The sequence below is a fragment of the Acomys minous genome (assembly GCF_964271855.1).
Source record: "Acomys minous genome assembly, chromosome: 19".
Classification (NCBI taxonomy): Eukaryota; Metazoa; Chordata; class Mammalia; order Rodentia; family Muridae; genus Acomys; species Acomys minous.
The window spans coordinates 57,066,356-57,210,534 of NC_140499.1; the positions used below are offsets into that span (position 1 = coordinate 57,066,356).

General features: G+C 47.5%; 1 protein-coding gene across 1 annotated transcript; it reads left to right on the forward strand.

The window, feature by feature from the left end:
• Nucleotides 1-5,448: 5,448 nt before the first annotated feature.
• Nucleotides 5,449-77,207, forward strand: TMEM154 (transmembrane protein 154; the record flags this gene model as incomplete). Its single annotated transcript, XM_084768448.1, has 9 exons — nucleotides 5,449-5,502; nucleotides 5,617-5,682; nucleotides 32,044-32,260; nucleotides 53,374-53,622; nucleotides 53,712-53,750; nucleotides 61,752-61,779; nucleotides 62,653-62,738; nucleotides 65,071-65,128; nucleotides 74,689-77,207. The coding sequence occupies 9 exons, from the start codon at nucleotides 5,449-5,451 to the stop codon at nucleotides 74,702-74,704; spliced, it is 813 nt and encodes a 270-aa protein (XP_084624574.1). The 3' UTR covers nucleotides 74,705-77,207.
• Nucleotides 77,208-144,179: the final 66,972 nt, after the last annotated feature.

A 144,179-nucleotide genomic window follows, 5' to 3' on the forward strand; every position in this document is an offset into this window, starting at 1 on the left:
TCTACAAAGCAAGTCCAGGACAGCGAAGGCTACACAGAGAAACCCTGTCTCGAAACAAAACAAACAAACAAATAAATAAATAAGTAAATAAAAGATATATATATGTATGTGTATATATATATATATATATAAACTTTTACAAATAAACATATATATTCAAACTTTTACAAATAAAAGAGAATAATAGAAAAGTGTGTGTTAGGAAATGAAAGAAAAATGCAAGAATGCAAATAGCCACTGTGGGTTTTTAAAAAATAATTATGTAAAATGAATAAATTTGTACATGAAGAAAATCCCTAGGGAGCACAAAGAAAAACAATACCCAACATTGTTATATTAGTTACTCTTCTCTTTACTCATCTCCTCATTCTCAGACAAAATGCCTGACAAAAGTAGCTTCAGGCAGAAGGGTCTAATGTGGCTCATAGTTCGAAGGGATACAGTTCATCATGAGGAAACACGCAGCAGTGAGAGCTGTGCCGGGGGTGTGGGAGGCTGGTCACAGTGTGTCTATAGCCACGGTGTGGTACCCTGGATAGGCACGTGCCAGGTCTTCTCAACTTACAGCAATCATTTTTTCCTTTTACTAACAATATTCTTAGGTGGGGAGAGGGGCACCAGGGGCCGGAGAGATGCCTCAGTGGGTAAGAGCGTTTGCTCCACAAACAGAACCGAGCTTGCATCCCAGCACTATATAAAAAGCCAGGCGAAGCTGTGTTACCCCAGTATGAGTCTCTTTCCACAGCACTGTGGGGAGCAGAGACAGGAAGTACCAGGTCTTCAAAGAACAAGGTATACACTTAACACTTCTAAGTCATGATGACTTCTAGCTCCCAAGTCTGTCCCCTCCTGGCCTGATGTCTAGCCATCGGGCACTGGGAGGTCTCAAATAAAATCCTTCTTAGAGCTGAAATTAAACACATATTTCCTAGTTATAAACTCTCATGTTCTGTGGCCATGGTGGATAGATAGCAAGATAGCAAGAATTAATATGGGAAGGTTCCAGATGGGCATTCTGGTAAAGTCTTTAGTGTTCTGTCACCACATGGACTTGCCTAATGCCCAGAACTGGCAGATAAAGCTTCTCCCCTGGGGGGCTGCGGGGGCGGGGAGATGGGGGGGGGGAGAGAGAAACAGAAACAGAGAGAGAGGGAGAGAGAGACAGACAGAGAGAGACAGAGAGAGACAGAGAGAGAAGAGAGAGGGAGGGAGGGAGGGAGGGAGGGATAGACTTTGAGGGCAGAGAGGCCTGAGGTGACTTGAACAAATAGAATGGGTCTTTGGCTGAAAGCAAAGAGCATCTAAGTGTGCCTCTGCCTGAGTCACTGTGAGCTGATTTCAGCATCTCCTGCAGATTTCTGTCTTTTCTCTGTTGATGTGATAGACAAATCAATGAATGATGAATAAATAGTGGATAGAAAAAAAGGTAAATGGCTGGAGAGATGGCTCAGGGGTTAAGAGCACTGGCTGCTCTCCCAAAGGTCCTGAGTTCAATTCCCAGCAACCACATGGTGGCTCACAACTATCTATACTGAAATCTGGTGCCCCCTTCTGGTGTCCAGGTAGGTGAATATGCAGGCAGAGCACTCTATATACAATAAATAAATAAAATATTTTTTAAATAAGTAAAAGAAAAAAAAAGAAAAATGAATGGCTGGAGGATTTGGGGCTCCAGGCTGACTTTCGTGAATTCCTTCCTTTTATTTTTTTTAATTTTTTGTTTTTCAAGACAGGGTTTCTTTGTGTAAAAACCCTGCCTGTCCTGGACTCACTTTGTAGACCAGCCTGGCCTTCAACTCACAGAGACCCGCCTGCCTCTACCTCCTGGGTGCTGGGATTAAAGGTGTGTGCCACCATGCCCGGCCCTCCCCCCCCACCCCCTTTTTTTTTCTTTCTTTCTTTCTTGTTTTTGTTTTTTGTTTTTGTTTTTTCAGAACAAGGTTTCTCTATGTAATAGCCCTGGCTGTCCTGGACTTGCTTTGTAGACCAAGCTGGCCTTGAACTCATAGAGATCCATCTGCCTCTGCCTCCCAGGTGCTGGGATTAAAGGCGTGCGCCACCACACCTGGCTGCACTTTCCTTTTTTAAAGATGTAAGTTAACAGGGTGTTTTCCAAAAAGAGTCATACAGGAGACGGAAAACAGAACACTAGCAAAAGTTTGCATGCGTATCCTTTGTCTAGAGTGTAGGGGTAAAGTTAGGTGGTGTTCAGTAGCAGTCAGCCCTGGGCTGTGCGCGCGCTCACGTGTGTGTGTGTGTGTGTGTGTGTGTGTGTGTGTGTGTGTGTGTCTGTCTGTCTGTCTGTGTGGTGTGTGTGTGTGTATGTGTATGCTTGTGTCTGTGTGGTGTGTATCTTGTATGTGTGTGTCTGTGTGTGTGTGTGTATGTGTGTATGATTGTGTCTGTATGTATGTGTGTGTGTGTCTGTCTGTCTGTATGCTTGTGTCTGTGTGGTGTGTGGTGTGTGTGTGTGTCTGTCTGTCTGTCTGTCTATATGTATGTATGCTTGTGTCTTTGTGGTATGTGGTGTGTGTATGTCTGTGTGTGTGTGTGTGTGTGTGTGTGTGTGTGTGTGTGTGTGTCTGTGTATGTCTGTGTGTCTGCTTTGCTTTAAGGGAGGCTGGTGTTGTAGACTAGGAAAGCTAGTTTCTGAACATCTTCAGGTTTGGCTGAGTACATTTGCAAACCGAAGTATGTCACTTGGAAACTGGGCATTAGGCCATCAAGTCATCCCTTCCCAGGGCCCGATGATGCTGTGACCAGGGATACTGACCTGGTGCAGCAGAGTTCCAAGGAATTAGGCTAGCCTCCAGCTCATGGTCCCCCTGACCCAGCGTCCCCAGGTTGACAGGTGTGTGTCACCTGGCACACGGTCCTTGACACTCTCTTGCTGTTTCTATTTTGCTAACTGCTTCCTCAAACCCCCCTACTCTGTGCTGAGAATGAAAGCCAGGGCCTGGCAGGCATGTGCTGTATCCTCGCCTTTCTGCCTCCATCTCTCACCACCCCTGCTCCACTGCTTTCCTCTTTCCCTGAGAACCCACATGCCAGCAGGCTCTCATCTTTAAAACCATCCTGAACTGGAGCTGGAAATATGGCTCAGATGTTCAGAGAGCTTGCTGCTCCATCGTGAGGACTCAGACCCCATTGGTGACTCGCCAATGCCTGTAACTCCAGTTCCAAGTGGAAAGGTCAGGCACCCTCTTCTGGCCTCTACAGGCATGTAATTAAATTAAAATATTTAAGAATCTATGCTGGAGCCAGGCAGTGGTGGCACACCCCTTTAATCCCAGCACTGGGGAGGCAGAGACAGACAGATATTTGTGAGTTCAAGGCCAGCCTGGTCTACAGAGTGATTACAGGACAGCTTGTCTAAAAAACTAAAAAAAAGTCTCCATGCTGGGTAGTGGTGGTGCACATATTTAACCCCAGCACTTGGGAGGCGGAGGCAGGCAGGTCTCTATGAATGTGAGCCAGCTTGGTCTACAGAGCAAGTTCAAGGACTGCCAGGTCTACACAAAAAACCTTGTCTCAAAAATACAGATCCACCCCATCCTCATATAGACGTCACCCCATCCTCATATAGACCTCACCCCATCCTCATATAGACCTCACCCCATCCTCATATAGACCTCACCCCATCCTCATATAGACTCACCCCATCCTCATATAGACCTCACCCCATCCTCATATAGACCTCACCCCATCCTCATATAGACCTCACCCCATCCTCATATAGACCTCACCCCATCCTCATATAGACTCACCTCATCCTCATATAGACCTCACCCCATCCTCATATAGACCTCACCCCATCCTCATATAGACTCACCCCATCCTCATATAGACTCACCCCATCCTCATATAGACTCACCCCATCCTCATATAGACCCCACCCCATCCTCATATAGACCTCACCTCATCCTCATATAGACCTCACCCCATCCTCATATAGACCTCACCCCATCCTCATATAGACCTCACCCCATCCTCATATAGACCTCACCGCATCCTCATATAGACCTCACCCCATCCTCATATAGACCTCACCCCATCCTCATATAGACCTCACCCCATCCTCATATAGACTCACCTCATCCTCATATAGACCTCACCCCATCCTCATATAGACCTCACCCCATCCTCATATAGACTCACCCCATCCTCATATAGACTCACCCCATCCTCATATAGACTCACCCCATCCTCATATAGACCCCACCCCATCCTCATATAGACCTCACCTCATCCTCATATAGACCTCACCGCATCCTCATATAGACCTCACCCCATCCTCATATAGACCTCACCCCATCCTCATATAGACCTCACCCCATCCTCATATAGACCTCACCCCATCCTCATATAGACCTCACCCCTGTTCTCAGCACCATGTTCCTTTCCCCCTTCTCTGACACTTCTTGACTGAAATGGTTTGAAATAAATTTGTCTAAATTTCAAGGTTACTCCTGAGTTACCAGATTCATCTCCTCCACCTGCGTTCCCCTTCTTGACTTCTGACGACACGAGCTGTCCAGTTATTTCTGTGACGTCAGGGCAGCTCACTCTTGTAACTTCCTGTCCCTGGTTATTATCTTCCTTCATCTCCTTCTCTATCCTCTGTGTTATAATATTGATAAATAGGCCTTCACGCAACATATATGGTATAAGGAGACTTATTGCAGACGGGAAGAGGGGAGAGAAAGAAGCCTGGGAAGGGGTGCCCCAAGGGGACAGAGAGGGGGAAAAGCCAAGGAGGTGACAGAGATCATGGCGGGGGCTGGGGGAGGGGGGCTGGAGGGGTGGCAGGAGGGTTATATCCTTTGTGCTTGGCACAGGTAGGTGGTGACATAGGACGTTGTCAGGACCAGTTGAATAGCCTGCATACCAACACCTATCTCTCCATCTCTGCGTGTGTTGTGTGTGTATCTGCCTGTTTGTCTTTGCTGCTTGCAGAAGGCAGGCTTTGTAAGGGGTCACAGTCTCACTCTACAGTGGTTGCTGCAGAGCCCTGGTACATCAGACGCATTAAAAAGATACCATGGCCACAAGAAAAAAGCCTACTTACTCCAGGGCCTTTGTTGCACAACTTCTCTCTTTCTTCCTAATGGCTTCCTCACGAAGAAATAAAGGCTGTGAGATGCCATGGGCATGGCTTGGGCACCTGCCTTGGGCCCAGAACCAGAGGAAAATGGGCTTAATCACAGTTAACTGACACCCGGCACCATTCATGGTTTGAGTGATGGGGCTGTAGTTGCTAGGGTGTTTCCTGGGCCTCGCTGCCATGTTCACATTGTTGTTTGGAGTTCTCGGAACTGTTCTCCTTTGAGAATTGCCTGATTGGTAAATCCAAATAAAAAATTTTGGTACAGTAGGCCTAACAGGTTTCCCATTATTTACACAGATGTAGTCGTGTTTGTATGTGTGTGCATATATGTGTGCCCTCGCATGCCCTTGGAGGACAGAAAAGGAGTGTCAGATCTCCCGGAGCTAGAGTTACAGGTAGCTTCGAGGCTGGCTGATGTAGGCGCTGGGAGCAGAACTTAGAATCTTTGCACTCTTACCCACGGAGCCATTGCTCCAGCTCCCCCCTAAGGTCTTTCTTTTTAACTGCAGGCCTGCCTTCTGCAAACTGCTCCAGTGTTCAGTCTGCGGACACAGGAAGGGGTGAGCTTCAGCAACGTGAGAACACAGCAGAAAAGGCCCAGCCCAGCCGTGCCCATCCCCTGCCCCTGCCCAGCTGTGCCATCCCCTGCCCAGCCGTACCATCCCCTGCCCCTGCCCAGCCGTGCCATCCCCTGCCTAGCTGTGCCATCCCCTGCCCAGCTGTGCCATCCCCTGCCCAGCCGTGCCATCCCCTGCCCAGCTGTGCCATCCCCTGCCCTTGCCCAGCCGTGCCATCCCCTGCCCAGCTGTGCCATCCCCTGCCCAGCTGTGCCATCCCCTGCCCAGCTGTGCCATCCCCTGCCCAGCCGTGCCCATCCCCTGCCCCTGCCCAGCTGTGCCATCCCCTGCCCAGCCGTGCCATCCCCTGCCCCTGCCCAGCTGTGCCATCCCCTGCCCCTGCCCAGCCGTGCCATCCCCTGCCCCTGCCCAGCTGTGCCATCCCCTGCCTAGACGTGCCATCCCCTGCCCTTGCGGCCTGCATAACTCAACAGGTAGGAAGGGCAATGTGAAGTATGAAAGCTTGTTTCTGCTTGCTTGTCTGTGTAACAGATACAGAGGTGCCCTGTGGGTACCCCCTCCAGGGGTTTTCAACACTAACCCCTGCTGGATGGCTTCATCCAAGAGGCTCAGTCTTTAAGGCAGCCTAAATTCACAGGTGGGCACTGCTGCTCTCCCAGGATGTCTCGGAGTGGCTGCCCAATCACTGTTCTCCCTTTGTTACCAAAAAAAACCGGGCAGGCCCAGTCCCTGCTTCCTCTCATACTCCTGTCCCTAGGCTCGCACACCTAGCTGGACACAGTAGCATCCTGTCCTGCGATGTTTTTTCAACCTGTAACCGAGGGCCACATGTAGCCTCTTATGGTTGAAGATAGCTATGAATGTGGCCCAACACATAAAACATAACAAGGTTTTTGTAAGGTCCTGCTGCAGGGCGTGGCTGGCATGGCCTGCCCTCCACCTAGGGGCGGGGCTTCTCTCCCAGAGGAGACATTTTGGTTCCATTCCCCTTGGCCCCCGTGGCCCTTTTCCTACCTCCCTGCCCTCTCTCCTTCCCTTCCCCGGCCCCCAGCGGGAGCTCTCCCTTCCCCTCCCCCGCTGCTTCCAATAAACCTGCATTGTAGCTTCGTGGCCATTAGCTCATTTTGATTATTTAATCCATCAGTTCTCTCTCTCTCTCTCTCTCTCTCTCTCTCTCTCTCTCTCTCTCTCTCTCTCTCTCTCTCTCTCTCTCTCTCTCTCTCTTCCTGTAATATTTCTGTAACTCTCACGGTTACTGACCATGAACTTTGTAGAAGATACCAGTTGTTTTGCAGAGTCAGAAGGTTGGACGTGCCTAAGGCTCCTCCAGCCCGGCGTATTGCGTTTGAATCAGCCTCAAGCAACATCTCAGTTCGGTCACCTTTGTCACTCCAACTAGCTACAGTTCAAGGAGTGTCAGGATTGAGGTTGGCCTTAGCCCGCCCACCCACCTGGTACCATTCATGGCTCCAGACAGGAGCGAACAAGTGCCTTTCCCCGTAGACACAGTGGGCATTCCCTCCCCGTTTGCTCCCCACGCTTCCACTGGGCTCCCCTCCCCCACCAGCTCCCAGCAGTCTGTTTTCAGGTGCTCTAAGCACCACCAGCTGCTGGCTGTCTTCGCTCCCTAAGACGTCCGGATCGCCCCTCCCGGATAGGAAAGAGCTCACACAGCCGCTCTCCTCCCGGTCCTCCCTGGAGAGAAGAGGCTGTAGCCAAGGTGCTTTGCAAATTACAGGAGATAAACATTCATTTGCATGATTAAATGAATCACCTTATCAAAGCCTTATACCCAGGCATCTGTGATTTCCGCACGTCCCATTATCAGCTCATTTCCTGCCTAGAAAGGTCGATGATAGTCCGGTCCCTGCGGAAGAAAGATTCCCTTGGAGTCACCCGGGAGCATTTTAACACTTAACTCATCAGCAGGGCCAGCGAGACCTCTGGAAAGTTTTCCGTGGGATCAGAGTTTAAACCTACAACATGCCTCACGTTCTCCAATCATCCCTTGGGCTCCTACAGGATCAAAATTGGGAAAATAATTAAGAATTCCTTCTAATTGCCATTGCCCTGCCTTCCCTTTCTGCTCTCTAATCCCCAGGTCCGTCTATAGCACGTTCCTGCAGTCCTTAGCTGCAAAGCTGTCCTTCTAGTGATTGATTAAATATTGGAATGAGCTAATGGCGACAAAGCTATATTATATATAAATGCAGGTTTATTGGAGCAGCGCAGGAGGAGGAGGAGGAGGACGAGCATGTGCTTGGGGGGGGGGCGAGGAGATGGTGGGGAAAGAGAAGGAGAGAGAGCAGGGAGGTGGGGAAACCTGCAAAGGGCAGCAGAACCAAAATAGTTAAGGTGTGTGTGTGTGTGTGTGTGTGTGTGTGTGTGTGTGTGTTAGAATCTTCTAGCACAAAACACCTGTAGGAGTGTTTTGGGGTGTCTGGGGCCCTGGTTGCTAGCAGGAGCTACAGGGCATCTGCAGGAGAGAGGAAGGGCTGCATTAGCCTGCACTTGGTGGAGTTTTATAAGCAGCGATTAAATGCTTGTTCTAAAGCAACTATTAAATCGTTGATTAAACAGCTGGTACTGGCCCTTCATCACATCATGGTCTGAAGTTCAGTAATGCGGAAGTCTTCCTGAACCTTGCTGAGGTTGGATAGCTGTGGATCCCTGTCTAAGCCTAGAGAATGGAAATCTGCCTTCTACAAGATCCTCTAGAGATCTGTGTCTACACTGAAGGTTAAGTAAGGTTAAGGCCTCTGAAAAAAAACAGATTCCAAGAGCTAGTGTCATAAAAATAAACATGCAAGCACCTCTCCCCCCCCAAAAAAGCCTGTCAGCTGTCTTTCCCTCTGCAGGGTCTTGCCTTGTCTCAAAGCACAGTCTCATCCGAAGCCTTCCACCCGTCTCCAGCCTCCTCTGGTCCCCTCTCTTCATGGACACAGCTCGAAACAAGGCTCAGAGAAGGAAGCTTGAGGGACTCTCTGAAGATGAAGGTTCTTGTCACCTGATTCCTGCCATCTCTGGCAGGGCAGGAGCCATCACAGCCCCGGCAGCGTGCAGCTCTGGTGTCTTCCCAGGCTGCCATCCTGGTTGTCTGAAAAGTAAGCTGCCCCGATTGTGGAACTCTTTAGAGTTCCACCTGTGATGAACTGAGGAACATGTTGTGGTGCAGCCCTGTGACACACAGCACACACAACAAGAGCAAGGAGTGAGCTGTTGATGCGTGCACTATGGCTCAGTGTGGGCAGGTTTTTTTTTTTCTAAAAGCAGATAACACAAATATGTGCTCTAGATAGTTTTTGTGGGGCTGGAGAGATGGCTCAGAGGTTAAGAGCACTGACTGCTCTTCCAAAGGTCCTGAGTTCAATTCCCAGCAACCAAGTGGTTGCTCACAACCATCTATCATGCGATCTTATGCCCTATTCTGGCCTGCAGATGTACATGCAGGCAGAGCACTGTGTACATAATAAATAAACCTTTAAATAAAAATAGATAGGTTTTGCTTGTTTTTGTTTGTTTGTTTTTCCTCTCCCAAGACAGGATTTCTTTGTGTAGCCTTGGCTGTCCTGAACTTGCTTTGTAGATCAGGCTGGCCTCGAACTCACAGCGATCCGACTGCCTCTGCCTCCTTGACAGTGCTGGGATTAAAGGCATGCGCCACCACACCTGGCTATTTTGTTTTGTTTTGTTTTGAAGCAGGGTCTTGCTATATAGTTCTTGCTAGTCTAGAACTCAATAGGCAGATCAGGCTACACTCAAACTCACAAGGATCCACCTGCTTCTGCCTCCCAAGTACTGGCACTAAAAGTGTGTGCTACCAGGCTGGAGAGATGGTTCAGCGGCTAAGAGCACTAACTGCTCTTCCAAAGGACCTAGGTTCAATTCCCAGCACTTACATGGCAGCTCACAACTGTCTGTAACTCCAAGATCTGACACCCTCATACAGACATACATGCAGGCAAAACACCAAAGCACATAAAATTAAAAAAAAATTTTTTTAAGTGTGTACTACCAGGCCTGGCTCATATACACAGGGTGACATTTTATTCAGCTATAAGAAAATGAAATTCTGGGCTGGAGAGATGGCTCAGCAGTTAAGAGCACTGACTGCTCTTCCAGGGGTCCTGAGTTCAATTCCCAGCAACTACATGGTGGCTCACAACCATCTATAATGTGATCTAATGTACACTGTAAACATAATAAATAAATCTTAAAAAAAAAAAAAAGAAAATGAAATTCTGTCATTTACAGGAAGGCAAATAGAAGTGGGGACCATTATGTCAAATGGAATAAGCCAGTCTCAGTATTTTCTCTCATGATACAGAATCTAAATGGATATATGACTATATATATATTTATACATGTATGTACCAGGGTCATAAAAGCAGAAGGGAGACTACATGAGGAGAAGGCATAAAGGGAGGGGAGAGAAGAGATGAAATGAGAGGGTAATTGGGGGTAAAGAAAGACAAAATAGTGCATGACTTCTCTCACGCAGAATCTAGATGCGCACGCGCGTGCGTGCGTGCGTGCGTGTGTGTGTGTGTGTGTGTGTGTGTGTGAGACACAAAAGCAGAAGGGGCCCATGGGGGATTGGGAAGGAGGGGCTGTCAGCAGTCAGGAAGAGTGGAGAGGAGAAGCAGGGACAAAGTGGGTGGGGGACATGAAGAAGGCACAATGTTACAAGCATATGGAGATGTCGCAAAAGAAATCCATTGTTTTGTACATTAAAAAAAAAAAAGGAGAAGTAGGAAGCATCACAGTGGACCTCCTCACTGAGAAACGCAACAAGCATGACACAGGAAGTAGACTGTGACTCCAAAATGCCACCTTGGTCTCCAGAGTTTAGATTCTTGTCAGGCGCCCCTATCTTCTGGCATCCCCAGATATGGGACAGATCGGGTGGGTCCCCAAGCCTTAGCTGTGCTTAGAAGACACCAAGGCTGTGCCAAGAGCTGGCATATGTGGTGTTGACCGGAGACCTCCGCCAGGCAGATTATTCCTGGGGTCCTGCTCTGTTCTTATGTCTATGGCTTGGGTCAATGTAGACCCTTTGAGAAAGGGTGGAAGACAAAGTAAAGTCACAGGGAAAAAGTTTTGGTGCAAGAGACAGGAAGCATGGCGTGCCACTCAGGACACCTGGGGAAGACATCAGTGTTTCCAGACCAGACAGGATATGTAGCAGGTCACACGAGCTACCTGGGGAAGGCACTAGTATGTCCAGCTCAGAGACAGGGGTGTGGGAAGCAGGAGTCTGGCACCTGCCTTGTGGCTTCCTTGGGAAGGCATGGCAGATGAACTTCTCAGGGTGTTGGTGGTCAGGGTGGTTTGGGTGTGCTATGAGCTATGACAACAGCTTCGCTCCATCTGTTGCCTGAACCTGCTGAAGGGCTAAACTTGCTGAAGTGTAGTCCCAGGGCCTCCTAGGAAGGAGGCTATCTCTGGTTGGTTAGTTTGTCTTTAAAAGGTGTGCACGCTCTCAGCAAGAGATCCTTGCTATTGCTAAGAATCAGTTGCTACCTTTTTGGGGGGGTATCTCTTCCCAGCTAGAAAAATTAAGATGTCAAGACACAAGAATATACAGAAAAATAAATATTTACAGCACACCGTGGAATTCAGTTGTTCTGCAGCCAAAGAGTTGAGCCTAAATATGAACTTAAGTCCCAATAGGAAGGCCAGCTGAAGCTGAGAACAGAAGCTTTGCAAGAGCGCGCGCGCGCGCGCACACACACACACACACACACACACACACACACACACACACACATTCCTCAAAGACCAGGCAATGGTGGCGCACACCTTTCATCCCAGCACTCAGGAGGCAGAGGCAGGTGGATCTTTGAGTTCCAGGCCAGCCTGGTCTACAAATCCAGTTCTAGGATGGCCAGGGCTACACAGAGAAATGCTATCTTGAAAAACAAAACACAAACAAAAATGTTTGCCTTAAGGAGGAAGCAAGTCTGGAGAGTCAGATCGGAAACAGGACCAAGATAGAATACTGGCTGAGTGTGGTGGCGCACACCTTTAACCCCAGCACTCGGCAGGCAGAGGCAGGTGGATCTCTGTGAGTTCGAGGCCAGCCTGGTCTATAAAGGAGTCCAGGACAGCCAGGACTACAAGAGGAACCCTGTCTCAAAACAAAACAAAACAAACAAACATACAAAACAAAAAGCAAGCAAACCAAAGAATATGGAAGAAATTCATTTCCAAAGCACAGAAGTGGACGTGGAGTCCCTGAGCTCAAAGGACAGGCTCTAGGAATTGGTTCATTTTACTCCATGCCACAAGACAGTGACTGAGACAAATTAAAGCTCAGAAGAGTCCAGAACATGGGGGGGGGGTGCCATTCTACCCAAGATAGAACCCCCAAATACACTTATTTTTGTGACTCTCCCTGAGGGCTGGTTAGAAAACAATCCAGTTGGGCCACTAACCATCATGAGGCTCTGTGAGTAATGACTTCCTTGTTCTCCTGGGTGAAGTACTTCCAGGGTGGGGCCTGCCTGGCCAGGAAATGGCTTTCACATCCCTGGTCCTGTCCTAGAAGCTTCTGGAATGTTATGTGCAGGCTTGGAGATATTCTGGTTTCAAATTATTTTTGCCCCTCTGCTTCCTCAAAAGTTCCCTTCCCGCATCCTTCCCACACCCCAAGAGAGGTGTTTCTTCCCTTCCCCACTCCAAAGGCTTTAAAGGCCACAGGCAGGAGGCAGCTTCTGAAATTCAAATAGAATATTCTGTCTTTAACAGGTCTTTCAGGTCTAATAAACAACCTTGCAATCCTTAAAAAAAAAAAAAAAAAGGCCACAAGCGGGTGAAAATACAGGAGGGGTTAGGCACTGGGTGGGGTGAGGGTGGGGGAACCACTCCCTTGAACTGGGTGCGGCTGAGCGGGTTCACTAGGACCAGGCACTCTTATGGTTGATCTTTCACTAGAGAGAAATAGCCTTCCAGGTAGTCCTGGACCTGAGCGGTCATCCCAGAGACCCTGGCTTGGCCCTTGCAGCCTTCCTCCTGCGAGCCCCCCAGCATGGGGCCTCCGCCATACTAGGGTTGCACACAGCTTCACCGGGGCAGCGCTTTGCTAGACAATTTACTGCTCTCCTGAAGCCTTCAAACTCCAGCTATTAATTTTTTGAGGGTGTTTAGGTGCCGCTGCAACACAGAAGTTTTGCTCATTGATTTCTCCAGGCATTTATTATGCGATGTACGCTGTTGTGATGAATCATTTAGATTTATGAGTCAGTGTGTTCCACTCCCCTGCTACCCTGCAGAGCCCAAGGAGCCTGAAGAAATCGTTATAAACACTCAATTCTTAGATGTCCTTGAATAGGGTGCTCACCAAGCATACAAGATGTGAGGCCCAGGGGAGGTAGCCGGCTTCATTCCTCCTTGACCTGAGGAGGGGAGACACCAGGCATGCGGGCGTGTGAAGTGAGCGGTGTGAGGCAGCGGCTCTCAGCGCCAGCGGTTCAGCCTTCTCAGGCCCCACCCGGGCCCTGCTGAGTCAGCACCCGGGTGGAGCCAGCGATGTGTGCTGCGACAAGACTCTGCCTGCTAAAGGAGGCAGGTGGCCAGCTTGACTAAGGGCCTGACGCTGAGAATCACCTGCTCTGGAATCGTAGCCGATCTGCAGGTTACTGTGAGGCCACGGAGAAGCCGCTCTCCTTCTCTAGGCCTCCACTCCCTTGTCTAGAAAGCGGGAAGATGGGGCTGGAGAGATGGCTCAGAGGTTAAGAGCACTGACTGCTCTTCCAAAGGTCCTGAGTTCAATTCCCAGCAAGCACATAATGCCTCACAACCATCTGTAATGTGATCTGGTGCCCTCTTCTGGCCTGCAGGTGTACGTAGGTGTAGTCTTAATAATAAATAAATAAAATCTTAAAGAAAGAAAAGTGGGAAGATAATGTGTTTCTTTGATTTCAAATGATTGTCTCATCGGCCAAACACTGTCACCAAGCTAAGGAATCATGTGACTGTAAACTGTTCTTACCATTCCTTGTAATAAGAGCTCCAAAATTTAGGTACGATGGAAATCAGTGTCTAAAATAGCTTAATTATGACAGTATAACAATATATATAAGTCTCGTGTGTGTGTGTGTGTGTGTGTGTGTGTGTGTGTGTGTGTGTGTGTGTGAAGAGAGTGCATCCCACAGCTTACCTGTGAGGTGAGATCAGAAAAAACAAGCAAGCAAACAAACAAACAAACACAAAACAAAACCAAACCCAGCAGGTCAACTCTCTTCTCCTACATGTGGGCTCTGGAGTTGTAACTCAGGCCATGAGGTTCAGCGGCAGGTGCCTTTACTTAATGAGCCATTTCGCCAACCGGTAAATAACGCACTTCTGAAAGTCATGTTTTAGAGGGAAGTGCTTCTGTTTTTATTGCGCACTGGAGGAGGAAGCATCTCTAAGCAGCCTCTTCAAGCTTCAGGGCATTTTCTCAGTTTATCCTAATCCCTGTCAAGTGGACTCGGTAGCTCATGGTCTCAAGCGTAAGTGCCTCTAGGGAGGTAGAAATTTCTAGCAAATTGAAAAAGACCTACACAGGTAGGGTGACATCTATTTGCCTTCCTGTTCCATCCTTAGTGAAAACGGAGCCGAGCAGACGAGCATCCTGTGTGAGCGAGTACTCGCTCCACAGGAGTGCTGTGGCGGTCTCTCAGACTTCCGGGCTCAGCCATTCTGTTTCCTTTAGCTTCCCCTCAAAGGCTTCACTGTTCTCTTGCGTCATCTTTGTTTCTCCTCTCTGAACCCTATCCAGATCCTTCAGCCACAGCCTCTGTGGACACTCAGACCTCTCTCCCACTTACGGAACTCGGGGCTGTATACAGAACCCCAGTGTCCATCGGAGATCGGGGACCCATTCTAGGAGGGTGACCTCAAAGCTTTAGCATCCTTCCCCCACTGAACCCAGCAAAGCTCTGAGGTCTAACCAGGGCCAAGGCTATGACTGTGTCAGTCCAGGGGTCCCATCCAAACCTATGGTTCAAAATCACAGCTGTATATTGGGGTCACCTCATGATGCCAGTTCTCCGACCCCCCGGGATTCCAACTTGTGGGCAGGGTCAGTGGTTCTAAAGTGAATCCTGCAGGAGAACCACTGGTTTTAGCTCTGATGGAGCAGTTGAGAAGCTGAGAGCGGTTGGGAGCCACGTTGCCATTGGACCTGGTTTCCCTGATATGGGAATAGCCACCTTGGAGCCTTTTTTCCCCCTCATTATGCCTATTAACAACTTCTTCTTCTTCTTCTTCTTCTTCTTCTTCTTCTTCTTCTTCTTCTTCTTCTTCTTTTTCTTTTTCAAGACAGAATCTCTCTGTGTTAGCCTTGGTTGGCTGTCCCGGACTCGCTTTGTAGACCAGGCTACAGTCTCACAGTGATCCGCCTGCCTATGCCTCCCTACTTCTGGGATTAAAGGCGTGTGCCACCACGCCCATCAAGTTTTATGATTTTTAATGTTGTAAACTTTCATTTTTCCTTTCTGATTCTCAAATTTCCAGTTATAGTAGAGTCTCTGGGAGAGGTTATTAAGGCAGCTATCTGGCCCCGCCCCCAGGTTTCTGGTTCAGCTGCCCCAGTGTGGGGGTTTTCCAGATTTGCATTTCTAGTCACTCCCCAGGCTGCAGCTGCTGTTGCTGCTTCAAGAACCATTCTTTCAGAACTGCCTGTCTTAGCTGTTGTGGTCCCCTCGATCCTGGACAACAGAAGCACGTGCCATTGAAGAGGTGAAAGATGAGACCAAGCCACATACTCACCCAGATAGGCAAGGCTCTCAATTGGAACCCTCACTCGAGTCATTTGACTCGGGCCAAACAGAGCTAGCACTGAACAAAGGTGACCAGTGCTTGTTTAAACAAACATATCAGTAAACTTTCATTGATTTTCTAGGGGACCTGGAGGTTAATAACTGTCCATCTGTCATGAGTGTGGTCATTGAAGATGTTATTTCTCTTATACACAAACACCCTGGCTCTGTGTGTGTGTGTGTGTGTGTGTGTGTGTGTGTGTGTGTGTGTGTGTGTGTTTGGAGGTGTTCAATAAGTTGTCAAGTTGATTCAAGCACTGCTGTGTTACAGCTGGTAGCATCATCTTCTGTAAGTGTCCTGGCCTTGTGGTTTGCTCTGGGTCTTATGGTTAGATGCTGTAGATGCTCAGTTACTGAGCAAACACGAGGCCAGGGTAGAGAGAACACATACTTTCTCCAGGAGTCATTAGACCAGGTCTTGGGGTGAAATTTTTTATGTTAAATTATCAACACGTTATGCGCAGAGCTGAGGAGAGTCTTCCTGAAAGCCTGGGACAGCCAAAGGGACAGGTAAACTGTGAAGACAGAGATGCCAAGACTCTTATCCCATTTTAGCCAACAGTCAGGTACAGTGAAGAATCAGTGTTTTCAAGAAGCAAGGTCTTCAAGTTGCTGCGAAGGTTAAGCTTGGCAACCCCCGTGTCAAAGAGCTATCTCCCTATCTCCTCAAAGCTGTTAGGAGACTGACTCACTGTGTAGCTCGCCTGGGTGACCTCCAAAATTAGGGAGTTCTAAGTGAATCGAGGGTGAGCAGAGCCAGGGGGCTTGTGTAAGGTCAGCGTGTTTGTTTCGGTCACGGTCCCCTATGCTCCTCACTTGTGAAGTCTTCTTTAGCCCTGCTGGTTCTAGCTTGGTTTAGTAATAATGACCTCCTCGCCAGTCAGTTCTGACTTTGTGGCCTCATCTGGTGTTTTACAACACAGCTGTTGAAAGCATGCTTTTAAGGGGCCAAAGGCTCATGCCCAGAGCTTATCTGCTCGAGGTCTCTGCCTATCTCAGTCTGTCTTGCTCTTCTGCCCTTAGTGGCTCAGTGGAGCCCTCATCTTCCTCTTTTCATTATATTGTCCTCGTCTCTGCTTCATCTAGGTTTTTCTCATCTTTAACTCTGAATTTTTTACTCCGTTTTATTTTTCTAGCCTTCTGTCTTTGCAAAGCAGTTTTAAAGACTCCAATATATTTGTTAACTGTAGTCACTTTGCTGCACAGGTTGTCACCCCCCTGTTCAAGAGACTGTAGTTGCCCTGCTGTATACGACAGAATTTTTAAATTTATTCCTCCATCCAGCTGAAATTTGTATCCTCTTTCCAACGGTCCCCCCAGAAAGTCCCCCAGTTGAATTTTTCCCTTTTAACTATGCGTAGCAGGGCATCCTGAGCTGTCCACTAAAAACCGTTTCACACCCTATCTTCTTACCGATGGTTGTTGTGTTGAAGCAGTCTCATGCTTCAGGACCCCTCCCAAGTCTCAGGAGGGAATCTTTTTCTTTTTTTCCTGTCATGGGGCGGGGTGGGGGTGGGGGTAGCAGTGGGGGTGGGGGGAAGAGTTTCATTATGTAGCCTGGGCTGGTCCCAAATTCCTGATCCCAACTGATCCCCTGCCTTAGCCTCCCGAGGAGTTAGTTAAGGTAGTAGGTACATTACCACCCCTGGTGGAGGATGACTTTTTTTTTTTTAAACAACATTGTATTACTTGTATTCATGCAAGAGGGAGGAGCGTGCCATAGTATGCTTGTGGGGGTCAGAGGGCAGCTTTGAAAAGTCACTCCTCTCCTTCCACGGGAGGGGGGGCACAGGGGGGCGGTGGCGATATCCTGTATGTGGGTCTTCTTGTAACAGAGAATTGTTGTCAGTGACAGTGTCATAAACCAGGGCCTTGTGAACACTAGGCCAACATCCTACCCGTGACATCCATCCATGCACAGTTGGGGAACAATTCTCCCTGGATTCCCTTCACCATCCTGTTAGGCTTTGACCCTTGGAAGAGGAACAAACGGCCACTATCTGGTTCCAAAGGACCAGCCTCTGGAGACAGCAGAGCAGGAAGCTGGAAGCTGCTCACATTCTTGACTGGCCCAGAGCCTGGATCAGAGAGCCTGGGAATGTCTCATCTCTAGACGTTTCATTTTGAGATCTTTTCTTTGTTATTTAAACCTTTAAATTGACTTGAAGGCAGCTGGGCGATGGTGGTGCATGCCTTTAATCCCAGCACTCGGGAGGAAGTGGTAGGTGGGATCGCTGTGAGTTCCAGGCCAGCCTGGTCTACAAAGTGAGTCCCAGGACAACCAAAGCTACACAGAGAAACTCTGTCTTGAAAAAAAAAATTACTTGAAGTCAGTGATACATCTCACTGTAACCTTAAAAAAACATATTCTCAAGCCAGGTGTGGTGGTGCACGCCTTTAATCCCAGCACTCGGGAGGCAGAGGCAGGTGGATCGCTGTGAGTTCGAGGCCAGCCTGGTCTCCAAAGAGAGTCCAGGACGGCCAAGATAACATAGAGAAACCCCGTCTCAAAACAAAACAAAAACCAAAAAAAAAAACATATTCTTGTTTGTAGATATTTGTGTACATGTCTCATAGAAAAGGGATTATAATCTTTTACCTGGTAAAATTATGACCTTTTACCTACATTCTTAAATACTAGGGTATTTGAGAGAACAAATTGATTTTATTTTTCATAAACATTAGATTTGTGCTGATGCCTAGGGAGATGAGAAGGAGCATGAGTGTGCAGCCTTTTCTGATTGACCAAATCAAAGCAAAGTATCAGATCACTGTAAGGGAAGGGCTTTTCTAAGGTTTTCTGTGGACCTGAAGCTCTCATGGCCCTAGAGCCAGCTCCCTATTTGTTTCAGTCTCGCCTCACCCAGGCTGTATCTTTTATAAAAACCATGCTGTGTGAGGTCCTGGGTGTGATCAGGCGCACACACACACACACACACACACACACACACATACACACACACACACGTGTGGATATATGAATTGTAAACACTTAACAGGGACAGGATCGTTCCTTGCACTAGTTGGCCAGCACGGTACCATGAATAATTGGTTGTTTTCCTTTCTCGTGCCTTCTAGGGTGATGACGTCCATTCCAGAGCTGGCAACTGTGGCTCTGCGTGCCCCGTGCCCACACTGCAGCCTATTTTGGTCCACTCAAAAGTGGAGTTGTAGTAATAACCCTATTTGGGCCAGCATCAAGTGACAGCTACTCATAGGAATATCTGTGCTATGACTTCACTTACTGTGTACTTAAATAGGCACCCAAAAGGACAGCTTGTGCAAGCTGCTATTTTCATCTGCTCCCACTTTCTCAGTAGGCCGTGCCATCCAAACTGTAGCAAAATGCTCAGCCTTCAATGAAAACCCTCCAGCACCAAGTGCCCTGCTTTTAAAAGCAGCCTATTTCAACCCATGGGCAGGAGGGAAAGTGCTTCTATAGGGGCAACTGTGTCCATATCCAAACTCTTGCCACAGGATGGAGTCCCATCTGTCCCTCCATCTCCAGCAGTTTGCCACCAGCATTCTTTTTCAAGTCTGTTGCCCATACACCTTTCTACAAACCACTGAGACTGTCCCTTTCCAAGCAAGCCAGGCACTTTCAGATCTACTCATACCCAAAAGTTCTCCTATGTGTGTGTGTGACAAAAATGACCCAGGCCACCACCAGAGAAAAGATCAGGCATCTTTGGAGAGGAATGTTAATTCAGAACATGGCTGTTCTGGCAAGAGATCACATCCAAAGACCTTCTAGGTCAATGTGATCCAGCTGGCAAGAGATCATATCCAAAGATCTAGGTCTGTGTGATGCCACTGGAATAGAAACACACCTTTAATCCAGGAAGTAGAGGCAACCAGATCTGAGTTCAAGGCCAGCTTGGTATAGAGCAAGTATCAGGTAAAGAAAAGCTAAGGTCCAGGCGTGGTGGTGGATGCCTTTAATCCAAAACAAAAGTAAACTTAGTTAGAAGGAAGCACCCATGTTGGAGAGTGATGTCTAACTGTCAGAAAAGGTGATGAATCAGAGAAGATTTGACAGAATTGGATATGGCTAACTCTCATGAGAAGAGAGAGGAAAGGGAAGCTACTTAAGGGAGCAATTCAGAGAGAGCAGGCAGTTTTACCAGGACAGGAATAGAGAGATGGGTTGCAGAGAGAGGAGAGAGAGAGAGAGTGAGAGAGAGAGAGAGAGAGAGAGAGAGAGAGAGAACTCAGGTGAAGATGGAACAAGCCAGAAAATGAGAAGAAGCCAGAAGATTAGAGCAGATTTCTGAGTTGGTTTGAGGCCCAGCAGTGCAATTCCAGCCTGAGAAAAAAGCCAGATTGAATAAGTCAGCTGGGAAAAGAGTTTGAGAGAAAACAGCTGAGTTGACCCAGCCAGCCCAGAGCTCAGAAAGAACAAGTAAGGGCGAGCTTAATAAGCAGTAAGCCTCAGAGGCTGAAAACATTCTAGGCCTAAGTTAGGTTGTACAGAGGCTAGAAGCTTCCAGGACTAGGCCTAGTTTAGCTGAAGGAGGAAGTAAGCCTCCTAGACAATAACTGAGCCAGGAGAATAAAAGTTACTTTTACACATCTTACTGACATGCCACCAATTTTTCATCATTTTCTTCCAGTGATCTCACCTTGGATTGTGAATTTTCTGCTTTTGCTCCTACACAGCCTCTTTCCCTGTCCATGGTCTGGAGTTCGGTACATCTTCATCCAACCATGCATCTCAAACAGCCACAGTAATGAGGCCAGGATGCAGAAATTGACTAGGAAGTTCAGGGATCAGCTTCTTCTTTGACTGAAAGCTGAAAATGTCTTTGGTTCTGTCCTGGGCCAGAGCCCAGCAATGCCAGGAGGAAGCTCCGGGGTTTTGGTTTTGGTTTTGGTTTTTTTGTGTTTTCTTCTCCTAACTTCTGCCTGAAAACTATACACTTACAGGTGTGACTGCAACTCTCGTCAATCACTTTGCCAGGAGGTCACCCTACAGGAAGCTGATTCACCCACAGCCATGCTGAAGGATGGGAAGAATAATTATACCCTCACCGAGACGATGTCCCTTTCCTTCCCAGAAAGTTTGTCATTATTGCAGTTACCTAAGTGACAGTGGCCTTGCAGCTCTGATAAGTCCACCCACTTCCTTTTTTTTCTTTCTTTCTTTCTTTCTTTCTTTCTTTCCTTCTTTCTTTCTTTCTTTTTTAAACTTTCTCCTGGCAGGTGAGGACGCGCACGCCTTTAATCCCAGCACTTGGGAAGCAGAGGCAGGTGGATTGCTGCGAGTTTGAGGCCAGCCTGGTCTACAAAGTGAGTCCAGGACAGCCAAGGCTTCACAGAGAAACCCTGTCTTGAAAAACAAAAACAAACAAAAAAAAACGAACACTTTTTCCTTTTCCTCTTTTTTACCTCTTTCTCTTGGATAACGGCAAAAGCCTTCACATGCTTTCCTTGTCCTTTTGGGTTTTCTCACTTTTTCTCTGAAGCTACGTTGCTTTCTAGCATGTAGCTGCTTCCTGCCATGAATTTGCATAGTGCCCACCACGGCTACCCTGTCTCTCCTGCCTGCTTCCTTGTCTGCATCTCCCTCCTCCTGGTGGCTGCCAAAATCTACAGCTTGTCTGCCCTGTTGCTCTTCTTTAAACTCTAATAAAATTGTCCTTGAGATCCTTTTTGCATCCATTCTTTAAGTCTTTTATCAATGACATAAAAAAGAACCCAAGGAGGGGACCCTAGTTCCTCAGTAGCAGAAGCATGCTGGGCCGGGGTCCCTCAGGAAAGCTAACAGATGGTGGCGCCCGAGCCCTGGGTCCCAGGTGTTGTATCCTTGGCTAGTCCTACAACCTCTGCCACCTTAGCAGAGAATAAAGATGCCTGGCAGAACGGTTGTTAAAACGAATCTCATCAGTCAGCAAAGGTTTGCTTTACCTTGGCCCCTTCGGCATTTGCAGCTGAATGGCTCATTGTTGGGAGGGGGGAGCGGGGGCTGGGGGCTGAACTGGGTGTTGTTAAATGCAAGTGACATCACTACATTCTGGCAATCAAAAACGTGCCAAGCGCTGCCTTGGCTGAGGCCTCACTGGCTCTGTGCTTCGGATCTCCCAAGCATTCACCTCTCCTCCCCCAGCTATGGTCTCTTCTGGCCATTCAACAAGTGAGGTTTGTTTTCATCCCGTGTTGGCATGACTCCCTGTACCAGCCAACGCTTTAGAAAGAGGTCCTCGCAGCCATCCTCGCACTGGCGCGGTAGCGTCTCTGGATTCTCTCCACAGGATCTTCTACAGCAAACCTTCTTCCTGTTACTGAATTAAACAAGGAGTCCTCGGGCTGGGAAGAACCATTGTCCTGTAAGCCGGAGAACCTGAGTTTTAGCTCTGCGGAGCCACATTTAATGAAAGAGCTGGACAGCATCGGTGTCTGTAGCCTGTGTGCATCCCTCCTAGGACGGAGGCAGAGACAGAACCACGGACAGTTAGTGGACCAGCTAACCTGACGTATGAAGCTGCAAACGAGGTGGAAGGGGAGAACCGACGTCCAAGGTTGTCCTCAGACATCCACACAGGAGCACACACACCTGCACATACAAACTACTGCCAAGACACACACACACACACACACACACACACACACACACCCCTGTTGTTATCATCATCATTATTATTATTATATTTTTTGTGTAGTACAGAAGTTTTCTGAGGACACCATGTCTGCTATTTCTCTTTCTCCCAACCCAACGTTCCATTTCCTAGTGCAAAGATACTGTCTATCCTGGTGGGTCCTGTCTTGTCAGTTTCCTATGCCTAGGCAAGCATATGTTTTTCTCATTGCTTTTTCATGCTAATTTTTGTATGCAGAGACAATGCTTTTCCTCTATCCCATCCACAGGCAGATGAATTCTCTATCCTCACAGGTGGTCAAAGAAGAAGTATTCTTCGTGCTCCCTGAGTATCTCAAACAGGCTCCACCCCCAACTGCAGTAAGTACCGGGGCGGGCTTTAGTCTCCCTGACAGTCACTCATTGCAGACCAGCCCTTCCGGGATTCCTAGACAGAACCCGAAACACTAGAACCTCCATCCTATTGTGTCAGATTCTTTTTTCCTTTTCAAGACAAGGTCTTGCTGTGTAGCCTTGGATATCCTGGACTCGCTTTGTAGACCAGGCTGGCCTCGAACTCACAGTGATCTGCCCGCCTCAGCCTCCCGAATGCTGGGATTAAAGGCATGTGCCACCATGCCCAGCAATGCCAGATTCTTTTTCAGGATGAGGCAAAGAGGTACTGTGCAAAAGGCCCTGAGGAGAAAAGACAAACAGGCTTATGCAGTAGAAATAAATAATTCTATTCCCAGGAAAGAAAACACAGGCAGCCTGTGCACTGGGGCTCGTTCTGGTGACTTGCCTTCCTTGCAAAGCCTTGGAAATTAAACTCCTGGCAGTTGGTTTATAAATTCAGGTGTGCAAACACAAAGAAAACACACACACACACACACACACACACACACGGATAATGGAAAGTTTTAGATTCTTTAATTTTTCTCTATTATTTCCTTTTGCAGCCCCAAGGACCCACACACTAGGCAAGAACTCTACCCCAGTGGTGCATGCCTTTAATCCCAGCACTTGGGAGGCAGAGGCAGGCAGATCGCTGTGCGTTCAAGGCCAACCTGGTCTATAAAGCAAGTCAAGGACAGCTAAGGCTAGCACAGAGAGACCCTGTCTCAAAACAAACAAACAAACAAACAAAAAACCAAACCAACAAACAAACAAAAAAGAAAGAAAGAAAAAGAACTCTACCCCAGATCTACACCCCTAGCCTCTTCTGTTTTGGTCATTCAGTGTGTCCTAATCAGTGTAGGCTGTCCCGTGGTCCTTTGAAGGGAAGGAAATGATCAAATTAATCTAGACAAGGCTCCCAGATCTTGAAGCACATGGCCGATGTCTGAAACAGCTGGCTCTGGGTTGAACAGGGGTCTCCTGAAGGAGGAAGGATGGCAGTGACATGGCTGAGTCTGGACCACCTTCCTTCCCAGGGCTGTTGCCGCACCAGGTCGGTGCCTCTGTAGTTTGTCAGCAGCAGCATCTATCTCCGCGGCTCACGGTCAATTGAGATTCAGTTGGGCTGGGCTGCCCTAAGCTGGATTCCAGATTTCTGGTCTTGTTGTAGTCAACACAACATTCTGGGGCTCGTGCTGGTGGTTCCCAGAAGGACATGATCACAGGTACACAGCAGCACAAGCCAAAGTCTAAGAGAGTTCTTACAGCCTTTTGCCCACACGGGCCACACCCTCTCCCACTCAGTTCTCTGATGAAAGGGAGGGTTCAATGGCTTGGCCCAACATGAAGAAGCCACAGGCAGAGGAAGGGCTAAGGCTCCACATGCTTAAACAGCAGCTATTTGAAGAGAGAGCGCCAGTCCATATCCTAAAAGGGGCATTGTTTGTTTTTTATTTTTGTTTTTGTTTTTAAAGAGAGAAGACTGTTCCATGAGATGTGTAAGCTGGTGACCCTCCTGTCTCTCAGGAGAGTTGCCGCTGACCTTTGGGTGTGAAAGAGCGTTGTCACCACCAGGGCTCCATGTCCTGTGGGCTGTAAAGGAAATGACCACACTGACGGACTTGAAAACTTATGTTCTTAGTTTCAGATAAGCTCTGCACCTGTTGCTTCATGGGCAGGAAAGGTCTCACCTCACAGCTCTCTCGCTCTCTCTCTGATGTATTTGCTTATTTCCTTCCTCCTTCCTTGGTTTCACAACTGCGAGGTGCCCTGACCCACCTCCTTTATGGTTTAAGGCTGCTTGGCTTCCTCTTTGTCTCTCTTCTGTTTTGGTGTGTGGCGGGTGGAGGGCAGGGGTTGAGGGGGGTGGTGGGGGACACGGACACTCAGCTGTTTGTCTTCTCTGTGCATGGTCTTTCATTCTCAGGCAGCCACAGCTGCAGAGCTGGGGCCATCAAGGTGGCCCAGCGTGTAAAGGTGCTTGCCAAAAAGACCGGAAGTAGATCCCTGGGACCTACATCAAGAAAGGACAGAACTGACTCCAAGTTGTCCTCTGAATTCCACATGTGTGTCATGGTGCTCTCTCTCTCTCTCTCTCTCTCTCTCTCTCTCTCTCTCTCACTCTCTCGCTCTCTCACACACACACACATGCACACACATATACGCACATACACGCATGCACACACCACAAAATATTAGGAGGAGGAGGAATCTTGCTCACAGTGTTTACAGTAAGCCTATCTAAGCCCAGGTCCTTCCTCGTCTCAAACCTTTATGGCCATACAGAAGCCATGCTGAAGCGTTGGGGTCTTAGTCAGCCCTGCTGTTTGTTTTCTGAAAAGTTTATTTTTACTTATGTGTATGTGTGTATCTTCATGAGTATGTATCATGTATACATGCAGGTGCTCGTGAAGACCAGAAGGGGGTGTTGGATCCCCTGGAGCTGGAGTTATAGGCAGTCATGGGCCACCTAGCATGGAAACTGGGAGCCAAACTTGGGTTCAGCAAGTGCCCTTAGCCACTGAGCTATCTCTCCAGCCCCCAGTCCTGCTGCTTCTCAGCAGATCTAGTTAGGGGACGGAACTAAAGCTGAGGCCACAAACACGTGGTGACTCTGAGTTCTGTGGACCAACAATGGGTCACTGCATCCATTCTTTCCCTGGCAGGAGTCTGATGCATGGCTGCAGAAATGCATCCAAGCACTGTGGCAGGATGCTAGGAGATGCTCCATCAATATGACATGTTGTTTACACCCAAAGTAGCAAGTGACACCATGTGGTCCAGGGAGAGGAGGCCACAGGCAAGAAACAGAGACACACGTAGTTCAGGTTAGGCTTTTGATCTTCGAAGGGCCAGAGCTACATTTTGGAAACCACCTCCCCTGCTGATTGTTTGGATCTCCCAAGGCAATCCTCGGGAAAGCACCCCTTGGGGAGTGTGTGAGGGGACCCCTGCGATCAGCGGAGCTGCTTTTGAAACACAGGAAATCACTGTACTGGAAGTGGCCCTATTTGATTCATCATCGCAGGATGTGACAGTTCAAAGGGGATGCTGACCAAAAAACAAAACAAAACAAAACAAAAAAACAGTTGAGCTGTGACAGGTAAATATTGTAACTAAAGTGTGTTAGTGGAGCTGCAATACCAACTGCTCGTGGCAGGAATAGTGCAAGAATATTACATCATCTGCTGTATGGGGGGGGGGGGGCGGGATAGGAGGGAACCTGCAAGGATTAACTAGCACCCATGTCTGGTGGCTCACAACCATTTTTAGCTCCAGCTCCAGGGAATCTTCTGCCCCCTTCTGGTCTCTTCAGGCACTGCGCGCGCGCACACATACACACACACACACACACACACACACACACACACACACACACACACACTGGTGGGGGTGGGGGTAGGGTGTGCAGATGACCTCAGATTGGAATTTATGCATTCTTGTCCTTTTCATTGAAATATGTCTTTAAGGGAAAAAATTATTTTATTTCTTCTGCAGAGTTGGAGATAGAACCCAGGGCTTCTTGCTTGCATGCCAGGCAAGTGTTCTGTCATTGTGCCACACTCCTGGGAATATTTTGATAAAAAACAAGTCATTTGTTACTTTCTCCTTTCTCTGTGGTTACAGCATCCTCTGAAGTGTGGCTCATTCATGGCACGACCCACACAAGCACTCTCACACTGGAGTTGTTCCTTAGAGCATCTTCCTCAAGTCTCTTACGGTTTGCTGTGTTCCCCAAACCTTGGTGTCTGTGCCTTCTAGTTTTGTTGGTGTTGAGGATATAGCTGGCTGGGATATCATCAACTATCAATGTGGAAAGTACAATTAAACAGAAAAACAGGGGCTGGGGACAGAACTCTTGCCAAGCATGCAGGAGGTGTGTGTGTGTGTGTGTGTGTGTGGGTCTATCCCTCCCACCACACACACAAAACAAGCATTGAAAAAAGGAGAGAAGACACTCAGTATGCTTGCATGTTCCAGAGCAGACTTTAGTATTAATACTACGTGCGCCTTACTTGCGACAATGTTTTAGTGGCGTGGGAGTAGGGGGAAGACAGCAAGATACAATCAAAACGGAAACTGTAGTGGAAGGAAGCTTAATTCCCTTTAAGAGGTGTGGGAGGCCACGGATGACTAAGAGTGCAGGGAGGGGGTTGGAGAGAGGACCAGATAGAGCTTGCAGTATTCTGATGAGTCTTACAAGGGTGGTAGAGGAGGGAGGATGTTGGGCCAGCTTGGGGTTTTGGGAGGGTGGTTGGGGAGGGGGTTTGGAGAGGGGAATTGGAGAGGGAGGCTGGAGAGGGGGCTTGGGGAGGCACTTATCTGAAGGTCTCTCTTCTTGGATGACCACCCAGTAAAGAAACAGGCAGGTGAAAGTCACACATGAGGAGTCACTGTTAGTTCCAAGATCCCTTCAGGGAAAGCCAAGGGGGCAAGCATGAGAGCTATTTAGTCCCAACGTATTGAGAAAAGGGGCCACATTTCTCCAGGAACTAAAACCGAAACTCTAGAGCAGGTTTCTCAGATTTATTTTTAGTGTATAAAAAAATCCCCTCAACATCATTAAAAATGCAGAGTTCTGGACTGTTGCCATGGAGATTGTCACTCGGTAGTTCTAGGGTATGGCCCGGGACTCTGAACTTTGAGAAGTTTGCCAAAATAACTCTAATGTGAGTATCCTCCTTAGAATAGCCAACTTAAAAAAAAATTACTATCATAAAAGGAAATGTATTCATTTACTCATTTTTCCCAAAATGCAGAGGATGGGCTGGAGAAGGCAGACAGTCACAGGGGCACATATCAACTTTTGGGGCCAGCCCACGGATGTCCTTTCTCTTCCCAAGGGCCTGCTGGACCCCAGCTCTGCTCTACACGCCAGCTGCCCCCTTTAACTCCCATTCATGACCCTTTCCCTTCCATTTCATGGTATAGCAGTCATCTCGGCCCTAGATGTTGTCCCAAAGAAGGCAAAGTCTGGGGTCTGTTTGGGAAGGCCCCCTGGGTCATCAGTGAGCTGATGAAGGGTCTTTTGCTCTGCTTGAATAGACACAGTGTCTGGGGCAAGGAGCAACTCCAAGATGCTGATCTCACAGCTTTCCTTTCTTCTCAGCGTCTGACAGTTGTGAGCAGAGACAGCAAGTGGGGGAGTGGCAGGGAACCTTCACTGTTCCTTTGCTGTCTTGGAACTCTTGGCTCGTGGTGGCAGCCATGTTACCACTCTCAGTCTTGGGCCTGAGACCCTTCTGGTTCTGAAGACGTGACATCTCTCTGGAATGATTTGGCCACTGGGGCCGACAGGTTCTCTCCTTAGGCACCAGACAGCCCCCTTGTTCTTTTTATAAGCCGCCTGCTCTCTTCCGTTGCCTCTCTACTTCTGCTGGTGTGAGAGCAACCATGCACCATGCAATACAGTGTAGGATGACGGTGCCTCCAGGATTTCAAACGGGTGTGCATGTGCCTCACAATTGGTCCATAAGGTGCCTACACTACCAAGGCAACATTACTACCACTTTGGGGGCTGCTTATTTAGCATGCACTGTTGAAAGCAGGGGCAGGCAAGGCCACTCCAGGCCCCACTGGAAGGCAGCACAGGCAAGCACTTGGCAGCAGACTCCCGGACAGAGCTTGAGCAGCCTGCTTTTGCGGTCACAGACTACGCCGGAGAGGGGACACTCTCACCACACCTGTTTGGCCAGTCACAGCTGTTTGTTTAGAACCAACCACAGTTGTGGAAGGCTTGTCTTTTTTTTTTTTTTTTTTTTTTAAATCAACCATGGCCTTGTCCCCAATCATAATAATTCCTCTCCAAGGGGAAAACGCTCCCCCTCTGGCCAAGGTGAAAAATGGTTCCAGGAGGCTTAGGTCTCTGTGGAGTGAGTGTTCTAGATCACTGGTGCTAGCATAAGGATGATCCAGCTGGCTAAAAGACTCACACTCCTTTCGCTCCAGGCAGCTTCGACGGCAAGAGTTCAGAACCTGCTAATTAGAGTGGCAAACTGTCCCATCCAAGTCTTGGTTTCCTTATAGAGAGCGGGCTCCAGTAGGGTGCTTGTTGACGGTAATGGCAATTTTAACAGTTTGAAACAATACTTCAATAATACCCAATGCCCACCCAGAGCCCAGGAAAGCGTCAGTTCATCTATCTCACAAGGGCTCAGCTACCTAAAGAACTAGCCAAGAGTCAGGGACAAGAGCTGGAAGCCAGGATGTAAGGGGGGGTTGGGGGGTGGGGAACGACTCCAACCGTGCAGCTGGCTTTGTCAGGAGGAAGCAGGCCATGTAGTGGCTGGTGTGCCTCTCCAAAGGCAGGAAGCAAGCGAGCCCCATGCTCCTGCCCCTCTCCTGGTTGCAGCCCTCTGCACACACTGGGGGGTTTGTCCTCTTCTTGTTGCTCCAGCCATCAGTCCCACCTGCTCTCTCTGGCACGCCTTCAGTTCCTGCGGCCTTTCCATGGCTTCCCCTGTGGCTTTCATGCTGCCTTCAAGAGGACCTGCAGCCTCTGCTGCTGTCAATAACTTTGGCTGGGGGCCTACTCCTGATTACTAAGTACCAAGGAGCTGCCAGCCCCTTCTGTGGAGACATAAAATGCCCTGGAAAGCTTGTGTTGGTGTGTGTGTGTGGGTGTTCTGGAGTGTGAGAACAGGGTGTGTGCATTGTAGACGTATGTGAGCATACATGGGGTGATGGTAGAAAGACTGAATATATAAATGGCAATACCAGATCATATATATGTACAAAAGCACGTGGACTTTTAGATCTGCTACACGCCTGGAAACCTCTTCCTTGTCTTCAGCAGCCAATCTGGGAGACAGCTTGCTATAAAGCCAAGTCACAGGCAGGTCACTATCTTGACGGAGACTCTGATTTCTATCGTTCTGTCTGATTCTGGAGACGCCAAGGGCGGGCTGTTCACCAGTCACTGAAAACAACAGCCTGAGCTTGCTGTAGTTTCTGCAGCCAACAGCCTTCCACAGGGCCTGCCTGCATACAGCCTTGCATTTGATACACTGGGATACTTTCCCAGCCCTAGCCTGTCTGAAGGTTTCTGCCAAAGATGGTAGCCAGCTCCTTCGCTAAAATGAGCTTGGAATTAATTAACCAGTGTTTGTTCTTTTTTCCATCTATTCCATGGTGTGCAGGAACATGTGTGGAGGGGGGAGCTTTGGGTGCACTTGAGTATGTGATGGGGGAGAGTGTGCATGTATACACCTGTGTGTGTGGTGTGTGCACCACTGTGTGCACACCTGTGTGTGAGAGGTGGTGCTGCATGTGTGTAACACTACGTGAAGGTGTGTGTGTGTGTGTGTGTGTGTGTGTGTGTGTGTGTGTGTGTGCATGCCTGTGTATGCTGACAAGCACATAGTTTGGACAGAAGGGCACAGTGGACCAGGAAGCCGCCACTCACAGCAAGAGCTGGGGGTACCTGGACTTCCTCATCTTCTATGGCCCACAGAGTTGAAGTCAGGACACCTACAGAAAGCAGTGGCAGTGGCAGGACAGTGGCAGAGAGTCACTTCTGCAGCTTGAGCAGGTGGCTGGAAAAGCTAGGCTCTCTAGGGAAGGAAGTGACTTGGGGACCAGAGCTAGATGCTGAGCTTAGTGAGGGCTCCAGGCATCTCCTGGACACTGTGGTTTCTTTCTTCTTGCTGTTCCGAAGCCATCTACAGGCACCCGAGGGCCTGCCAGTCACAGAGATCAGTGCCTGCAGCTGAGGCTGTGGCTCTGACTTCCAACCGAGAGAGTGTACCAGGATTTAATCTGAGGCCCTGACAGCCACTTTCCAAAATTAATGGTTGGTGAAATAAGAACAAACAGAGGTAAATGGCCCTTTCCCGCCACACAGTCCCTGGTGATTTTAGCTGCAGAGGATGGATCTCTGGGGGTGTTACCACGCTCCAAGCAATGACAGTAATTTTTCTTTCCCCTTAAGATCCACTGCCTCGTGCTGAGGTCTTAGGGAGCAGAGAGGTCAAAGGAAAACTGATATGCTGTGCGGGGCTTCTCTTCGGTCATGCTTTGTGTTTGCCCCTCATTCTAACAGAGTGATGCTCACGCTATTCAGACTGTACACAGAGCCTGCCTGTGGGAACAAAGGGTTCCGTGGGAGACCTGGGGTTCCACTCCAACACTGACTAGAAGGAACCGGGCAGACAGCCTTGCCCTTGACAAATGTGTGCCTCTGGCGTTAAGAGCCAAAGCTGTCTTCCACAGGGGTGACAATGGCAAAACGAAGCTCCGAACCCCAGGGTTGAAGCCTGAAGAAAAGCTTACCCCCATGGGAATAATGGCCACCCAAACTCTGCACCACAGGCTCCTGGAGCCAAGGACCTATTGCCTCTCAATGTGAAGAAGTGATCTCTCCTTGCTGCCTTCAGGGCAACTGTCCGGTTCTGAACACATCTATTTCTTTTGCGTTATTGCCAAAGAGCGAAAAGTGCAGTGCATGGGAGAGTGGATTGAAATGTCACTTTAAGACATGAACGTGCACACTGCAAGGCCATGAGCACACTGGCTGTCATGTGACTCACCACTGCTTACGTATACAAGAACTGAGGGCACTGGATAGCTGTGGGCTGGAGAACAAGCTCCTGGCTGTCTCAGGGGCTGAGGAACCCAAGACCATTTGACGTGCTTCCACCTAGCAGCTCACCTGGGGCTGAGGATGGGAAGAGGGTGATGCTGGCCTTCGAGGAGTCTGCTGCTCTCCACCGGCTTGGCTTCCCTGTCTCTGGCCACCACAGCAAACGCCAACAAGGAAACTAATCAGCAGTGTGCACAGATGATAAACCAACCAAGGGGGGCGCCTCAGAAGCATTCTAGCTGCCCCCAACCCCCCCTCCCATCCTCCCCCATACAAAAGGCCCCTCCCTCCACTGTTTCCGTTGGGTAGGATTTCTCTCCTGATCCTAATCCCGTTCAATCCTGCTTTGCTGGTTAACAACCTCATAGAAATGCATTGTTATGTGAGAAGAAAGGCCAGGAGAGGCTGATCTACTTTCTTCCCACCTGCAGGCCCGGCAGTGGGCAGTGTCGAGGCTTCCTTGCAAAGAGGTTTCTTCCAGGGAAGCAGGGTGTAATATTGTCTGTAGGTCCAAACTGGAGACTTGAGGCCAAGGAATGAACTGGGCAGGCTAGGGAGCAATGGACTGGCAGTGTTCTGCTGTTTGGGACTGTGCTGTCCACCCCAAAAGCTGCTAAGCTCATTAAGTTGTTTAAATGTAAAATTAAGTGTATTTAATGTAAAAGTTCCCTTCACACGAGGCTCCATCCAGTGCACAGTAGGTAATGTAGCTAATGGCTATTACCGGACAGTGCTTGGTTTGGGACAATGCCATCAGCACTGAGTTCAGGTCAGCATTATCCAGGGCTCTGGACAGCTCCAGAGACACATCAGAGATATGTGTAAACTTGCAAGGTCAGTGGTCCAGGCCCCCTCCCGGTATTGAATGACACCTAAGGAACGGGACTCTGTTTCTCAGGGACAGTAAGGTGGAGGCTGGGACTTCAGAGGGCTAGGGAGGTGCTAACTGAATCAGTGCTGGGCAAGCTGTTCCTCTGTTGCAACCTTTGCCAGTCTGACAGGCTCCTGCAGAGTTACATCACTTCCTAAAAATCAGGCAAACACCTCTCCTTCGAGTGAGCGCCGACCCAAAGGAGCAGGAAACAGGAAATGTGAGCGTTGGAGGGAGGCCGGGGCTCCGCATCATCCTGAGCGCCGCCGGCGAGCCAGCTGACATGACCGCTCCGTGCGCTGCCCTGGTCTTGGCCCTGGAATTCGCGCTCTGTCACTCCTTGGAGGGTAAGCGACCTCCAGCTGGGAAGGAGGTTACGGAAGCCGTGGGTGCCCGCGGCTACCGGATTTTCGGGGAGGGTCCCACCCAAAAAAAACCCCTAATCCTTTCGGTGAAACTTAAAAGCAAAGAAAATTAAAACTGTCTTTGGGAGGGCAGGACCGGAGGATGGATCCCGCTTTCATGCATAGCAGACTCTCTCGCTTGCTCTAAACCTCTGGCTATCTTTGCCTTTTATGATCCTTGTAATTTATCAGCTTTACTGGGCATATTAAGAAAGCCATAAACTTTTTTGGCAGTTCATGGAAAAGAATGTTCCAGTCTGCTAAAAGGAAGAAGTAATAATTTCACTTTAATAGCTAAGAAGTCTGCTGGCTCCAAAAACCTCGTGTGTGTGTGTGTGTGTGTGTGTGTGTGTGTGTGAGAGAGAGAGAGAGAGAGAGAGAGAGAGAGAGAGAGAGAGAGAGAGAGAGAGAGAGACAGACAGACAGACAGACAGACAGACAGACAGACACAGAGAGAACAGAGAGAGACCCAAAAACTAAAAAATCAAGGGTATGGAACTTTACTCCCAGAAAGCATTTGGGGAAAGATGTAAATGGGAAATCGGTGGAAGAATTACCAGATGTGCACTCCTCCACCCTCCAGCATCATGGGGGATATTTTCTTTGCACCCACTGTTACTGGTGAACATTTGCCTTAAGGGCTAATGTGATGACAGGCAATCAAAAGTATTGCAAGAAGCACTGCTACGTCTGAACACTCCAGGCTGAGCAGCGGCTGACTGGCTCTCTTGGCAGTTGCTACAACAAGCAAATGCCCTGTCAGTTGCCTCTGAAGCTTCTGTTGACTTGTCCTTGGTAAACACACTTGCAGTCCTCGGTTTCTGTGGATGGGTGCGGAAGGCCTGCTTCCAGGGAAGGGCTGTACCTAGAGCAGAAGGGAGGGGGGCTGTTGTCGTAGGAAGGATGGATGACATCAGACACTGATGTCACAGAGATGGCAGCGTCCGAGGTCGGAAGGCACCCATCTCCCAGCCTACCGGGCCTTTCTTGCAGGGCACCCTTTGATGTGCCCGAGTGTCTGAAGTGGAAAGTGATGGGTGTGTGTCACTTTCAAAGTGACGTGGGAAGGCCATGCCTGTTTCGTGTGGAGCTGGAAGGAGCCATGAAGACATGCAGGGAAGATCCTCTTACATTTATCTTCAACTTTCCCAAACCAAGAAATACACACACACACACACACACACACACACACACACACACACAACCAAACTCTGACCTGTCGGAGCTTAGCACACACTAAGAACTAAGTAATTGTTGATAAATATTAAAACCATCCCTGAAATCGCTGAGCCTGATTTTTAAGGCCCACAGAGCCCTGAAAGCAGGTGGCACAGAGGAAAGTTAGAGATGAAAGCTTGGCTGCAGTGTTGTGCAGAGAGGGTCTCTGTAAGCCATCATGTTTCAGGACCTGACTGTATCCCCAGGGCCTACAAGATGCAAAAACACCACTTATAGGAAGCTACTTACTTGGACCTCAGTCAAGGGAAAGGCTAGTCTTCATTAAAGCTTAGTTCTTTTTTTTCTTTTCTTTTCTTTCTTTCTTTCTTTCTTTTTTCTTTCTTTCTTTTTTTTCCCGAGACAGGGTTTCTCTGTGTAGCCTTGGCTGTCCTAGACTTGCTTTGTAGACCAGGCTGGCCTCGAACTCACAGCAATCCATCTGCCTCTGCCCGGCTCAAGCTTAGTTCTCAAGTGAAATTATCCCCTAGGAAGCAAGCAGGAGGCAAGTAGGGAAAGAGCTTTCCTTGAGTTTTCACCAAATTAATGAACATAGTTTAAACAAGGTCTGGACCAACACATCGCAGCCAGTGTGGGGTCTTGGAAAAGCTGTAACTGAAGTGTGTCTGTAGGAAGACCAAGCTTTGTGGGTTCTGCCTATTAGCTACAGAATTGTCTTTGCTCCCGTTGGCCGAGATCTGTCCACAGGAAAAGGAACGGTGAGAGGCAGCCGTGGGGGAAGCAGGAGCGTAGATAGATGCAGAGTGAGCACTTGGGGAAGCTGAGGGTTAGCTCAGCTAGAGCCAAAAGCAGGAAGAGCAGACTGCTGGAGCCACAAGGTAGGAGGCTCTGTGCTGTGGGAACCTGGAGAGAAAGGATGACACCAGGAACCCAACACCCTTAGGGATACAAAACAACAGTTAGAGGGGGGAGGGGAGAGGGAAAGGAGGAGGAGGACCAGGAGGAGGAGGAGGAGGAGGAGGGAGAAGACAAGAAAAGAGAGTAACAAAGAAAGGACAATTACTGATATTGGTGGCGCATGCCTGTGATCCAGCACGGGGTGGGGGTGGGGCTCAGAGGACTGAGGTCCTGAATACTTATGCTTTCTTGGCCGTATAGAGAGAGACCCAGTCGCAACAAACACATCAACAAACCAAACCAAACCAAGCCAAGCCAAAAAGGGAATGAGACGTAAAGTCCCTCAGTGCCTATAGTTCTCAGTTCCAGGAAACTGGGAGAGGGAGGGCCTTTTGGGATGAGTTGAGTTCTGTGAAGACACAGTGTGCCCTGGGCTTGGCCAACCTGTTACAGTTTGCATCACCCTCAAACACTGCCCACGACACGACATGGCACAGAGAAACAGGAACCATGCAGGGCAGTCTGCACGTAGCTCGCCCACTGAGCTTTTGATTTCAGTGATTGTTATTTGCATTTCTAGAAAGCCTCACATACATATTTGTTTTTTTTTTTCTTGGCTTTTACTTAAGCTAAGTAATTTACCCCTTCTATTCACTTTATGTTATCTGCTGGATGATTTTCTTCTGACCTTTGTGTAGACCGACTCTTGCCGCTTGCTGTATCTGTTGACTTCCTGGTCGTGAGGAAAGTGAAGAGGGCAGAGCCTGGCATGCGGAGAGTGGCTTGCCTGTTTAATTTTGTTTGTTTGTTTTTTTGTTTTTTGAGACAGGGTTTGTCTGTGTAGCCTTGGCTGTCCTGGACTCACTTTGTAGACCAGGTTGGCCTTGAACTCACAGCAATCCATCTGCCTCTGCTTCCCAAATGCTGGGATTAAAGGCGTGTGCCACCGTCACTTGGCTCTTGCCTGTTTAATTTACCACCAGATTTTCCCCACCAGCCCCTAACTCCTGGAAAGTACAACATATCTTCTCTGTGCCACGTACTAGGCATGAAGCCAGAGACATGTTGAACTCAGAGAAGATAATGACTGGACCTCGGCGTCACCTCAGCCATGGGACAGGCACACAGTAGGACTCAGTCACTGAGAACCAGCAGTGACCATAGGGACATGAAGGTGGCCAGAGAGAAAGATAAAGATGACAATGCTAGACAGAACATCTGTTCCAGCTGTAGCTTTTGACACAGTTATCAGATAGGTGATCCTTCAGAGCACTGTGTGGTCTATTTATTTATTTATTTATTTATTTATTTATTTATTTACTGTGTGGTCTCTTATTCCCTTGAGCCCAAGTCTGTTGAGGCAACCCCATGACCAGTTAGGTTTTGGATTTTCACTTCCTCTATCATCTTGTTTACTGTTTGTTTTGGTTTGGTTGTTGTTTTATTCTGGTTTTGGAAATAGGGTTGGCCTCTGTGGCTCAGGCTAGCTCAAACAATCCTCCTACCTCAACTCTTTCAGTGCCAGGAATAAAAGTGACCTCTGCTCCTTCAGATAGGATGTCCTTGCTTTCTTGAGATTTCTTTATACATTTAAAGGCAGTTTCTCTTATTCCCTCTGGTGTTTCTAGCTGTTGCCTGCTGGGAATATTTTCTTTCCCTCCTTTATTTCTTTAATTAATTTATTCAGATTACAACTCAGTTGTTATCCCATCACTTGTAGCCTCCCAGTCCTCCCTCCCTCCCTCTTTCACTCTATTCCCCTCCTGTTGGTCTATGACCGAGGGGGACCTCCCCCTCCCCCACTATATGATCATAGGCTATCAAGTCTCATCTTGGTAGCCTGCTTATTCTTTCTTAAATAGTTTGGGTTGCTGGAGAGGGGCACTTTTCTGTGCAGCCATTCTGGAGGCTTTGGAATGTTCTCAGTCTGCCACCACGAGGATTCACTCCTGGTCGCTCACAAATGCACACCAAAGAGACAGAGCCAACAGCATGGACCCGGCCATTTGCAAAACTGGGTGTGTGTGTGGGGGGGTGGGGGGAGGCGGGGAGGATCTAAGTGACCGTTCACAGAAGAAAGGTGAATAAAAATTTTGCAGTTTTAGAATGAGTGCCACAGAGCGGGCCTGATGAACCTGAGTTACCGGTATCAAGCTGGATCTGTCTCAAAACAAAACAAAACAAAAAAACGCTGGCCAGAAACAGCAGTTGAAGATTAATATGTGCAAGGTCAACAGTGTCAGCTGCTTGGGTGCTGAAGCAAGAACATTGCTTGAGCTCCAGCTCTGAGATCAGCCTGGGCAATACAGACCCTCAACTCGATATTATTATTCACAGAATAATTGTGTTTAGCTTGGGCTTTTAAAGTGCCCCAAACTATAGTATGACAATCCATAGCTTAGGTAGAACCGTAGACGTATTTGAAAGTATGGATATGCACTAACTTTTAAGTGCTTACTTTTGGGAGTAATGGATAGAAATTATATATCAAGTATGGCTGTGTCTATCTTACTGAGCTTTCTGACTGTGTGCTAAGGGGGTGGGGATATGGCTTTGCGGTGGAGTTGCCTAGGACAACCCCCAGTACCAACCAACCAACAAAACAAATAAACGAACAAAATCAAAGTAAAATACTCGACTAAATCAATTTCTAAGGGAGAAAGACTTATTTTAGCTCATGGTTTGAGTCCAGGGCCATTTGGCCAATGTTGCCTTTGGGCCTGTAGTGAGGGGTTACACTGTGGCAAGGAGTCTGTGGGGCAGGCTGGGAGGAGACCTAGTTCCAACAACCGCTTCCAGGCCACGCCTCTAAAGACCCAGCTTTCTTCTATTGGGCTTTACCTGATTAAGGTTCTATCACCAGATAACAGTGCTACAACCTGGCATCCAAGCATCCAATATGTGGGATTTGGGGAACATTCTAGAGCCATATTAGAACAGTATCTGTAGTGATGTTTCCTTTAGATGAAAAGGATGACAAGGGGCTGGAGAGAAGGCTCAGAAGTTAAGAGCTCTTTTTGTTTTGTTTTGTTTTGTTTTGTTTTGTTTTGTTTTGTTGAGACAAGATTTCTCTGTGTAGCCTTGGCTGTCCTGGAATTCACTGTGTAGACCAGGCTGGCCTCGAACTCACAGAGATCCACCTGCCTCTGCCTCCCAGTGCTGGGATTAAATGTGTGTGCCACTAAGCCCAGCTACATCTCTTGCTGTTCTTGCAGTGGATGGGAGTAGGGGTAGGGGGGCCAGGGAGGGTAGGGGTGGGGGGTTGGTTGTGTCCCAACACTCAGTTCAGGTGGCTCACATTTGTTGGTAACTCCAGCTCAAGAGAATCTAATGCTTGCTTCTGGCCTGTGTGAACACCCACGCACACACACACACACACACACACACACACACACACACACACACCAAAATAAAATAAAAATTTTAGGACCTAGCAAAATCTGAGCAATGGGCTAATTGGAACCCAGTTATCCCCCTCTTTTCCCCTGGCCATGGAGCTTCAGATAGCCTTCATACTTGTAAATTATAAATTATCCAGTAAGTTATATTACTGAAGTCAGATCTCTCTGTTGGGTCTTGTGATGATGTTTTGTTTTGTTTTCTTGTAAGTTTCCTTTTGAGTTTGGATTTACAAATCTTTCTTTTCCGGTTGCTCACATCATACTACTGTTGCACCTCTTCCCTTGTTCCGTATCTCTGGGCCATCCTACCATCTTGTGACTTCCAACCGTTCTTAGGTTGAGCGGACCTCCGGAATACTCACCTCTATGCAGGCATCTCCTCCCAGCTGTAAGTTTGGGTTTTCATCACCAGCTCCCCTTGAGTACATCAAAGGTGCTGTCAGCAGCTCAGCGCATCCGAAACTGAACCCATTTTTGGTCCCTGTGGCTTGCACCCACCTTGAGCCTCAGCTGGGCTTCCCTGCTAACTTTATTACCTCTAGTATCATTGTCATCCCATTTCACGTAAATCCAGAGCGATCATCCTGTAAGCAGAAACGGAGCCACCTTCCTTTTCCCACCCACTCTGTGTTCTCCCCCTGGGCTAGATCCCACATGCCCTGACGTCAGGATAAAACACGATGCGAACTGGGCCTGAGTGCTTTTCTCACCTAGCCACGTCCCACCAGTTCGCCTTATGAAGTGGCCACTTAAAGGTGCCAAGTTTTGCGAGACTACTGGGCCTTTCTTTGTGCTAGGTCCTCAGCTCTGACACCTTCCCGCCCCGCCCCCTCCCTCCTCCCCCCCGCCCCCCACCCCACCCCCGCAGTCTTTGCTCAATTTTCTGCTGAGACCCCGTCCTTTGTGAACATGTCCTGAGTGCAGCCCAGGATGCCACAAATCTCTTTGTTTTCCACACCCTCGTGGCTCTCTGTGCAGGAACACAATGCAGTTTCTCTTCACTGATATCATAATTACAGATTTGGATGCTATTGTCTCAACTTAGTCATTTCCCTGGGAGGCAAGGGCCTGGCCTGGTGTCACTCAGCCTAGTAGCTCAGATTTGCTTTAGTGCATGGCATGGGTCTAGCAGGCGTACAATAATACGTGGTGCCCGACAGGCTGAGCAAGTGAATGGCATGGGACTTATTCTATAGCCTAAGACTGACTGTTAACCATCTTCTATACTAGAACCACCTGGCTCAATATTAATTTAGCTTATCCAGTTTCCTCCAGTTTCCTAATTCTCTACCAAGGTGTTAACGATCTCAAATCTTAGTCAGGTGTGGCGCTGCATACCTGGAACCTCCACCACTGGGAATCTGAGCAGGAGGATTGTTGATTTGAGGCCAACCTTGGCTGCCTAGCACGATCTTTTCTCAGTAAGATGGCCAACACTAAAACACCAACCTCAGGGACAGTGACATCGCTCAGTGAGTAAAATCCATGCTGCGCAAGCATGCAGACCCGAGTTCGGACTTCCAGCAGCAGTGTCGAAGCCTAGCATGGAGCCATGTATGTCTGTAACCTCAGTGCTGAGAGGTGGACACAGGTGGATTCCAGGCACTCGGGGGCAGCCAGCCTAGCTCAAAAGGCGAGATCCAGGTTCAGTCAGAGAGCCTGTCTCAAAAGATAAAGTGCAGAGGGATAGAGAAAGATATTCAACACTGACCTCTAGCCAACACACCTAATGTGTGCTGGTGAGCGCATGCACGTGTGCACACACACACACACACACACACACACAACATATACTCACACAGCATGGCAATCTCAGCCCTTCTAATGTGTGTGAGTTTCCGTTCTGCATCTTCAACTCAAAAGTAGTTGCCAGCTCCACTTCTGAGCTCGGCAGAACAAGCCTTTGTACCCACCTTCCTCTCGAACGGAAGGAAGTTTAGACCCAGAAATTTTCCACTGAACGTTTTTTAGAAAGGGCCAGCGGTGAATAGCACTTTATGGGGAAGCTTCTGCAAGAACTACACTGGGGAGTAGGGGGCGGGTAATAAGTTCCAGAGACAGTAGCCTTCAATCTAGTAAGAGCTGTTTTGAAAACTTGAAATAAAGTGTATGTAACATAAAACAAATGAGAGACTCTGCCTTGATGGGTGAGGTCAGCGCAGACGTAGTGCTTGGACAATGAAGAAAGGCAGACAGGAGAAGAAGAGCTGTCAATGCTGCTCTCTGTCTTCTGTCTCATTTGCTTTTTGAGATAGGGTCTCTTGTGGCCTCCAGCTCACTGTGTAGCGAAGGATGACTTTGAACTCCTGGTTCTCCAGCTGCCCTGGGTTTACAGGCATGTGCCAGCAGGCCCAGTTTTATCCCAGTGCTAGGGATAGGGCGAGGGCTGCAGCCATGCCGGGAAAGCATTCTACAACCCTCCTCCACAGCTCTGCCCTGTTTCTTTTCCTTAAAAGAGAAGGGATTGATCTCTCTGTTTTAGAATTTCTCCGTTTCATGTGAATTAGCCCCCATCGTTTTTACCCCATTGCAACCTTCAGAAACCAGATCCCAGCTCTTGCCAAGGTTTTGTCAACAGGTCATTTTTATGCCATGGCACCACAGTTTGATTTACTTAAAAGTTAACTTACTCTTTCTTTTTTTAAAAAAAAAATTTGCATGTTTGTTTCTTTACTGATTGTTAACATTGCCAGACCTTATTGATAATGTATTTTTTTTTAATTTAAATATCAGATTTCTGAAGTGTGAAAAAAGACATTGCCAGACTTAGCAAATAAAAATATGAACCAGTTAAATGAATTTCAGATAGCATAGGGGTGTGTATGTGTGTGTATATATGTGTGTGTGTATGTACACATGCATATATATGAATATCCTACAACTTGGTAAAAGCATGGTGCACATGAATATCACATACCACAGACTGAAAAACTACAGTGTCTATCTGACAGGAGAATTTGGTTGGACTCGATGACCCTTCGTTCATAGGATTCTGATTATCATTCCTAAAGGGCATCACCTGTTGCTTCCTGGGTGAGACTACACACATGGGGCTGTGTGGCCAGCTCCACATGAACAGAAGGACATTTAGACCAGGTCCTAGATGAGCCACTTAAACAACAAGGACAGCGATGAGCTCCTCCTTCTGGAGGGCGGTACACGCGGGGCCTGGAGTTCGTGCCTCTGCCCCTTCAGGACTTGCAACGCCCTGGTTGCTCCTGTCTGAAGCCTCTGGGAACCCCGGGTGGGTTTTGGTGCGCTAGCTAACAGAACTCATGCGTTTATTATAAGAAAGAGAGAAAAAGAACCCATCACTGAATGGGCTGGGCGGTGGTGGCGCTCGCCTTTAATCCCAGTACTTGGGAGGCAGAGGTAGGTGGACCTTCGTGAGTTCGAGGCCAGCCTGGACTACAGAGCGAGTTCTAGGACAGCCAGAGCTGTTACACAGAGAAGCCCTGTCTCGAAACAAAACAAAACAAACAAACAAAAAACCCAACAACAACAAAACAAAAACACAAAAAAGAACCCATCACTGAAAGAATAACAGTGATAATTTAAAAGAATCTAGTATTAATGCTAAGTGATCAGTATTATATTATATGTCAACTCGTGAGTCATGTTAAAAGCTAATGTGAGGAGCGCAGAAGTGACCCAGCCATGTTCTTGCTGAGCAAATGTGAGGACCTGAGTTTGGCTCGCCAGGGTCTGTGTAAACAGTCAGGTGTGGTATCTCATGTTTGCAATTCCAGTGCGTGGGAGATAGAAACAGATGGACCCTTGGAGCTTGCTGGCCAACCAAATTAGTGCACTCCAGACTCAGTAAGAGCCCCTGTCTCAAAGAAAATAAAAACAAAAACAAAGCAAAAAAAAAATGGTGGCACAACCGAAAGACCGTTGATGCTGACCTCAGACCTCCACACACAAACACGTGTGAAACATATACGCATGGACAACACTAATGAGAGGGCTGGGGACATAGCCTAGTTAGTAAAGTACTTGCCTAGTGTGCATGATGCCCTCTGTCCCCAGTATTGCGTAAACTGAGCACGGTGGTGCACACCTGTCATCCCAGCACTTAAGAGGGAGGGGAAAGCTGAGGATCGAGGAGTTCAAGGTCACACCTGGCTACATATTGAGATAGAGGCTGGCCTGGAATACATGACACCGTATCTACAAACAAAAACATAAAATTAAAGAGAAAAGTTTCCTGCAGTGGTGTGTGGCTCATAACTGTAGGGGAAAGGCAATAGGGAGAAGAGGGAGGAAGAAGAAGGAGAGGGAGGGGAAGGTGGGGGAGGAGGAAGAGGAGGAGAGGGAGGAAGGTCAGCAGCTACAGCTATAGTGGTAAGTTCTGGTGCTTGAGGCCCATCTGAAAATCCGGGCCAGAACTGATCCTCCTTAAAGATGAAGTAGGTCAGCAGCCAGGCTGCTTTAGGCTTGATCCGAGAGAACAGACCCCACTGCTTTGCCTCAGCAACTTGTTTCCTTCCTGAGCTGCTTGTCAGAGAGCTTCAAACCACAAGCCCTTGGCCTCTGTCTCACCCAGGCTGGCCTCAACGTCCTCAGGTTTGCATAATCCTCAGCTGGTCCTCCGAGCTGCTATTCAGGGTGCAGGAGCTGTGAAGGTGGAGGCCCAGCCTCTCCCTGCCCTTTCCTGATTTTGTAAAACAGTGCATTTGCCATTTATCATGTTGGTTGTGTCTGTCCTGCCCATCATCTGTCGGGCAGTGCTGAGCGGAAGCAAAGAGTGATGCTGAGGTGTAGAGTGTGAGCCCTGGGGCAAGGGCATCATCGCTGATAAGGTGGGGGCAAGCAGTGTCTCCAGAAAGAGGCTGCCAGGACAGCTGGGTGGGGCACAGGGATCTGCAAGGAAGGGCTTGGCTAGGGATGTTTACTTCTCATTGACTTACATTGTTGTATTAATCAGATTTCTGCTACTGTAACAAACTACCTGAGATGATCAACTTGAAAAGAGAGGAGTTTGGTTTTGACTTATGTTCTAGAGAATTTGGTTCATGACTCTTCGGCCCATCGTTCTGCAGCCTGTGGTGAGGCAGTGCATGCAAGCAGGGCCTGTGTGACAGAGGAAACACTTGGGAAATGGCAGGTGATGGTGGTTGGTGCAAACCTTTAATCCCAGTGCTTGAGAGGCAAAGGCGGGCGGATCGTGGAGTTCAAGGCCAGCCTGGCCTATAGAGTGAGCTACAGCACAGCCAGACCTGCACAGAGAAACCCCTGGCTCATAAAAAGAGGGGGCAAGGATAGGCTTCCCACAATCCATTTTGAAAACACCCTCTGAGTGGCTTGAGGATATTCCACCAGTCTCAGCAGTGCCACAGGCTGGGGACCTTTGGAGGACATCCCACCTCCAGACTCCAGCCACTGTCACTGGAGATAGGCTATTCAGTAGAGAGGCAGAAACAGAATAAACCAGAAAAAAAAAAGCATTTTGTGGTGATAGTAATTTTCATTAATCCCTTCCTATTCCAGAACAAAATCTTTCTATTCTGTGATGTTGAGAAGTTCTTTCTTTTCTGAGACAGGGTCTCACTCTGTAGCCCAGGATAGCCTGAGACAGGATCTCACTCTGTAGCCCAGGATAGCCTGAGATAGGGCCTCACTCTGTAGCCCAGGATAGCCTGAGAGAGGGTCTCACTCTGTAGCTCAGGATAGCCTGAGAGAGGGTCTCACTCTGTAGCTCAGGATAGCCTGAGAGAGGGTCTCACTCTGTAGCTCAGGATAGCCTGAGAGAGGGTCTCACTCTGTAGCCCAGGATAGCCTGAGAGAGGGTCTCACTCTGTAGCTCAGGATAGCCTGAGATAGGGCCTCACTCTGTAGCCCAGGATAGCCTGAGAGAGGGTCTCACTCTGTAGCCCAGGATAGCCTGAGAGAGGGTCTCACTCTGTAGCCCAGGATAGCCTGAGAGAGGGTCTCACTCTGTAGCCCAGGATAGCCTGAGAGAGGGTCTCACTCTGTAGCCCAGGATAGCCTGAGAGAGGGTCTCACTCTGTAGCTCAGGATAGCCTAAGACAGGGCCTCACACTGTAGTCCAGCATAGTCTGAGACGGAGGTCTCACTCCATAGCCCAGGATAACCTGGAGCTTATTACATAGACTAGATTGGTGTCAAAACTTGCAGCGATCTCCCTGCCTCAGCTTCCTGAGTGTTAGGACTGCAGACATGTGCTGCCGTGTGCAGGTAAGAGTTTCATACTCTGTCCTATGTGATATGAATGCATTTAGAAACTTGACAAGTGCTACAGGCTTGAGTGGCATTCCCATGTATAAAAATTGCTCGGGTTAGCCAAACCTCAGCTTTCCCAAGTGAAAAACTCAAACGAGAGTCAGCCTCAGGTTCAAGGAAAGTCTGGCTAAATATAACCAAGATTTCTCTAAAGAAAAAAATAACCAAACACTTAAAATGAAAAAGGCATCAGAGAAGCCCGGGCCTCCCTGTGGCTGGCCAGCTGACAGTGGCTTCGCACCCTTTCACCAAGCGTCTCCTCAACTGACTGTGTACTCTGGTCACGTCTGGCAGGGCAAACATATTGAGCAACTGCCACTTGATAAAAAAATTATTCAATCCACAGAACTTCAGAGTAGCCAATGAAAACAGCACTGCCTCTGCCCCGAGGGGAGGAATCTCACAGCCTTTACTCATCAATGTTCTGATGACGCCCTGTCTCTTTCATCCTTGGGGGCTTCTGTACCCCAAGGGTACATGGGGGACTTATAACTTTGCCCTAAGCCCCTGTCACCCAGGGTTTTTTGTTGTTGTTTTGTTTTTTGTTTTTGCTTTGTTTTGTTTGTTTTCTTTTCGGTCCAGGTAGCTTTTGAAAGAAAGCCACTGGGGGTGGGGGGGCAGGGGCTCTGCTCCTCTAGGATTAGGGGATTAGGAAAGCTACTAGAGCGAGCTAGCAAGGAAACAGGGGAGACTAAGAGTGCCACCCCAGACCCACCTGCCCTCCGCCTTGGCAGCGCTGACCATGGACCACAGAGCATCATGCATGGTTCAAGCCCTAACCCCTGAGTGGCAGCCCCGGCCCCATCAACACAGTTAACATTTCCTCCACTCTGTAAAAAGCGACTTATACTAGACTCCTGGGTGCCGGAGAGTACCAAACAGAAAAGGAGACGGACAATAGAGAAATGCATGAAATAATTACAGATAACATATATATTATATCTATATAATATATACATATATACAGGGAGAGAGGGAGAGAGAGCGAGAAAGAGAGAGAGAGAGAGAGGGGGGAAAGAGAGAGAGAGAGAGAGAGAGAGAGAGAGAGAGAGAGATTCTCTGTGTAGCCTTGACTGTCCTGGAACTGACTCTAGACCAGGCTGGCCTCGAACTCAGAGATCCACCTGCCTCTGCCTCCCTGGGATTAAAGATGTACGCCACCACTGCCTATCATGATAGTAATAATTTAGTGCAACTTCGTGGGCATGTGAACCAGGGAAAGGGTAGGGCATTTCCGGGCACTGTCTGAGGTCTGTGAGCAAAGCTGCCCCAATGCGTCATCCTTTTGTTTGTCACTAGTATCTCTACGTATCGCACACAGTCACCTTGCCACAGCCAGGCTGGTACCCAGTAAGTCTGCTATGCTCATTTGTTCCAGCTTTGCTCCTGACCACCCTACAATCAGGATCCACAAATGTTGAACAATTAATTTTTAAAAAGTGATCACTAAGGGGAAAAAAAAATCAGCCACTTAATAGTGTATACACCAATTCACTTTGCTTCCAAGATTCCTTTCTACACATGGCTCCCAATCACACTTAAACTAATAAGTCTGTTGTCATAAGTAATGGCAAATTAAAACACTGTCCACTCATGTATGATTTAAGTCAGTAATTCTTAGCCCAGCAAGTATATTTACTAGAGTTATCTAGGAAGATTTTAAGAAATACTGTTGGGCCCAGGGCTATAGCTCACCAGCGGAGTGTGTGTATAGCATGAACAAGGCCCTAAGATTGCTTCCTGGAGGCACATCCTGTTGCTCAGGATACATCCCTAGATAGCATCAAATAACTGATGAAACTGAGGGACAGTAGCTCTTGGGGGGACAACTGATCATTATTTTCCACAAAACAAAATTAGGCAACAACCCCCAGACCAGTGAACTGTCATGGCATCTAGTTCAAACCCAGTACATCAGGACCCTGGGAAAAGATCCTAGCAATCTATACTTGATGAAGTCTCTTGGATAGTTCCAATGACTATAAGCTTAAACCACCATGCCACGTCATCAGGTACTAAAATCAAGCATGCATCTCTTGGACTTACTCGGAAAGGGGAGTGCTCTGAGCTTGTCATGGTTCTTTCCTGATATATCTGGCCGGCAATGGTGACCTTAAGCCCATGCGTTCGGCTGGTAGAATTGGGTCCTGGGTTTCCAGGGCCTTGAGTTTGGATTCTTGTCAAGTTTACAGAATGAGCATTAGAACAAGAGTGAGTTGAGGTAGCTCAAGGGAGGGCCGGAAGTGGAGAGACTTTCAAGGTTAGTCTCAACCTTGGCTGCACCCCCATAGTGCAACCCTGGTAATTATCAAAGCCATTGTCTCTGCCTCTGGTACAGACACCATGTGAGATCTGAGCATCAGGCAGATAAGGCACCCAGGAGGTGGGAATGTGCCGCCGAGGCAGACTTTCCCTTGGCTTTTAAACATTGCTTATTGTTTGAAACAGGACCTCGGGTAGCCAAGGATGACCTTGAACTTGTCATGGTCTTGCCTCTGTCTTCAAAGAGCTGGGGTTGTAGGCATGCTTCGTCTCCCCAGAGCTGAAGTTACAGCAAGGGCTTCGTGGCTCCTAAGCAAGTGCTCTGCTAACTGAACCACATTCCTATGCGCCCCCACCCCCCAGGTTTCTTTTCTTTTCTATCCTCTTCTGTTTTGTGTTTGTTTGTTTTTGTTTTTCGAGACAGGGTTTCTCTATGTAGCCTTGACTGTCCTGGACTTGCTCTGTAGACCAGGCTGGCCTCGAACTCACAGCGATCCGCCTGCCTCTGCCTCCCGAGTGCTGGGATTAAAGGCGTTCGCCACCACCACCTGGCTATCTATCCTCTTCTTGTAACACAAATTGGGTTCATTGCTCTTTGCCCTACGCAGATGTCAGGGGTGACAAGTAGGTAGAAGTCTTGGGTTTAGTTCCTTGAACATCCTCAGATTCCCACAGAGCAGGAGGGAAAACACGGGACACCAGGCATGCACTGTTCTCATTTCATTATCTGAAGTATAAACGCCTAAATCATTTGGACCCACACTCTGCAACCAAGGCAAGAGCAGGGCATCTGGTTTGAGGCCCAACACAACTCATAGTGTCATGGATTGGGAAACATTCTCTTATCATTGCTTTACTTCTCAGGGCGTCAGCAGTGTGGTTGGTACAAAAGACACACCCATCTCAAAATCGACAAGGGTCGGGGTGTAACTCAGTGGTAAAGCATATGTTTAGCATGCACACGACCCCCAGCACCATAGAACCAAATAGTCTTCATCCTTAGCTCTCAGCAGCAACCTATGAGCAGAGGGGCAACGGCGAAACCCAGATCCGGTTACACGTTTGTTCCACTTTCAAAAATGAGAAGTTAGCTGGCTCGCTTCGCCAAAAAGCAAAGTCATTTCCATTTAGTGGTTTGCCTCAGAACGGTGGCAAAGGCCTGCGTGTGGCTCAGCTGCTGGAGCTACCAGACCTCACCTCATTTCTACCCCGGAGTCACGAAGATTTTCCCCAGGGCTTGCACCAGATGTGTGCACTGGGAGTCCCAGATGTGCTTGCGTGACTACTGTCAACAAACAGTTGTAAGTCTGTACATTGGGGGCTTAAGAGTCAGATGTAGCTTAGCTTCACCTTCAGGTGACTGATGGTGACATGGCGACGTGAAAGGTGACATTGAAATCACCTTCTAAAGAAGAGAGAGAAGCCAGGCGTGGTGGCACACATCTTTAATCCCAGCACAGGCAGAGGCAGGCGGATCTTTGTGAGTTTGAAGCTAGCCTGGTCTACAAAGCAAGTCCAGGACAGCCAGGGTTTCACAGAGAAACCCTGTCTCAAAACAAACAAACAAACAAACAAACAAAAGGAGAGAGAGAGAGAAATGATGACAGGAGGAAACCCTGGGAAATGTGTGATGGGTCACTTGAGATAACAGTGATGACTCGGCCAACCAGCCGCTCAGAAAGTTCCTGTTAGGCCCGCAGACTGGCGACAGGCAAGGGCGCTCCACGCAGGCCTGCCTGCACATCGCACATTGCCGTCGGGAGTTTCTTCTACCTTTCGCTTGCTGACACATCTCCTTTGCACACCCACTCTGTATTCACCCCGCCCTCTCGGCTTTGCCAATTTTATCCCCACCCCTGTCACTCATGTCCCGAATAATATCCAAATTGTTAGATCAGAAAATACGAGAATAAGTGAGGAAGTTAGAGGAGCTCCTGAGGGACAGCCAAGAAGCAAACGAGGGAAGAAGATGGCCAGGAGACAAAAATAATATCAGGACCGTCACCCTGGTGTACGTGCTCAGGCGCCGGGAACACTTGGCTTTTTCACACATCACGCTAATTATTTCACCTGCCTTCAGCGCCACTCTGAGAAAGGCGGGTGAGAAGGCTTTGGGGAGCGCCTTTGGGGAACAGGTTCCAACATGGAAAGGACTCTTGGTTCTGACTGAGCATGGAGTCGGGGAGGGACCGGGTATGCAGGGCGGCTGAAGCCGAAAGGAGAAAAGCTGGAAGCTGGGCGGAGCTTCCCCTAGGCAGTGCCCAGTAGCTGGACTCACTTTCTGAAGGTCTTTCTCCTCCACTGTGTTAGCTGTTGCTGTGTAAAATGTCAACTGTTGTTCACTTTGAGAAGATTAGAGTCCATGACAGAGCATGAGGCCCAGCAGTGGTTTGGGGGGGTCCCCCACGTCCACTGGGCTAAAAGCTGCTTTAACTCGGTGGTTGTGTGCATGTGTGGGGAAACCAGTAACGCTTTGGGGGAAAGTCCCCGAGCTGCTTTCTGCTGCCTCCATCCACAGCGTTTTATCACCTCGGCCTCTCAGTCTGACTTCCACCTTGGTTTTCTGTCCTCTGGTTTTCTCTGTATTTTATTCCTAGTGCCTGGGGGGCCTGCCGCTTATCAGCAGCTCCCTCTTGGTCTTCCGGCTTCTCTTTTCTTTTCTTTTTCTTTTTTTTATAAGATTTATTTATTTATTATTTATACATTATTCTGCCTGCACGTAAGCCAGCAGGCCAGAAGAGGGTACCAAATCTCATTATAGATGGTTGTGAGCCATCCTGTGGTTGCTGGGAATTGAACTCAGGACCTTTGGAAGAAGAGCCAGTGCTCTTCAGCTCTGAGCCATCTCTCTAGCCCGCCCCAGCTCCTCTTTTCATGATGTGGAATCCTCCAACCACAAAGTCTTGGGGCTGATCCCCTGTGTTTTCAGTTTTTCTCCTTTTGATGTCAGGCTCTGCCTACTCTTAGCCCTCCCCTCCCCAGGCTCTGAGCCAGGCTTGTCTTAGGAAGTTTGAGATGAGACCCAGCAAGTATCCTGCGATGCAGCCCCCTTCTCCGGTGCCCAACACTGTCTCTTATGCCCTCTTTTCTTCAAAGTACACTGAACTCACCCATGCAACAACTGAGGGACCAACCGGGATGTCACTGTAGCAGTTGGAAACTACAAAAGGAACAATTAGGTTTCCATCAGTGAGGACTGGTGATGATACAACCAAATAACAGAGAAGACCTGGTTCTCGGTATACACTCATAGAACGACCTTTGAGAGAAACAAACAAACTAACAAATAAAAAATAAAAAGTGGCAGGGCCTGAAGAGGAAGGGTCAAGGGCTAAGAACACTTAACACTCTTGCAGAGGACCTGGGTTCAGTTGATGGCAACCCAGTTTTTTAAATTATTATTTTTCAAGACACGGTTTCTGTCTAGTCCCGTCTGTCCTGGAACTCTCTCTGTAGACCAGGCTGGCCTCGAACTCAGATCCATCTGCCTCTGAGCCAGACTTGTCTTGGGATGAAAGGCATGGGCCACAAGACCTGGTTGCATTCACTTTCAAAAAGACCAAAGACAAAAAAAAAAACAAACAAATCCCTTGTGCATCCATAGAATTTACCCCAAGTGACAGCATCCCTCCGCAAGGAAAGACACTCAAAAGTGTAGACAGTAAAAGTTGAGAAGCTCAGATTGGATAACATGGGATGGGTGAGGTGGGTGTGCTGTGTGTCTGTGGGGGTGGGGTCTGTCCTAGTACCCAGCACACAGTAAGTATTCCTTCAGCCCCCTCACTGTCATTTATCCTGGGGCGCTTTCATGAGGTTAGGCCTGGCTCGGACAGGAGGAGCAATATGGAGGTTGTCATAGGACTCTTTGAAAAGGAAGGCCTGCAGAACAAAGAAATAAAAAGCAGAGGTCGGGGAAGGGAGCAGCCAGCTCTGGCTGGGATTTAGCTTAGTGGTAGAGCTCTTGCTTAGCGTGTGAGTAACCCTGTACCACTAAATTAATTGAAAAAGGATGAAAAGAGGCAGAGGCAGAAAGAGCTCACATTGACTTAAATAGATGCTGGAGAATGTGATGGAAAACAAATCTGTCTGAGCCTGTCGGGTGTGTGCTGTAGGGAGAGCCTGCAGCCCATTTAAACTTCACAGTGCCACCAATGGCCACCTGCCTGGTCTGGAAAAATGAGAGTACACAACTCAAGGCTGTTTGTTTGTTTTTGGTTTTCTGTGACAGGGTTTCTCTGTGTTAGCCTTGGCTGTCCTAGCTAGAACTCACTTTGTAGACCAGGCTGGCCTCGAACTCACAGAGATCTGCCTGCCTCTACCTCCAGAGTGCTGGGATTAAAGGCGTGCGCCACCACTGCCCGGCCGCCTCTCATTGTTCTCACTGGCCTGTATCCTTCCCTGTTTGCTCTTATCTGGGGCTGCAGGGCAAGTGTGGACAAGGACCCCAAGTGTTCTGTCGGAAACTTGGTTCATCTGCTCCCTTGGAGAGAAGCTGCAATGCTCCCGGTGCTTCTGGGCAATGCTGCCTGCTGTGCATCTGGGGTGAGGGGCCTCATCAAGAACCCAGCAATGCCGAGCTTCCTCAGAACCGTTTCCTCACCTGTGCTTGTGCCAGGTGCAAGAACAGCCGCGGCCAGGGTCCAGTCTCTTGCTCTCTGCCTGGTGGCTAAACTCCCATGATTGTCAGCATCCTATCCCCCACTGGTTAGAGGGAAAAAAGCATTACCAGGTTAAAATCCCAGGGTACACCATAAGCCCGTGGGGACTGAGATCTTTTCACCTTCCAGTGAGCTCCACAATCTCAGGCAAGTTGTGTGAACTCTGACCCCGGATCTATGTGCAAACGTACAGGGCACAAGATGGAATGATGCAGGTAAAAGGCAGAGTGCAGGAGGCTCACCTCCTAAGTCCTCAGGGGGCAGAATGTAGTGACACAGACCTGCAATCCTAATGCCCTAGAAACTGAGGCAAGGGGCTCCTGAGTTGGAAGGAAGCGTGGACTACCTAGCAAGAGCTTCTCTAAATAAATATATTAGAAAGACCAGCCTGAAATAGGTAGGTGATGGCACCTGCAGCAGAGGCAGGGCTAGGCAAAAGAGAGCAAAGTGGGCCTGCAGACACAGCTCAGTGGTAGAGCCCATGTTTTGCATGTGCCCAGCATTCTGCTCTCGGGCAGGGCGGGGGACATGGGGGTGGGGAAGGGGACACAGTATATATACCTCTGGTTCCCTTCTTTTCACACAAGAGCACTAACCTCATCTTGGAGGGCCCCACCTCCTAATAACATCACACTGGAGATTAGGGAATCAACATAGGAGTTGGCAGGGGAGCCACAAAGTTCATAAAGCTCATAGGTAAACAGATATTTTTATTGCCGTAATGTGAATCCAAGGAATTCACGGTCATGCAATTACAAAGAAAGATAAGCTACTGCGTGGCTCTGTGCTGTCCCATTTGGCCATCCTGTAGAGGCAGAGCCTAGCCAGTGTGCGGCGTAAAAGCCACTGATCTCTCCCTGGGTGTCAATCATTGATTTCTCCTTAAAAAGAATTTTCACCTACTAACATGTCTTCTGCATTTACTATTTCTCTAATCGGACGATGTGCCTTCTAAATGTAAGATTTGCCTCTGTCGGATCCGCATGAGTATCAGGCAGCCCCACACCACGACAGCACAAAACCCCTCCACCCACACCAGCACCGCTGGGGCCGGGTCAGGTCCTTTCCCATTCTGCGATGGGTTTTTAATGGCACTCAAGGTTCCGACAGTAATCTTGCTTCCACTGCGACATAGGGAAAGCTCCAGTGTAGCAATTTGTCCTGTCGCTATGACAAGAACAACAAGAAGAGGACAGTTTATTTTGGGTCACAGGTCAAGGATTTAGTATGTCACGGCAGGAAAAGGATGGTGACAGGAGTGGGAGGCAGCTGGTGATACTGGGTCCCCAGTCAGGAATTGAAGAAGGGTCAGATGCTGATGACGAGCTCACACTCGCCTTTTTACTTAGTCTGGGACTACAGCGCATGGAATGGTGCCATCCGTGGCGAGAGTGGGTGCTCCTACCGCGATGAACCTAGCCTAGGCACTCATAGACGCATCCCAGAGGTTTGCCTCCTGCTTGATAATAATAAATCCTGTCAGGTTAACAGTGGACGGTAAGCACGGCACTCCACCAATACATTTCCCCAAATAACTGTAAGTGGCAGCACTTTCTGTGTCTCCAAGGGATATTCTTGAGAATCTCATTTCACAAATGAGATACACATCAGGTTTCAATTTAGAACCAGGAGGAGTTGGCAGACACTCTCAAGGGGCAGACTGCATGCTGTGCAGAGTGTGAGACAGTTAGCTCCTAAACCCAGGCCATCCCAACAGCAAAGGATTCCTTTCCGTGGGTAAGTGCCCTTTATTGAAGATTAAGGCGGAGTGCACTCCTATCTCTATCTGCCGTCTATCCATCTGTCTGCCTGTCCAGCTGTCCGTCCATTCACCAATATCTATCTATCTATCTATCTATCTATCTATCTATCTATTAATCATTTCTATCTTTCTATCTATCTATCTATCTACCTACTAAACATCTATATCTGTCTATCTGTCTGTCTCTCTATATATATTATGGTGCTTTATGTTTGCAAAGCTTGTATTCTTACCCTAAGCTTTGCCTCCAGGCCCACTGAGTTACATCTAAACGTGTCTTTCATGACATGCATTTCACGTTGTGTAAGTGTAAATTTAAATTTAGTCAGAAACTTTACGACAATACCCTGATACCCTACGACTTGAGAAATAGTCTGTCATGCCCTGCACTTAGTGTTTCCTCAGTGCCCGGTTGAGGCTGGACCGCCTGTGTTTGCGGGAGCCTTGCCTCTGCTTTGGCTCCATGTTCAATCCACTCAAACACTATTTGAGTTTCACTTAGGTCAAATCAATACAGTCCACATCACGCTGAATGGGAAAGCCAGGTTCAGTGGCTCAAGTTCACCACCGAATGGGTCTGGGAACAGTTTGGAGACCGTCGAAGCCATGACACGTCAGCCTCATCTCCACGGCAAACTTGGTCTCGTTCATGTTTAGGAAACGAGGAGGAGGATTTCGAACACTCAGGATACAGCCCCACAGAACCAACAAATGAAGAGACGACAAGTGCTTTGGCTGAGGTGACCACAGAAGTGTTGGCTGCACACACGAACTCTACCTATACCGATGAGACCCCAAACCAGCTGGAGTTTTTACTGATGGTGGCGATCCCTGTGACGGCGCTGGTCATCTTTCTGTCTGTCATCCTCCTCGTAACCTACTTTAAAATCAAGAGACCTAAACAAGGTAGGTAACTCACACGAACCCGCCTTTCAGACAGTTACTTCGCACCTTAAGGAGCCACCTGAAACGAAACACTTCTTTCTTTTATGCAGAGCCTTCTAGCCAAGGATCTCAAAGCGCCTTGCAGACATGTGAGTAGTGGCCTGCCGTTTGCTTGGTGTTGGAGGTAAAGCAGTAAGTGATGAGTGATGTACTTCGCTGATGCTTCCACGAAGTGAACAATGCCATAATCGATCTATTTTCAGTCCACATGGAAGCGATAACACGAGCATGTTTGAGACCAGGGTTCTGGAGAATTGTGGCCACTAGAACAATGTGACATTTCACTTTGTGGGAGGGAAGGGTCAGGCAGGTGAAGTGCGAGTCAGGTTGAGGTTAAGGGTAAAGGGTTGAAGGGTTCGCCCTTCTCCTGTGATAGGGGGCCCACATTTCATTAGTGGATGTTACTTTCCCCACCTCATACCCTGGTTTGAAAAAAGGGGGAGAGAAGCATCCCTCTGAGCCGAACCTCTATATCAGATTGCTAGCTGACTAAAGATGACGGGCTGAAACCAAGGTAGGAAACTCCCAGGCACAGGTGCTCTCTAACAGGAGTGGTAAATAGAATTCAAGGTAGCTTTGGGTCCCAAGCAAACTTGGGATATTTTGACTTGTGCTGGTAAACTATGACTGGCTTCAGGTTGTTTGTCTTTAATTATATTCATTCGTGTGTGTGTGTGTGTGTGTGTGTGTGTGTGTGTGTGTGTGTGTGTGTGTGTGTGTTTGCAGGAATTGTTTTTCTCCTTTCACCATGTGGGTCTTAGGGACCAAACTCAGGTTGTCAGCCTTGGCAGCAGTAGACACCTTAGCTCACTGAGTCATCTCACTGATCCAGGCTATGGTTTTTAAATCGAAGCCTTTAAAAGTCATTTCAAACTTCACTTAAGGGATAGGAGCTTCTCAAGTAAGATGTGTAGTCAGGGTCACATAGAAAACTCGTTCTGTGTCCTCCAGGCTTACTAACAGGGCACCGTGCTTTCCTTGCTGTCTGCCCCACGCCAGGACAGTCACTAAGCTCTGGGCAGGAGCTGTAAGGACTCTCTGCACAGCCAGCAGATGAGGTTAGTGGACAAAGAGACAAAGGCGGAAGAGGAAACCCATTCCCCGCCGCTAGATAGCACAGAGTAACCTAGCAACTGTGGTCTCCTGGGAGCTCCTCTTTAACTACAGTTAAAGCATGACCCAGTGGGGCTGCCCAGACACCCTTCCCTCTTGTTTCTCAGTGTGAACTTGAACTCCTGTATGCAGCAATCCACCTGCATCAGCCTCTAAAGTAGCTCTGGGCTACAGGCATGCAACACTATACCTGACCCTCTCCTTTTTTTAGCAGGGGAAGTAGCAGTTCACTTTCAGACCTTAATACCCAGTGGTGTCCGGGGCTGGGGCCTCCAGGCTCAAGCTAAGCTCTTAGGTTTTCTAAGTTTCTGAACTCCGGTGTTCAAGTCTTTCAGTTCCAAAAGCATTTGCAGGCTGGGCGTGGTGGTGCACGCCTTTAATCCCAGTCTCGAGAGGCAAAGGCACTCGGATCACTGTGAGTTCGAGGCCAGCCTGGCCTACAAAGCAAGTCCAGAACAGCCAAGGATAGACAGAGAAATCCTGTCTCAAAAAACAAAAAACCAAAAACAAAACAAAAAACACCAAAAGCATTTGCATGAGAGGAGCAACCCCGCCCTCAGCATCTTCCAAGCATCCCGCTCCCACACTCTGCTACGGTCCAAGCATCTGCTAGTTGAGAGCCTGACCTGACTTCCAGGATGCTAGAGGCTTGGTGAATAGGCCACTCCTCTGGTCTGGACTTCCTGCTTGTCTGCTTGGCAAACTGCCACCCCTTCCCTCAATGTCCACTTCTTTGGTTTCATGAAGTCTGGGCAGCCCATCTTTGGACAGAATGCATCACCACCTCCTTCATGCTGTCCTTGCTCTTGGTCCACGCTTGATGCTGCCCTCAGAGGGACACATAGTTTCTTCTCTGTTTTGTTTCCCGTTGCTCTGTCACACTGTGTTCTCTTTGATCTGTCTGAAAGAACCAAGAAAGTGTCTCCACCCTCTTGTTTGGCAGACACTGTGGCACGGAGGTGAGAGAGACAGTGGGAGCACACTGGCTGGCTACTTAGCGCTGTAATTTACTTAGCTTCCTCACCTGTGAAATTGCTTAATTCAATGCCCAAATCATAGAGTCGTGAGAAATAAATGAAGTTATGTAGTTTTAAAATGCCTAGCCACTTACCAAAGGCATTTTTAATGCATATGTGTATGTATTCATGTGAGTTTATGTGTATCAGGGTTATACAGGTGCCTCAGAGGCCTCAGGTCCCCGGGAACAGGAATTATAGCATGTTGTGAGCCACCTTGTGGGTGCTGAACCCCGATCTTCTGCAAGAACAGTAAGTACTCTTAACCACTAAGCCATCTTCCCATCTGCCCCTGTTAGGTTTCCCTAATGCAATGCATAGTCTGTTTGCTGCTCGGTACATGCTGTTGAATGAATGAATGAATGAATGAATGAATGAATGTCAGGATCTTTTAAAAACAAAGTTTACACTCTTAGAGGTGAAAGCACATTTGCAAACCCACATGGTTTTGCAAGCTCGTCATCCCAGCACTCAGGAACTGAGGCAGGAGGATGCTGAACTTCAGGGTAGTCTGGACCTACGTAACAATGCTCGGCCTCAACAACAACAAAACCCAGATTTGGGCACCATTCCTACTACAGATTGGCACATTGCCCTTAGTTTAAATACGCCTCGCCTTGAGAAAATACAACATAGAAAAGTTAGGATTCTGAAACAATAGATTTCAGAGAAGTGTTTTTACACAGGCATATGAATGTGTATGTATGTGTGCTCGCACACACATGAACGTGTATGTAGGAGCATGTGCACATGTGTATGGAAGTGAGCAGATAAGCTTAAGTGTCTGCTTCAGAAACACCATCTACCTCCCTTAATGCAGTGTCCCACATTGCCTAATAAGGTCAGGCTAGCTGGCCAGCAAACTGCAGGGACCCTGTCTCCACCTCTGCAGTGCTGGGGTTGCAGGCATGGACCCCCAAGCACAGAGTCCTTCCATGGGTTCTGGGAGTTGAACTCAAGTCTTCATGTCTTTGAGGCGACTACCTCACTGAGCTGTCTCTCCTCTGCCCCAGAAAAATTTTTGACAGTGACCTTCATTTGATTTTTTTTTCTATACTAACAAATTCTTTTTTCTCAAACTAAATGCTGAAAGGTTAAATACCTCTTATGAAGTCTACCCACTCACATTTAGCATATTTGAAGTTCAAAAATATTTAAGTAAAAGTTCTGTTTCAGGAAAAATAAAACTGTCACACTAAGACAGGCAGGCAGGCAGGCTGGGAGTCTGCTTTGAGGGACAGGGAGCGCCTATTCGCAGGATGACCTCAGAAAGTAGAGACGTGCGCACTGTTCCCATCCCCAATGATGGCGCCTCACCCTGTCTTCCCCATCCAGCAAATCCAGTCTTTACACTTGACAGCAGGAGAGGATTTGACCAACACTTTCAAAATAACACTTCTTCACTTGACAGGGAATTATCCTGTTTTGTGTGTGCTATGGAGGAACTCAGGGCCTTACCACACTAGGCGTTTGCTGCACCACTGAGGCACAGTCCAGCCCCTCAGCCACCTTTTCTCTTTTCACATTCGGGACAGGGGAACACTGTACAGTGGGACAGTCTGCTGCCTTCCATCCTGGACCACCAGCATTACATGTGTGGTTGTTAGTTAATACCCATGAAGTGTCCTGAACGTGCTGTGTCAGAAACATAGGCAAGCGCATTTGCCTTTGTCCACAGACTCAGAATCAACGGAGTAAGAATGCATTCACAAGGTGGGAGTTTGTTTAGCAACAGTTTTCCAATCAATCCTGCTTTTCTTGCTAGGCAATCAAAGCAGACAGTTTTTTTATTCCAATCCTTATCATGATATTACATTTCATTTGCATATTATATATCACACAGTAAATATCTATCTATCTATCTATCTATCTATCTACCTACCTGTGTATCCATCCATCCATCCATCCATCCATCCATCTCTCCATCTATCCAGGTTACAGAATGGCCATAAAGGGGTCTGAAAGGCCACAGCACAGATCAGGGTTTCCCAAAAAGAGCTAAGCAGCCAAAGCTAGGAACCTGATAGGGCTACAAAGAGTTCCTGCAGGGTAAAATAACACATGCTGATTGGTGTTTCTCTGAGGAGCCTGCCATAGAGTCAGGTTGCTGGGTTAGAGCTGAGCTGCCCAAGCAAGGTGCAATTGTAAAGGTAAAGGGCAGTGCAAAGTCTAGGATGGACAGACAGACTGACAGCAATTCTAGTAGTCTGTATCCACAGCAGGGATAACATAGAGTTCTCTGCCTGTCAGTCACTTCACACAGATCCATGCAAGCAAACACACACACACACACACACACACACACACACACACACACACTCATGCATGTGCGCACGCACATGCAAGTGCACATGCAGGCATGCACACGTGCACCGAGTGGTCAGACTACAGTTGGGTAGGGCTGTTGCCATCATAGTGTCTGCTGTCCAGTCTTACAGTCAAGGAGGAGAGATCTATGGTTTCTTCCACCTAGTGTGTTAGATAATTTCTCAGGTCTGGTTTTCCTCTGATGGTTTAATCCACCCAGGCGCACCTACAATCTCAGCTTACTTGGATAAATCTACACAGTGGCACCCTTTCCCCTCATTACCATTTGTCAGTGCATGCCTTGTGGGAGTTCTGGACAGGTGGTGTCGTTCCGGAGTCCACCCGGGTCCACCGCCATCCTCCACCTCAAAATGAAGGCAAATTCTACTTGCAAAGTGTAATCTCTGAGGGAAAGACAGTCTGAAACAAACAAACAAACAAACAAAAAGCCTCACTGTTTTTGATAATCTAGAGTAAGCTGGGCAGGGTGCTGGGTGCTGGGTGCTGGGTGTCCCTCACTTAGAACAGACTGTGGCTACCCCATGCTTGGCTCTGTAGTCAGACCCTTCTGTGGCTCCTTTGCTCCTGCCCTGTGCTGACAGTGCCACCTCGCAACCTGCCCCTCCCCCTCCACCTGCCTCCCCTGCCTTCCCCCCAGCCCCCAGTCCCCTCCTCTGGCCCCTCCACCCTCCCCCAACCCCCCACCCCACCCTGGTGGCACAGAGACGAATTGGAGAGGGTCTTGTCAGGGTACATGGTTGTAAGGCAGGAACTTAAAGGAGCAAGACAAGGTGGCGAAGACTATGGCATGGCAGGCTGGAAAGGGACAAAACGGAACCCAGGGGGGTGGGGTGCACTGAGTGTGTGGCTATTAATAAAGAGATGTAGGCCAGGTAGAGTGGAGCAGGCAGGACCTGATTGCTAAGGACAAGTAATTGGTCTCCCCTCCTGGCTTAATGCTCCACTCTTGTGCGCTCGCTCGCCCAGATGTGTTTCTGTTGCCATGGTGGCTGGGGCAGGAGTAATGGCCCTGGAGCAGGGAAGATGAGGCCGCAGAAGGCTTTTTGCTCTTTTAATACTGATTACGGAGCCTCTCATTCAGTGTATCTGGAGCACTTTGATAATGGATTTTTAAACTTTTCCATCATCTGCATGCCGGTCAGCTCCTGCTCACCTCTGAGCCTGTGGGGAGCCCAGATTAAAGAGAGAGAAATCTGTGCTCACAGCGGGGGGGTGGGGTGGGGTCACTTGCTCTCTGAGAAATTAGTGGGGAAGTTAGTAAGGGAAAAGGGCCAAAATGGGGGTTCTTTATGGGTCACGGGTAGAGAGTTCCAATTGTGCTGTGTGTGTGTGTGTGTGTGTGTGTGTGTGTGTGTGTGTGTGTGTGTGTATGCGCGTGCGCTTTGTTAAAGTAAAATCCTTTAAGGAAATAGACAGTAAATATTAGACTAAAACTGTACATTGGTGGCACACGCCTTTAATTCCAGCACTCCAGAGGCAGAGGCAGGTGGATCGCTGTGAGTTCAAGACCAGCCTGGCCTACAAACTGAGTCCAGGACAGTTAGGGCTACACAAAGAAATCCTATCTCAAAAAACATAACAAAACAAAAAACAAAAAACAAAAACAAACAAAGAAAATACTGTATGTGTAGGGCCAGGGTGTAATCCAGTTGGTAGAATGCTTACCTCAGCTCAAATTCTTGGGTTCAGTTCCCCAACACTGCAGAAATCAGGGGTGCTTATAATGCCTGTGCTAAAGGATCAGAAGTTCAAGGCCATCTTCAGCTACATAGCAAGTTTGAAACCAGCCTGAGCTATGTGAGACCTCCCCATCTTAAACAAACAACAAAACTGCAGGCTCAACGTGTGAGACAAAGCCACCCTACCCTCCTTCTAAGTTCCTGGAGAGTCAAGCATCTGCAGGAGGTTTCAGATTCCACTGGGGTGGAAGACAGGACTCACCGTGCCTTCAAGGCAGGCAGTGACAGCTTGAAACCTGCATCAGCACCAGCTCTCCTGGGTTAGCCAGGCCACCGAAGTTTGCCAACTGGAAGGACATAGCAGTTTGTGCCACCCTGAGCTGCCTGCTGATGACTGTACTTGCTAGGCTAGACACAAGGTGGCCTCTGTTGTCACGGGTCAGGGGCATCTGGCCACCCAGGGAAATCTACAAAGGGTTTGCTTTCCGAAGCATCTGTCTTGATCACAGTGCACCCACTTGCCATTACTGATTCCCTTCTCAGGAGGTGCTGGTCTCCCTGCCAAACTAAACAGATCTTGCTTGGTCCAGGCAGCAAGCTATAGACCCTTGCCACCTGTTCATCTGGAGTCTCATCCACATGAGAGCTGTTTTGTCAAATGGTACCCGACTCTCACCCCAATCAGCAACCATCAAAGGCAAGCTGGTGAGAAGTCCCGTTATTATCATAATGATAGGTCCAAAAGATCAGACGTGAATTTAACTCCGTTGCTAGACAGCTGAGGTTAAAACCTATTCATCTGTCTAGTGAATATTTCCTAGGTGTTTGCCAGGTCCTGTGCTGGCAGGATGGGGATGGGGCACACCACGGTGAACGAGACAGATGCTGTCCTGGCCCTTTGGGAGCTATGCCCTAGCGGGAGAGACAGATGAAATAGAATTACACAGATGGTTTAACAGGTGAGAAACTGCCCAGTACTGTGAAGGAAGCAAGCAGAATGCAGAGCCAGGGACCAATGGGACAGATGGACTTTCCTGAAAGAGAGGTGGGGATGACAGACTGCGGAGTGATGGGACCCAGCCATTCAAAGAACAGGGCAAAGGGGGCCTTCAAAGGCTCCCCTTGGCAGAGTCACCCATGTAGTACAGTGTTCAGGATGACGTGTCATGAGGAAACGATGCTGGAACATTATTTTATTGAAGGGGGCCAAGAATCAAGCACTTGGGTTTAACACCTTTCTTTCCTATCCATGCTTTTCCTCTTTGTGTGGATGTAAAAACAGTAAGGAGAAAGGTGAGCCCTCTTAGGGGAGCACCTATCAGTAAGGAGGAAGGTGAGTCCTATTAGGGAGCACCCATCAGTAAAGAGGAAGGTGAATTCTCTTAGGGGAGCACCCATCAGTAAGGAGGAAGGTGAGCCCTCTTAGGGGAGCAAAGTCAAGCATTCCATTTGGATTCAGACCTGGTTTTAACTTGAGAGTCAAAGTGACTTGGAGGCTAATGATGGCTCCTTTAAAAACGTGATGTATGAACCTCATTTCCCTGAGTTTGATCTCTCGGAACCTCATTGTGGAAGGAGAAAACCAACTTCCACACGTTGCCCCATCCGTATCTTTATTTATGTGCTACTGGCCCCTACGCACAAAATAGAGTAAAAACAGGTCTTTAAAAATGTGATTCAGAGCTGGGCGTGGTGGCACACACGCCTTTAATCCCAGCACTCAGGAGGCAGAGGCAGGTGGATCACTGTGAGTTTGAGGCCAGCCTGGTCTACAAAGAGTGCCAGGACAGGCAAGCCTACACAGAGAAACCCTGTCTCGAAAAACGAAACAAAACAAAAAAATGTGATTATGTTGCCAACACTTCCTTCCCATTTAAAGGAGCCTTAGTGGCTGTTGCAACAAATTCCTGCGATGATCAAAGTTGATGGAACCCCTGTACTTATTGTCTTTCAGATGAACCAGGAGGTGGAAACATGAAAGTGTGAGTCCTCTCTGCCTGTCTACAGTTCCCGCTCCTGTGGTGACCATCTGGCTGCTTTCTCTTGCATTTAGTACCCCTGGACACTGACAGTCCCCATTGTCACAAGGGAGATGTGTCTTAGTCCCCAGACCTTACCCAGGGGTCTCTGCTGTTGTCACCTTCCAGAAAAGAGTTTTTGTCTGGTGGCTACCAGTGCCAAATGCATAGTAGTTAAATAATTCTGTTTCTGGGTGAACACCAAAGACATAGTGTGAGGCCCCCTCCCCTGTCCCTCCCATTGGCCATCCTGGTATAGGCACTGCTGCATCTTTCAGTGCAATGCCCACAGTGCATCCAGAGCTGGGATCTTTCCTCCCTGCCTCCATCCATCCTGACCAGAGCTTATCCATACCCTCAAAGCCTGGGAAATGGGGCCAGGGCTTTTCTGAGAGCCACAGCTCTGTTCCTCCTAGTTAAAAAAAAAAAAAAAAGGCCTGGGCATGGATGGAGACCAGATAAATGTAGCCTAGGGCCTGGCGTCTTGATCTGGGTCATTGATCAAAACTCCAAGAAAAGAGAAGTGAAACTATGTGAGGCCAGGACGCTGAGTGAGGCAACCCCTGAACACCCCCACATCCCCCCACCCCCCCCCCACCCCCAGCAGCCATGTCTTTGGTCTCCAGAGAGCAGCTTCTGTTTTAGTCCACTCCCAGGCCTCTGTGCTATCCAGTTAGGGCCTTGTGACAGATGAGGGCTCATTACAGATTTTGCCTTTTGGTTAGGGCAAACCCAAGGCTAACCTGGGGTGTCAGACACTGAGTCAGGTTGTTTCCAACTCGTCCACGCTCTAGACTCTTCCCCCAAGATAAACCCTCGACTCTGCTCTCTGTCTAGCCCTATTTTTGAAGAGGACACACCCTCCGTTATGGAAATTGAGATGGAAGAGCTGGATAAATGGATGAGCAGCATGAGCAGAAACGGTAGGTGGAAACTCAGAGTGGTGTTTGTCTCTCTGGTGATGCAGGGCTAGAAGGCTGCCTCGGCTTCATCAGCATCTCAGAGAGTATGATGTCATGCTCCATCTGGCGCACAGCCTGAGTGGTCCTCACAGACCCAGCTCAATCATAGTTACTGTTGTCTGTTGCTGCCGCTTGTTTTTAATTTGTGTACAAGCTGTTGAAATGGGACTTTTCAAGAAGATGTGGTGCTATTTATTTGTTTCTTTCTGGTTGTGCATGTGTGCATGCGCGGGTGTGTGTGTGTGTTTTGCTGGGAATCAAACCATATCTTCTAACATGCTGGGCAGGTGCTTTTCCTCTGAGCTAGGTCCCCAGCCTTCATCTTTCTATCCTGGGAAGCAAATCTAATACCAAATTATCCAAGGGGGAGGGGGGGGGAATCTGACATGACCTTATATATTCTTGAATTATAGAATCTCAATCTGTATGTGGTTACACAACTTCAAGTGTGTTTGACATGAATCACTGTCCAATACAAGAGGTGTTAGAGCTGTGTGTCTGTTTAATTGTACAAAAATAAAACATGAGCTGGGTGGTGGTGGTGGTGCACGCCTTTAGTCCCAGAACTTGGGAGGCAGAGGCAAGTGCATTGCAGTGAGTTTGAGGCCAGCCTGGTTTATAAAGTGAGTCCAGGACAGCCAGGGCTACACAGGGAAACTTGTCTTGAAAAAACAAAAACAAAACAAAACAAAAATGAAACATGGTTTTAGTAGTTGAATGCTAAAGGCTTGGTAACCAGCGAGGATGGGATTTGACAGGACGAGGCTAGAACGTCTCCATGTGGGTAGATGGTTCTACCTGACAGGACTATTGTAGACAGTAGTGGAATATTTCCACACAACATTCTCAACTGGCATCTGGTCTTTAAAATAATATAGGCTCATTTAAAAAATCAATAAATTTTTCTGGATGCTCATATGAAATGGATAAAACCCACTATGTAACTATCATACTGTTTGTGTTTGTATGTGTTATATCTGTGCTGCATGCATGTGTTGTGTATGATGTGTGTGTGTGTGTGTGTGTGTGTGTGTGTGTGTGTGTTTCTGTGCAGAGGAACACATCTGGTACTGCCTTCTACATACTCTACTCATATTCCGTTGAGAATTCCTCAGTGAACCTGGTGTTTATTGCTTTTTTGTTAAACAGACTGGACAGCATGAAGTCTCTGCCAATGTGTTCCCCCTGTATAAGACGTGCGCGCGCGTGCACACACACACACGTACACACCACACATATACACACCACATACTCCACACATACACACACATACATACCACACACTACACACACACACACACACACACACACACACACACACACACACACACAACATACACATATGCACACAAACACAAACCACTATGAGTGGACTTATGGGTATGTACCACCACCCCCAGGTTTTTGCATGGGTGTTGGGGATTTGAACTCACTTACTCAATGCTTGTGTTCTGAGTAAACACTCTCACCCACTGGATGCTTTCTTCAGTTCAATCATTTGTATTTTTCAGAACAGATTTATGGAGGTAGCTACTTACTTATTTATGTGTGTGTTCGTATTTGAGTGCAAGTACAAGCATTTATGCTCATGCATAACAGCCAGAAGAGGGTGTTGGGTGTGCAGTGAGAAACCCTGCCTCAGAAGACAAGGTGTAGAGCTATAGCCAAGGACACTAGTGTCAGACTCTGGCCTCCACAGAGGCATCTCTCTCTCTCTCTCTCTCTCTCTCACACACACACACACACACACACACACACACACACACGCACACTGTGGTAGAGGAGAAAGAAGCTCCCTGGAGGAAGGTTACTCCCGCCTTCCTTATGCTTCTGCTGTGTAGCTGTTCTGCAGGCACTTCAGGGCCTGAGTGAGGTGCAGCCATTTCATTCCTGAGTCTTAATTCAGGGCCTGAGTGAGGTACAGCCATTCCATCCTTGAGTCTCACTTCCAGGACCTGAGTGAGGTATAGCCATTTCATCCCTGAATCTCACTTCCAGGAGGCATATTCTGGCTTTCAGAGCACAGTGAGCTTCCAGGGGACCGACTAAGCAAGCATTGATGAATTGTGCCCTTTCCAGCAGGGACACAGAACACTGCAGTCTTGTGTCTGCCTGCCTTTCTCATTTCAAGAGCCTCTGTGTCATTAATCTTTGAACCTCCAGAACTCCCCAATGGGGCCACGTCTTCACAGGTAGCCACGCAGAGGTACAGTCCATGCCCGACTGTGTCAGTTTTATGGGTAGGAAAAGCAGTCTGGTGACTAACGGTGAATTTGTTTTTCTTTTGTCTTAGCCGACTACGAGTGTTTACCTACTTTGAAGGAAGAAAAGGAGCCAGCGCTCAGCCCAAGGTACTTTTCACTTCTCTCTGGCATCGTGAAGGGTAGAAAAGGGTCACAGCTACAGCAAGGCATTTTGTTTGCCCTCCTTGTGCCTGGTGGTTTAACATGTCAGCTTACATGGAGGAGTGTGTGGCCAGGAAGTGTGTTTTGGAAAATACAAAATATCTCGGTAGCTCTTGATGTTTCAGACACTGTTGAGCTGGCTTTAGTTTCAGTCCTGAAATTTGCTGATTGTAGCATATTGAACCAGAAGGTTGGCTACCTTGGAAAGATAGATGGTTTCAGTAAGGAAACAGATGGAGGGGAAAGCCCTAAAGTGGGGTTTTTTTTCAACAATCACGATGAAAAGGAACATTTTTGAAAAGCAAGCAAGCAAACAAAGAGCCCTAACCCACCTGGTCTGGATTATTATCAGAGAGAAATTAAATGCAAATTGAAAGTATACCCCATTCTGCCACTAGGTGGCTCTGCTTGATAGAAAATTTTAGCGCCTTGGGGGCCAGGTGTAAGTTATTAGCACTTGACAGTTATTATTTAAATGATCGTTTCTTTGTGAGGAGAGAAATTAGTTGAGTTTGGGGACCTCTGAGTAGAGAATTGTTTGCTCAGTATGTGGAGAGAGCTGGAGGGAATCCAACGGGGGGGACTGGCTCTTCAGAGCACGACTATGGTTTTCGGGGTCACCAAGTTATCTGCTCCGGTGATGAAGATGACCAGGTAGCAGAGAAGTTGAGCTGTGGTGGCAGTGGAGCTGCTGTGTCAGGACACACCAGGTGAAGCTTGGGAGCACGGTCAGTACACACGTGATGGATCCCCGTGCCTTAGATCTCTCCGGAATGCGGTCCCAGGGCACCAGGCAGTCCCCGAGGCCACGGCCCTGCAAGGGAAGACTAATCATTGGGGTTTTTTTTTCCCCCTCTGGGGTCTCTGTCATGCATCTAGTCTCCTAGATTCCTGATGTGACCTAAGAGTTCACCACCCAGCACTCTCTCTGTCACGGACTAGCGCAGTCCTTCCTCCCCAGGCCAGCCTCAGCTCTGAGCCTGAAGTTCCGCTCTTTGAGAGTAAGTCCATGTTAGCTTTGGGGGGTAGTTATAGTTAGTTCCTCACTAGTTCAAAAATATTCTTAAATGAGATTCCGGATAGTAACAAGAAGGCAAAAGAAGGGGCTGGAGAGATGGGTCTGCTCTTCCAAAGGACCCGGGTTCCATTCATAGCACCCACATGGCAGCTCACAACTGTCTGTAACCCCAGCTCCAGGTAATTTGACACCCTTACATCAATGCACATAAAATAAAATTAAATACATTATTTTTTAAAAAGAGGGGAAAAAAGACAAGTAATCCCCTATTATATGACAAAGGACATTATGGAGGAACCTTTTCCACATATTTTAAGCTTTCCCTCCTACTGAGTCAGCACGCATAACCCTCAAACTCTATTAACACTGCACCCTAAGTGATGGCTCATGTCAATAGTTTTATTCCCTTGAATCTCGCTCTTTGAAATTATTGACATCACTGAGGAAAACTACCCTTCCAGAATTGTATGGTCATGACATTTTATTAAAAATCTGTTTTTTTTTTAAAGTATAGAAAGGCTTCTTTGGGGGGGGGGGGTTGGTTTGTTTTTTTTAAATAAGCTGTCTGCAAGACAGAAAAAAAAAAGCCCCTATCTGCTTGGAGAATTGTTCTGTGTGAACTGGTTATTCTGCAAGTGTCTGAATTCCTCCGTGGGCCTGGAACCACGAGGCTTTGACTCACAGGACACCTGCCAGGCCTGCATCGCATTCACTGTCTGGGCAAACAGCACTAGAGTGCTAGACCAGCCAGTCTCAGCTCTTTCTAGTGACTTCCACAGGCATATTGATATCGAAAGCAGAATGAATTCACAGGGAACTGTCTCACGTCCTTTACCCCTGCACACACAGGGCCCAGCCCACCATCAACACCTCCCACAAGTGACACATTGGTTACAACTAACTGATATGTCACCCTCAGGTAACCTTCTTCTGTTGACAGCAGCCCCTGAGACACACCCCCCCCCCATCCCCTGCAGAGCACAGGGAGTATGGGGTGATGTTAATGGATCTGAGACATCTGGGCTTCTGAGGAAGGGCAGCTCTGTTGGCCATCCCTTCAGAGCTTTTCTGTAGAATCCATCCCAGCCCTCAACTTTCACTTCCCCATCCTCACTGACTGCACTTTTCTGCTCCCCTCCTCTCCCCTCCTCTTTCCTTCCTTCCTTCCTCTCACCCTCCCTCCCACAGTGTCTCTTTCTTTGACTCCGGATCTTACTATGTAGCCCAGGCTGGCCTTGAACTCATAATCTTCCTGCCTCAGCTCCCTAAGTGGTAGGATAATGGCAGTGTTGACACATATTGACTATGTACATATAACATACATGTACATATGTGTGTGTGTGTTGTTTTAGGGTATGTTAATTGCACAAAATAATAGATCTCATCATGACATTTTCATATACCTATGTACTGTACGCTTTGATTAAATCCTTCCATTACCATCTCCTAACCCCTTTACCTCAGAGTGGACATTTTTCTTGAGCTATAGAAACCGATTTCTGGTCTCGGACTGGAATTCTGGGCCCTGCACCTGCAAGGCCAGTGTTCTACCTCTGTGCACACGCTCAGCCCCAAAACAGGATTTTAGTAAGGACCAGATATGTACAAAATACTGCAAGACCTTTGCAGCAAAGTTGTCATGTTTAAAGACCAATGATAGGAAAAGACAACGAAGGAGCTTGGGGATTAAAGGTTCTGCACTCTTATTTCCCACCTTAGTGGCCTTTCCCCACAATCCGCCGTTACACGGCTTGTGCTGGACAAAGGAATCCTCTCAGTGGTACTCAGAGCATAGGAGGGCGGAGGACAGAGGGAGAGGTAGCCCAGAGCTGAAAGATGATAAGAACAGATCCATTTGGTGAGTCTTATGACCAACTGTTCAAAGTCTGTAGAGAAAGCGTACCTGCTCCATTGTCAGACCCCACCCGGACAGCGCCTCCCCTATGCCACTAGGTCGTGGTGCAGTCCAGACAGAGGCCACCCGGTCCTGCCCTCTCCAGACTGGCCAGCCTCTTCCTGTCCCCTGACTCGGGTCCGTTAGGCATTCAGTGCTTCTGCCTGCACCTTGACTACTTGAACACAGACAGGAAGGTGCAAATGCAGCCACGCGCCCATTTTCTGCTCCTCCGTAGGTGGAGAGTTTACGTTGGGTGACAGTGCTGAGAAAGGTGAAGGTATTAGGAAATACTGTGGCCACTTCCGGTGTTTCCTTTGTTAGTTTCTTCCCTGTTTTCCTATCAAGTCTTTTTTAAAAAAATCATTAAAAGTATCCTTCAAATCAGGATAGTGGTGAACGACTTTAATCCCAGAGGCAGGAGGATCTCTGTGAGTTTGAGGCCAGCCTGGTCTACAAAGTGAGTTCCAGGACAGCCAGGGCTACACAGAGAAACTCTGTCTCAAAAAACAAAACAAACAAACAAACAAAAAAACCTTGTGCCCTCCAGACTGATGCCCAGAATGGCATTGTTAAAGGCAGGTGCATGAGTTCAAGGGTGTGTGTGTGTGTGTGTGTGTGTGTGTGTGTGTGTGTGTGTGTGTGTGTGTGTGTGTGTCCCGGATTGTGTCTTCAGGGCAGGCATGATCTCTCTCTGTCTTGGGCTCATTCTGAGCCTCATTTTTCATCCACCCAGGCCAGGCCTCTGTCGGGAAGACAGGCCTTCGTATTGATGAGAAAGGGAGCTTGATGTAATTGTTACAGTGACTTCGTGCCAAACTCAACCCTACACTCTCCGAAACTGAGTCAGAGCACCATGACCCTAAAAGGGCTTAGTGGTGGCACATCGCCATCTTCAGAGGCGGCCGCGTTGGCTGTGCCCATAACTCAGGAGCGCTGCAAGACAGATGGGTCAGGGAGGGTTAGAGTGGCTGTCCAGTCTGGACAAACAGAGCCAGAGCTATGAGGTGAGGTGTTTGAGCTGGAGCTGGTCACCCCCACCCCCACCCCCACCCCCCAGTTCTGCTGGCAGCATGCCGGTCGAGCGCCTTCCTGAAGAAAAGACAGCCGTGCTTTGTTTTGCTTTATAGCTTGTCCTCCTGTCCCTGTACGCGCTTGTGGAGAGGTGTCCCATGCTTTCCACATGTTTACATAACACTCCTAGACAAATCGCTCTTTAATGTCACCATCAGAAATGAGTTGCTAGAGCTGCACGCGTGCAGACCGTGGCAAGCGGGGAAGGCTGAGCGTGGAGCTGCTATTGTGCCTGCTGCAGTCAGTGGCAGTTCGCCAAAGGTGTTCTTTAACAGGGAACTCCGGGATTTGCTAGAGTTAAAAACGCATGGCTTTATTTGATCATTTCCCAGAGATGATGAATAACTGGAGGCAGCAGCAGACGCATCTTACTAAATCAAGCGATGAGCCTGTGACAGAGGATGCCCTGGATTACTGTGCTGGGCCTGAGGGTTGAGGGGGTGGGGGGGCTGGGGGCGGGGGAAGGAGGAGGCTGCTGACTCACCCACAGGTCTTGTGGGGAATCACACCACACAAAACACCAGGGGGGCCGGGTGTGGTGGCGCCAGCCTTTAATCCCACCACTCGGGAGGCAGAGGCAGGTGGATCACTGTGAGTTCGAGGCCAGCCTGGTCTACAAAGCAAGTCCAGGACAGCCAAGGGTACACATAGAAACTCTGTCTCGAAAACCCCCCAAAAAACAAAACAAAACAACACCAGGGGGGCAGCTGTTGTCTGGGAATGACACGATGTCCCATCAAAGCAGAAGCAGTTTGTGACTCGCTGGGACTCTGCCACCCTTCTACAATGTTCCAGAGATCACAAGCACTTGGCTTTTGGGGGGCTTAAGTGAACAACACTGCTAAAAAAAAAAAATAGCTTTGCCTTAGAAATTTTGTTTGTTTTTCAAGACAGGGTTTCTCTGTGTAGCCTTGGCTGTCCTGGACTTGTTTTGTAGACCAGGCTGGTCTCGAACTCATAGAGATCTGTTTGCCTCTGCCTCGCCGAGTGCTGAGATTACAGGTGTGCGTGCCACCACACCCGGCTCTCTTTAGAAGTTTAAGATGTGCTTCTGAACATGTTTCCTTAAAGCCTTTGGATCTCTGAGACAATGTGTTCCACGTAACCGGCAAACATTTGCCAGTGCTCAGTCTGCAGAACATGGATCGCCAACACGTATGTGGGTGCCAGGCCTGTGACATGGGCTTTTACCTGCATTTTCTCATTTTTTTCCCCTGTGAGTGTGTGGTGCTGGGAACTGAGGGCCTCTCTCATGCTTTACCTCAAGCCTATAAGCTATATAATTATTAAGCGTGTTTTGCAGATGAGATCAGACAAGTAAATTAAAGCTAAGAAAGGTTAGCTTGCCCCTTGTCGCACAGCGAAGAAGTAGCTGGGCTCTGATTCTAACTTCCGCCACATCATTCTTCCTATGCTAACTATATATATATAATATTATATATATACTCTATATAATGTGTATACTAACATTATAACTCCCATAAAAATCACCAAAAAAAAAAAAAAAAAAAAAAAGGAACTACCCAGTGCTAACACCCACAACAAGATGCGTGAAATAATCATTCGAAAGGCTCAAATATGTATTTACCAGAACTGGGGCAAGGGTGCAGCGGGTAAAACTGCTTGCCTTTGAGCACAAGAACTTGAATTTGGGTCCCAGTAAAAAATCTGGTATGATCCCACACTTGACTCTAATCCTGGCTCTGAGGGGGACAGAGACCGCAGAATTGTTATGGGTGGCTAGCTGACAGCCTAGCTCCAGGCTCAGGGAGAGACTGATAGGTCAGGACTCTGGACACCTTCCTCCAGCTCACACGCTCTGAACACCGACATACATAAACACACACACACACACACACACACACACACACACACACACACACACACTCATTCATTCATTACCCGGTGCTGGGATCTGAGCTCCTCACTCGCTGAGCACATGCCCTTCAGTCCTTTTACCTCGGCACGTAAAAGACTTGAACAAATGGAAGCCATAGTGTGCTGCTGAGTCAAAGGCAAGAATGTGAAGTTACCATTTCAAACTCAGCCCCGTCCCTTCCAAGTCCTGATGTACATTCTGTTTGGAAAAGTCACCACACAGATAGACAGGATGATCTAAAAGGAGAAAACGTCTGTAAACTGGGATACAGTGTTGGGGAGACTCCCAGGGAAAACGCGTCAGAGATTAACCGCTGTGCCAGAACCAGGTAGCACTCGTTAGGGGAGAGCTGGGTGTGATAGCGCACACCTGTCATCAGCACTCAGGCGCTGAGGCAGGAGCAGCACTGCAAGGTCAAGGATAGCCTGGCTATCTTCAAACAGAAGAAGATCCTGTTTGAAAAAGAGGCAAAAGAAAATAAAAGCCTGGCACAGTGGTACACGCCTATGACCCTAACACTTGGGAGGCAGAGGCAGGAAGTCACACAAGTTCAAGGTCAGCCTGGTCTACAGAGTGAGTTCCAGAGCAGCCTGGGCTGCTAAATGTGTGAACAGCATCCACCTGCTCCAAAAGGGAACTGAAGACAGACCAAAGTAAGGCTGCCACAGAAGTCCAGCTTGGTGAACCCATGAGTTTGATTAGGGTTTCTTGTAGAGCAGAGATGGCTCAAAGAGAGCTATTTCACCAAAACCCACTCCAGCATGGCTGCACACTGCTGCAGGCACAGCCTGCAGACAGCTCAGCAGGTCAGAGAGGGTCCTTGCCACGCAGCTCAGCTAGTCTCTTCCAGTCAGGGTGGCTCATCTGAGTGTCTTTCAGTGCTTTACTTATGCATGCCTGAGGAGGGAGGGACCTGGTGACTCTGGTCAGTTTTGGGGACTTCCTGAAGCTTTTGTTGACTTTCCTAGAAGCTTCCTTATAGGCTGGAATACATCACTTCTGCTTAGACCATCCTGTTGGTCTTGGACCTTAATCTTTACCTTTAACATCTTGGACCTTAACTGGGTTTCCTCCAAGATGGAAGGCCTTACTCTCAGAAGAAAGTGCTTCACAACAGCCACAGAGTGAGGCAGTCCTTGCCTCAAAACCAAAAGATACAAAAAACCACTACCACTACCACCACCACCACCACCACCAGCACCAACAAAAACAAAAACAAAACACAAAAAACAAAAAACAAAACAAAACCAACAACAACAAAACCAAAAAACTGGAGAAGTGTTTTGAGTGTTTTGTAGAATAGATGAGTCATAATAAAAAGATAATTGATCCATTTTAAAGATAATAATCAACTTAGCAAAAGAAGAAATTGAAATTACCAATTAATGTTTAGAAAAAAATAATATTCTTTTCAGTAATAAAAAGCAAACAAGGGGGTGGGTGGGAAAAAAGGCAAACAAAAGCATAGGTAAGGTAAATCTAGTAGCATTCTACCCAGAAGAAAGACTTCCCTCCCTCCCTCCCTCCCTCCCTCCCTCCCTCTCTTCCTTTTTTCCTTTCTTCAGTACTAGGAGTTGAATTTGGAGCTTCAGCATATACCAGGCAAGTACACAACTGCTGTTTTACATTCCTAGGCCTCATTTTTAAAGTATCTAATGGGTTAACAGGTTGCTATATAGTTACTAAAAAGGGAGGGGAGAGGGAGAGATTGGGGGAGGTTCTAGCTGGTGTGGTGTAGTGCTGGGAATTGAACCCATGACCTTTCGTGTGCTAGGAAGAGCTCTACCACTGAGCCACGCCCCACCCTGTGTGAACAAAGAGATCACAGAGCAATGTGCAAATGAGATCTTGTTTTGAACAAGGGAGAACGTATCTTTAGAACAGAAACCATTTGGGAGAGTAAGCGCCACAGTATTAGCTACAGTGAAGGTTCTGGTGTTTTGCTTTGTTGTTTTCTTTGTTCTGGGGGTCAGGCTTGCTGGAGAGGAACCCAGGGCCCTTGCACATGGCAGCCAAGCATTCTACCACTGAGCCACAGCCCCAACCCTGCATTTTCCATGTAAAAACAACAAACAAACAATGAATACTGACTGGCTTTACAACAATTGTGAAAACTATTTCTGTTAGAGCCATCGGACAGAGCTCAGTGTTGCAGACAAGACAGGGTCTTGCTAGATAGATAACACCAAGGACAGCATGCAATTTGGGGTCTTCTGTTCCACAGAGATGGGCTCTGGCCCTTAGCAACACCACCCAGTTTCCAAGGAATGAAGCTTTCACTTGTTCACTTTGTGTTCTTCAGAGTGATATAATTAAAAGTTTGTTAGAGAGCATTGCTGTGTGTGTGTGTGTGTGTGTGTGTGTGTGTGTGTGTATGTGTGTGTGTTGGGGGGTGGTGGTAGTGACCAAATCAAGGGCCTAAAGAGTACATGTGGTAAGCAAGTTTTCTGTCACCGAGTTATAACCCCAGAGCAAAACAAAACAAAACAGCACCACCATAAAACAACCTGAAAATTTCCATTCATTGTCCATATTTAATAAGTTTCGCTGTAGAGGTCTTCCTTTGTTCATTCCCCTGCCTTGGATACAGTTCTGCCCTCCTCTCCTTCTCCTGTACGGCTTTCCTTGTGTCCACCCCCACCCTCCCAGTTTGTCTCTGTCCTGTCAAGGACACATCCGTCTACTGACTGATCTATCATCTATTGTGGCTTGTTGTGTTTGTTTTGCGAGACAGCTCTCACTGTGTCCTGGGCTGCAGTTGCTGGGACTACAGAGGTGCACCCTAGCTAACGCATGATGCTTTACTGGGCGTGAGTGAAGGTGAATCAGAAGACAGGCACAGACCGCTCGCACTGGAGAGCCAAGCACAGCTGCTCACTGTGGTCATTAGTGCCCACCCTTCCAGCCAGGGTTGACTGTCAATAGAGATGTGCTAGTCTGAATGGGGGGAGGGGCGGGCGGGGGAGATCACCAAGGCCAGAGGAGAAGCATTAAGAAGGAAGCAGATCATCCACCTGCTCTCCAGGAAAAGGCACATGGAGCCCCCTGACGCACTGGGGAAAAGCCATGAAGTCAGGTATTGGACAAGGGTAGCCAAACTCAAAACAAACAAAGCACAAATTAGCCGAGAGCATGGTTATGTTCAAATGCCGGGTCTCTAATTTATACCCCAAGATGTCTATGATGGAATTGTAAATGGTGCAGAGAGCAGCCCCCACCCCCAACCCTGCCAGGCCACCCCTCTGTGGGCTTGAACACGATGCACTGTTGAAAATAAGCCAGGACCACAAACTTTTGAAGGAAAACAACACATGGGCTGCTTTTTTTTTTATTTAAGATTTTTGGCATCTATTCATTGGGAATGGGATTACATTTAATTAAAGGCGGGAACCCCCACCTCCGTCGTCTGGTTCTCTCCCAGTCACTGGGGATGGATTTTGGAGAGCTAGAGATTGTCTCTTGGATTACATGGATTTCTTCCTCAAGAATCAATTATGAAACTCAAACTGCCCCTTGTTTGGGGGGAAATTGCAAGCTAAACAGGGCTGGCTTTAGTATTTTGAGTCACCTTGGCCGTAAAGGGGTCACCTCGCCCTTGCTTCTTGTGCTATTGTTCTGTCCTGAATTTCTTTCTTTTTCAGTGACAGTGAATCCTGAGTCTGAGTGGCGTTGACGGTTTCCCAGAGAGCACTCCCTGAGGGCACCTGCTGGGCCTGCCAAGGGAGGACGAAGAGGACACAAGTTTTAATTCATTTCAAATCAGTGTAGACACAAGGACTTTTTGGTGTTTCTTCTACTGCCCCCTCTTCAGATGCTGGCATCCCCCTGTCTGGGAAGAATGAGGGGCCAAAGTCTTGGAAAGACCTGGCTGCCCACCAGCCATGGTGGGAGAAGGTGTCCCATGTGGTATATAGCACTGGAGTTGATCGGTGGTGTCCCCTCCTCGCTGCCTCCTTCCCGCTCATCCTGATCACTCTAAGCTGACACCATTGGTCAGCTTCACCCCCAAGGGTTTGAATCAGGAAGCTGGTCTTCTTCCGGGTCACCTTACTACCTAACAGGTTTGGATAATGTCCTCTCGTTATTCACGCCCTCTGACAGGGCGGCTCTATTGAACTGGAACGTTCCTCAAGGACACTTTGTGTCATGGAAAAGACGCCAAACAAAGCAAGTGTTTCCTACCACACCATCCCAGGGGGTTGCTAAGCTTGTTTCTTACCTGCTGAGAAAACACAGCAACAAAGTGCACAGTCCTCATGGGAGATCCTTGGATGCCTAGCAGACTTGCGCTCAGCCACATTTCAGCCACGTTTGAAAAGTGACTTTGTCGAAGAAATGGCAGTCTCTCAAGAGAGAAGCAACCCTTTTCTTCTCCGCTAAGATCACCTCTAATTACCCCATCTCAAAGCTACGGTTCCGATCTTGTCTCAACCCAGGCCTGGCCTCCACTGTGCGGGCGTAGAAGGCACACATCCAGGTTGGGATCGTCTGTCACCCTTCTGTATCTTGGAAATTGTCAAGGCTGAGCAAAGAACAGCTGTACCGGTGGCAGCTGTGGCTCACTGTGCTCTGGTCTCGCCTGCACTTGATACACAGCGTTTCCTGTAGGGCTGGGAAGAGTCTCCCATCCTCAGTACTCCTGGAGGTGGCTATCAGGCCGTCAGTTATGACAATTCTACACCCAGGTGCTAAAAACAATGGAACAGAATGCAGAAGGCCCCACTAACCTCTCTTCCTTAATAAAGTCAGTCTCATTTAATCCTTAGTTTTCTAATTCTGACCTTTAAAAGGCCAACTAGCTAATTGAATCCCAGTTCTCCCAGGATGCTTGGTGTTTTATTCCAAGAAAGGAACAAAGAATGAAATTTTTATTTTGCTAACCACATATAAACCAAGGGGAAAGGAGGTTAACCAAACTTTTTTTTTGCTGCTGAATTGGGGGGGGGGGCAGGGTCTGTGTTTGAAAGGCTGCCTTCATGCTCCACAAAGAGCCTTCTCCTGCCTCCTTGGGACCCCTTTAATGAGCTCTTGCCTTCCGAGATATGCAGATAATTTTATAGGCAGAGCCGCAGGCCAGGGTGGTCTACAGTGAACAACAGCTCTGCTCACACCGACCCCCAGCTCTTCAGCTGTCCTGGGACTGAGCAGTGCTTTGATGAGAGACGGTGTTCCAGAGTGTCTCCTCAACAGATCTGTCTGTCGTGTTCTCACTCTGATGTGACTCTGAGTCACTGCCCCTGTGGACCCTCACAATCAATTTATGATCTGCAGTCGTCTGGCAGACACTGCTTTCTGAGTCATCTTTGCTCATCTCTTCTGCCCATGACTGTTACTTTAAGTTTGTTTCTCTTTCTCTGAAAAATCTAGTACCTTCTTTCTTGGGGGGTCTAAGATCCCCACTGACTACCCTGGTCTTTGACCTTGATCTAAGCCAGTCCAATATCAGACTTGGGAATTTCTCGAAAGTGTGTAAGGTCTTGGATGGTTACTTTTGAGTAAGCAGTATTTCCTGAGTTGGTAACAGGATTCTTATTCAATATGTCAAATAACCTCACACTCCTGAAGTAACAAATCTAACAGCATGCTTTTGAGTCTATACCTGAAAACTGTGTTGACTTTTCTAGCCGCACTGTGCACAGGAACTTTCTACAAAACTAATTTGTTCTGGCAAGACTCGTGACATTAGCATGGGTCATGCAGTCAGGTTAACCCTAGGACTCTGAATCCTTTTAATACTATGCAACCAGAGCACAGGCAATTCTAGGAATTATTAAAACAAAAATATTTATTTTTATTTTTTTACATTTTTAGTAGAGGAAAAAAAGAACCCTAATCGATTTGCCTTAACTGAATACCAATCAGAACAACTCAGGTTTCAAAATAAAGATGGGCAGGGAATTTTACCTAGCATGCCCCCAAAGCCCTGAGTTTGATCCCTAGCACTGTACAAACTAGGCATGGCCTCAGGAAGATCATTCCTACAAGTTCAAGTTCTAAGCTACATAGTGAGTTTGAGATCAGCCTGAAATATGTAAGATCTTGACTCAAAAAAAAAAATTTTTTTTTTCCTAAGATACATGGTCATATATAGCAGGTTGATAACATTGCTTAGCCAAAATTTCTTCAGAGTCTTGTTTCAATAAATGTTTTTAAAAATCTATTTTGTGACTCTTTTTACAAAATAACTTGTTCTTTGATAGTTTCATGTATGTACTGAAATCCCCTGCTTTCTGTAACCCCAACCTTCTAATCTTCCCACCCCATCACTCTCCCTACAAGCTCCTTCCCCAGGTGCCATTTGGTTTTGTTTTGAGGCACGTTGAGTTTAACCAGGCTTGTCTGTGTGGCCAAGGGTTTGGGACTTGTGGGCTCCAAAGTGGGTACACAGCTGAAGACAATGACTTTTCCTTCCCTGGGATCCGTAGCAGCCAATAATTCTCCTCCAGTCCGTGATTGACTGTTGCTAGGCTCAGTCTTGCGTAGGCAGTCACAGCTACTGTGAGGTCATGGCTGCACAGCTATGCCAAGCCAGGGGTGGGGTGGGGTCGGGGGGAGGTAGGGGTGGGGAGTGGGGGTTGGGGGGGATGAGGACACAGACACACACACACACACACACAGCATTTCACAGCCCCCTCTCCCTGTCTTGCGGCTCTTAACAGTTTTCCTGTACCCTCTTCTGCCAAAGATGCCTGAGCTCTAAAAGCTAAACGGAGTGGTGTTTAATCTGGAGCCTCTTTAGGAACAAATGTTACTCCTAGCCTTGATCAGAGAGGCTCTAGCAATGGAAATAATGCCGATATAACTGGAAGCCTTAAAAAAAAAAAACTTCAACAACAACTTACACCATCTTGGAAAAAGACCTTATGTCGAATAAACAAAATGTGGGTGCTAGTTTCATTTTTTGTTAGAATTAGTGCAACTTCTAAGCCCCGTGGAGTGGTAAGACATGGTTTCCTACCGGGAAGACCCTGCTGATGTCATCACTGTGGGGAAAACTTTGGCACTTTATGCTGAATTCAATTAACACGTGACTTTTTGACATTCTGAAGACACTCGGGGTGCATTCTGGGTTTTCCTTTTCATAGCTATGACAAGCAGCTAGCCCTTTCCCTTATACACACGTTTCTACAACCACAGCGGCCACAGGAACGCCTGGAGCCCCCTGAGGATGGACACCAGTCTAATCTGCTAGTAACTGTGTAGCCCAAACAGCCAGGTGCCTGAGCCACGTATCACTTCAAATCCAGCCTCTGACGTTGTCTTGGCATCGCGTAGCCTGGCATCCAGATCTGCCTTTCCTCTTCTTGAGGGCGATTGCCTCTGCATACCCGGAGTTTCGTTTGGGTTGCTGTTACTTCTGTCACCTTTTCTACCTAACATGTCACTCCCCAGAGGTGGCAGTCAATGTGGCTGTGCTAGACCTTCAGATATGCGCTAAACTCTGAAATATTAAATTCCTAAGTCAGAGTGCTTAGATCCAAAGCGCGTTTCATTGTGCGAGGTTAGAAGGGCGAGTTAGCGATCCAAAGCTGGGTTTCGCTTGTTTCTTTTCGAATCGACTTGATCTGGTGAGAAGACTCAGTTCAGGCCTCCCTCCCCCACTTCTCAGGCACCCCACTTCTCAGGCACCCCCACTTCTCAGGCACCCCCCCCACTTCTCAGGCCTCCCTCCCCCACTTCTCAGGCACCCCACTTCTCGGCCACCCCCACTTCTCAGGCACCCCCACTTCTCAGGCACCCCACTTCTCAGGCACCCCCCAACTTCTCAGGCACCCCCCCCCACTTCTCAGGCACCCCCCCACTTCTCAGGCACCCCCCCACTTCTCAGGCACCCCCCCACTTCTCAGGCACCCCCCCACTTCTCAGGCACCCCCACTTCTCAGGCACCCCCACTTCTCAGGCACCCCCCCACTTCTCAGGCACCTCCCCCCACTTCTCAGGCACCCTCCCCCCCACTTCTCAGGCACCCCCCCACTTCTCAGGCACCCCCCCCACTTCTCAGGCACCCTCCCCCACTCCTCTAAACTACTTCCCATAGTGGGGCAGGTATGGGATACCTACCCCACTCCCATGCCATCTGTTTCTAATAATTTCTATCAAGCTACCTCCCATCCATAATCCCAAATCCTTGCTAATTATCATCATCTGGGCCAAGTCTCCATCCACGTCAGCCATGTGCTTCTCCTCCACCTAACCCATGGCACAGTGTTCTTCTTCTCCCTCTCCTCCGGTCTTCCTTCCTCCCAAGATTCTCCCTGTCTCCCCAAGCCCTGGAACCTTAGCCACATCTATCCTATATGCCCCGCCCAGGTGTGATAGCTTTTTATTGGTCAAACAGGTTAGGCTCTTAGGCAAAGTACAGGTGGGGCAGAGACAGCAAGCAGTAATTAGCATCAAAATACATCAGACCAACCTCCAACATGTAACCTAAAATACTTCTGGTAAAAATGAAAAGAATCCTTTTCTTTTCTTTTGGTTTTGTTTTTTGTTTTTGCTTTTGTTTTTTTTTTTGTTTTGTTTTGTTTTTTTGTTTTTGTTTTTGTTTTTGTTTTTGTTTTTGAGACAGGGGTTCTCTGTGTAGTCTTGGTTGTCCTAGACTCTCTTTGTAGACCAGGCTGGCCTTGAACTCACAGAGATTCACCTGCCTCTGCCTCCGGAGTGCTGGGATTAAAGGCAAATGCCACCAAGAATCCTAGAACTTAAGCCATCCCTCTTTCCTCAAGAGGAGCTCTTCCTTGTGGCTCTCATCTTAACCTCACCTGCCAGGTTGTAAACCTCATCATTGATGGTGTAAACCGAACAAGGCTGTCTCGACAGATTCATAACACACAGCTCAGAGAAGGCACACTGATGCGCACAGAAAGAGTCCTCCCAGAGGTCCATCTGTTGTGGCATCCGCTTACCCCAACAGGCTGTAGGATGTCCTGCAGTTTGCTTCCTTCTTATCCCCCTGAGAATCCAGTCAGCAGTACAACAACAGATCACCCTGGATCCGAACAGCAGACAGTCCCACAGTGAGGAGAAGTGACCGGGATAGAGTCATAGTCAGGACAAAATTTTATTTTGTTACAAAGCAAACTCAGCCCATAGTACTAGAGACAAATTAAAGTGTGTTGTTAAGTAACGTGTTCCCCAGGGCTGGAGGAATGCTGGATAGTTAAGAACGCCTGTCTGTCTTGCCAAGGGCCTGGGTTCTGTTTCCGGTGCCTACACCAGTTGTCCCACAACTACCTGCATGTAATTCCAGTTCTAGGGGATCTGATGCCCTTTTTCCTGACCTCTGCAGGCGGCTGCACATATGTGGTGTACATACATACATTCAGGCACAGGCACATATGCACAAATAAGATCATAAACTAAGCAAACTGTTCCTAAAAAATAAAAGAGGACTCCAACTGTCTAGGATCTAGATCCTTCTAAGTATGTCACTTCCCCAGTGCAGGACACTCGTCTTCTGGCTTGCACATATGCTGAAAGGATGGCCTGTTGCCCCAGGACACAGAGGGAACTGGTGCAAGGGTGAGCCTCCCAAGCAGGTCAGCAGCTGCTAGAGAGCCTTTCTCCCAATCCAGTGAAGCAATTCCACCCACATCACTGGCCCAGCAGTGTGTAAGGCGGTCAGGCACAGAGGACTCTGTGTTGGTGGGTTATATCCAACGGTAAAGGGCCCTGTGTCACAGAGCAGGTGTCCGATGAGATAAGAGTCCCAACTTCAAGGTGCTGAGCAGGCAACATAAATCATCTCATTTTAGTTCTAGTAATGTGTTTGTAAGGTCGCTTAAAGAACTCGTAAGCTCTGGCCATGCTCCCTCAACTTTGAAGCAGCTGCTTTTCACTCGAGGCCAGAAGAGGGCATCAGATCACATTATAGATGGTTGTGAGCCACCACGGGGTTGCTGGGAATTGAACTCAGGACCTCTGGAAGCGCAGCCAGTGCTCTTAACCTCTGAGCCATCCCTCCAGCCCTTCACTCGAGGTTTAGACACTATGTTGTATTTTCTTTCTAACCGTTAGCAACAGGACAATGCCTGTCAGTCTAGCCATTGACTCCCTACAAGACGCAGCATGAAATAAGTACCAGAGGTTGCAGAGTAACAGAGAGAGAAGCGAGAACCCCAGGCCCAGATGTGCTACATCATGCTGCCCAGGCCTGGCTGTGGTGGTACTCTCCTTCAGTCCCAGCACTCAGGAGGCAGAGGCAGACAGATCTCTGAGTTTGAAGCTAGTTTGGTCAATAGAACAAGTTCCAGGACATGCAAGGCTCCACAGACAAACCCTACCTTCAAAAACATGAACAACAACAGCAGCCACCACCATCACTAAATCATGCTGCACGAACAGCCTCGTCTTAGAACAGCAATGATAGGCACAAAACTGAATTCCTGGGGGCTGAGAGGAACGGCTAAGAGTACTTGCTGCTCAAGCAGAAGGGCTTGGGCTCAGATCCTAGTACCCGTGGTTACTGGGGCTTGCTGGCCACTGGCCTACCTCCAGGTTCCATGAGACCATTTCAAGGGAATAAAGTAGTGAGTGCTAGAGCAGTATACCTGAAGCCCTGCTCCAGCCTGCACATCTGGACACATGTGCATATACACTGTACATACAAACACACCATACTTGCACAAATACATGTGCATGTGCCTGCACACACACACTCGCACACATGTACATGAGCGTGTGGGCATATTTTTTAAAAATCTATTTTATTTGGGTTTCTTATATCTGTGACCATTTTCCACCCGAATCCCTTCCAGCTCCCCAACACTAGGTAGGTGAGAAAAAAGGTTAGAGGGAACAGAAGATGTAGATCTTCTTAGCTACTTCCTGCTGATTAAGGTCAGGTTCCTTGGGGGCAAGTCCAGTTTCATCATCAGGACATCTCCAACTTCTTGTTCTCACCAAACCGCAAGAATAGCAACCAGGAGCAGCAGCCTTCTTTTTCTTCAGAGTGTTCCCTCCTCTCTCTGGGCTCTGGCATTTATACCCTCTCAAGAATCCCCGGAATTTCAAATGTAAACTATCTGCACCTGGCAAAAATCATGCCCCTGCTAGTGCACGAGGCAAATCATAATCACCTGCTGTGAAGCAGCCTCTTATCCCACACCTGGGATTAAATCAAAACCATATTCACATAACATAACTGGGTTTTTTTTAAGAAACCAAACCCCTCACTACCCATGCTCACACCAAACAAACTGCATTTCTTGAACCTGAGTGCTAGTAGGAGCGTGGAGATCAGGGAGAAAATAAAATCTCTCTTTCCAGAATAGAAGGAAGGAAAGACACTGGGTGCCATGGAGAGGCGTGCCAGGACACTCTCAGGAACAGGTGTTCAGTGTGAGAAACTGCAAGAATTCAAGTAACATAAAATAGCACCTCTTTCACGGTTATACTCAATTTGGTGTGTAGAGCTTCATCCTGGCCTGGCCTCAGGCGGCCTGACTCCGGATACATTCGTACCTCCCAAGACAGAAAGCTTTGGGTTTCAGCCACCTGATGCTGCCTAACCAGCCCCCTCAAAACCTGGCAGCTTGAATTAACAGTGGGTTCTTTTGCTCAAACAACTGTGGGGCTCAATGTGGCTGGCTCCTTCTCTTCCACATAGTGTCACCTGGGCAGCTTACTTGGGGCTTTGGGCTGCACTCACAGATGGCTCCCTCACATGGCTGACGGTTGGGTAGAAACCCAACCATGTCCGTTGGGGGATGGTCTGATGTATTTTGATGCTAATTACAGCTTGCTGTCTCTGCAACGCAACCTTTGCTTAATAAAAAGCCATTCCACCTGGGCAAGGCAGGAGGTAGGTGGGGCTAGAAGAGGAAGGAATTCTGGGAAGAAGAACTGCCAAGAGGAAAGGAGAGAGACCTGAAGTGAAGAGAGGAAGGCCGCCATGGGTTAGCTGGAGGAGAAGCACATGCCGGCGGCGTGGATGGAGAATCCAACCCAGATGAAGAACACGAACAAGTATATGGGATTATGGATGGGAGGTCGCTTGATAGAAGTTATTGGAAGCAGATGGCATGGGATTGAGACAGGGATCCCATGCCTGAGGCCCTACTATGGAAAGTAGTTTAGAGGATTGATATCTGCCCTGCCCCAGGTTAACTAAGGCTATTTTAAAATGTAATAAGTGTCTGTGTCTTGATTGATTGCTAGCTGAGCCTACAGATAATATAGATAATACATGTAATTTTTAAAAACAATACATGTCCTTGGTTCCCAACACATGGGAATTTCCACACCCTACTGTGTATCTTCAAATTATGGTTGCTAGATTCCAAGAGTGATGACCCCAACAGAGCAAGAACATTTGTCTTGGAAAGTGTTGTGACATGGCATCTGTCATACTGTATTGAGGTAGCTATAGAGCCTACACAGGCTCAAAGAGGAGAGGACATAAGCCCTGACCAGTCAATAGGAGGAGGGTTAAGGCCATGTTGAGAGAGGAGCAAGTATGTATGTGTGTAGGTGTATGTGTGTTGGGGGGCGGGGATTGTTGGAAGCATCTTGGAAAATATAATCTGCCAAATTTGATGTGTCTTCATGTAGCCAGTAGGAAACCTATTAGGTAAACACATCAACCGGCCAGGCCTATTTGACCTCCCAGGAGTCCAGCGTCTATGTGGTTGACTTTGGCTTGGACCTAGCTCCCTAATCCAATAACAATCTGCTGCTGCAAGTGGTAGAACTAGTTTCACCAACCGCGTGAGACAGGAACCGTGGCACAGAAGGGCTTGCAGGTGGACGGAACACAGAAATTTGCAAACTCTCAGCAAGCAAGGCCCAAACACTGGGGATTAGACTGAGCACCTGGAGGGCAGGATCAAGTCTTACGCTTTGTGTCTTGAAAAGTACATGGCAGCAGCGAGCTTTCAGCAATCCCAGGAAACCCAGTGACTTACAGAGCAGAGTCTGTGCTAGTTACTGAGGACCCAGGCAGCCGTTGCCACCAGTGACTGAAGACACCAGTCTGGCGCTGCTCCCTTTCTATCTCCACATTCTCCCGTTTCCTGGTTTTCGTTTCCTCGTCTTGTTTGTTGCTTGATTCTCTCCTATTCTGTCGTCCAGGGATCAAATCTAGGTATCAGGCTTGACATCAAATGTCTTTTCCCACTGAGCCATCTGCCAGTCTGCCCTCTCCTTTCCTTTTTATCCTATTTTTATATTTGAGATAATTTTGACATGCAGGCCAGGTTGGCCTGGTTGATTTGTTATGTTGGTAGACCAGACTGGCCTAGTTGATTTGCTATGTAGACTAGGATGGCCTTTAACTTGCAGATTGATTTTGGCCTCTCTCTCCTAAGTGCTGAGATTACAGGTGTGTACCACCTCACCTGGCTCCATTCCTTAGCTTTATTTGTTTGTGATATAGGGTCTCTTATAGCTTTGTTGGCTTAGAATGCAGCTTGTAACCAAGGTTGACCTTGAACTCCTAATCCTCCTGCCTCTAAGTCTTGAGTGACGCAATCACAGCCATACCCCAATCACCGTGCTTGGGCTCTTTATTTTAAATTCCGTATTGTACGTGTGTTTTCCTTTTTAGTGACTACAAACACAATATGGAGGGAGGTAGAGAACGATTGTAACCAATTAGCAATTAGTAATTAAGTAGTAATGAATAGGCACGAGACAGTAGAAACAAAGTGCCCCCACTTAGAAGGCAAGGGAACATTCAAGAAGGATCCAGAAGATCATTAAGCCCCTTTAAAACTTATTATAGTTTATTCAGAATACACCCCGAATGTTATCTCCTCACTTACATCTTCTAGTTTCCCATCCTCCCTCCCTCCCTCTTCTCCCTATTCGCCTCCCCTAGACTCTGACAGAAGGGGGCCTTCTCCCCCACCATATGAACACAGCCTATCAGGTATCATCCGGATAGCCTGCTTCCCCTTTCTCTGTGTGCCTGCCGGGCCTCCTCACCAAGGGGAAGAGATCAAATTGGGGGCATCAGAGTTCATGTCAGAGGCAATCTCATTAAGCCCTTTGAAGTACCACTTTTTACCTCAGCTTTGGACTTTTCTTTTTTGGAGAATGTTGTTTTATTCATTTAAAAAAGGAGATGATCCATTTTAGGTCAAGGTATAAGCAACAGACAAGAATTGTTTATGGTCTGGGCAGAAAGAGATATTTTCAAAGGTGCTAGCTGAACAGGGTGGCAATCCCCATAGTCTCAGATCCAGGACAAGGATAAGACCGAGGTAAATTCCAGCTACATACCTAGTTTCAGGCTAGCCTGGGCTACATAGCAAGGAAGACCCTGTCTCAAAAACCCAAGGAGAAGAGGTTCTTTAAATCATTCTCAAGGGATTCTTTAGTCATAGTGAAAAATAGGTGAAGGGGCTGGAGAGATGGCTCAGAGGTTAAGAGCACTGGCTGCTCTTCCAAAGGTCCTGAGTTCAATTCCCAGCAAACACATGGTGGCTTACAACCATCTATAATGTGATCTGGTTCCCTCTTCTGGAGTGCAGGCATACATGCAGGCAAAACATTGTATACTAAATAAAGAAATTAAAAAAAGAAAGAAAGAAAGAAAGAAATATAGGTGAAACCAACTAAGCTAGGCAGTGGGGCAAGACAATAAACTGGGAGACCCACTCATCTCTTACCTGCATAGAAATATCTCCAGCATATTATTCTTCCTCTTTTGTGGGTACTGCGCTAACTGCCACAGGTGGGTGGTAACTGGCTAAAGGCTTGGTCTCCAGGGAAGTGCGGCTTGGAGGTAGCGGGACCTCCAAGAGATATGGCCTCCTGGGAGATATTTACAATTATTGGGTGTGGCCTTCAAAGGCGATGGTGAACCCTGGCTCTACCTTCATATTCCAATACTTTTGACCACGAGGTAAGCAGTGTTGCTCTGCTGTGTGTCCTAGCATGACATGTCATCTTACTACATGCCCAATGGGCAACTCTGCCAATCAGTCAGGAATTAGGATCTCCAAGCCACAGGCCAAATAAACCTTTTCTTTGCATTAGGTGACTATACCAGGTACTCTGTTATGGTGATGGGAAGCTGTTCTTTTTTTTTTTTTTTTTTTTTTTTAAGATTTATTTATTTATTGTGTACACATTGCTCTGCCTGCTTGTACCCCTGAAGGGCAGAAGAGGGCATCAGATCACATTTTAGATGGTTGTGAGCCACCATATGGTTACTGGGAATTGAACTCAGGACCTCTGGAAGGACAGTCAGTGTTCTTAACCGCTGAGCCATCGCTCCAGCCCCCAACGGGAAGCTGTTTAACACCTCCCTTACCCACTGTATTCTAAATGGACTTCCATCTTTCCTCTGTCCAATCCTCTGCCTCCAGGCAGCTGAGATGGATGCATCTGGGGAAGCAGGCAAATGAATCAACACCAGGGTTCGTGTTCTAAGTGGAACTGGAGTGCAAGTAGAGAGAACAAGTTAGAAGAGTGGGGATAAAGGCTCTTGGGAAGTCTCTAACTCAACAAATTAAACAAAGATTAGGTAAAAGTCTTTTTTTTTTTTAAGGGTTGGAGAGGCTGAAGACATGGCTTAGCATCTAAGGGAACTTACTGTTCTTGTGGAAGTCTAGAGTTTGGTTCCTAACATCTGCACTATGCTGCTCACAACCACCTATAGCACCAGCTCAAGGGGATTTAACGCCCTCTTCTGGCCTTTTCCGGTACTGCACTCACATGCACATACCCACTCCCCTCTCTTTCTCTCTCTCTCTCTCTCTCTCTCTCTCTCTCTCTCTCTCTCTCTCTCTCTCTCTCTCTCACACACACACACACACACAACTTAAAAATAAAATCTTTTTCGTAAAAAAGCCCTAACCACCAAGGTTAGCTCTTGTAACCAAAGGGCCAGGAGAAAGTCAAAACCAGAGACAGGCTGGGAGCAAGAGTCAGACAGAGGCAGATGGAAAAGGTAAGGAAGGGGACCTTGCTCCCTGCCCACATGAGCTATACAGAGTTGGCTCAGATTGGCCACAGATGCACAGTGAACAGGGGTCATCCTGGCCAGAGGGTGAGATGTATGCTGGGTAACCAATTCCTCAGCTTTGTCAGAGTTCTGCATACATCATGTTTAACTGGGAAACTCCAGTCCAGACTGACACTGAGAAAGACCCTCAGATTCGACCCACATTCCCACAGCAGCAGGACTCCTGTTCTGGTTCCCCCCAGAGCCATTTGAGGAATGAGGCAGTGACATCTATACTTTTGGCCTTATCCAGAGCAGGTGATGTGAGCCCCCAACATCTCATGTGAATTAAAAAATTAACACCCCTTCATCTCTCTCCTAACTTTTGTCTCCTTGAATGTAATGTGTGTGTGTGTGTGTGTGTGTGTGTGTGTGTGTGTATGTGTGTGTGTGTGTGTTAAGATTCTTGCTTTCTTGGAAAGTCTTAACTTAAACCAGTACAGAGTAAGAGAAACCTCCATTCATGTAGCCACCTCAGGGAAGATCAGGGATTTATAGCTTCTAGGAACAGGTGGAAGCAGGCACAGCAGGAACCAGGAGCCAGCAGACCAGAGAGCACAGTGCAGCTTCGGAGACAGCTTTCTCACTGCTGCTTGTAGCTCCGTAGAACTTCCTGCTTCTTACCACCAAAGTAGAAATGAGTCGCTTTCTCTGCTTCAAACTAATGAAAGTCCCCAGAAAGGATTTGGTTGGGCTATCTAGGTTTCAGCTCTTCTGTGGTTTGTCCCCATCAAACACGTTAAAGCACAATTTCTCAAAATGGCTATGGTGGCACCATTCCACAGGCCCGGGGCCCAAGAATGAATAAAAAAGAAAACAGCCACCTGAGCAGCATGGCTCTGCTTCCTGCCTGGGTGTGCAACTGGTATGTGCTCTGCCCATCTGATGCTGCCATACATCTTCCGGCTTATATGGACTGTGCCCCTTCAAACTGTGAGCCAAAAATAAACGGTTCTTTCATTAAGTTGCCCTTGCCAGAAACTTTGTCCCCCAAATACCTTAAGTGATTGAGACTGGCAGGAGTAGGAGGCATGGCCTGGGGGCGGGGCTTGATGCTAGAACTGCAGCTCCCCCATAAATGATTGACACTTTTCTCCTATTAGTTCCTGCTCTCCTGGGACTGGCTTACGTATCAGCTGATTGTACAAAGCAAGTCTGCCTCTCAGGATTGGTCTCTTCTTCACCCTGACCCCCAACCTGCCCTTGGGCTTTTCTGCTATACTGGGAGAAGCACAAGTCTAGCAGCAGAATCCAAGTATACGCTGGCAACGAGTTCTAGAACTCTCCAATTTCTAGCACCAGGAGACATGGTAACTTTTCTTTATAAGCTGCCCAACCTGCGGAATACCGCTGTAGCAGCCGAAAACGCAGTAAGACAATGATAACCTTTTGAAGTCAGTATCGGGTTAGTAGGCTGGCTTTCCCTCTATGCTGTGGGTGGGTGGCTAAGTGAGTGGCTGAGCGGTTGGCTGGGTGGCCGGGTAGGTGGTCTGCTAGTGGTTATGGGGAGAGTGTGCAGAAGGAAACAATGTTTAAAGAGCGCTCTGCCCAGACGTCTGGCACTTAGGACCAGACAAGCCCTGAGCCATCTCCTCTACATGTGTCTCTCCTTCCCTTCCCGCCCACTTATCCAAGGCTGGAGAGTCAGGATTTGGGGATGGGCCAAGTGTTCTGCACGCAAATCTCCTGATGCTTTTGATTTTCTCCTTTGTACATGTTTAATATTTTCCAAATGTCCTACAGCACATACCTTTCACTTCTGCAATCTTAAAAAAAAAATACAGAGGGTTGAGAGACGGCTCAGCAGTTAAGAGCATTGGCTGATCTTCGAGGGTTCAGTTCCCCCCAAGGACCTACATGGCAGCTCACAACTGTGTAACTCCAGTACTAAGGGATCCAACACCCTCACACAGATGTACATGTAAGTATTACTGATGCCCACTAAAATACAAATAAATAAATCATTAAAAAAAATAGAGTAGATAAGTTTTCAAGGACCAAGCCATAAATAATAAAGACCAAAACTGAAAAGAAAAAGCCCAGCTTTACATGTAATGTTCCTGCAAAGCTGAACAATTTTAGTTATGTATGGGCGGAGTCTAGTTGGTTGGCTGGTTGGTTTTGCTTTGGTTTTTTAATTTGTTTGTTTGTTTGGTATTGTTTGGTTTGGTTTTTTGAAAGAGAGAAGATTCTGAAAGGAGAGGTAGACCATCAAATTTGTGCTCCGGAGTGTGGGAGGCGTCCTTGTGGTTGTTTTACAGGCGTTCACGTAGCGAGTGAGTCAAGTCCTGAGTGAATGTGAGCTACAGGCAAGGGCACAGCCATGTCAAGGACTCCAGGCCTTCAGGCCCACGGGAATGCCAAAGCCTTCCTGTAGTCGGCTTGAGACCGTAGACAGTGCGCACGCTTACAGTTTGAAGCCTGCTCCCCTGCAGAGCCGGCTCCCACTGAGCTAAACTACACCTGTCTCGGTGTTCAGCCATGTGTAAATAACCCGGCTGCAGTGTTCAAATGTATATAACAGCCACTCGGAGCTTTTGGTGGTTTCTTCAACCAAGAGCCTAGCCCATCTGACAGCAGCTTTTCTGTCTGTCGGTCTGTGGGTCTGTCCTTTCTTCATCGCCTCACCACCCTGTTAGGTCAATTACTGGAATACAGGCATGGAAATCCTTAATGTAGAACACAGTTAGATACATGTTTCCTCAGTTCCTTATGGGAACTGTGAGGGGCTCAGGGTGGCTTCTGGGCGTCTGCTCGTGCCTTGTGGCTCTCTTTACCCTCTTGCACAAGAGAGGAGAGGAGGGAGGGGGTTCACTCTCAAGACCCTGAGAAGCTAAACGGAAGCAAAGCAGAACTGGGGAGATTTTGTCTTTTTTCTCCTTGGAACACATAATGTCTAATCACTTGAATTCCTTTCTTTTACTGCAAGAATCGTTTAATACAAAAGAATATTTTTGAAGAGAGCAAAAAAAAAATGTCCTTCATTTAAAATTCTCTTTTGTGTGTGTGTGCATTTCTGTTGTTACTAAAATTTCTGTAACTGACATGTACTTTTTTTTCATAGCATAAAAAAGAAGCATTGAGAATAAAGTTCAGTTAAAAAAAAAAGTAATAGGAGGGAGGGGGAAAAAAAGGAGCCAAGCATTGGGTTCGAAGCAAGCAGCACTTCTCAGCTTCTCCGGCAGAAAACAGCTTCTCCGGCAGAAAACAGCTTCTCTGGCAGAAAACAGCTTCTCCACGTGTGGGTGACAGGCAACAACGTGAAGTTTTAATATTGGCTGCAGAGTTGGAGAGATGCCAAGAGTGGTTGATGGGACACAGTGGGAGAGGGCACGTGAGCAAAGAGCCCACCCTGCTGGGGACCTGCGGGAAGGGAAGGAGAGGCAGATAAGATCCCTGAGGTCTTCCTTTGCCCTGGATCTCCTGCCAAGCACCGCCAGGTTGTGCTGGCCAGAGTCCATCTGTGACCCCTGTGATCCCTGGCAAAATGCCACCAAAGCAAACTCGTTGAGAAATAATTGCAGTAAAATTTGGGTTAAAGACTTGAAATGAAGTGGTGCCCGCTTTCCCTTCAAGTCCTCACTTTTGGCAGCCAGCTAAAGGCGGTGAGTAGACCCACTCGGGGCTGGTGACAGCCCACAAGACTGAGCCTCAGAAAGCCATAGTCATCGGCGGCAGGATGTGTATCCCCTGCATCCCCGCACCAGCACAGTTCACTGCCTGCCCTCTTCAGGTCATGGTGCCTGGGAGCAGTTGGCAAAATCTGTCTGGATTGGACGATTCCTGAGGAACACATCTGCACCACATCTGCTAACAGGGAGGGAAGCTGAAAGGAGGTCCAGTGAGCTTCCAAGCCAAACCACTCTGATGGACTGACGGGGCAGCACTGCACATAAAAGGAAGGGTGCCAATAGTCCCAGGCTTTTGCTGTCTCTAAGAGCTACAGTCTGAGCAGCCTTGGAAAGGAATGCATTTATTTAAACAACGCGGCTCTTGCCTGCCCTGCTAACCCAGCAGAGGCCATACTCTAATTTTTATAACTTTAGTCTTAATGATTTCTTTTTGGTTTTGTTTGCTTGGCTTTGGGGTTTGTGTGTGGTGTGTGTGTGTGTGTGTGTGTGTGTGTGTGTGTGTGTGTGTGTTTTGTTTTTTGCCCCTTTGTTTGTATGCTTTGGTTTTTCGAGACAGGGTTTCTCTGTGTAATAGCCCTGCTGTCCTGTTACTCTCTTTGTACACCAGGCTGGCCTGGAACTCACATCAATCTACCTGCCTCTGCCTCCTGAGCGCTGGGATTAAAGTCATGCACCACTACGCCCAGCTCTTGGTTTTGTTTTTAAGCAAGCTGTTCTTTTTAGCTTTTTGAGACAGTCTCATTCTAGCCCAGGCTAGTCTACAACTCACTCTCCTGTCCTCAAACTCACAGCAATCCTCCATCCTCAACACCCTGAATGCTGAATGCTGAATGCTGGAATTATAACCATAAGCCTCCATGCCTGGCCCTGTTTTGTTTTGTTTTTGTTTGTTTGTTTGTTTGTTTGTTTTGTTTTCAGTTGTTTGGTTGAGTGGCTTGATTTGGCTTATGTATTCTGTTTGTGTGTTTCTATTGTTCTCATTGGGTTATCTATGACCTGTTCTCTCCGTGTCTCTGTCTCTCTCCGTGTCTCTGTCTCTCTCGGTGTCTCTGTCTCTCTGGTGTCTCTGTCTCTCTCCGTGTCTCTGTCTGTCTCCGTGTCTCTGTCTCTCTCGGTGTCTCTGTCTCTCTCCGTGTCTCTGTCTCTCTCCGTGTCTCTGTCTCTCTCAGTGTCTCTGTCTCTCTCAGTGTCTCTGTCTCTCTCAGTGTCTCTGTCTCTCTCAGTGTCTCTGTCTCTCTCCATGTCTCTGTCTCTCTCCGTGTCTCTGTCTCTCTCCGTGTCTCTGTCTCTCTCCGTGTCTCTGTCTCTCTCGGTGTTTCTGTCTCTCTCAGTGTCTCTGTCTCTCTCCATGTCTCTGTCTCCGTGTCTTCTCCATTCCCCTTCCATTTCTCCTCTTTAAAGTCGTTTCATCTTTAAAAAAAAAATTCCAACTTTTTTCTTGCTTTCCATTTCCTTCTTCCCCTTCACCCCCTTCCCCCGCACCCCCACTCCTTGCTGGATTTCTATACCCCCCATCCTGACTTGGTGCTTGCTTTGGGTTTTCCTTTATCGTATCTGTTTGCTGCTTGTACTGTTTTCCTTTTCCCACTCTCTGCAAGGTGCTGGGGATCGCGCCAGGCGCTCGAGTAGCTACACAGATGCCACACTTTCAGCTCAGCTAAGAGTCAACTCACAATGCTCCACTAACAGCACCCTCCCCGCCCCTCAAGGGTCAGGGAATTAACTCAAAGAATAGGGAAGATAAAACTTTAAGCCAATCACCCGGCTTCAAGTAGGAGCAGATGTGGAGGGTCTTGGAGACCCTCCCCTACAGCCACAAGGAGAAACAGTGAACACAGCATGAGCACTGAGCCCTCACAGGCCACAGCGTATGTAGCTCACTCCCATAGCCTTTAGGCCACACACACACCCTTGCTGGACTGTGAGTAGTCACAGGGGCCAGGTCCCGCTGTCTGCAACACATCTGCCTCATCAGCTGCCTCATCACCCCAGTCCTATGAGATGTGCAAAGAAGCAGCCTCCTCATGCTCAGAGGTGGGTGTGCTCTGTCCAGAAACAGAAATTACCACCAAAGGTGGGGAGCGGGGAGGGGATGCTGTACCAATGCCCTATCCCAAGTAAATGCAAGACCTTGGGACAGTCTGACAGCCTGTGCACAGTACCAAAAAAAAGGCCCTCTCATCCAAGAGCACAAGAGATATCTGTGCCAAAAGATGTGCAAATCTCAGCAAAGAGGTTAAAAAAAAAGAGCTCAAGGCAACATGACCTGAGCCCAAAGATATTAGAATATATGAAATACTAAAAAATTAAAAGGAAGCATATCCCAAGAAAATATTGCAAGAGGGGATGACAAATTAAGGATGATAAAACACCAAGAAAGAGAAATTCAATAGAGATAGTGATTTTTGAAAACAGAAGTACTGCAGATGAAAAGCCCAACATTATAGAATAAGCATTCTTTTATGATAATTCACAGAAATTTCTCCAAAAACAGATTACATTGTTAGGAGAGGGGGAAAAGGTGAAAGTGGGAGGGAGGAACAGGAAGATACAAGGGATGGCATAACAATTGAGACGTAATCTGAATAAATTAATTAAATAAAAAATATTGATAGGAAAAAACAGATTACATTGTATGTCATAAAGCAAATCTCTCTCTCTCTCTTTCTCCATGTGCGTGTGTGTGTGTGTGTGTGTGTGTGTGAGTGTTTTCAAGACAAGGTTTCCCTGTATAGCCTTAACTGTCCTGGAACTCACTCTGTAGACCAGGCTGGCCTTGAACTCAGAGTTCCCCCTGCTGCTGCCTCCAGAATGCTAGAATTAAAGGCATGTGCCACCAGCCAGCTATAATGCAAATCCTAACAAATTCCAGAAATGAAAAATATTTTCACAGGGGCTGGAGAGATGGCTCAGAGGTTAAGAGCACTGACTGCTCTTCCAGAGGACCTGGGTTCAATTCCCAGCACCCACATGGCAGCTCGTAACTGTTTGGAACTCCAAGCTCTGACAGTCTCATACATGCAGGCAAAATGTGAATGCACGTAAGACTGAATTTAAAAAATTTTTAAATTATTTTCTCAAATCTTACCAGATCAAAAATGGGAGGAAACCAAATATCAACAGCAACAAAAGGTACAGAAGTTCTGCAAACATAAAGATTGAATCATATAATCAGAACTAGCTGTGGGGCATGAAATGGAAAGAGAAGGACGTTCTTCCTTTGTTTCTAAACCTTCTCTAGCAAGTTAGCATTATCCTGATACAAAACTCAGATAAAAATACACAAAAAAGAATTATAGACCAATATCCTCAACGAGCAGAGGCAAAAATCTTCCACAAAACATTTGCAAATGAAACTTTGAAAAGATCACATACCATGACCACAAAGATTTCATCCTAGGGAGTCAAGGATGGTTCAACCCACACAGATCCAATGTAATACACACATAAATAGACTCAAGTAAAAGGAAACCACATGATAATTAATGGCATTTGACAGTATTTAACATTATTTCATGTCAAAAGCCCATGAAGAAAATGAGTTCAGAAAGAACATATCTCAACACAATAAAGGCCGTATCCAAGAAACCCATGCACTTCGTATGGAATGGGGGAGAATGGAAACACTTCTGCTAAAGCCAAGAACAAGGCAACTCAAGTGTTCTCTTCAAGCCAAGGTCTCATGTAGCCCAGGCCAGTCTTGAACTCGATATGCAGCTGAGGCTGGCCTTGGATTCCTCTTCTTTCCACCTCCCAAATCCCGGGATCATAGGTTTGCACCACCATACCCTCTCACCATTCTTACTCAACACAACACTTGAATTTTTAGCCAAAGCAACAAAGCACGATAAAGAAATAACAAAGACATAAATAGGAAAAGGCCAAATTATTACTGTTTTACTATGACCCTATACTGAGAAGACTGTTACAATTAAATGCATCTGTTTGTCCTAGGAAGCCATTAACTGACTCAAAGAGACTGAGATGTAATTCAGAGCTGCAAACACTACACTGGGCAGAATCTAAACTGCTACTTTTTAAACAATAAACTAAAATAATCTACTCTAATCCTCATAACCTACATATATCCCAAGCACTTGCCAATCTGGTACTTCTCAGGCCGCTCCTCTCCTCCAACCGTCAACCGCCCCCCCACCCCCACCCCATTGTCCACTCTCAGCTCCTCCCCTTCTACAGGAAGTCCCGCCTTCCAGTTTCTGTCCTTCTGCCCAGCTGATTGGCTAAAGGGTGCTTTATTGACAGTTGTTACAACCACTCAAAACATTCCTCCACAGACGACTCTAAAGTTTTCATCAAAAGAGTTCTAGATTTGACTTAAAAATAAGTTGGAACTGGAGACCATCGTGTTAAACAAAAGAAGCCAGACTCAGAAAGACAAATATCACACGTTTTCTCCCGTATTGGGTTCTGGAGGGAACAAAAAGAAAAGAAAAGGCATGAACATAGAGGAGACTGATAAGGAAGACAGGAGATTGAAGGGGTGGGCAGAGTCATGGGTAAGAGACAGCGCTGGACGGTCAATGCGATCAGGGTAAACCCGTTATCTTCTAAAACGTGTGGATGCCGATGGATGCTTCAGGACTCATCAACCAAGGACAATCTCAAACCATCTTAATTCCATCAGCCCAGCAAAGCATCTTCTGCTTTCAGGGATACTTGGGAGAGTATGCTTCTCAAGAAAAAAAAATAATGGCCGGCCCGGGAACAGCCATCAATGTGAAGTTATAGGAGGCGACGCCCTGGTGCGGGGACACGGGTTTCCCCAAAAGTCCCGGATTGTGGACCAGCAGCTATGGCAGGGCTAGGTGGATGCCCTTTTCTGTTGCTGTGATTAATATAAGACAAAGCAACTTGGGGGCGGGGCAGGGTGGAGAGCAGTGCTCCATTCTAACAGGTCACAGCCTATCACTGTGGGAAGCCCAGGCGAGGAAGCCAAGGCGAGAGCTAAAGACCAGAGCTTCAGGCAAAAACCACAGAAGGCTGCTTCCTGGCTTGCTCCTGGCTTGCTCAGCTGCCGGTCCTTATAGAACAGGGCCCTACCTGCCTAGGGGTAGCACTTTCCATAACGGGCTGGACCACGTCAGTTAGCAATTAAGGAAATGTCTCGCAGATGAGGCCAATGGCAGCCCTGATCTGGCCAGTTCTTCAGCCGAGGCTCCTTTTTCTCAGGTGACACTAGGTTTGTGTTAGCTTGACAGTGTGGCAAGTAAGCCGGTAAGAATTGTTTGCTGGGGAAAGACTGTGAAGCTCTCCTCGAGGTGGAACTGGGATCCACACAGGACATGCTGTGTATGCCCCGATGTGAGAGGCACTGAGAGAGGCTGAAACCACACACAGCTGCTGGAGGCGTGTGTAGACGCTGGTGGTGGTGTCTCTTGGCGATTCATTCGCCTGACCTCTTTGAGGCTTCGTTCGCTCCTACGTTCTTTGGGCAAAACTGCAGGAGTGGATGCAGACGCGCAGTGAAGGCGAAGCGCGCTAAGGGCTGCAACGCTGCTGGTTTCTGTTTTCTACACTCAGGAAACTCACAGTCCTTTGAGAAGCACGGTGAGTAGCTTGCTGTGTTCTTTTTGTGGATCTAGAGGAGTTAGGATGCTCTGCTCTGAACAGTTTGTAAGAGACCATGTCACACTCAAGCCCAACGTACTGTTTGGCAGGCGAACGGGGGACAAGGCATTCCTGCACAGTGACAGCGATCCTACTGAAAACTTACTGTGATAAGTACTTTTCTTCTAGTTTTGGTTGGGTTTGGTTTTTCCATGCCCCTCCCCCTCCCTTTAAGTTTGGAACAGGGTCTTACTAAGCTTCCCAAGCTGGCCGGAACTCACCCTTTGGCTCACACTGGCCTTGAGTCTTCACCTCGGCCTCCTAAGGAGCTGGGAGCACAGCACGGTTCGGGATACATGCTGTTAGAAGTGTGTCCTGTGAACAGCTCATGGAACTCCCCACCCAGGTTACAGACGCGTTGTTACTCCCACTTTACAAATGGCAAAACTGAAACACAAAGCAGAGAAACAACGTAATCGTGGCCAGACAGAAGCAAAATTCAAACCCAGATACTCTGTGCTCAAAATCAGCCTGCAAAGTTCCTAAGCTTACAGGAACACCCGGACACCAAATATGCCCACTTCTGGGCCATCGTTTGTTTGCTGCTTACTCTGAGCCCTTAACTCGGGAAAGAGCTGGGAGTAGAAAGGAAACCAGAGGCCACCTGCCAGAAACACTTGAGACTGTAAAAGTATAGGGAATGACAGGTTCCCCCCCAAAGGAGCACACAGCTCTCTATGGCAGAGGAGGAAGAATGACCCTGGGAGCACTTGAGATGGGTCTGAAGGGACAAATGGCCTTTCAGGAAAATGACATTCCAGCCCAAGGAGGGAGACTCGACAGAAAACGTGCAGTCCAGTGTAGATCGGTCAAGATCAGGCTTAGCAAGAGGGCCAGCTCCTGCCGACTGCATGGGCGGCCAGGGCTCAGTGTGGCGGCTTAGGAAGGTAGACTTGATTAGAAGGGGATGCTGAGCTTTGATAGGAATGGGGGCGAGGGGGAACAGGATGGGAGGGTTGGGTTTGGTGATAATGGTCCTCAAGGCCATGTGGAGTGAGAGGGGAGGAGAGATGAGACACTGTGGGCCCTGCCTCCCAGCCCTTTACCCCAGGAACACCCTGCCACACGTTTCCTCTGAGCCTCGCTCGCATTTGCCTCTTGGACCCATCATCCATCAGCCAACACCCTCTTTTAACGTCGTTGGCTACACCCTCTGGCCCTTCCTTCCTCAGCCTCCTGGAAGGCTGTTTCCACCACAGATATTGTCCCCTGTAGCTCCACCCCTCTCCAGGGTCAACATTGCCCCCTAGTCTGTTTCAGCATAGCCACACCCTCCCCTTGCCCCTAGCATGGAGTGTTTGTATGGCTATTTAACTAGTGCCTGTCTCGACTGTAAGCCTCACCGAAACAATTAACCACGCTCTGGGTATCTCTCTAGAGATGCCACATCCTCCTAATGTTCTGTGAGCAAATGAGGAACGTGTGGGATTTGGAAACAGATTGAAAGAGTGGATGAAAGCTAACAGTAGTCTTTGGGTCACTAGTGACAGGAAAAGGGCTGTTGCCTTTTGCAGTGATAGGGACAAGGTTGGACAAGACAGCAAGGGATGACTACAAGCCAGCATCTCATATGTTAATTGGAAGCGCGTCAGCCTGGCTAACCAGCAGCAGACCACAGCAAATTTACCACTACAACTCTGGGGAACTAGTCCTCCACCCAGAGAAAGGAAAGACAGTGACTCTAAAGGTGTGGGAGTTCAGATTAGTTTGTCTGCACGCGCCCAAATAAAAGCAATACAGGCTTAAACTGCGGAGGTATTTACTTTTTCTCCCAAATCAAAGGAATTTGGGAGTAGGGAGTCCGACACTGGTGAGGTGACCATACTTAACACGCAGGTTCGGTCCTCTGCCTCCTTCTGTCTGAGATGGCTGCTGGGGCTCTGGCCATCAAACCTATCTCCCTGGCAGCAGGGGAAAGAAGAGTGTAAAAGGGTGGCAGGGGCCTAGTGACATTTCTTCTACTCACTGTGGCTGAAAGTGTGGCATAAGCAAGTGGGGGAGGACTTACTTTGGCTTGTGCCTTGCCCGTGCTTGCTCAGGCCGGAGCTTGACTGCTATGTTTAAGGAGAACATCATGTGATAAATGAGGTTCTTCATGCAATACGGGACCAGAAACAGAGGGAGGGAGACACTGGGCCCAGTGCAACCTTCCAAAGCACACACCCAGTGACCCACTTTCTCCAGCTAGGTCCTGTCTCCCAAAATAACCCTACCACTGGGGGCCAGCATGCCACACAGGAGCCCATAGGAAGGAAGGGATATTTCACATCTAAACCTTAACAAAGCAAGGAGGTGGAAAAGGGTCCTTTGAAAGCCCTGTCTCCTTCTATCTCAAAGAGCAAGAGTTTTAAAGGGGCTGCAGCAGGCTGGAGAGATGGCTCAGAGGTTAAGAGCACTGGCTGCTCTTCCAAAGGTCCTGAGTTCAATTCCCAGCAACCACATGGTGGCTCACAACAACCTGTAATAAGATCTGGCGCCCTCTAGTGGTGTCCAGAAACACGTGCAGGCAGAACATTGTATACATAATAAATAATTAAATCTTTAAAAAAAAAATAAAAGGGGGGGGCCTGCATCTTGCTAAAGAAATCTGGGAAATGTAGTCTTTTAGAGGGAGCCCACAGCTCCCTTGAAGGAGGTCAAGGGTTCTGTGGCTACAGAATAACGGACATGAGACGATGATGACCTAGTATAGTACAGGAGGTAAAGGGTTAAACGAGTTAGTCAAGGTCATGAGAGGGGCAAGAAGTCACATTAATGTTCTCCCCCCCGGGAGAGTGACAGTGGCCCAAAACACATACATGGAACGAGAGAAGGAGTAATCTCTAAGACTACTAGGCCACAGCCTGCCTCTGGCTAACAGAGAGACCCAACCCAGAAAGGAAGAGACGTGGCCAAACTCTGCACACAAGCAGAGAGCTAGGTCTGGAATCAGATCCCTCTTGGTGAAGTGACAGAGCAGACAAAGACAGGGGAGACTGCAGCAGGACCCCCAGCATGTCTGGGCAGGGCTTACTGCAAACAGGATGGCAGAAGTGTTTCAAAGCTGTCTGTGATGGTGGCAGGCCTGGGATTGATGCCCCGCTGTGGCCTTAGGAGAGCTGCCAGCTTCTGCGTGGCTTAGCTCCCCTCTGTGTACTGTGCGATGGCACAGGATAGGTAGGCTGTAGATAGCCATTATATTGCCATCATTTTTTTAATTGAAAAATAAAATTATTCATATTACATCTCAATTGCTATCCCATCCCGTGCATCCTCCCATTCCTCCCTCCCTCCCGCTTTCACCCCATTCCCCTTCCCTATGACTGTGACTGAGGGGGACCTCCTTCCCCTGAATCCCCTGATACTAGGGTATCAAGTCTCTTCTTGGTAGTCTCATATCCTCTGAGTGCCATCGGGCCTCCCCATTAAGGGGACAGTTGCCATCATTTTTAAAGAACAACAAATGGGTTTTTCTTTTTTGTTTTGTTTGTTTGTTTGTTTGTTTGTTTCTGAGTAATCAAATCAGGGAGAGAAAGTGAATGAATGAAATTACGACAGGAAACTGTCTCAGCTGGGTTTGCTGTTTGCGTGCCAAGCGATCTGAAGCCAGGTAGGCAGGCTGGAGAGTACCCGCTAATTCAACTCTGCTGCTGGTCCATCTAGCCTTCCACACTTGCTCTGTGAGCGCCTGCGCCTCCCTGTCCCCGCCACCCCCTTCCTCCACCATGCCCCCTGTCTTAGGCAGGGTTTCTATGCCTGTGATGAGACACCATGACCACTGCAACTCTTATAAAGGAGACTGTTTGATTGGGGGCTGGCTTACAGTTGCAGAGGCTTCTTCGTCTGTTATCATCGTGTCGAGAACCATGGCACCATGCGGGCAGACGTGGTGCTGGAGGAGGAGCTGAGAGCTCTGCCTCTGGGTCCAAAAGCAGCAGGAAGTGATTGTCCCACTGGGCCTGGCTTGAGCACCTGCCTCCTCTCTCATTCCCGAGGTTGAATTTAGTATCGACAGCTTAAAGGAGACAGTAGCCTTGGATCCTGTCCCTGAATTACATACACTATAACTAATACAGGGGAGATAATGTTTTATAAGGCACTGGGACTGGCCATCCGGCAGCACTCCCTTCTGTGCGTGTCCTGTGCCCATCTCAACCCCCCTCTCCCATCACTGTAGACATTTGCCCATCTCTCTGTTGTGATCTCTTTGCTACTGTTTCTGACTTTATCTAGCGGAATTTATAAAGCTGGAAAATAGCTACATTTATGGTCTTTTCCTTGTTGTCTTAAAAACAAAACAAAACACCTCATCAATTCGATCTCAGGACTCAAGGCAAAATAGCATTAAATTACTAGATGAAATATGGAAAAAAAATCTGTAAACACTGTGAGACCCTCATTAAAATTAATTTACTGGGTTCTGGCTTTATTTGGGAACAGAGAATTTATGCTGGTTGTAAAATATGCCAATGAGTGCTGCATCGATGTAGCTAGGACTGGAGCCAGCTGGACAGGAGACAACTTGGCATTTGCTTGTCTGTGGAAGTTTCACATCCATGCATCCTGAAGCACCCTTTGCTAAAAGAATACATCTCCATCTCCTCTATGAAGAGACGTCTGCTGCTGCTGCTGCTGCTGCTGTCGCCAATGCCGCCACCGCCGCTGCTGCCACCAGCGGCAGCTAGCAGGCAGCATAGGAAAAGCTGCTTCACTTATCTGAGCCTCCGTTTACCTACTACAAAATAAATGTGTGAAGTTTAATTATTCTGAAGCCAGTTTTCAGGCTGGCGTGAGTGTGAAAAAGACCAGAACAACTTCTTTTTTGTTTTGTTTTGTTTTTGTTTTTTTCCCAAGACAGGGTTTCTCTGTATAGCCTTGGCTGTCCTGGACTCGCTTTGTAGACCAGGCTGGCTTTGAACTCACAGAGATCCACCTGCCATCCCAGAGGAAATTGAGAGAGGCTGGTGGTCATCCCAGAGGCTAATGAGTAACCCAATCCTTTGGCCCAGGAGTCAGAACACATGAGGAGAGCTCACAGATAATTCTCAATCGAGGAGTTTGTGACTCACACTTTCTGAGAGACGCATTCATCTCTTATCTAGCCCCATAAATCCTAGAAAAAAATAAATAAGAGGAAAGAAAAGAGAGAGAGAGAGAGAGAGAGAGAGAGAGAGAGAAGAGAGAAGAGAGAAGAGAGAAGGAGAAGGAGAAGAAGAAGAAGAAGAAGAAGAAGAAGAAGAAGAAGAAGAAGAAGAAGAAGAAGAAGAAGAAGAGCAGCAGCAGCAGCAACAACAACAACAACAACAACTCGGGAGGCAGAGGCAGGCGGATCTCTGTGAGTTCGAGGCCAGTCTGGTCTACAAAGCAAGTCCAGTACAGCCAAGGCTACACAGAGAAACCCTGTCTCAAAAAACAAAAAACAAAACAAAACAAAACAAAACAAAAAAAAAAAAAAAAAAAAAAGAGGAGGAGGAGGAGAAACGAGGGAGGAACTAAGAAAGAACTACGCAATGGGCAGAGAAGAGGTGTGAGGGCCAGGGTCATGGAGACAGGGACCGAGCTGTGTGCGCTAACCCCTCTCTACCTGAGCACAGTTCATCCACCACACAGTGGGAAACTCGATCAGCCAGTGCCCTGTGCAGTCTCCAACTCAGTGGTTCCCAACCTTCCTACCGCTGCCACCTTTTAATAAGTTCTTCACTGTTGTGGTGACCCCAAACCATAAAAGAATTTCATTGCTACTTCATAATTTTGCTACGGTTATAAATAGTAACGCAAATATCCGATATGCAGGACATCTCATAGGCCGCCCCTGTGAAAGGGGTCGAGACCCACAGGTTAAGAACTGCTGGTTAGAGTGTGACTGCTTCCCTGAAAATGAGTCACTAACTCTCACTCAGAGCATGAATCTCCATCTCTGGAGCCTCCTTTGGCCCATTAGAAACTTTTAGCAGCCCGTGCATAGTGCACTGTGAGCCCCCAAAGATTTAACGTGACAGCAGAGTGGGCAGGATGATGGCTGGCTGCCAGGGCTTCGGTAGGAGCTCTTTCTGGTTTCTAGCTGTGGGACATCAAGTGCACCCTCTCTTGGGACCCAGGAGCAGTGGGCTTCAATGGCCAGTCCACTTCCCTGTGGATCTAAAACAGAGGGTTGGTCATGAGCAGTCCCCACGGACAAGGTCCTCTTATTGACTAGCACGGTATGGTGGGGCTATGTGGCAGGGGGTACCTGGTTTATCTCAGAAGCAAAGAGAGAGGAAGAGATGGCAAAGGCCTAGTGTCCCAATACCCCCTTCAAAGGTATGCCCCCAATGACCTAACTCCCCCCCCAACCCCCGTGAGGTCCTGCTCCCTAAAGATTCTACTACCTCCCAATAGGACCAAGCCTTTAACACATGGGCTTTTAGGGTTCATTTTAGGGGGGAAAAAAAGTAGCAATATAAAAAGTGTGATAGTTCCTAAAATCAACAATTTCAGACTTCTAGGGTATGTCTAGAGCCTCACTGGAAACCCAGGATATCTGAGAGTGCCCATTAAAAAAAAAAATCAAAAGATTGTGTTCATTGCAGCCTAGACAAGGCTCCCTGCACCTCTGGCATCCCGGGCTATCCACTGCAGCCACAGCTTCACCCTCAGAGTTGTTTGTTCCCCTCACAGGGCCTGCCTGTGGAGACTCAGCATTCTGCTTTGACCCACTGGGCGCTTTCAGCAAGCCCCGCTTACTATATTGTGAGCTATCAAGTAATCAGTGCAACACCAAAACACGTGGTGGGGGTCGAGGAGAGGGCTGATTTCTTTGCGTTTCTACATGGACTGCCTGGCCCTTCCCGTGGGATTTCAGTGGGACCCGTCACGCTCCCAGAACTCTTCCATCCCGCATGCCTGCAAACCTTGCAACACGAAGACAATGCAAGGCCTATTGTGCATGGGAGCAGGATCCCGTGCTCGATGAAGGAACCCCGGTGACGTAATGATTTCCCGAAGTCCCCACCTTCTAATGCCATCATTTTGGCAATTGCATTTCAGTATATGGATTTGGGAGAGACAGGAACATTGAGATAGCCGTACCAGGCCATGTCCTAAGCCTTTAAACCTCCACTTAAACCCCATATAAAACCCATGAGAGAGAAGCAATAGAATTGTACCCATTTCCCAGCAACGGAAGTTGAGAGAGACTGGGTAACTTGCCAAGGGCCACACATGTAGCCAGCCGGAGTCGCAGGTCCCAGGCAAGGCCTCTTGCCTCTAGAGCCCAAGTTCTCAGCCACTTGTTTTACTGCCTTACCTCTGACTTGAGTTAAAGGGTTGCCTGGGCGTGTAGCCTATAGCCTCAAAGGGCTCACTACCTCATCTCTTTCTCAGCCTTCCCTTTTCCCTTTCTGTTCCTCAGGCAGGTTGTACAGAAAGGGACGCAAACAGGGAAGAGCAAATTGAGGTGACAGAGGGCAGGCTTGGTGGCAGAACATGCACAAACCAGGAGGAAGTAGGTGCCCTGATGGGCAGATAAAATACTGGAAGTACTTAGCTGAGCAATTGACAAGGGTGTTCCCCAGAATCTGTAAAGACAGATGTCCACAAGGTTTGGGTGTATAGGTCACAGCACAGCACGTGTTTAGCATGCACAAAGCTTTGGGGGGTTTTGTTTTGTTTTGTTTTTTGTTTTGAACTCAGGAAATGACAAGGTTCTGAAGTGTTTTCTTCTGAGGGTTGTGCTTCTTTGCTCAAAATACATATATTTTTATTCTTTGGTTCACTAGATGAGCACGGTCTAGGGTTTCTTCCTGCAGGAGGTGAGCAGATAGCTTCACTGTGGACAATGAGTCACAGCCTGAATTTGAGACAAATGTACCGTGAAAACACACAGGGTGTCGACTCTGTAAATACCTAGCTGACTGATGCTTCTGAGACCAACCACTGCCTCTGCCTTGTTTTCCTAATCGTCTTTCCCCACCCCCCATCTTCTATTTTTATATGGGTTGTCCAAAAACTGGAACCTCCTTGTCCCTACCCACACACCCTTAAAATGCACAGCTATCCTTTTTCTTCTACCTTTGAAATCCTGGGACCTGGACTCGGTGTAGAGGTGAGAAATGAAGGCAGGGCTAAAGAGGAGGCTATTTTAAAAAAAAATGAATGAGTAATTCATAAAAATGAATATTCTCACCAAAAGGAGCCGTCTGCCAGCTCCCTGTGTGTATGTCAGCTTGGCTGCTCTCTCTGGAACAACTTGGAATTAAATCAGTACATCATCCTTTTAGTGGCTGCTCAGCTGATTTAGCATTAACTTTAAACAACCTATTGTGCAACGGGCACCTCACTCTGCCGTGATGATGATGAGATTTTGCCCTGTTTTTTTTTTTTTTAATAATGCAAGCCTCAAAATTGGCTGGATTAATTCAGCTGTGTTTAGTATGCGTTTACACCTAATAGAGGAAGGACACACACACACACACACACACAGGTGGAGGAAGCTGCTTTTTTAATTTAACCCACCTCCTGAAGTCATTTCCACAAATCCTAAAAATTGGCTTTCTTTCCCTTTTAACTTGGCATATCTTTCTCCGAGAATGTGAACTGTGAAGACTTGGGACTTGCTCAGTCTCTTCGTGAGCCACAGCAGATTGCTTCTTTCTCTTCCCATATTGGACCCGGAGGCCTGCAGGTGACATGAAAGACATCTGCAGTCTTAGTGCTGACGGTGCAAGAGTGCCCGTTTCCTACCCTCGCTTGGTGTTTTCTGGACTGCTCGCGTCTTTTTGTTCTCTGCTTCTCACAGTCGGGGTTGGGCTCTGCCCCTCCTGTAAGATGTGACTTTAAAGAAAGGCGACTGATTTCCACATGGGGCTTGCAGAATGAGTGTCATTACATCGCTGCCACCCCTTGTAACTCTCGGCAGGCTACAAGCCTGTGTGTGTCCCCTGCGGTTCCGAGAACAATCCACGGGCGAACACTGACGGGAAGGGCCATTATGGTCACTGATGTTCTCGCCATCTGGAATGGTTACAGTTGTCAGGATTTTGAGATGACTCGCTGTGCTGAGGAATGGTTTTTTTTTTTTCCCTTCTAATGGCAGCAGTAACCAGGAGGGATGAAGCCGTTGCTAAGAGCTCCTTCGTGAAGAAAATCCCCTGCCAGAGGAAAAGGAAGGGCCGCTGATTTGTTTTTACCCATTTGGAAGTGAAGGGGCTTGGAATGTCTTCCTCAGCTCGAAAAGGCCATCCTTCACGTCAGGAGCCCTGGCCAGCCTTCGGGAGTGTCTCGCTGTTTTTATGGGCAGAGGACCTGTGTCGGGCTCTTTTGTCCTTCCTCTCTGGCCAGCTGTGCCATGTGGAGACTGGGCAATTCTCTTTTTAGAGGCTTGGCAGGTTTTTATGGAGAGGGCAGCACCAACAGGTGTGGGTGCAGTTGGTTTTTTCTGCTGTCCCCTCCCTCCTCCGTCCCTTGCTGTACTGTGCAAGTCCTGGCCTTGCTCCTGGGAGTCCCCATTGTCAGAGCTGGCCCTGTGGAGATTTCCACAGGTAGCTGGAGAAAAGGTTTCAGGACCAGTAAGTGTATGCAGAACCTCATTTGTGGGAAGGGAGTGGGGAGGTAGGGAGGAGGCTTCAACTACATGCTGGAGGCTGAGGAAAGCCCAAGACAAAGCATCAGCAAATCTCCGGGCAGCTCCACCCTGGTGTAGCAGCCTGCCCTCCTTAGAATAAGCAGTAATCAGGTGTGTGAGAAAGCCTTCTATGGGGCAAGCTCCCTGGGAGGGAGGGATGTGACCCTAGAGCAATGACAGTCCAGGGTTCAGTGAGGAAGCTGCTCTCAGGCTCACAGCACTCGACATAGCGTCTGGAAGTCAGCAGGAAATACACCTGAACCAAACTCACTAGGCTGCTGCCTCTTCTCTAGCCAGTGGCGTGCCAAGCCTCCTCAGCTCCCACTGACAGCCAGAGGGCATTTCAGTTCTAGACTTCCCCAAGACAGCACCAAGGGGTGGAGTCCATAAGCCACGCCTCCCTGAGGTTACACTGGGTCCTCTGTTTTTTTAGCTGTGAAACCTTAGGCCCAGGCTCAAAGAACCTGTGGTACCACCCTCATAAAGGAGCTGCTGGAAGCCCTTAGTCCCAAGGGAAGTCTGTTTGTGTCTACCCCGAGTGTCTCTTCCTAATACATTACCGCTAACTGGGCATCGAAAGAATCAAAAGAAAAGTATTTGCTCACAGTTCTGGGGTTAACACGGTTAATCCTGGGCTACATCTTTCTCCCAGCTTGTAGTAGTTGAAGACAACCAAGCCCACCTCCTCTGCCTACTTTTTCATGCCGGCTTCCTCTGTGCCTCCATGCCTTCTTTTCTAATAAGGACATTTGTCACCCATACCAGAATAACATACTCCGGTGTCCTTAATCATGCCCTTCCAAACAAGGTCAAACTCACAGGTGCCAAGGCCGAGGGCTGGGACATATCTGGGGAGTCATAATTCAACCTACTACCAATCGAATTTTTCCACACCAGGCTTTGCTGGGATGCCCCCTCCCCCACCCCAGGGGATCCTTGAATTATAAATACATTACTAGAAAAAGATGCAGCCCACTGATGGCTCCTATCCGAGCAATCTTGCCACCCTTTGTCTGACCCCTGTGGGTTCCTTCTGGTGGCAAAGGGAAGAGTCACCTTTGCTTTGTTTAGAATGAAGACAATGGCTGGGTGGTGGCGGCAGCAGCACTCACCTTCAGTCCTAGCACTCAGGGGATAGAGGGAGGTGGATCTCTGAGTTTGGAGGGCAGCTTGGTCTACAGAGTGAATTCCGGGACAGCCAGGGAGAGACAGAGAAACCCTGTTTTGAGAAAATAAAAAAGAAAACAAACAACCAAACAAAAACACAACACAACAAAAGAAAAAAACCAAAACACAAAGAAAAGAAAGAAAGAAAAAGAAAAAAAGACAGTGAGCAGAGCTTAAAGCCCCACCTCAGCTGGTTTTTCCTCTTGAGAGGAAACAAGGAAATGACATTTCTCAGGAGGTAGCAGCTCACTCACTACTAGGTGGCAGCCATATTGTTCTTTTCCAGGCGCCTCTTCCCACCTGCTATAGTTTGGATCTTGAACATCTATCTCTCAGGCGCCCACAAGCTAAATAAATAAAGCCGTGGATCTCAGCCTCGGGCAATATTAGAAGAAGCTAGCATCTTTGGAGGATGCTGCCCAATGGAAGGAAGTTGGGTCACTGGGCTCCCTGGATTCATGTTCCTGCAAAGACTGTTGGGACCCTACCCTCTTCCATCCTCTGCTCTTACCTCCTTACAGTCAGGAGGCGAGCAGCTCCCTCACCATGTGCTCCTGCCCCAGGTACTTACACTGTTGCCACGGGGACCATGGCCGAAAGAAAGCTCTGAAATTGAGAGGCAAAATAAACGGTTTACCCTAGAAGTTGTTTTTCTCCAGTGTTTGTTACAATAACAGAAACTGACATTCTTCTCCCTTTTCCCGACACCAGGCTGGCAGCCAGAGGCTCATCCTCTGCTTCCCGTGTCCAGTGTCCCGCCCCCCCCCCCGCCACACCTCCCCCCCCCCCCCCCCGCACTGGGACCCTAACATGGGATGGAAGCTCATGTAAAGACAGACCACCTTTAATTCCTCTCAGCCGAGGCACACCTGGGCTGAGGTGAGCAAAGCAACCCAGAGAGTCACCATGGGCTTCTTGACTCAGGCTCTTGGAAGGTCTGGAAAGTGGACCCCCCAACTCCCACCCCCCAGTTGTCTAAATCTTGCCTTGAGGCAGGCTTATGTTATAAATCTTGCTGTCTGCAACCGGAAGAGGCTCCCTGAAGGCTCACTCCCAGCAGAAGGGGCTAGTTTACATAAAAGCTGCCCAGTCTTCAGTGGGCTGAGCCTGAATGGTGGAAACACATCACTAGGGGCTCTGAAGGTCCTGTTTGCTCCACGTTCCAATGTACATTTCTCTGCCTCTTGTTCTGAGTTTCGTGAACGGCCTTGATTATAAGGCTCTGCCCCCAGTGTCGCATCACTCCTACCCTTATGCCTTGCCTCAGGAAACTTGTCTCTGGTGTTTTGGTCACGGAATGCCAAAATAACTTATACGCTTAAGGGAACCATGGGAGAACGAGGTCATCTCTCCTGCCCTCCCATGGATGTTCTTTATTGGAAATAACACACACACACACACACACTGAGAGAGAGAGAGAGAGAGAGAGAGAGAGAGAGAGAGAGAGAGAGAGACAGAGAGAGAGAGACAGAGACAGAGACAGAGACAGAGACAGAGACAGAGAGACAGAGACAGAATTCATCCCTCTATATGCTCTAGGCACTGGGCCATGGTCCTACCTCCATTTTCTCACTAGAAGCCCCACATCATAATACAACACAGTACACACCCTGACATCACCCAGACCTGCAGATTCAGGAGGAAAAGAAAGAAAGAAAGAAAGGAAGAAAGAAAGAAAGAAAGAAAGAAAGAAAGATGCTTCTTCAGTGTCCTTCACAGAGGAGCATCAGGCCTGGTCATGCTCATCCTTACTCTGTCCCCTGTCAACACTGGCTCACTTTTGTATCCATTAGCCATTTATTCACTGCAGCACTGAAACAGGGCATCCCATTAAGAAAGGCAAAGGGGAGGGGAGAAGGGGTCGGATTTACAAACAGATAGAATGCACCCCGGCCTCAGATATTCATCGGGAGTGAGCAGTTACAGCCCTCAAGGCCTCACAGTAGGATGCCATTAGCCCAGAACACAGGAGGCCAGCCCTTGCCAGGCTCCCAGGGAGTCCTCCTGAGCACTCCTGCGCTATCAGCTTTACAGTGTCAGAAACGAAAGGGCTGTCCAGGCTACCCTTTCCACTTCTTCCTGTACCACAGACACCAACAGTTAACTTAATGCGAGGGTGCGGCGTGCCAGAAAATTACTTCGCATTTAGTGACACATCAGTGATGCCCAGGAGCGACATACATGCACTGCAGAAGTGAAGTCTGGCACTTGCTTTGGGGACACCCACCCACCCCCAGTCCACCCCCTGCAACACAGTGTCCTCAACACAGTGAGGGAAATTGTTGATTTCAGTTTGTTTGTTTTTAATCCTCCCCCTGCCCCCCCCCTCTGCCCCCCTGCCCCACCCCCACCCCTATACCCCTGCTGCAAGAATCTGGGTTTGAAGGGAACTCCAGTAATCTGCCGAAAGTCAGTTATCTGTTATCTTACCCACTTCTGGTTTAAAACACCAGCTTGCTGTCAGCTTGACTGCAGTAGTGTTTTAGGCTCAGACTCAGACAAAACCAGGTAAGGTCGTCTTTGACATGCTTATATTGAAATACCAAACAGCAAAAGCTCATTTTGCCTGGAGTTCATGGTCTGGATTCTTTTGAAAGCAATTTAGTGAAAAACAGGGCAGACTCTCTGGTTTTGAGAACAGCACTTAAGAAGTGCATGCTGCTAATTTTGTTTTGTTTTTGAGAGTCTTGCTATGTAGCTCAAGCTGGCCTGGAATTGAACAATTTCTACTGCTTTGCTTTAATTAAGCAAAGGGGTGTGTGTGTGTGTGTGTGTGTGTGTGTGTGTGTGTGTGTGTGTGTGTGTGTTTAGGTATGGGTATGGGTGTGGCTAAACATGGAGGGTGTTGTGTGTGAGTATGTACTCAGTCATACATGGCAGTCAGAGGACGGTGTCAAATGTCATTTGCAGGAAACTGTCCACTTTCTTTGAGACAGAATCACCCATTGGTCTGGAGATCACCAATTGGGCTAGCTTGCCTGCACAGGAAGTCCAGGGGACCTTCTGTCTCTGCCTCCCATGGCTGCTGGGGCATCCCAGGGAGGTCCTCATGCTTGCAAAACAAGCATTTCAATGACTAAGCCACCTCCCAGGGAGCTTCCCCCACTCTCCCAAGTGCTGGAGTTTATAGGTGTTCATCACACATCTAACTGACACCTATGGGCACAGAAGACCCCCAGGCGTTCCACTCATTCTTCCAGAAGAGAGGATGGAGAGGCTCGTTGATAGGTTGGCAAGGGCAGGGGTCATCAGAACCCGGAAGGGACACTCTTTCGTTCTGTCAATAACTCACACCCAGCCTCTCAGGAGCTAGAACAGGACCACCGAACCTGAGCTTGTCACCTTGAACTGTGTGGCACAGGTTACCAGACAAGGGCCTCTTGTCGGCTTTCTCCACCTGGCCAGTTCACTTGATGTCGGAGATTCTTTGCAGTTTAGTTGTTGCACTTTTTAGAGCTGCCTTAGCCTCCCTCGGAGGCGAGGAGAAGCAAGGTGACCACAGTGTGGCTCTGTGTCACCAGCAGGGGACGACTGGCATCCCTAACATCCGCTGAGTTTGTTGGCTTGCTGTCTTGCTTGCTGCTTTGGTTTTATTGCTAATTAAATCCCTCTAAAGCTCCTGTCTGTCTTTATTCTGGGCCCTACTAAGCTAAGAACCAGGTGGCCTAGATGTGGAGGCTCGTTCTTTATTGTGTCATGAACTGTCACTTAGATCCTGGTGTGTCTCATTTTCCTCTTTTGCAATATAGAACCCATGAACCAAAGAACTTTAAAATTGATGAGATTTAGATGCATCTAAATATGCCCGCTTTCTCTCTCTCTCTCTCTCTCTCTCTCTCTCTCTCTCTCTCTCTCTCCCTATTGCTGTCTCTTGCTCTCTTTCTCTCTCTTCTTTTTCTAAAGATAAATTGAAACAGAAAAGTTAAAAGAATTGCTCCAAATTTCCACCTCCAGGGTTGATAATACAAATGAGGTCACACGCAGAGGGTGATGCAATACTCTGAACGCATTATTGCCTTTGGCCTTTTCTCTTCCTTCCAGCACTCATCGCTGGCTGTCATTCAGATCTGCAGCCACTGTGAGCCAGGAGGGACCGGTAAGGCTATCACACCCACTGTGGCTTTGGATGGTACACTTAAGGGCAGCTCCATTTGTCTTGCTCAGGAATTGTACCACAAGAACTATTAGTTTAGCAGCTTTTAGAAATATGAAGAAGAGATGCTGGTTATTGCTCAGCATTGTCCATGTGTCTCCGTGTGTCTGTGTGTGTGTGTGTGTGTGTGTGTGCGCGCGCGTGCGCGCACACGCGCGTGCGAGGGGAATTTCATGTTATATGGGTATATTGGGTGCACACATGGCATAGTGGTATGACTTTTCCAAACTGTGGCCTCTGGACTTGAACCCGGGTCCTCATGCTTGTACTGCGAGCACTTTCCTGAATGAGCCTTGTCCTAAACTCCACTTTTTATTGCTACTATAGAATCTTAAACATAAAAAGACTCAGGCAGAATACATTATTTCTAGGGAAAAATGAACAAGACTTTGACAGGTCAGGAGCCAATCTATTGCTATGAGACTCTATTCTTCCTACAAGCTTGATGGCTATTTGAAGGCAACACAATACAAAACAAACTTTGTGTAGAAAGTAATGACCTGCGATTAATTTTCGAATATTGTCCTATCAGCTCCCAGTTGAATAGTGCTGGTCCAAGTTTGTTAAAAAAAAAAAAAAAAAAAAGACCCAGTCCTACACCTTGCCTCTGTGTGGCAACCAATGCCCAGGACTGTGATGGAGATGGACCAGCAACAGTGCGTTGACTGGGAAATGTCCTCACAACCAACATTTTCCAGGTCTTAACTCTACTATTTGGAACCAGTTCAAGTACAGTGGTACCTGAGTCCTGGGTATCTGGGTTATTTTGAATTTGCTGATGCTTATCAGTAGCTGAGGAGGGGAGTGCAGGGGCCACGTTCCCAGGTGCATCCTTGTTTCAGGCCTAGAGTGTAGTTTACAGAAATGTCTGGGTGACAGTCATAATCCAGGCAGACCGCACAATCAGAATGGCGTGGAGAGGCCCACAGGGAACAGTACAGTGCCTGAAGTTAGCCAGACTAGAGAGCAACCAGCAGCCTAGCCCTGAAGGGCCAAAGGAAAGGAGTACTCACTAGAACCTACAGAGGGTGGCAGCACAGGAAAGGATTTTTGACCTTGGGAAAGGATACAACTATTGTATATTAATCCTGCAGAATGCTATTCACAAAAGCTAGTGTCCAGCAACAGATGAATGGATCAACCAAAGGTAGTTTATCCATACAGTGGGATAGCATTCAGTTTTACAAAGAAATACAATTCTAGTGCATGCCTGTTGAGGGTTCAGCTGCCTTCAGGGGTGGGTCTGCTGTACTTAGTTTACTCTGGAAACATCCTCCCAGGCATGCTGGCAAGTGTGCCTTGCCAATTTTTCTAAGCATCTCCAATAAGCCATCTTGTCTTTTCATCTTGCCTTCTGCTCTCTAGAACAAGGACTAAAGCTTCCTACCTTGCTATCAGAAAGAACTGCTTTGAGAATGTTGCCAGCAGGTGGTACACAACCAATAAACACAACAGTATATTTTCTGATTAGCCCACAAAACCATTTTTTTAGTGCTACGATTTTTTTACACACACATACACACACACACACACAAACATACACACACACATCCACCCATCCCCACACACATCTTGTTCTAGACATCCTTACTTCTAGGAATCAGTAATCTACCTTAAGGGGGAAATCAGAGATTATGGCCTAAAGTTATATGCAAAGACATTCACTGCAATACCACTTGTAGGACTAGCAAGGTTGTGCGCAACACTTGGCTTTGACTTCCCAGAGCCCACATTTAAAAAGTAAAAGCCAAGCTGAGAGTGGTGGCGCACACCTTTAATCCCAGCACTTGGGAGGCAGAGGCAGGCAGATCGGTGTGAGTTCGAGGCCAGCCTGGTCTACAAAGCAAGTCCAGAACAGCCAAGGCTACACAGAGAAACCCCATCTCTAAAAAACAAACAAACAAACAAACAAACAAACATCCCCAAACAAAACAAGAACAAAGTGAAAGCCAGATGTGTCAGTGTGCCTTATGATCCCAGCCATGTTCCTAGGGTGCCAGGCTCAAATGGATTGCTGGGACTCCCTGGCCAACCAGCCTAGCTTACTCAATGAGTCCCAGGCTAACGATCTCAGAAGAGCAACGTATACAACTGCTGAGAAAGATACCTGACTTACACACACGCACGCACGCACACACGCACGCACGCACGCGCTCATGCGCATGCCACTTCAGGCACACATACATGCATCTAAAAAAAAACCCGCAAACACAGAAGGAATGTCAGCTAAATCCCAAGAGGCATCGGAAGGTGCCACACCTGTAATATAATATCAATCAAGGAAGCATCTGGTGAGCCGACTCTCTGGTCCATCACCTGTATAAGAAGGTACTGATCTCACCAGAAAGTTAAAGTGATTTACCTTTGAATCATTGAAATAAATATTTTTCCAAGTTTTCTTATTTATTTATTTAGCATTTTTGTTGTTGTTGTTGTTGAACACGATTCACCCTGACAATCAACAAAACAAAAGCAAATACAACTTGTAAAGGCCTTGTGACCCACCTTGAGTGATAAATATTCCCACTAAGGAGCCCCATAGCCTCTGCCCTGCCATCCTGTATAAAAGGCATTGATTTACCTGCTGGCTGCCTATTAATTTGAAGAGAAGCAGCCAGAGGAAGGCAGCCACCTCCCCTGTAATAGGCAGTGTGTGTGGCTGAGGGTGCAGCTTTGTGTGATGGAATATTGCTAAACGACGAAATTCTATCTCCCACAAGAAATTATTTCTGCTGGCTGTGCAAGCGTCAGGCTGGAGCCTGCCCTTGGAGAGGCAGCCGCATCGCTAAGTATTTGTAAAATCAGCAGAGGCGGTGCAGGAACGGTCACAGTGGCTGATTTTACAAGCTACTCACGACGAGCATCTGCACACAGAAAACTGTAGCTCAGAGCATATTTAACCTGCTGTGATGCTCTCTTATTTCCTGCTTTGCCGTTTCGAAAGGGTGTCATTTCACCCAAAGGGGAATTCTCTTTGTGTATATAGAATGCTTCGCAGACGTATGAAAACACAGCATATTAACCTGACCTACATGTAACGTGACCTAGCTCTTTTGTAGTGTGTTTATTTAACCATTTGTCACCCTGGTACCTCAGACTCTGAGGTAGCGGCTTGTCTCATTACCATGCCAGGTGTGCGTGGTAGAATGGAGCTCTGGCTGGACACAAGTCCTGGGAGACAAATACCCCATTATTCATTTTCAGCCCAGTTCCCCTCAAAATGTCAGGGGTCCACCTCCACGCGTGGGTCATAAGCCTGCCGGATCTGCTCGGTTACGGTTCTCTAGCCTGAAGAGATCCTATCATTGACAGTGGTCAGGCTGGCATTTGCTGGTACAGAGACATTTGTCCCTTGCCATCTTGACACCAAGGCATTTTGTAAGGGCAGATTGAGAAGGAAATTTAACCCACAAGGACTGTATGTCCTTCAAAGAACACTTGGTCAGCTCCCCAAACTTCTAGCCATCTCTTTTTTTTCACAAGAATCGTTTGCTGTCCATTTTACCCTCCATACTGGCTTCCGGGTTTGGGATGTTTTAACCAGGGACATTACTTTTTGTATCAATCAGATCAATAAAATAAGATATGTTACAAGAATACTTCAGATATCTTTTTGATTAGTGGATAAGAGATTGAACCCCTGAGGAGAGCTGTTCTTTGACAGGATAAATACAGCAGAAAACCCGTATAGCCTTTCCCACACATGCACCCAAGGATTCTGGCCTGGAATGTGATGTGTGTGCTGAGGGGGGTGTTACTGTACATGTGTGCACTGCACAGTGATTGCACTTTTAAAAAATCCTGGGAAACTCAGGAGACAGAGGCAGGTGGATCGCTGTGAGTTCGAGGCCAGCCTGGGTTACAAAGTGAGTCCAGGACAGCCAAGGCTACACAGAGAAACCATGTCTCAAAAAACCAAACCAAAGCAAAAAAAAAAAAAAAAAAAAAAGTCCTGGGAAAACGAGGCTGATCTATTAGCATTTAGCATTTATTGTAAGTAGAATACCTTGAAAGGAGTAGTTTTTCTAAATTTTTTTTGTACTTGGTTGCTTTAAATTGGATCTTTTCCCCCAGTAGTGGAGACCAATGTAGGCCTATGCACTTGCTAGGTAAGGAAGTGCTCTCTGCTAACGAGCTCTGTCTTTTGGATCTGGATTATGCCTTAAAGGCCCAGGCATTGGAGCCTTGCCTGCCTGCCCATGGTGCTTTGGACGGGAGACAGAATCTTTAAAGCTAGGATGTAGCCTCAAGAGCAAATCTAATCTTTTGACATTTTTAACACATGGGCACACTGTGGTGACAATGACTACAGAGTTCACATTGGAAGAGCGTGCAGTTGAGAGTTACCAAAACAAACAAACAAACAAAAAAAAAAAACCAAAAAACGTGCCAAGGAACCCACAAAAACAAAACAAAAACCCCTCTCATGTTTTAAGTCAGTTTATGATTTTATATTGGAGCATAATCATAGTTATTGTTTTGTTTTGTTTTGAGATGGAGTCTCTCCACATAGCCCTGGCTGTTCTAGAACTTACTGTGTAGACCAGGCCCTGGTCTGGAATTCACAAGAGGTCCACCTGCCTCTGCTTCCCAAGGCGTGGGACTACAGGCATGTGTTGCCACCCCCAGTCAATCTTAGCTGTTCCTGACTTCATATGTCCTGTAGGTCATGGGTTGGATGTGCCTGGCAATGAAAGAGCTTAGGTCAATGGCCTGTGTTCTTAAAGGGAATATTGAGACACAAAGCTTTCTTTCTCTTTCCCTATTTGCTTTCTGGCTCTCATGAGACTTTTGTTCGGTTCTGTTTTTGTTTTTGAGACAGTGTCTCCTGCCTCTGTCTCCTGAGTACCGGGATTATGGCATGTGCTATCACGCCCAGTCGTTCCGGCTACCATGAGGTGGAGAAGCCTCCTGAATCAATGTCCCATACCATTGATGTACAGAGCCATCAATGACCTAGAAATATAATAGCAAGTAATTAAGAACCAAAATGAGCCAGATATGGTAGTGCACGCCTTCAATCCCAGGTCTACAAAGAGAGTGCAGGACAGCCAGGGCAGGGCTCTGTGTAACAGAGAAACCCCATCTCAAAAAAAGCCAAAAACAAACAAACAAACAGAACAATGAGTCTTTTTTTTCCTCTATTAAGTTGATTACTTCAGGTATTTCACCACAGTAACAGAATGCTGAGTAAGCTATTTGTGTTTACATAAGGCAATGCCCCAGTGGTAGAGCTGTTGTCTAGCATGCATGAGGTCCTAGATGCAAAGCCCCCAACTGATAACCATCTAACACAAAGCAGAAGGCTCTTCGATGCCAGCTTTGTTCATATCTGTGCAGCACTTTCTGGTCTCCAGTCAGAGCAAGACAAGATCCCCAGTTCTTTAATGACTAACCTGGCACTATATCTAGAGAGAAATTTAATGGAGTATAAATAACTTGGCCAAGCCAACAAAGACAAAGGCGTACATATCTGAAGATACCTGGAGACACAGAACTGTAATTGTACTTGGATCTAAATATAAACCATTTGCTCAGGCCGGGTGTGGTGGTGCATGCCTTTAATCCCAGCACTGGGGAGGCAGAGGCAGGCGGATCGTTGTGAGTTCCAGGCCAGCCTGGTCTACAAAGCAAGTCTAGGACAGTGAAGGCTACACAGAGAGAGAAAAAACAAAAAAACATTTAGTCAGAGGAAAGTGGATGTTTCTTAAATCAGCATTGAGCAAACACAGAATCCTTTTTTCCCTCTGTTTGATAATACCACACTATCAAAATTATCAGAACACCATCCGACACAGCCAAAAAAAAGCAGGCAAGCCTCCCTAGAATTTTCTCGAGTGCATCCAGAGTTATGAAAAAAGTTGTTAAACTACATGTCAGGCAGTAAGGCTTCAGTTAACACAAAGACAAGTGTTGCAATCAAAGGACCGTTTCTTCCTGAACTCAAACATGGCGGGGCTGTAATTATATGTGACTGTTACTCCAGGATCACCTGGGCGGCGGGTCCGCTTGGAGCCCTCTGAAAAAAGTCTTGATAGCGCCTGCTTCGAGGGACAGTACACAGATTCATTTTCAAACTGCAATGCTTTACAAACAATGCGGCTTTGTGTGCTCTCTGCAAATGCAAAGAGAGCCAGGCAGACGTCAGGGCTTTATTCTCCCACAAAAACTTATTACCAACTTGAAGGAGCCCTTCGAATTCTCTCAGGTGGTTTGGATTTTCAAGACCTTATAGTTGGTTAGAGGGACAGGCGACACACAGGACAAACTAATAGCTGGACGAAAAACTCGCTTGACGTTGAGACTGATTCCCCTCCCCCCCCCCCCCCCCCCCCCCCGTACAGAGTCGCCCTGGGTGCTCCCAAAGACCTGCCACACAGTTTCTGAGAAATGTGTATACAAAGCCGAGCAGTGTTATGCTAGATCCCCTGAGCAAGGGCGGCGAGGCAGGGGCATGCAGCCCAAATCGCCTCGCTCACACTGGAGCTCAGTGCGATGAGCACATTTGTTTGTCTTCATTAAGACAGCGTTGCAGGCGCTAACTGACGTGCGGAGGCAGCGTGCTGGGCCAGGGCCAGGGGAGCCCAGCAGAGGCGAGCAGAGGCGTGTCTGGAGAGCCTGCCCTGAACGGAGCTCTGGCCCTGACAAGCTCGAAACCTTGGGAACCCAGATGCTTTTCTGAGGTAGGCCCTGGGTAACTCATCAACAGCAAGAGGCATTTAGATACAAGTTTCCCAGCTGTGATTTCCAACGCCCACGGCATCCCCTGCCCACGCCCCCCACGGCCCAAATCCCCAGGGTCAGGAAGAACCAACAAGAGCAATGCCTGGTCCCATTTCAACGGAAGCTTCTCTGACTGACTCCTTATTACACTAAATGACGGCTTTTGCAAGGTGTGAAAACCCTGAGATTGGGGAGCCTTCCCATTTTTCACTAAGAATAAGGCGAAGTAAAGAACGGCATTTGCTCTTCTTCACAGCCGAACACTGCAAAAGCTCATAGAAGCGAAGGAACTCTGGGCAGCTTGCCTGGGTCCACCACCCAACTCCTTTGCCTTGAACTGAGTGACTTTGGCCTCAGTTTCTTCACCTGGAGGGCGGGAGTAGTAAAGACAAGGATCCTAAGGGATCGCCTTGCGGAATCTGTGAGTAGATAAAGTGACTGCCTCCGAAACAAGGGCTTCTTCTTCTCCTCCTTCTCCTTCTCCTTCTCCTTCTCCTTCTCCTTCTCCTTCTCCTTCTCCTTCTTCTTCTTCTTCTTCTTGGCCCATTCTAACAGCCAACCTTTGGGCAGCATCGGTAATAAAGCCATGAGAGGGCGGCCCGAAGAGCTCGCTCGTCTCGAGTCAAGGTGCTTGGAGAGTAATCAGATTTGCTGAAAGTGCCTTTTTTTTTTTTTAAACAGTGCTGCGCACTTCTGAATCACATTTGGGAAGAAAAGCAGAACAGAAGGTGATAAATTCCTTTATGGGAGAGCTTGGCAGGAAAGGCAGATGGAACTCTAAAGTTAATTGGTGGCTGGGACGTGGAACTCCTGGGCGGAGGAGCCAGGGTGAGCAGGCACTCCCTCTCCAGCTCTGGTTTATGGTGATTGCTTCATTAGGGATGCTGAAAAGCCCTTCTTGAGCAGCCGCTGCTCCTGTCTCTGCCCAGACAAGGGTGATGTCAGCGTATAGTTTATAGAGTTCTGCAGCCCTCCAGAGGATTCCGGGAGCTTGCAGAGCTGTCTCCAGGCTTCATGCCAGCATTCGGAAAAAGGAATCCCACTAGAACCTTCTGAATCCCAGCTTGCTTGTCTCTGTCGCGGCTTCTGCTGTTGTTGCACTCTCTATGCGAGCACCAGGTGTGAGATGTCCTCTTAGCAGTTCTTTCAACGCGGCTCATCTTTTGAGCCTTCCCGGCTTGACTCACTGAGAACGCAACTTGGTTTCTTCCTCCTCAGATTCCCAGGGGATAGAGGATAAGACAATACGCTGGGGATTTGCTGGCCTTAAGATGCAAAATTTAAGCTCCTAAAAGGTATCATTATTTTATGCACCGTGAAGACAGACACAGATACCTACCAATTAAACTCGAGCTCAAGCTTTTTATTTTGTCATCAGTCCTGGGACGCCCCTTCAAGCCTGGGCATGGGTTTTTAAAACTGCATTTCACTTTTTAAAAAGAAGATTCATTTTTATTCATGTGTGTATTTGTGTGCGCCACGTGTGAACAGGTACCTCATAAGTTCAGAAGAGAGTAGCAGGCTCTCTAGAGCTGGAGTTACACACAGTTGTGCTTGCCCTTACATCTCCTTTTCAAATTCATGTCCTCTTTTATAAATATATATGTATATAAATGTATATATGTATATATATACATATATATAAACAGTAAGTCCAATTAGAGCTGCATACATGGGTTGGGACTGAGCACTGGGACATGCACAATCTATCAGGGGGCTCATCCCTGAAGAAAATTGACTCCCCCTCCCTCAGGAGCCCTCAGTGGCCGCTAACTGGGCCCTGTGAGCCTTCCCCCACCCCTACCCCCACCCCCCCACCCCGTGCTAGAATGTGGACTGGTGTGGCCTTGTGCAGGTGAGCGTAGCTGCTGAGAGGCATTGGAAGCACGTTCCTGTCATGTAAGAAGACGATTTCACTGCAGTTCTCAGGAGCTTTGCCTCCTGCGACCTTTCTAGCTCCCCTGCCGTGACGTTGCACGCGTCATGGGATATTTGCGCTGTCCTCCAGATAGCCTATTTAACCTCTGTATGTTGACTAGTTGTGGCCTTCTGTAGTATCCTCCACCTGCTGCCAAAAAGGATTTTGTGATGAGGGGCAAGAGGTGCCCTTACCTATAGGCCAAAGGGTAAATATTGAGAAGATCGTTGGGTGCTGTATTCCTTTAGCAAAATGATAGCAGTGGTAAGGTCTCTAGGATCTGTGTGTGGTCTCTCTTTTTACTGGTTCCTGCCTATGTTTTTGAGACACTCCCCCCCCCCAGAACAATACAGGCTACTGTCATCGCTCTTGGCTGCCTGCCAGAACTTGAGGGTAAGCTCTTATTGATGATGACGCCACACAGTTTGGCCACAGGACTTAAAGAAATCAAACAGGTACCGATCTGTAGAAGCCTCCTCTCTTCATGGATTGCTCTCGTAGTGTCAAAAGTGCTATGCAGGCTTCCAAAGGAGAACAGTTAGCAAGGGTCCTACCCAGCTCTAAAATACTTGGAACTTTAATAAGAATTAGCTAGATAAGCCCAGCAGTGCAATATCGGTGCTAATATCTTAGGGGTAACCAACAGCTGTCTGATCGGCCTTAAGACCCACTTTGTAGAATGGAACCTATGTGTGGTACTGTAAATCCTCCCCTAAAGCTTTCTGAGTGCACAGACTCTGTGTCTTCTGAGTGACCTTTTTAACTTACGGCTGAAATAAGCTTTTTTGTTGTAATTTGTTTTCAGATAATACAATCCTCTAGGATATCTGGGGCAATGAGTCTATGTCAAACCACAGAATCCACGTTCAGGTAGAATTGCAAATGACCTGGGAACTTTCAGGGGTAGTGTGTGCCAATGGGACAAGCTCTGATAGGTGTGGACTTGTGCCATGAGTGGCACACCTTTGTGTGACCATTAGCAGGCTAGCAGCAACTGTAAGGCACATCCCAATTGGAGAGATATTTAAGCATGACATTGCTCACGGAGGCTTGTGCTTGTTTGTCGAAGAGGACAGGTTTAATGCTTGGAAAAAACATTCAAGGGTTATTGCAAAGCCATCTCTCATTCTATGGATGAGAAGGTGCCTGGTAAATTTAGCCTTCTCCAAGAACTTGATAATTCTCCACACAGTGCATGTGTAAGGACCAGAAGCGTCCATTGGTGAGAGTCAGCCTGGGACAGGGCGGCTGTTCCATGCTATGCTTTGTGTTCTCCCCAGACGTTGGCTTTTTAAGCAGGAGTCGTTTATTTATTTGTGTGATGGTGTTTTATTCCACCTTAAAACAGAAACACCCTTAAAAAGGTCACTCAGTGCTCCTCCTCCTGCTGGGTTGATGATTTCACCCTCCTACAGTGAGTTTTTGCCAGAGACTGATTTAAAGGATCTGACCCCTTTAAGGGAGAAATCTCAGAATGTTTCCTGGGCACGAAACCTCAGTCATGAAGCCCATACGTCCTGTGTCTCCATTTCTATGAAATGCTAAACAGATAAACCTGCAGCGGTGCAGAGTAGGTTAGCGTTGGTGGGACAGACAGCACTATTAGTTGGAGGATAGAACGCCTTTTGGAGAGACAAACCCACTCTAAAATTAGGTTGCGTGGAGGGCTGCACAGCCATGTGCAGGCAGTGAAGACCTCTGACGGCACACTTCTAATGGTCAGTTGTAGCACATGAGTGTACCTCAGTGAGTACACTTAAAAAGGCTTAGAGTGTGCAAATAGCACAAGCAGAAAGTCATTTCCACTCACCCCAGTTGTGTTTATTTGATAAAAAGCCTGAGGAGAATAATTTTGTCCAAAACAACCTAATGCTCAACCAGCAAAATGATGGAGGGGGGCAGGGTTTGCGGCAAAGAAGAGTTAGCGTCTCCTTCGAGGGAACAGAAAGAAAGTTATGGGGGCCTGGGAGCTGATTCAGTAGGTAAAGGGTTTACTGTGAAAGCCCAGGGAGCCACATTGGATCCCCAGCACCCACACACATGCCCGTGCAGTAGTGTGCACCCAGAATCCGAGTGCACAGAGGACAAGAAGGATCCCTGAGGATTGCTGGCAAGCTAGACTAGACCAATCAGTATAGTGCCTTCTCTCAAAAAATAAAAAATAACAAAAATAAGGTGTGAGTGGGGGAGCAATTTAGGAAAACACCAGACGTCAACCTCTGACACCTGTGAACACACACACACACACACACACACACACACACACACACACACGGAGACAAGAGATAAAGAGACAGTGAGAGATACGAGTGGCTTGGTGGGCAGAGGAGTGTGGGCCTCTGTAGCGGTGTTTTGGTGAAGTCAGTCAGTGTTAGCTTTGGCTTTGAAGGCATTGTGCTTGCCGAGCACTCGGAGTTTGGAGAGGGGAGCAGAAGCAGCAGAGCAGAGCAAGCCCTCCGACCCTTGCACGCTGGCTGTGGCTTTCTTGGAAGGAGGGCCTCAGCCCAGGTGAGTTTCTCAGTCTTGCCTGGGAAAGCAGCCCTAGGGAGAGAGAATTTAAGGGTGCATGAGCTGGCACCCCAGCCAGGCTGCCTATGATACTGGGAGATGGCTGCTTGGATCTTCAGGAGAGTGTCTTATTTTGAAGGAAAAAAAAAAGTGAAAAAGAAAAGTAAAGGGATGGTTAAAGAGCGAGACACCTCCGCTTGTCCTTCTCCTTACGTCTTAAGCCTCTCCGCTCAGGACCAGAAGTTCTTATTATATACCATTGGGATCTAGTCCCACAAGCATGACGGGAAACCCACAGAGACGGCAGTAAGGCCCTCAGAGCCCAGTCCTCCGAGGGACACCGCTGACCTGGGCAGCTCACTGAGACTCTGGAAGGAGGCTTACAAAGAGCAGCTTGCTTTCACGAACAAGTCCCCTAGACCAGTGGCTCGCATCGTTCCGAATGCTTCAACCCTTTAATACAGCTCCTCATGCTGTGGTGACCCCCCAACCATCGAAGTATGTCACTGCAACTTCACAACTGTAATTTTGCTACTGTTACAGATCGTAATGTAATATCTGATACACATGATATCTGATATAGGAGCCCCCCCATGCCCCCCTCCCCCATTCCCGGGGTCACGACCCACATGCTGCGAACTGATGCTCAACATTACTTATTTCTTATTCTTTCCTTTCTTTCTTTCTTTCTTTCTTTCTTTCTTTCTTTCTTTCTTTCTTTCTTTCTCTTGTTTTTGTTTGTTTTGTTTTGTTTTTGAGATAGGGTTTCTCTGTGTAGCCATGGCTGTCCTAGACTCACTTTGTAGGCCAGGCTGGCCTCGAACTCATAGCGATCCACCTGCCTCCATCTCCCAAGTGTTGGGATTAAAGGCGTGCGCCACCGCACCTGGTTTAGATTACTTAATTATAAACCTGGGCCGGGGAGATGGCTCAGTCAGTCAAGCGTTTGCCACACAAGCGTAAGCACCCAGGTTTGACCACCGGCACGCATGGAGGAAGCATCACGGGTGTCCCATGGGCAGGAGGGTCCCTTGAGGTTACTGGCTAACCATCCTAATCTACCAGGCGAGCTCTAGATCCCACACAACAGGTGTCTCCCAAACAAGGCTGGGGCCTGGAGAGACAGCCCAGCAGATAAAATTCTTGCAGCCCTTGAAGAGGACAACAGGTCCTATTGCTGTCACCTATGTGACAGCTAGTAACTTTTATAACTCCACTTTCAGGGGAGCTGATGCCATTTTTCTGGCCTTCGTGGGTATCAGACATGGATATGGTATGTGTGCATACACACAGACAAACAAACAAACACAAAAGTTAAAAGTTAAAAAAAAATTAATCTCTCTTTTTTTTCTCTCACCCCTTAGACTGGGTCTTGTACCTGCTACCAAGCCTGATGATGACCTGAGGTTAAACTCCAAAGTGGAAGGAAGAGAGCTGACTCTTACAGGTTGGCCTCTGACCTCCACACACCTGTCATGACACATACAAGGCACACACATAACAAAAGCAAACAAGGTGGCCGGCTCCTGAGGAGTGACACCAAGGTTGACCACTGACCTCCACCAGCACAAGCACACTCACAAACACACAGACTCCCAGATAGGTTCATTTTGATTGGATTGTTTTATTGAGTCACACTATAGGACGAGCCAAATCATTAACCTAATCAAAATGCATATGAGCTGACTCAAAGATCTATGGGATACATTCTACTGGTAACTTTTTGGTGTGGTTCTCAGTCACCTCTCACTAAGGTCCCTGTGTCTGGGCTGTCTTCCATGAACCCTCTTTTCTTCTCTGATGTTAGTGGAATTCCCTACAAGGCTGGATGCAGCCCAGCACCCATGCCGTTATCACAAAGCTGGCCGTTTCCTCACGTGTGCTTTTTCTTTCACCTCCTTTCTCCGGCTGCACTTGCCACAGTGCCCTCTTGAAGAACCATGTTTCTGTGCCGGACCGCATGTTGGGGAGCAGGTGGGCACCCCCTACCTCCCGTCCATACACCCACAGTACAAGTGCCTACAGCAGCCACCTGCAAACCAGAAGAGTCTCTGCCTTCAATTGATTCCCTGCCCTCTGTTCAGATGTTCCTGTAAGCCCTCAGAGGAGGAAACGGGGTGTGCATAGTGGCTAGTTTTTTAAACTAAACTTTCTTATTTTTCCTAAAAGACATGGCTGATATAAACACCTGACTTTGCAATGCAATGGTTGAAGGACAGCCACAGATGTCACTTTCAGGAACACCATCCACCTCCTGTGAGGCAGGGTGTCTAATTGGCCTGGAGCTAGTTAGGCTAGACTGCCTACCTAGCAGGTGAGCTTCAGAGAGCTCTTTTCCCTGCCTTTTCATCACTGAGATGACAGGCAGGTGCCACCGAGGCCCTGGATTAAAAAAAAACACAAAACTTCTCTCATGTAATACACCCTGACCACAGCCTCTCCACCCCCCACTCCTCCCCCCCCCCCACTCCCCAACACACACCTCTTCTCTCCCCTAGATCCACCGCTCAGATCCTCTGTTCCTTTCAGAAAAGAGCAAGTCTCCTAGGGATGTGAACTGAACATGGCATAACAAGATACAATAAAACTAGGCATAAACCAGGGGTGGTGGCACATACCTTTAATCCCAGCACTTGGGGAGACAGAGGCAGGCAGATCTCTGTGAGTTCGAGGCCAGCCTGGTCTACAATATGAGTCCAGGACAACCAAGGCTACACGGAGAAACCCTGTCTCAAAAAAACAAACAAAAGACTAGGAAGACTAGGTATAAACCTTCATATCAAGGCTGGACAAGGTAACCCAGCAGGATGAAAAGGATCCCACAAGCAGGCAAAAGAGTCAGAGATACCCCCACTCTCACTGTTAAGAGTCCCACAAAAAACCCCAAGCTAAAACAACAACAACATGTATGCAGAGGACCTAGCATAGACCTATGCAGGCTCTGTGATATCCCCTTCAGTCTCTGTGAACTCCCATGAGCCCTGCTTAGTTGATTCTGTGAGCCATGTTCTCCTGGTGTTCTCAAGCCCTCTGGCTCCTACAATCCCTCCTCCCCCTCTCTTGCAGGGCTCCCCAAACTCTACCTAATGCTCGTTTGGCTCTGGGTCTCTAGTGGAGGAAGCCTCGCTGATGACAGTTGGAGCTCAGCATTTTTGTGCTGGTCCTGGGGATCAGGAAAGACTTTCACCTATGTTGACTAGGTCTTCTTCTTCTTCTTCTTCTTCTTCTTCTTCTTCTTCTTCTTCTTCTTCTTCTTCTCCTCCTCCTCCTCCTCCTCCTCCTCCTCCTCCTTCTTCTTCTTCTTCTTCTTCTTCTTCTTTTTTGTTTCATAGAGACAGGTTTTTCTGTGTAGCTCTGGCTGTCCTGGAACTCGATTTGTAGATGAGGCTGGCCTTGAACTCACAGAGATCCGCCTGCCTCTGCCTCCCAAGTGCTGGGATTACATGAATGCACCACCACACCCAGCTTTGTTGACTAGGTCTTTAAAGTTTTTTTTCTTTTTTCAAATTACATTTAGTGTATGCCATGTTGGGAGGGAGCAGAGGACAACTTTTGGGAGTTCATTTTCTCCATCATGTAGGTTTGGGGGGATTGAATTATGGCCCATCAGGTTGGTCTTGAACTCAGGAGTTTAAGTGATTCTCGTGCCTCCCAGAGAGCTGGGCCAACAGCACTACAGGCTTCATCCACCACACACAGCTCAGTTAACCTGGCAGCTTGACTACACCCAAACCACACAGTCTCTCTCCTTCTCTGTCTCCTTCTCTCCTCTCTCCCTGCCCTACACCTACCTGTTATGGAGGTTGTTCCATCTCAAGGAAAAGCAGAGAGTTCTGGGAAGGCCTGTTGACCTCTCAGTGCACTCACTCTCCTTCACCTTGGTGATGTCTCTGACCTCTATGTTCTCTTGAACATTTGGCACTTGCTAACGAAGCACTCTAGGCAAGGGTATGCACACACAGCTAATCCACACAACAACATCCCTGCCCATCTCTGCCTCTGCAGTGGGACACCAAGAATTCCCGTACTTACATTTTTACAGAATATAAATGTTATAAAGTGACCTTGATTTCTGCTCCTCTATTGACTCATTAAGCTCCTTTATTCCTTTTCAAACACATAAAACATTTGGTAGATAATTCACACCCCTTAGTATTATACCTGCCCATCAAATTAACAAACAAAAGAAATTCAAACAGGTTTTCAGGTTGGTCCCCCCTCCCCATGTTGGAGAATCAGACCTAGACCCCTGCATATGGTAGGCAAGCACTCCTCCCCTGAGCACTTGGCTTTAAACCAGATGTTTTCCAGAAATGCATTCCTTTGAACCAATAAAGATCCCAATTCTGGGCAACCCTAGACAGTCGAGCTTCTTAGCTGAATCAGTTTCATGATGATAAAAATCCTGTCACTCATCTTGCCACATCAAATAGTTCTTTATTAATCCTGTTACTCATGTTGCCACAACAAATGCTTCTTTCTTCTTAATTAATTGAAGGAAGAGACTCTCTCGAGCTACAGCTGCTTGACCAAGAGCACCCTGGCCACACAACTGTTGATGTTGCCTCTCCCTAAGAGTACCAACAGAGGACCGGCCACTCTGAATCCTTTAAGGATGGCTTCCTTCTATGGCTCATATGTGGTTATTGACAAAAGCATTTTCACTTTTCAGCAGAATTGGGGAAGGAATTTGATAAGTAAGGTTAGTAGGTGGGGGTAGGGGGTACATAGGAATGTTCTGGCAAACATTTACAGCTGTAAGTTAGACCAGTTCTGATGTCACATATTTATTTTTTTTTTAAGATTTATCCATTTATTATTTATACAGTGTTCTGCATTCATGTGAGCTTGCACGCAAGAAGAGGGCACCAGATCTCACTATAGGTGGTTGTGAACCACCATGTGGTTGCTGGGAATTGAACTCAGGACCTTTGGAAGAGCAGACAGGGCTCTTAACCACTGAGCCATCTCTCCAGCCCCGATGTCACACACTTATAACCCCGGCATTGTGGAGTGAAACTGGAAGATCATGAGTTCAAGGTCATTGCAGCCACAGTGAACTCCAGGCCAACATGGGCTACTGAGACCCTATCTCATAAAAACAAAGAAATGAAAATAAAGTACAGAAATACTGGTTCCCCCCCCCCTCACCCCAGGCTCAGTCTTGGAAATCTTTAGCATATAAGGAAACAGATAAATAGCAGTAACGAGTCCTCTGAAGTGCACAAGGTCACTCTTTCCAAGAGATGGACCTTCGCTTGAGTGTAGAACAGAAGACATGGGCATCTTGGGGAAGCCAGAGGCCACAGAGCTCAGACGCAGGCTAGTTTGAGTAGGAATGGCTCCATAAACTGAAACATTGGGATGCTTGGTCATTAGGGAGTGGTGCTACTTGAGGGAGATTAGGAAGTGTGGCCTTACTGGAGGTGGGGTTTGGGATTTCAGAGGCCCAAGCCAGGACCAGTGACTCTTTCTCTCCCTGATGCCTTCTGATCTGGATGTAGAGCTCTCAGCTGCCATGTTTGCTTTTGGGCTGCCATGGTGAGAATGGACTAAGCCTCTGAAACTGAAAGCCAGGCCTCAGTGAAATATTTTCCTTTATAAGAGTTGCTGAGGTCATAGCATCGTTTCACAGCAACAGAACACTGACTAAGACAGACACTCTGGTCCAGTTGTATATGAAGTTAAGTCTACATGAAAAAGCTCCCTGAGAGCACCAGTCTCAAAGTTAAACAACCTGTCTAATTTCCCATCAAATCCCTTACTCATTGAAAAAGGACAATAAGCCGGGCGTGGTGGCACACGCCTTTAATCCCAGCGCTCGGGAGGCAGAGGCAGGCGGATCGCTGTGAGTTCGAGGCCAGCCTGGTCTACAAAGCGAGTCCAGGACAGCTAAGACTATACAGACAAAGCCTGTCTCAAACCACCTCCTCCCCGACAAAAGAAAAAGCACAATAAAAGCACTTGCAACAGGACTTGTGCAGGACTTGTAACAGGAAGGACTTGGCAACATATGCAATACATTTCAATAATCGAGGAGGGAAAAAAAAACCCCATGTTTTTGTTTAGTGGGTAGATTTGTTTCCTGCTAAATATTTCTGTACAGAATGTGTGTACACTACAATTAGATCTATATTTGAACCATGGCTGTAGGAGGTAGCAAGCAAAACGAAGGAGTCTTGTTAGAATAGGACACATGCATAGCTTTAAAATCGTGCTGCTATAGTGCTACCCTATTATTTGTTTCTAAAAGGAATCATTACAATTTAGCTCTTAAATGCCCCCCCTCCCCCCCGCAAAGATCCATGTTCTAAAGCCATGGTCACCAGCCCGTAGTGCATGTAAAGTGTGGGCTTAGTGAGAGGCAGGTAGGTCATTAGGAGTATGCCCTTGAAGGGATTACTGGGACCCCAGATCCTTACTCTCTCGTTCATTTTTATTTTCTCTTTTCCTCCCTCCATGGACCTCCTCTTCTTCCCCTCTCCTTTCCGGTCACTATGAGGTAAGCAGCTTTTCTCCACAGTCGGGTCAAAAAACAACGACCAAGTGCCTGTGGAGCAGAGCCTCCGAAGCCATGAGCCAAAATAAACCTTTCCTCCTTTGAATCCATTTATCTCAAGCATTTTCTCACGGTGATAATAAGCCGATTAGCATATGAATGAAAGAAAAAATTGTTCTCCACCACCTGGCAAGAAAGGAACACAAGTATCTGTAGCTTCTATTCGGCAGGTGCGTGTTTTTTTGCAGATGAGAAATCATGAGGTGATAAGCCTTGAATGGCCTCAGGGTACACGGTGAGTCGACGTGAGAACCCCAGGACGGATGCTCCATCGTTGCGTTTACAATTCTTCTACTGTTCATCGGTGTTCGGAAATGATCCATCTCAGGAACTTCTAATCTGGCATTCCCGGTCCCTAACCACGTCATCATGTAGGGCTCATCGTCAAAGAGCCATTGCCATTTCCCTCTTCGGTTCTTACCTACACTAGTGAGTCCGTGGCTTCGCTTCTCTTGGTGGCAGGACTGTGGTGGCTTCTGTGATAGCTGTCCAAGCCCCAGATGTACTAGGTATGGAAAGATAAAAGTAGTAGTTGCCTAAAGATTATCAGCCATGTCTATGCTACTTGACTACTGACTGGTTCCTATTGGCCTGTTTCAACTCATTGATTTTCAGCTTGACAGTAGTAGAAACCATAGGAGGAGTTTTGTCCCATCCTCTGTCATGATTCCAGGCAGAGACAATGAGCTGCAGTCGTTTGAGGCTTTACGGTGTGTTGCGTTGATGACCTATGATGTTCATTCAGTTAGCTAGGCTGAATGCCTCTTGCCTTAAAGGTCTTTTTAAGTTACAACGGGCTTACTGGCATATAACTCCATTGTACGCTGTGGAACACCGGTTCGGTGAGCATGCAGATGGAATGTTGACTTAGACCCTGAGTCAGAGGTGAGATTAGACAGAGAAGAAATGAGGTGGAAGGAAAGTGGGAGAGGCAGCAGGCCATCCTCAGTGACATCAGCGTTGGCGAAGGTAGCCTTAGCCACCTGCTGGGGTACTGTTGAGAGTTTTTAAAGTGTTTCTTAAGAGGAACATAGCAATACACGCAAAAGCTGTGTAGGTCGCCTTGCTTTGATCATAGCCAAATTATTATGTCTTACGATTTTTCACTGTTTTGCTTGTTTTATTTTAAAGCCAGCTGCTTTTCAACCACCCTGACAGCCATTTGGGTTTTTGAAGTTTACAATCTAAAACCAGCCAGTACTAGTTATTTAAAAGATCAGTCACTGTTGCTTGTTTGTTTGTTTGTTTGTTTGTTGTCTTTATGTGCTTGTTTGGCTTTGGTTTTTGAAATATGTCCTCTACATGTAGCCTAGGCTGACCTCGAATTCATAATCCTCCTGCTTCTACTTCCATATGCTGAGATTGCAGGCAGGTACAACCATGCTCAGCGGAAAAAACAAACATTTTTTTTTTAATCATTTGTTCAAAAATGAGTCCAAACAACCTTAAGGATCCTGCCCACTTTGAGATTCTATACTTTTTTTTTTTTTAATAATTTTATTTTACAACTTGTTCTTGTCCTTGTGTCAGGCTCCCAGAAGATTAGAGAGAAGAAATACTTTTATTTGTTTTGAGGGTCTCCTTTAACCAAGGCTGTTTTTTGAACTTGCTGTCTAGGAAATGATGACGCTAAATTCCTGCTCCTCCGGCTTCCATCTCCCAAATGCTGGGGCAACAGGCATGCGCTGCTCTGTTCCTCTTGGGAAACACTTTTAAAAGTTAGAGAACAAGCCAGGCGTGGTGGCGTGCACACGCCTTTAATCCCAGCACTCAAGAGGCAGAAGCAGGAGGGTCTCTGTGAGTTTGAGGCCAGCCTGGTCTACAAAGTAAAGCCACGACAGCAAAGGCTACACAGAGAAACCCTGTCTGCCCCTCCTCTCCCCCACACAAGCTAGAGAACAAGGTATTTCACAAAGGGCAGTGTAAAGACTCATGATTAGCTCAGCAGTAGAAGGCTTGCTAGTATGCTTAAAGGCCTCAATTCAATACTTAGTACCAAAAAAGAAAAAAAAAAGGCGGGAGGGAGGCTGGAGAGATGGCTCAGCAGTTAAGAGCAGTGGCTGCTCTTCCAGAGGTCCTGAGTTCAATTCCCAGCAATCACATGGTGGTTCACAACCATCTATAATAAAATCTGGTACCCTCTTCTGGCCTGCAGGCATAACACTGTATACATAATTAAAAAAGAAAAAAGAGAAAGGAGAAAAATGGGTGTGTCAGTTGGAATAAGATTTGCCTCCCCCCCAGGCTCATATATTTGAATGCTTTGGGAATGGTCTTGTTAGGGTGGGTGTGGCCTTGTTGAAGAAAGTGTGTCTCTGGGGGTAGACTTTGAGGTTTCAGATGCTCAAGACAGGCCCTCGCTCTGTCTCTCTGTCTCTCTGTCTCTGTCTCTCTCTGTCTCTGTCTCTGTCTCTGTCTCTGTCTCTCTGTCTCTCTCTCTCTTCCTGCTGCCTGCTAATTAGGATGTAGAACTCTCAGCTACATGTAGCACCATGTAGCCTGTGTTCAGCCATCCTTTCTACCCTGCAGTAATAGACTAAACCTCTGAACCTGTCAGCCAGCCCCGATGAAATGTTTCCCTCTATAAGAGTTGCCATGGTCATGGAATCTCTTCACAGCAACAGAAACCCTGACTAAGACAGTGAGCAATTTAAAGTAAAAATGACAGTCCAAGGGGCTGGAGAGATGGCTCAGTGGTTGAGAGCCTTAAGACTGAGGTGTGGCGCGGAGTGGCTGATTCCCAGCACCCACAAGGTGACTCTCAACCATCTTTAAGTCAGGCTCCAGAGGACCTGATGTCCTCTCCTGGCCTCCATGGGCACCAGGCACACATGCAGTACACAGACAGACATTCAGGCAAAGCACACATATACATTTAAAAGAAAAAAGGGGAGGAGCCGTAAAAGACCTCCCCTTCCCCTCATTTTCTTCTCCTATAAAGTGGAGGGTCATGAAAGTTCCCAGGTCCTGGTCTGGGGAGGTGACAGCTGTTGTGGTACATGGACGCTGAAGCCCCATGGGGAATCCCAGCTGTAAGTCACACCTGCCCCTGTAAGGTCCTAGAAGCTTAGATATTTCTTCTCTCCATTCGGAGAGTTTTACAACAGCAAGGGAATGAGATTTAGTGTTCTGGTATGGGAAACCCGAAAGAAAGTTCAAAACCTCTGTGGGGGGAAAAAAGCATTGCAGAAGCGCTAAAGAGAGCTGACAGCTAGGCCTGGTGGCCCATGCCTGCCATCCCAACGCTTGAGGAGACGGAAACAGGAAGACTGAGTCATCCAACTTTTAGAAGCGTGCACATAGCAATGCGTGCCTGGAACCCCAGCATTTCGGAGGTGTAAGTGGCAGGAACGAGACTTTAAGGTCATTTTCTGGCACACAGCAAGTTCAAGGGACAGTCTTGGCTAGACGAGAGCCTCAAGACAGATAAAAAAACATTTATTCTCTCTAGTCTTCTGATAATCTTACAAAGATAAAGGAACAAGCCTCAAAATAAAAAGGCCAGCGCGATCTTTTTGTAAAACAACACAAAATAACAAAACAAAAAACCAAAAGGAAACAACTCACCTTGAGTCATTCAGAAAATAGTCATAGGAAGTCACTAGATGTAGGGGATTGAGTTTCCACTGAACTTGAGTTAAGGAGGGGGGGCGGGGACTATGACTAATCAAACGCCACTAGCTGTAAGAGAAACTCTAGGTAAAGGAAGAAACTTCTGACCTACATACATCATGAGAAACAAGACAGATGCTGAAGAGCGTTGCACTTGGGAAGCACAGCTGTGTCATCTCTCTCCATCTTTATCTCTGTCCTAATGGATAGTTTGGACCCTGGGGCTCGGACCTCCTGGGATGCGAGCATTTCCAGTGCATCTCAAGTTCTCAAGGACATATGAAAACTTTGGGAGTCACCAAAGTGGCAAACCAATGAATCTCTGAAGCCACAATATCCCGCCATGATCACACGCACAGTTTACAGAAAACAGAATCCCTGGCCAGGAAGGGTGGGGCGGAGCTTACGGGTAGAGCCCGGGGACAGTAAGGCCAAAGGCCAAAGACAGCTGTCCTGCTCCAAGCGAGGGAAGTTGGAGCCCAGGGTGAGTGACGTAGAGCCCGCAGTGTGGGAAAGCTGAGCCACTGTCAGGCAAGTCCAGTATGTTAAGACAAAAGGTGGGAGCAGACCCAGGAGACAGGTCATCCCACATTGGGGAATACACCCTTCTCCACAGGGCCACTTTAATAAGCTTTCCTTTGTACTTTAAAACTTTAGCCAGAAGGCTCTATGCTGCATCCTCCCCAGAGAGAGTCTTTCTTTCTTTCTTTCTTTCTTTCTTTCTTTCTTTTTTTTTTTTTTTGTTTGTTTTTCGAGACAGAGTTTCTCTGTGTAGCTTTGGCTGTCCTGGACTCACTCTGTAGACCAGGCTGACCTCAAACTCACAGGGATCCACCTGTCTCTGCCTCCCAAGTGCTGGGATTAAAGCCTTTCAAACTCTGTACCATACTCATTTGTGGGTCATAAAATTTGTGCTGAGTATCTCCCAGTACTTATTAATGAAATAGAGAGAAAGAAAAAACAGAGGAGAAAATGGCTATGTGCGTTGCCACAGAAGGGGCAAAGTTGTCTGTGTTAGGGTGGGTGCATATACTGCAAGCATGTTCTGAGGCCCAGAACATGTGGGAATTTCCTCAGGAACAGCCTGTCTCCTCCTTTTCAAATTGGTCCTTCTGAAGTTAAAGCCCCTCCTCAAGAAGTTATCAAAGGGCGGAGCCAAAGTGCAGATCACAGGGCAGGCTAAAGTTCAGGTCCAGTCTAAGTTGAAGACGGCACTTCGGTTCTGATGCGAAGAACCCATTTGCTGAGAGTTTACTCCCAAGCCTGAGAAGGCCATGGTGGAGCCATCAAGAGAAAGGGTCCTAGTGCAGAAGTTAGGGCATATGGGACAAAGTTGTATACCCTCACTCCTGGGATAAAGAGCTGGTGATGGGTTGGAATGTCCACTTTGGTGTTTGTCCACTTTGACCTGTAAGAGTCGCCATCTGCTGTACCAGTCTAGCAGGGCCTTGGCAGAGTCTCCTGAGATGCTTTCTTCAGGACTTAACAGTGAGATGGAGCTGGTAACAGAGGCAAGTGGTTGTTAAGTTAAACCAAGGGTTACACTCATTTTTTTTCCTGGACTCTTTGGCTTTGCGCAATGGGGGTTCAGTACCTGCCGGCTGTCTGTATCTGAGGCCATTGTGTTTCCACACCAGTGACTTCCCTCTTACTTGAGCATCTTTTTGAGTGAGACTGCTGTACAAACACCAGAAATATTTTTCATTTTTATTTCCCCTCTTGGTAAAATGTTCCTTTTATCTTAGTGTATATATATATACATACATACATATATATTTTTGTTAAGCAATTTGCCTTTCTTGGCAATTTGGTTTTGGGTTTTATTTGTTTTTTACATCTGTTAAGTTTGGGTTTGGGAGGTAGTTTTGTTTTTATCTTCATTTCTCCTCTCCTCACCCCACCTTCCACTGGCTTATCTGGAACTCACAATGATCCACCTGCCTCTGCCTCCAGACTGCTGGGATTAAAAGTGTGTGCATCGCCCTGTGCCCCAATAAAGGACGTAGGGCTGTCAGCCAGAATTTAGCAAGGTAAGGTGGGAGGATCCTGAATTCCGGAGATGCCTGAGCTACAGTAGCAGACAGCAAGACCAAAAGTAAAGGGAGAGATTACGAAGGAGGTGGGGGGGGGGGCGGAGAGGAGAAGAAGAAGAATGGGCACTTTAATTTAAGATGTGTCCTTGTTTGCCAGGTGTGGCGGTGCCCATCTTTAATCCTGCACTCAGGAAGCCGAGGCAGGAGGTCTCTGCGTTTTAGGCTACAGTCAGGGTTACAGAGTAAGACCCTGTCTCAAACAAACAAGGGTAGAGCCATGCCTTTCTAGGTTTTGATAAACAGAGAGTTGGCCTTGCAGATGAAATTTCTTTTTTTAATGCCTTCCTGGTCCCCAGACAGGGTTTCCCTGTGTAACAGCCCTGGATGTCCTGGATTCACTCCGTTAACCAGGCTGGCCTCGAACTCACAGAGGTCTGCCCCCGAGTGCTGGGATTAAAGGCATGGGCCACCACACCCACGCAGATGAAATTTCCGAAGTCTGTTCTCGTCTAAGTGTCAGAGTTCACAAGGACAGGTGAGGGTGTGCCTGAGATTCCTTGATGACAAGAATGCTATAGTGTGAGTTCCCACTGTCTCCCAGAGGTCTCTCCATGGTGCTATTGGGAGGTGGGAACTTGGTGGACCAAGTTAGGTCCTCACTTCTTTTCTCAGCATGTCCTGGTCACAGGAGGTGAGCAGCCTTCTAAGGCAAGGACCTCAGTCTGATGTCCTGTGTCATCCGAGCCCCAAAGCAATAGAATCACGTGACCGCCGACTGGAACTTTTAAAAACCGAGAGCCAAGGAAAATTATCTCTTTAAAAGTTTTTTACCTCCTTAGTCATGGTGGCGCACTTGGGAGGCAGAGGCAGGCAGAGGCAGGCAGATCTCTGTGAGTTCCAGTGAGGCCAACCTGGTCTGCAGAGTGAGTTCCAGGACAGCCAGGCTGCATAGTGAAACCCTGTCCCCCCCCTCCCCCAAAAAAAAGAAAGAAAAAGAAAACAAACAAAACAAAACCCCTGAAAATGAAACAAGATAACAACAAAAAAATGTTGATTACCTCAGGCATTTTGTCACAATGAATGCTGACTAATGCAGGGAAGAAAAGTGAAGGAGACTATGTTGTCACACCTTTTGAAAGCCAAGAGCTGGGGGAGAGGACAGGACAGAGAGGCCCCTGGTTAGGGAGAGAGACTGCAGTTAAGGATGCCAGCTCTGGTCCTGGGCCCCCAGTGCTTATCTGCTGGGCAGGGTGGGCCCCCTGGGATCTCAGGATGTGCCACCAAACTGTTCAGGCAGATGGCAGAACCCCAGGGCAGCCCCCTATTTCCTTGAAGTCACCCACCCAGCTCTTACCGCTTAAAGGTTTGAGCTTTCAGAAGCTTTTCCACCTCTTTAAATGTTTTACACTTAGTGACACAAGATCTTACTATGCTGCTCAGCCTGCTTGGAATCTGTGGCCTTCCTGCTTCAGCGTCCTACGTGTGGAGATTAAAGGCATGTGCCGCCACGTCCAGCCAAAATCTTTTTCCCCCACCCCTAGCCTAAAGACTAGGGGTGAAAGGGGGTGTTTCTTTAAAAGCCTTACATTAAGGTTTATGTGGGAGAAATGCATGCTTAGAAGTCAGGCAGGCAAAACAAAAAAACAAAACAAAACAAAAACAAAATACAAAAAACCCCAAACTACATAGGCCTATTTTTTCAGGCCTGGCATGGTGGCTCACACCTTTAATCTCAGCACTTGGGAGGTAGAGGCAGAGGCAGGCAGATCATTGTTAGTTCAAGGCCAGCCAGGTCTACAAAGTGAGTTTAGGATAGTCAAGGCTATACAGAGAAACCCTGTCTCTAAAAAACAAACAACAACAAAACCAACCAAACCAAACCAACCAAACAACAACAACAAAACAGAAGTCAGGCAGGTTGGGAAACACTCACCAAAGACCTGCTGTGAGCTGCTAGGGACTGCTAGTTTCTAAGTCTGAAAATAGGGAAAGTTATGGGTCTTTTCTTGGAGGGGGGAGGCTGGGATTGTATTGTGAGACTGACGTGAGGTAAAGTTCATAAGCTGCAAGGCTGGATGGACATTCAGCTAATGAAATCAGTGTGTGTATTACTGTCACTCCCACAGTGGCTCCAGGGAAACCAAAAAAGAACCTTTAGAACCAGTGCCCAGTACAGAAGTAATTGGGGCACGAGTACGGAATTTATTATTTAAGATGGTGATCTTTTTTGAAAGATTCATTTAATTACTATTTATACAATATTCTACATGCACGTGTGCCTGCAAGCCAGAGGAGGACACCAGATCTCATTATAGATGGTTGTGAGCCACCATGTGGTTTCTGGGAACTGAACTCAGGACCTCTGGAAGAACAGTCAGTGCTCTTAACCGCTGAGCCATCTCTCCAGGCCCAGGATGATGTGTTTTTTTTTTTTTTTTTTTAAGTTTTTAAGAAAGCATCGAGGTAAAAGCTGCATAGCTAGTGTTCAGTCCTGGGTGGTTACCAGCGTGCATCCTCCCAGCACTTTCTCTTCCTTCCTATCAAATGCTGGCTCCTCTGTGGAGAAGGAAGTAAGGAAGTTTGCAAGAAAGGCTTACAATAATATAAGCGGTCCAGACTTGAGGATTATCTAGTCTAACCTGAGCTTTTAATTAATTTATTTATTTTGCAGTGTTGGGGAATCGAACCCAGGGCCCTGCAAGTGCTAAGCAAAGCATGTTACGCCTGTACCACTCTGCCCGCCCTTGTCTGCTTTCTACCTCTTACTCATCCCTACTTTATTCTACATTTATCATTTGCTTGATGTTTTCCTCTCTGTTGATTGTTCTTAAGAAAAATAAATAACCCAACATGCAGAAACATCACAGGTTGAACCGGCTGGTAAGATCAATTCTTAAGCGGGGCTGGGGATGCGGCTCAGTGGGTAAACTGATTGCCTAGCATGCGTGCAGCCTGTGTTTGGGTCCCAGCACCACATAGACCAGCCATGGTGGCATGGGCCTGTAACCCCTGGCACAAGCAAGGTAGGAGCAAGAGCATCAAAACCTCAAGGTCATCCTCACTGCAGAGCAAGTTCGAGTCCAGCCTAAGCTACGGGAGAGCCGCCTGTCTTTAGAGAAATCGGTGGCTAGTTAATTAATTAATTAAGGCAACTGTCCCTGTGCCACTTAAAGCCATCTTGTGTTCTGCCAGTGGCATAGGTGGGTGACCCACGTGGATGTATACACTGATCCTGTGAGCCCCTCATTTTGTGGGAGGGCAAGTCGCTGAGGACCAACCAAGTAAAACTGCTGCCTCTGGGGTTCATGGTCCCATTAAAAGTCTGCTTTATTAAATAAGTTTGTAATTCAGACCATTTACGTAGGCTGAATGTGCGGCTTAGCATGCACAGGGGCGTGGGTTATAGCCCCAGCACAACAAATTAGCAAAGCCTCTACGTTTTTGAGTTGCAGCGATTTTCCACTTTCCAGCTTTTCTTACACTCCCCATGATACAAGAGAATCAGCCTTGTAAGCATTGGCCTTTGTGACAAAAAGAACATGCCCTGTTATGTATATTCTTCTGAGAACACATGGAGATGGGTTCAGAGGACAAAGAGCTAGTTTCTGGTCACTTGTTTCCCTCCTGAAACAATTTCAATAACCACACGAATACACCACAAAGTGGAAACACATTTACCTTTCTGTTTGTCCTGGTTTTTTGAGTTTGTCAGGCTGGCCCGATTAAGGTCAGCAGTACTGGCCTCCTCCTGACCCCGACTGCCTTGTACATTGAAACCCAAGTGTTACTTCCTGTTTGCACCATTGTACCTTGTTAGAGAAGGTATTTCTAGTCTCCAGAGAAGGGACAATAAGCTACTGTATGTTTGGTCTCTCCAGTTCATTTCTTCATGTTTTCATTAGTTTTATTCATAAGATTCTATTAGAGTCGATTGTTAAACAGCTGGAAACGTCCCCAACAAAGGACAAAAAGGTTCTTCAATAAAACAAGAACAGCCCATCCCCTGCCCAGACTTGAAGGACCATAAATTAGTGTAATAAACTGCAGGATATAAGTAAGGAGCTTTTCTTTTTACTCTTCTAGGGACCTGGCGCTTGCGAGTCCATGTCTGAAACTAGGTCAGCAACCTAGTAAAAAATAATCTTACTAAACACGAATTTGAGTCTGATGCTTTGAGAAATTATAGCTCTGCCTAGTTAAGTTTTAACCCAGTATGCTCATTTTGCTGGAATCAGGTTATCTTGCACAACTTAGAATAATTGAAATTTTTGTTTAAGTTGCTAATCATAGCCTTTCTTAAAATATTCCTCTCTTAAAAAAAAAATCCCTACCATTTCTGGAGATCACGGTCAGAAGAGCATTTTTCTGTTTGTCCTGGAGATGTCATCTGATCTGCTTCCGTCGTGGCACGGCATCACACATCTCTAATACCTGACAAGCCTAGACCCTCTTCCTCTGTATTTTGAATTCCAGAAGGAATCCGGATGTAAATCCACTTTGCTTCATCACTATTTCGAGCACATAAGGCACAAAGGGCACAATTTCAGAGTCTGCCTGGCCATGTAACCTGAAGCCAAGAGCACAAAAGCAAGCCCATCGCCTAATACTTCTTAAGAATTAAGTATACAGAAGGAGCGAGTCACCAACAAAGGTGGAAACACAGTCAGACCCTCGTCACAGGAGGAACTTGGCCCATACATTGGAATGAGCCTTAATCTTTTTTGTGAATTGTACAGTTTTAAATCGAGCAACATGGAGCTAATCATTATAGAGAGGAGAAGAAAAAAAAATCTTTTTGGGGGAAAAAATGTGAATGTATTGGAAACACATGCCAAACGCTTCCCCGGGTTTTGCAAAGGGATCAAACTGTAGTCTCTATGAGCTTGGCATTGTTTTTAATCCCAGTTTCTAAGTCTGAAAACAGCTAGGTTAAGGAGGCAGGAACAAGAATTCTCCAAAGATAGTTGTTTTCCAGCAGAGTGAATAGTTACCTTAGTTTGAAGTAAGTGTTTGCTGGCAGGCAGCTGGTCGTCATCCACCTGCCCCCGCCCACCCCCTCATGATGTCTGCCCACAATTATTCCCCTAGCACAGCTAGCAGCTCTGTCTCATCCTTGGATTCTTTAAAACAAGTGGCCAGCCATCTCTCCAAGGCGCTGGAGGAGTATTCCCAGAACAGGAATCAGGCTCTCTGTTACCAGTGAATGCCTCATTTGTTCCATAAGCACCAGGGAAATTTCCTAATTGTTTATTCACTGCTGGCACTCAGAAACTGACAACTCAGAAACCAATGGCCGTTCTTTTGTGACCCTTAAATTAGGTCTGAAACAGTGGGAGGCGTAAGGAGAAGGGTTCTCCCTTCCTTTAGGCATGTGGAGGAACTGTTTTAGGGATCTGTGGAACCCTTCAGGGAACATCACACCTGCCTGGGCAGCAGCCCCAGGCGCTGGCACCTTCGGAGTTCTTCCTTGCTCTGGACACACCTACCGGGCTAATGTACCGCTCCGCGCTTCCATTTAAAAAACAGGACCTGACTTAGAAGCAAAAACCTTGTTCTGACTGGGCCTCTGTGAATTACACAATTTTAAGTAAAGCAATATGGGACATTAAAATAGAGTGAGGACAGGACAGTTCTCTGGCACCATAACACATTAGAAACACATGTTAAAGGCGTCCCTCTGTGAATGGGACCAGACCGCTGTTCTGTCCTCTGTCCCCTGGGCTGTTTTTCAGGTGCCCCTTGGATCTGTTGACATGTTTGACCCCCCCGCCCATGCTGCACTCTGCCCTCCCCCCCCCCCCCCATGTTTGCCTTGGTAGGAGTCTGAGTGCTCAGAGGCCCATGCTTTGACGCTTCTAGGTCAGTTCCATATCTCTGGCTATCCTATTGCTGGAATCTTACTTTCCGTCCTTCCTGTGGCCTCTCTCACTTAGTCTTCACCTGAGCCAAGCATGTGGGGGTGGGGGATGGGGGGGGGCGATCTGTGATCTCAGAATTCTGGAGGTTAAAGGCAGGAGGACACCAAACTCAAGGCCAGCCTGGGCCATGGTGAAATTCCGTCTCAAAGATAAAAACAAAGCTTTCTAGAGCCAATGAAAGAAAGAAAGAACCTCACAATTTAATATCGTGAAAAATGTAAAGCATTTAGGTGACCAGTATTATTGACAGTTATCACTTACTTGAAGGAATTACTAGTTCATGCAGATGTCTCTTCTTTGTTTTATATTCAAGAGGGAATTACTGTGAGGGATAAACTAGAAAGAATGTGGCAGAGGCCAGGAAACCATGTAGAAGTGTTGGAAAGGGCGAGTGATAAGAATGATAAACAAGGGGGCTGGAGAGATGGCTCAGTGGTTAAGAGCACTGCCTGCTCTTCGAAAGGACCCGGGTTCAATTCCCAGCACCCACATGGCAATTCACACAGTGTCTGTAACTCCAAGATCTGATACCCTCACACTAATGCACATAAATTAAAATTAAATAAAAATAAAGAATGATAAACAGACGTAGAGTATTTATTTATGAGAAAAAAATGCATTTGTAACTTCGTAACTCTCTTTTAGAATGTGGGGTAGGGCTGAGGAGATGGCTCCCTGGTTAACAGCCCTTGCTGCTCTTCCAAAAGACATGGGTTCGATGCCCAGTGCCTGCACAGAGGCTCACAACCATCTGTAACGCCAATTCCGGGAGGTTCAACGTCCTCTCCCACCATCCCTGGGCACCAGGCCCACACAGGCCACACACACTTGCATACAAGCAGACAAAACTCTCATACACATAACATCAAACTAGTAAATAAGTCTTCTCAAAACAAAACAAAACAAAAAGAAAAAAGAAGAACATGGTCCTGGTTTTGGAGAGGTGGCTCAGTAGTTCGGAGCACTTTCTGCTCTTGCCTAGGAGCTCAGGTCAGTTCCTACTGTCCATGCCAGGTGGCTCACAACTGCCTGTAACTCCAGCTCTGGGGAGATCCAGCATCCTCTCCTGGTCTCCTAAGGGAAGGACACACACACACACATACACACACACACACACACACACACACACGTAAAAATAAAATAGTATACCTTAAAAAATGTGGTACCTAGCTGGGTGTGATGGCGCATGCCTTTATCCCAGCACTTGCACTTGGGAGGCAGAGGCACATGCGAATCTCTGTGAGTTCAAGCCAGCCTGGTCTGCAAAGTTAAGTCCAGGACAAGGCTCTGTTAGACAGAGAAACCCTATCTCAAAAAACCAAAATGGAAAACAAAACAAAAACAAAACAAAAAACAACAACAACAAAAAAAACAGTGAAACCTAAACATTTTCTTCCCTAGCAACAGCACTCCTCAAAAAAACAAAAACAAAAACAAAAAAATACAACAAACAAACAAATAAACAAAAAACCCAAACCAAAATAAACCCTTCTCTTTTGAAAAAAAAAAATATGATGTTACTGCATGAACATTGGCTTGCATCGTTCTCTCATTTCCTCTGTTTAATAAATATTACTGTAATATAAAATATGTGAAGAGAGCATACTGATTCTAGTACTCACTGAGTGTAGGAGAAGCAACAATTTAAGTTAATCAGGGAGCCAGGTGTGGTAGCTCATGCCTTTAATCTAAGTGCCATTACTGTCAAGTGATGAAACCATCCCAATTGGCATCTAAGTCCACCTGGAAGAATGTGCTCTAGGACAAAGAGAAGAAGCAACAGCTGTACACTTGCCTATAGCAGCATTACTCAAAACGGACCATCTTCTACGATCCTCATCCAGGCCCTCTTCTTCAGGGCTCCCCCCTCTCTCTCAGCATCCACAGGGTAAATCCCCAGAGGCCATGTTTGCGCTGTATAATGTCATCACCCTACCCATGGCTTTAGCACTCTAGCAGGGATAGAGGTGCCGCAGCTTGGGTGTAGAACGGAGGCAGTGGGGGCTACTGTATGGTGAAGGTGGTACTGCGGTGTGAATGCTCATGTCCTACAAGAAGAGGCATGTCAGGTAAGAGGGAAAAAAGAGAGTGAGGCAGACTCATCAAAAGAAACAGAAGAAACGCAGGAGGGGCTACCCAGGTCTGCAGGCTCCTTCTAGACCCTCAGCTTTCCTTGTAGTGAGTGATTCTATGACATCACCGCCACCTTTATAAGAAAGCATCCTTTAAACTGGGCATGGTGGCGCACGCCTTTAATCTCAGCACTCTGGAGGCAGAGGCAGGCGGATTGCTGTTTGAGGCCAGCCTGGTCTATATATAAAAGGCTACACAGAGAAACCTTGCTTCAAAAAAAAACCAAAACCCAAAAACAAAAGAAAAAGAAAAAACAAAACAAAACAACAAAAAGAAAAAGGAAAAATAAAGAAATAAAGAAAAAGAAAAAGGGCTAGAGAGTTGGCTCAGTGGTTAAGAGCACCGTCTGCTCTTCCAAAGGACTCGGGTTCAATTCCCAGCACCCACGTGGCAGTTCACAACTGTCTGTAAATCCAAGATCTGACACCCTCAAACCAATGTACATAAATTTTAAAAATTAAATAAAAATATTTAAAAAAAGAAAAAAGAAAGGACCCTTTTAGTTTAAAGCATATTGAATCATTTCTTTCTTTTTTGTTTTGTTTTCTTCCAGACAGCTCTGTGTAGCCCTGGCTGTCCTGGAACTCACTCTTTAGACCAGGCTGCTTTCAAACTCACAGAGATCCGCCTGCCTCTGCCTCCCCAGTGCTGGGATTACAGGAGTGCGCCACCATCCAACTGAATCACTTTTTCTTATAACTGAATTTTTAAAAAGATTTATTTATTTATTATGTTATGTATACAGTGTTCTGCCTGCATATATGCCTGGGTGCCAGAAGAGGGCACTAGATTTCATTACAGATGGTTGTGAACCACCATGTGGTTGCTGGGAATTGAACTCAGGACCTTTGGAAGAACAGACAGTGCTCTTAACTTCTGAGCCATCTCTCCAGCCCCTATAAGTGAGTCTTAACAAGACACAAGAATTAAAAACTAAGAGCAGCTCAAATATTCCCCAATAATGAAAGGCTTAAATAAATTATTGCATGTTAACATGGTTAATTTTTAAAAAAAGATTTATTACACTTCAAGCTATGTATTATCGTGTGGGTATGTGCATATGGGTGCAGGTGCCTGTGGAAGCCAGAGGTATCAGACCCCTGGAGCCAGAGCTTTGTTAGCTGCCTGGCATAGCTTTTGTGTGTGTGTGTGTGGGGGGGGGTGAACTTGATCTTCTGCAGTAAATGTCCTTACAAAAATGCTAAGAAGAAGAAAAAATGCTTTTTGAAATTTATAGTTATTTGTATAGTTATATGTATAGTTATTTGTGTCTCTATGTGCGTATGTGCAGGTGAGTACAGGTGCCCACAAGGGCCAGAGATTCCTGGAGCTGGAGTGGCCGGCATTTGTGAGCCACCTGACATGGATACTGGGAACTGAACTCCAGTCCTCTGCTAGAATAGCAAGTGCTCTTAACCACACAGCTGCCTCTCTAGGGTGGAGCAGCAGCTAAGTGTTTTTAGCCACTGAGCAGTCTCGTCAGCACCTGGATGAATGGTTTTAAATCAGTGTTTCAAATTGTCTACACGGAGAAACGCAGACTGTGAAACTACATGGGCTCGTTACACGCAACTACTAAGATGCAGACGCAGCCAGCAAGGCCTGGGGGAGTCCACAAG